The following is a 130,052-nucleotide window of genomic DNA, read 5'->3' as shown; positions in this document are numbered from 1 at the left end:
GTTTGCAGCACGTTACGACCCGATGTGTTGACGAAGTATCGACCACAAGGGAAAGCTTGCTTTCAAATGCCGCTTGTCTCTCAATAGTGCTTTAATCGGTAAATAAATACATGTGATCCGAAGCCAAACATACCTTTTTGCAAGCGCGGCAATCCTGACACACGGGACAGTTAAGTAAAGGATATAATTACTGAGGCTGCAAATCTAATTTCTAGCTGGAGCTTAGAACAGTAGCAATGGTGATCAAGATTAAATCTGAGGATTAAAATATAAAAACTAAGGTTACCGAGCTATAAAAATATAATGGTTGCATGAGTGTTGGGGCGATTAGGAAGAAATCTATATTTGGCACATAGCCTAAATGTTCATAGGATCTGGTAGGCAGAGGATTCAGTCACTGGTTTAAGATAGGCTATCTGGACTGAAATCCCCAAGGTCCTACTGTCCGACTTGCACGAAAACGTGATAAACACAGGAGATTTTTATAAACTTTTGCTTTCCACTGACCTTGTACAATTGAAGAATTTATCAGTGGATTATATATCACACGCGACCTCAGAAATAGTGATTTCCATCACACGAGGGGTACAGTGATCAGTGCTATCAAAGTTATATTTTTAAGACCTGCACGTGTTGGACAGATATCATGAAGTAATTATATGTACGTTATATATTAGCGAGCAATATCAAGATAAAAAAGTCCTTGTGTACTTAGAAAAGTTATTTATCAGATCATTTTAATGATACGGTTGAGCTTGTTTCTTTATTTCTAATTATATTTTTGGTTTAGTTTATACTAAACAGGTTACTATACTTTAATGCTTCATTTATCCCGCTTACCAACTATATTGCAGCAACAAACTATATGAAATCCAACCACACATTTGTATTGCATCAATCAAAGACATATAATCATTCGTCAAAAGAACATATTGGGAAACCAATCTGAAGAATTAATAATCAATTTGTTGTAGCCTAGTCATTCATTTCTGCTAGTCTGTAACTATTTTTCGTTGTATTAATGTTCCGATTTTTTAATTGATTGACATAAGTAAATGACTCTTAAATCTTAAATACACCAAACTTTGCAAAATGGCATGTTGTTTTTTTATCGCACAAGACTTGAGCCAATAGAGATGGAATAGATGATACTTGGAAATACTTTCTGTTTGTGACTGTCTCACGTTTAGTAAGTAAGGAGTAGGTATGACGGTACTGCTTTGTTGGTGTTACGTAACAGAAAAACGTGACCGAAAAATGACTCACTGAGACAGCCAAAGGTGTTGCTCAACAAGTCAAGAATAACTACCATGTTCCAGGACATTTGGTTGTTTCTTAAGTAGTGTCGTCTTACTGCATGCCATGAATGCTGGAAACGTGGCGTTGTCGACACGTTCCTCCTGCCCATATCCCAGAGCGCATGCAGAATATTTACAATGTACTAATGAGAGTGGTGCTTTAAATACAAGTGATTATGTGTAAACAAAAAAACATTTCCTCACTGCTTCAACACGTGCATAGCGAGAACGACATATTTCTCTTCCATCATGTTTCTATTGTTTGTATTGAGCCTATAGCAAATTATTATCAGTGTCATATCTTACTAGGGTGTTCATCCTGAACGTCGCTGTCTGTATATATGATTGTCTTAGATGAAGACGTATAACATAGACAGGAAATGAAGAATAACACTGATGTGGCCACCCTGTTCCCATGTTCTACCTAAGTTCTAAAAGCCTTTTTCCTGTACAAAAAAGGTGTATCTACGATAAGGAATTCAAAGAATTGACAATACTGATTCTAATTTAAATGAAGATTTCACAAGCTATGGCATTCCAACAATCGTCATGTTTGTTCAGAAACTTTTTCTCAATAGCCAACAGTTGGCTATGGCTTGAAAATCTTTTTTGTTTGTTGTTGAAGGATACATATCCGTTTCTTACAGACAAGAAAAGAAACAACCAGGTAAGGTTCCTTGTGACGTTTCCTTTTCCCCACAGTGGGAGAATTAACAGATAATGAACATGTTTCAAGTTTGGAGAATTATCTGAATTAATATTTTGTACAAAGAAATATACGTAAATATATATCATATTGCATTATGTAGACAGGTCATACCTTCATAGAGTAAACAGCTTGTTGGAATTTGTTCGTATGGGTCATAACATCATGTACTGTTATAGTTATTGTCACACATTACACCTTTGGTGCATGTGCGCGCCGCCGTGTTGTTTATGTAGCTCTTACTGTCAAATAATATTTAAACGCAACCTATATGCAGGCTTTTTTCAACAATTCTTAAAATCTTTAAAAAGAATGTCCTTCGTTCTGACATTTTCTATTTTTAGATTAAATATGTTTGTTTGTTACCTTGGGAATATTTCAATTGTCTTAGCGAACAACAAATTATATTAACACTATACCATAAATGATGGTTGTGTCAGATCTTGCCATTAAAAAAATTATGTTTGTCGATCTAATCTTCTGTGTTATGGCGTAGCCCGAGGTATTTTCCTACAAGATGTTTCCACACATATGTATGCCCTTTTAAAATTTTCGACGAATTGCCATTTCTATTTTCTAGTATCCATGTTGTGCCCTTTTACATATCATGTATGATAATGACCTTTTTGTGTCACACTCTTGCTACGGTTGGGATATTCTACTCATACAACGCTTTAAAGACGTTGATTTAATCATATTTCAAATCCCTCACTAGACTAAACAATAACATATCCCCATGCGCCTTCAAACTACTTGGCAAAGAGATAGAAGCTTAACTTTGAGGAAGCCACTTTTCGATACAAGCTCATTTGCCTCATTGCCATGCTTATTTTGTTGTTTGTCATCCCCCCTTCCTTTTCCCATCACTCACCCCCGGGACTGGTCTGTGTAAACAGACTGATTAGCCCGCGAATTTGAAGACCTCAGCGTACCCCCCCCCCCCCCCCCCCCCCCCCCCTCATTGAAAGTTTCTCTTCCGATTAATTGTTGCTTACCATGTCATCAGGGGGGTCCTGCTCACTGATCTACGTAGGTGAAGTGACAGTCATCCTCGAGACACGGCGCAACACAAAGACCTGTACATGGAAAGCATCTTGGAAGTTCGCTTATTCCAAACGTCAATGTTTAATTGGCGCAGTATATGTAATTTCAGCCATGTAGGTAATTCGTGAACAGCAGCACATAACAAATCCTACTGTTTTACAGAAGCTAGATTGGATAAGAACGTATGTTCGACCTCCCACATGAACTATTCTCACTTTCGAAAACTATTGACTATACCTGTTTATTCCTATTTTTTCGTATTTAAAAAAGACCTTTAACGTAATAATTCGATATCCTAACGTTTGTAAAAACGCCTCCCAGGAAGAATTTCATTTTCTGAGTGCTGACTTAAACGTATGACGGATTATTGTTTTATTGGTAACTACATACAACGCCGCTAATGTTTGTCCATGTTGCAAACTATGTTTCGATTATCCTTATGGGGAAGTCGTTATTCTGGATTCCAACGTGTCTTAATGCATTTTTCTTTACGGTAGTAATAGAATAATTGTAATCCACAGGTTAACAAAAGGCAAATCGTGTTTGCTTCATCTTTGAACAAGAGGCGATACCTTAGATTGTTTCAGGAGCATGATGCTAAGCCAAATCCATTTCCATGCACCTATGAAAAACTTTAAACAATTATTGACTGAGATATTATATTTTCCGGAATTGTATTCGCAATGTCATTTTGGCGTTTTAGATTTAAAACACAATCCCATGAATGGGTATACTATTAATACTTGCCCTGGATTCCTGTCCTGAAGCTATAAAGGCACATTTTATAGACGATAATTAAAGGCTGTAATGTTAACTGTTTGTATAAAAGATTGACTTCAAATCAAAGAAATTATTTAACTCATCCTGCCCGCAAAAAGAATTTGACAATTTTTCAAAGAATATGGAACGACACACCTAGATATGCAGTGAATTCTCTATGGAAGGCTGGGAGTTTAATTTGCAATTTGGAACAAGGGTCCTTCTGTTGTTGGTCTTTATTGCTTCATATTAATCCTGCTAAGACCGCATTTCATCCAAGGGACAGGTCAGTATGCAATGTGATCATTTTGTCGTTCCAAATTTAACTTATTTTTACTGGTGATTCATCGAGTGTTAATGCCCAAGTCACATTCAGACGCCTTTCATATTATGTTTGAATTATCATATTTGAGATTTGTACACAAATCCATGTTTTACCCCCGGATACATGCATTCCACCTACCGAAATAGAAAATGAGCACCAAAAGAATTATTGTTGATATGAAAGGAAATATATGACAAGTTACAATTACTCGTTAAAAGTTAAATGTGATTTTCAGATGCGTATAATGAACGCTCCCATGTACATTATACACGGCTTACCGCGATGAAAGGGTTGTTCCCCATCGATCGTTTAATGAACTTGCTAAGGTCAATGGTAAATCATTCACATTCTTGATGGATGGAGATCCCACGTCTGCCATAAGTTTGTTCTCATGTAAATACTAAATGTTATAGTGTCTATATTCATTTGAACCCAATCAAATAATCCTATATTTAATCCGCCCTCCGTCGAATGCGACCGATGGCAAATAAAGTTTGTTTAAAGAGAAGAGGATTTGATTGTTCAGCTTCACGTGGGGAATGGACAAATCTCAAAATCATACACGTGGGTTGCTTTTTGTCATTTTATCATATGTAGAGTTAGCATGGAACGTTTGTACAAATGTCTGGCTGATTGTTGTTATGTAATGAGTTTATTTATATGAAAATGGGAAAACTTAGCAGTAGACATTCAGAGAGTGCAAAGTACCGAGAACGCATTCAACAATATGCCCAAATATGCCTAAAATTAACAGTCTTCGCTATTTTTAAAAAAAAAACCATTACGTATGCATATATTTTCAGATTCTTCAGAAATTGAAGTAACATTATGATACAGTTTGAGTAACAATTGGTATCAGGTGCGTTACATATGCTGTAAATCATTTTTCTATAACCATCTTGAGTCACAGCTGTGGCGGTTGTCGTATTCTGTTTGTGGACAAAGTATCTTACGCTCAAGTCAATCGTATTATTATATAGTGTGATCTGATTAATGACATCAACCACAGATTGTCATGGCCCAAACTCGATCATTTACAAGCTTTCATATTTTTGAATCTGGTCGCCATTCGCTCAAATATTTGTCTTAAATCAATGGAACGTGTTTTATATTGATTATCCTATCTGTATCGGGATGTACTTACAGTGTGTATCGAAATTGCAGTCAGTAAACACTGTTACAATACACTTCTTGGACACACAGACGATTGTTGTCCTGTTCCGATGCAATATATACTGAAGCACCTGTCAACACTTGTCTCATTAATGCAGAAACAGTTAGGTTTCTTTTAAAACTGGTGCCTTCGCTGTGCTATTGTTCATGTACTAAAAAGGAAGCTTGATTTTTAATCTGATCAGAAGAACTGCCAAGTTGCGTAACCGGAATTTGAATGGGACGTTGAATTGACAGTTCGTGATGGTCACCTTGCAACGTGAATGAGACTCATAGTTGCTTGAAAACATTTGCATTTTTACAAGGAACCGGACCGAGTTCATTCCTTCTTTGCTGTTAATGTGTTTCTTGGCAAAATAAAAGACAACTCTGTGCATTTGGCAGTTGTGAGCGTGAGAGTTTACATTCTTGTCACAAGTCATTTGTCTGCTTACATGTATTTTGATATTGAATCCGCAGAGTTTGACATTCATACAGATTACTAAAATGGATCATTTTTAACGGACTCTTCTCCGAAAAGAAAGATTTCATGAAGTTTATTTAGAAATTCAGGTTATGCTTCTGGGTTTTCAATATATAATATGAATGCACCATTTTAATTTGTTAAAAATAAAAGAGTTAAGAAATAGAAAATGTGCCTCCTTAAAGGTCAACAATACTCAGATATATAGAGTTAGGGAACGGAGATAATCGTATCCAAATACAACAAAATACAACAGCCAAAAAAGAAATTAAACCTAAATGCCTTGGACTGTCTCTGAGCGCCAATGTCAAAGGGGATTTAATTTCCTCGTGTTGGTGTGAAGCATGTGCGCGTCCTGAAGACCACAGGGGAAATGCCTGTGGGTTAGTCTGTTTGACTGTCCCCAGCCTCAGCTGCATCACCCTGCTTTCACAGCGAAGGGGAATGAGTGTCGTCTTTGGCACCACATCAAACTGAGTAAGTGAACTTGCTTTCCTAGGTCAACATACTTGGTCATCATACCTTTTTGATAATTGATAATAACGAATTAGTATGGACATTGTTGTTATGCAATTTCGATACTCTGACACTTTTCGTGTGGTTTTATAATCCAGCTTTTAGAAAATAATTACGTATTGCTATTAACTTATCTATTAAAGGATCTCCTATGACGTTAGCTTAAACTTTGGGTCTAATATATTGGTATTTAGTCAGTGGTATTTGGTCAACTGTACAGTTTAACAATTAAAACCAGTAACATTTCAAGTATTACAAAAAAATTATTGATTCAGTTTTATTCAGTAGATCCCTCTTATCTCGACACGATAAATTTCAATGAAAGAAGTAATGTTTTGGCGAGGTGTCATAAAGGAATTAACGATAACACCTCGAATACCTAATTGTTTACAACTTGAAGGTATTGCGATAATAGTTTTGTTACGAGTCTGTTTTATATTTCGCACTCTGTCGCTCTCTCCATATTTGGCCATATATGTAAATATCTATATGAATCACCATGGACAAATGTTCATGATGAACCAAATGCTCCTAGACTGACACATTTCTACCTATTGACCCGCTATTATTTACTATATTGCCATTTCAGATTTCTCATCGCAGCTGAGCGTAATAGAGTAACATTCAGAGCAGCTGGCTTTGTTTTCAAGCAATAGAAACAAGAATTTGGACAAAGAGAAGGCTGATGTACACGGAGATTTACAAAGCGTTGTGAAACGTTTAGCTAGAAAAAGGGACCATGTTTTCACTAACTGATCGAAATAAAACATTGTTAAGGATTATCGTCATTTTCACCACTTTGCTATTTCAAGCTGATACTCAAAGAACAATGATACTTTTTTATCAAGCAAATGTGTACATTTGTGTATTGTTCTCAGGTATGAATGCGAGGTATAAAAATGATTATATGAAAATTATTATCAAAAAGGGGTTATATGAATAATGATCTGTCGAAGAGAAAATTCTTAAATTTCCAGACGTTTCTTTAACTCTTCTCTTTTATTATGTGTTACTCGTTGATAAATCAGAAGGTGACCTTTAAAATGATTGTGTATCTAACAAGAAGGTTACGCGCGTTGCACATGATAAAGTTTGTAGGACCTTGAAGATCCTAAAAAAAAAGTTTTGAAACATTTCTAAGAGCATATCTAAAACGTTCATGTTGGCTTTGGTAAATTAATGTTAATGCATTATTTCAAAAATAGATCTGCTTAACATTCTCTTGTGGTAATCAGCAGCTCAGTGCAACATGACATGTGGGTGTAATCGCTTCATCGGAGTATGTAGAATGTAAAAATAAGATTTGAAGGGCATTGCGATTGCAGTTTGCTTGCAAACTATCAGTTAAAGCCAGGGGTAGTATGTGATAATACCTTGCAATGTGTTGTTGTTTCATAAGTGTTGTTTGATTGGAAGATTCTGGCGTACATAACAGGTAACTGAGAGTTCCATCATCCTGCCCTGGTACCCCACCGTTTAGAAGACTAATCCATGGCACAACCATAACACATTGCATGATTTTTAGACAAATATTCATTTACGCCAAATGAGTTATTATTTGCTCTTGATTTTAGTATGCAGTTATTAACTTAGTGATTGGTATTTGACCACACTGAAGGTAATTTCCGGGTGATTATATACAGGTACACCATCGGCTTCTATAACAACGTACACCGTAAACGTCGAGACATGTAATACAGTTCACTTTATCCATAGATCATAAATCTACATTTGATGAAGAGGATTGTTTTCTTTACGATACTATCGCTTGTAAGTAAATAATTATTGAGGCCATTAGATGAAGTCAAACACTGAAGTATAATCAATCTTACTGTTTTTATGATTTTAATTTTCTGTCAACTAAAATAGTATTGTGTAAAAATACCATTTGTTTGAGGTCAATGAGTATGACGTCTTTCAACTAAAATGAAGCAAGAAATTATGATAATTTGGACAGTTGTAAAAATTACGTCGAGGGTAAACAAAATCTGCAATTTTGCAACATGAAATGAAAACTTGTCGGAATTTTAAGCCAGGGTTGACACAGGTGAGAGAAGCATTGATTCTGGCCTGTGTCTGAACTCAGTGCCCTGGCCATCAAATCAAACGTCATTGTCATCAAACATAAAACAGAGTTACCAGCTTTGAAGAATCTGGCGATGTCATTACCGAAACAGCAACAAACACAGAGCGACCGAAGACTTCATGTTACATATCACACAACTGGTAATCAATAGCCACGTATTTTCAAATGGCTACAATTCAGTCTATCCAGTCGTTAATTCAAAGGCATGGAAACGCACGAAGAGAAAACTGGAAACATACCATTACCTATTACAACAATGACAGCGCACGACGATCAAATATAGCTTATTGCATTGACGGTGTTGTTGAACCTCTCACAAGAGCATTCTGTTACATTCAAAGGGCCCCTTTCTTCATGCGCAAGGGATTAACAGATTCGACCGTTAGGCCTTTTGGTTCTTAAACAAAATGGGTTTAAAGAGGTCTGCAGGCAGCCCCAAAAACACGAACAGCCATCACCGTCTTTGAATCAAGCAGGATTTTCTGATTTATGATTTGTCTTAAATATAGTATTCGAGGAATTACGTAGATTTATAGTTTTAAAGTGCACGTTTATACAATGTAAAATACCAAAATCAGAAAGGTGGCGAACCATCGTATGTAATCGAAGAGCAACAAACAAATAAAAAGAAAGTAATGTGTCAAGTTCAATATGATTCTTATAATGTTATGTCCAAGGTCGGGTAAATATTTCATTCATATTTATTGTATCGAATAAGGAGTTGGAAGAACATCTTAATCGTCTCCAGAACATATAACACTTTTACTCCGAAACAATATCTGCTATTCAATGCCAAGGGTAACCGAATACTTGTGAAGGAGCAAGCAGTTCATGTCAAATAGTATTGGTTATTAAAAAGCATCTGAAATATTATTCCTTTTCAAACGTGGCAACGACATATCAGTCCTGCTTTTTAAAGAGAGATTGTCTCTTCCATTTGGGAATCTTGTTGCGTTGAATCATGTCCACGGGATATACTTTCATCAATTTCAGATTCTTCTTCTGAAGCACATGTCCACACTCATTTATTGAAAGTTTGTATCTGTTCTGTGCATATATGTTTGGTCCGTTCCTGGGTTCGCTCTCATACACATGTTCAAAGCATCCCAACATCTTCATTTTGCACATATTTGTTATTGTTTTTTCTGTATATCAGGTCATAATCTTGACTTCCCTTTTTAGTATCATTCTATGGGTGTTCCGATTTACATTATAAAGGCTATGTAAATTATTTATGTAACTTATGTGGAAACGCTGATTGGACCTGTTAGCAAAGAAATCAACGTATTTGAAGCAGTTTAATGTTTAATAAGTGTGAATACTCTATATGAATGTTTATTGAGTTGAGATAACGCGTGCCTTATGTATTTCACTACATTGTGTTAAGCTAAAATAACAAATTAAAATTTTGACATAGTGTCATGCTTTTAAACAATACATATATTTCTTTACAACAGAATTAACATTCTCAAGTGCATAACTTATTTTAATCGATATGCGCCAGAATTCATTCTCGTTGAATGACCACATACTTTTTATGATATTATTATATCGATGAATCTATGACAGAGAGCAATATTTAAAATATAGCATTGTCTATTTGTATAAACAAATAAAGTCTTTTAAAAAAACTTATATACAACAATGTTTCTCGGCATGTTGTTTACAAAACAAAAAAGGGATTAAGAATCAATTCCGAAATATGGTACAAACTACTTTTTTGTTCACATCGTCTTGTTCGATAAGTTTCTCATGAAAAATGTGACAGTTTCCACGAAAACATTTCACAACTTAATGGGACTCTTAGAATACATTTCTTCCTTGTGACTGAATTGTTGTTTGCATTAAAGCTTCTTTCGTTTTTACCGTTTAGGGATCTTTCTTGGTGAAGTTTTGTCCATGATTTACATGCGAATTGCGCTATTGTTTAATTGGTTGTGTCAGTCATATATTCTTTGTTGTCAAAGTAATAAGTATTTATCGTGTTTACAATCATAACAAATAACTCATAACATCCATATTCGTCTTGCACACCTTCACACCAATCTGACACTACATGTATATGACATGTTTCCAGGGATCATGCCATCATTTGCATATCCAGCATGCAAGCTGACCGCGATCAATACGAGGTCTTTGATATAAATGCAAACATAAAGACATCAATGTCCGACCTTGCATACTAAACGTTCATCCCTGTGAATGTCTCAGGCATATTGTATGCCCTTGGTATCAATTTGTCTGGTCAACAGTGAGGTGTGGGGTCAGTGTGGTCTCCTTGGCCTTGTGGTGACATTTCGACAGTTATAACACTCAGCTTATAACTTGCACACATGAAACTCGCAACGTGCCAGGGACATATGCGGTCAGTGGGATTTAATGGGTTTCTTGATTAATGTAAAGTCATTTTGGAGCAGACAGTCTTCGGTTTCTTATACGCAAATGTTTTGGTCAACATGCCCAACTTTATACGTTCATTTTTGTTGTTGTTAAAGTGGCATATGTTTTTATTCATACAATGATGTTTCTACGAACTGCTATTTCAACTTATCTATGCAATTTCTGTTTTGGAGCATTCATTCGTTATTGGTTTATTTCATCCAAAGCTGCTTTTAACATTTAAATTACAGGGCATGTGCTGTGGCAATATATTTTTTATGATAATACAAATATCCCGATGATGTTAAAGTCAAGTTTCATAAAATTAGTTTTTTTACTTGTTCCACATGAAACACCTCTTACGTCAACGCTTTTTATGCCTTGTGAACTAATATGTCAAACAGTGACAGTAATTCAAAGGGAAAATGATGACCTCAAATTTTCTCTGTAGCTATAACGGGGTCTAATCTGTTTCATCATGGGCACCTAACACGTGACTGCCAAATCAAGCCAACAATTATTAATGTTGGCTGAGCAAACATGACGATCATTCTGAAATACCATACGCTTCAGTAAATATCATTGCGGACGGACAGTGTGTTTGTCTTTACAGAATTAGCATTTCTGGACTGCAGGGAAATATCTAAGATTGTTTATGTGATGTTAATATAGTGATCGATTGCACATGTCCAAAAATAGCCTAAGCCTAACATGCAGTGACTACGCATTGAAAATGTTCCTTTGATAAACGTAGATAGTGTGTTGTTTGAAACATAAAATGACGTCCAAAAGAAACTTTACCAGAGTTTGAAATCACTTTTGCTCAAAAACAACAAAACATACATGCATGAAGTAAAGTGTATTGAGAAGATCAATATATCAACAAATCAACACTGAAAATGACAATCATAACGCGACCGAGAATGACGTCAGAGCCCCCTAAAGTTGGGTGCGGTCCAAAACTCGAGCTTTCAGAATCATGGACAATAGGCAGAGTACATAAACAATCGCCCACGTTCAATAACAAGTCATTAGTAGCGTGTGTGACAACCAAATGGCTCAATACACGCAAAAACTCTTCGACGCTCAGAAAAAGTCAGTCGTCTGATGAGGTCACGTGGGATTTGACGCCATTCTTTTTGGAGGGCCAAGATCAGTTCTTGCCGGTTGGCTGGAGAGTGTGGTCGTTGTCGAACACGACGATCCATCAAGTCCCAGAGGTGTTCTATTGGTGACATGTCGGGTGGGTGTGCAGGCCACGGCAGGACGTTGACGTTGTTGGCTGCGAGGAAGTAAGTGACAATTCTGGCTGTATGGGCTCTAGCGTTGTCATGCTGATTAATGACATCACGTGGCTGCTGATGGAGAAATGGAAGGACAACTGGACGAAGAATGTTATCCATGTATCGCTGAGCTGTCAAGTTTCCGTCAACGATGACCAGCGGTGTCCTCTCCTGCCCACAGATCCCTCCCCAAACCATGACACTCCCTCCACCATATGGTACGACTTCCTGCTAGCAAAACGCCGCCGTTCGTTCACCCCTTCGGCGGTAAACACGTCGTCTCCCATCAGCCCTAAACATACAGAATCGACTTTCGTCAGTGAAGACAACCCACTGCCAATCACGTCGTTGCCAACGTCGTACAGTCCGGGCCCATCTCAATCGCACACGACGATGTTGCGCTGTCAATAGCTGTCCTCTGTATGGCCTTAAAGCACTGATTCCATGAGCCCTGAGTCTCCTGGCCACTGTCTGTCGACTAACCCTGTGACCGCCGATGACGTCACTGTCAGGAGGCGATTTCGGAGGTGCAAGGTACGCAAGTACCGGTCATCATGGGGCGTGGTCACCCTGGGTCTGCCTGTTCTTGGCCTGTCAGTGGTCCGCCCTGTCTGTCTGTAACGTTGCATCAAGTTGGTAACGGCAACAAGGGGAGAAACCGAAGGTTCGTGCAATATGGGCGTGGGTGGCTCCCATCTTTACCATACCCAAGGCTCGTTCACGTTGTTCGACTGTGAGTCGTGGCATTTCTTTTGCGTTTTTTTTATCACTGTGGATGTCTGACTTGCCGTTTCAATCGTTTTCTACCCTTACCCGCACGTGCATTTGCAGTTGTCCGCGGTGCACGTGTTTTTCACTTTTTCGCGTTGTTATCTCGCAAACATGTAACAGACGATTAACATTTTCTGCATACACTATTGTTGTATTTAGGTTATGTGTTTTAGGTAGACTTCATGGAAAAAAAATTATACTTTGAAATTTATATTTTCAGTTGGTAAAGTTCCTTTTGGACGTCAGTTTATAAGCATTTCTTATTCTTTTATCTATCTTTGAGGCAAAAATACGTGAAAACATTGTGCAATTCAGTTCCTTTTATATCCCAGATATTTCATATACTTAAAACATTTTGGTTGAGGTGAGGAGAGGTGAAATGGGGTTTAACGTCGCGTCCAAGATTATTGCATTTATATAGCGACGTGCATGCACGTGTGTGTGGCTGCTTGTTCTAGTCCGGACTGATGCCGATTCATAGTGCTGGCTCACTGAGATACCATGCCGCAGTGTAACGCGAATATCCCACTCAGACACGGTATACTGACTCCGAGACAACCAGTCCTTGTTTTAGTCTTTTACGCCGAGCTCCAGACAGGGTAACAACAAGTTAACGTCTTTTGGTATGACGCTGCCGGGGATCGAATCCCGAGCCTTCCGCTCTCCAGACGGACGCTCTACCACGAGACGACCAGGAAGGCGATCTTTTGGTTGAGACAATGGTGAGATAACAGCATAAAACGGTTAACGTTTTACAAGTAATGGCATTAAAAGTGACGTGTTTAGTCACATACGTTAAAAAAGTAAGGCAAATTTCAAACATTCTACTCAAATTATAACATTATTCAGTGATAGCTGTCACAGGTTTCTGAATTCGCGAACGGCTGTTACTCATAAAGAAACATACTGGATTGTGTAAATATAATAGTATTGCTAATCCTATTGTAATGAGTCAAGTACACTTTCTTGAATTATTCCCAACACAATGTTTTCTTAACATATATCTATTTATTTATTATCTAAACCGTAGAAATAATTCAGGGGACATATAAAACGTCATACAAGGGGTAAAAATAATGTGCAGAAGTGTAACCTAAGAATTACATGCTCATATTTCTTTAATTTATTTTTATTTACTGGACAAATCTTTAAACGAGCAAAAGCATTTTAGGAACGCAGAGTTGGCAAAGATGTGTCCATCAAGGAGTCAATTAATCTTACCCTGTGACCCTCTCGTGTGGTCGTTAATAATGATCTGTCCATGTCGCGTACTTTACAAATGTTTGTGTATCATCCAAAACAATCAGATGCCTCATCCGAGACCCCAGAGTACTCATATGCTTTTTTATGATTTTGTTGTTAAGGATTTAAATCCTCTTATGACTGAAACGCAGTGAACACTTTAACAAATATATGACTGATATTTGAATATCTTTTTTGCTGTATGTAAACATATATAAGACTTTGAAGAGTCACTCATATTTTCTTTTTGTTGTTGATTATATTTGACGATTTATATCATTACTGTTAACAGATTGATTTGGTATCGTTCGGTTTTCTTGTACTGCTCACTTCTGAAAGACAACCCGGCAACTTTCGGCAGAAGATTGACACAAACAGTTTACAGAATCTAGAGTGCTCTGTGTTGATGTGTCAGCCATCCAGCGTGGTCCTCTAAACAATATTGAACAGGTGGGTTTAGGTCTCAAGGACAGCTTATACATAGGGTTAATAATCCAATACATGTACATTTTACTGTATATTTTGGCAAGACTGGACTAAACATTGAATCTGGTACCCTATCTTTTTTCAACTTATCTTCAATATTCAGAAGCAGAAAATTAATATTCGTGGATTTGTGACTTTTTATCGCTTCAAAGAGGGAACAAGTTACTGTAAGACACGTTATTTAAGACTTAATTTTATTACAAAGAAACGAGGTGGTAACAAAAAGGCCCACCAGTGAAAAACAGGAATCTTGTATTTCAATCGGGTAATTATGTTGTTCAGTAAATATACCCCACTATTCCATTACCACTTCGGGAACGTATTTCTGCTATTAAATCAAAAGTTTATATTTACCATTAACCAATAACCTTCTCATTCACAGCAATTAGATAAGGTAACACAAGACGCATATCCTTTCTATCGGTTGAATATAAACAGGTTCCTTGATTGGCATGCTGACCGCAAACACATGCCTGTTTGTTGTCCAGATTAAGACCAAGGTCACTTACATCTTTCAGGAGAGATTTTGTTTCCTCACTCCAAATGGTCAAGCAAGGACACTCTTTGAGGTCGCCGCCTGCTTCTTGTTAGTATTCGCACCTGCCTCTGTCTAAATTGATGCGCCTGGGTCGAATTATCAAATTCCAGAAACTCGGTGATACTTGTCCATCAAATGACCATATGAGAGGAATGTCTCTGTATGTTGACCAACAGCCAAAGGTCGTATAAGTCCACAGAACTTCTTTCATAGAAATTATTGATTGATTCCTGAGATGTTGTTATTCTTCATACTTTTTTGTAAAAACGACTACAGAAGCTATGGTAAAGAATATGAATTCTTATTTAGCAACAATGACTATTCCATTAGGTTTAAGGTTTGTCCTACTTTTTCAAGTGTTTATGTTTTGCCTGGGCAGGACTCCATCTTTAAAAAGTATGTGGGTTGGTCAGCATTGTGATCATTGAGCACTTACAGAGACATGGAGAAAATAGACGACGTTTTGGTATGAGATTTCTGAATGTTACACGCCAAGATTGACCTCAGCTCTCCTTATCAGCATAAAAAAAATTATTGATTTTGAAAATTGGAAAATGGAACTTTGCATTGTAAACTTGACCCTGAAATTCAAAACATTATGGTAGTTTGTATTCAGAATATTGTCATAAAATCTAGTGTTTGAGTTCAATATTAACCATATATAAATTGCGTCTGTTAAAGTTAATAGATGTCTCCTTTTATAGCTCAATTGTCGATTTAAGATTCAAACTTGTTTTGCATAAACAAAATCATATGTCGATAACTTTTTCACAACAAATACCTGCTATGAAGTGTTGATCAAATATTTCATATTGGTTTATTGTTTCTCTGCAAAAGATATTAAAATGTTATAGGAACTATCACCTTCCCTGAAATTCATTATACGGGATGGTGTGTGAAATGGATCACAGTGATAATGTTTACGCTATTTCATAAATGAAAACATGAAATTTACATGAGAAATGTCTAATAACTATTTGACACTTTCAGATGAGTAAAATTGAAGCCTATAATATGCATTCAGACATGTAATACGTCATTGTTTTATAAAGTACATGCCTCATACCCTCGTAATTATACTACTGTACATGTATTTAACACACGGCTTTTACTGTTGGAATTAATGCATATTTTGAATACAAAACCCTCTGGTAAGGTTATCAAAAATATATAATTTCTGCACTTCTGCAGGACTACTTAAGTTGAACATATTTATATACCAGAACAATAATTTCATCTGAAATTATAAAAAACACTTCATAATTTGACTCAATTGCAGTGACCAATACGACGTTTTGTTGTTATTGATTCTTAGTGTAGTTGTGGGCATTATTACGAAGATAATCTTCATTATCTATTTCACTGTAAGAAAATATACGGATATAAGATCAAATTGTTTCTTTTATCTAAAACCGTGTTGCTTGGCAATACAACTGCCATCTGAAGCAAATATTGGACTAATAGAATCGGTTGACATATAAGTATTCAGTTGACACGAGAGGATGACATAGATAGTGTATTTCCCTTGGTGTCGATAAGGTCCAGGATATAGGTAACATTCGTAGATAACAAATAAATACATCTGGTCTTAAACTGTTACTATCTCAAATAAAACATGTATGTGTCAAACAGAAGGAAAGAACCTAGGCATCTAACGAGGATCCCGTGTAACGAAAACATGGCCAGTCAGACACAAGCAAGTCCACAGTGTCTCCAAGATGCCCGGGGGTAATGTGGCTATTGACACAGACTTTTGTCGGGAGGGTCAAGCCCTCAGGTCTTCCTGAAGGCGTCGAGGTATGCTATCTCACGGATTAGATGTGCTCGGTGTTTGATTACTAGAAACACCTTTTTAATGAAATGTAAACATGGTAATTAGCATTCCGCGTTAGGAGATTGTGGAATCTTATCTTGAGGATGTGATTCTTAGTAATTGTATATTCATGTAGCGTTGCATTTACAGAATGCTCGTTAAGGTTATACCCAAGAATGGTCAGTTTGTACATTCAGAAAGACTAGATGAATGTTTGTGAGACGTAACAGACACTCACACAATGTAGGAGACTGGCAGGCGGGATAGATATGCCAGGATCGGCATTTGTGCAATGCTCAAATAACAAAAGAAGCTAATCAGAATTAATAACTCTTTTCTCATTACTTTGAAAACATACAACAAACACTGACTGTTCTTGACTTTTCTCATCTTCTTATGATGAAAAGGGGTATTTTTTAACAATATATTAAAACAGCTAATATCACAGTAAATTGTCATGAAACTGCACTGAGATATACTCACTGCGCCATGAATTCCTTGTGGCTTTGTCACCCTTCCTGCTACTTTTGGCGTTCCAATGAAACAACAATTGTATTTCTATATATTCATGTCACCTTATGTTAGATATGCGGAATAGGGAATTGTTGTTTTCTTGTTTTAGAGCTTCGGCTTTGATATCGCTATGAAAGATTTTGACGAATATTCTTACACGGCCTTCTAAAGCCATGCAAAGCCTATGGATGATAAATTTATCAGTTCTTTCCGCAAGAACAGGATGCCAGCATTGTCTCTGTAACTCAGAGTCAGAATAAAGCGCGGCGCCGGGCAAATATTGTGTTTGTTATGATTCTGTTTAGAGTATGATTGACTGTCCAGATCCGTGTTATACTCACGGATGAGAATGTCAGTAATGGTTTTGATGGTACGTACTGATATAATAATGAACATAACAGCACGGCTTGGTTTATGCTTATTATGAAAAACTGTAGTTTCGATAACAGCTGAATAGGATATTATTGCTGGATTTAAAACATTTCGAGAAACATCAAGTGATTTATCTCCCGCTTGAAAAGTATTCCCCTGTCCTAAAATTATATTACCCTATTATCTCAATTTTGGGTTGAATAAATGAATAAAAATTATCTATTTTTCCATTTTCGTATCGTACTTCACATAGAAACAGAGGTGATAGGCAATAACTACCAGTCACTGAACCATGAAGTATCTGTATTGAAATAGAAGTTATAATGATAAGTGGTCATAATGAACACGAATTACATAATAATCAATTAAACAAAAGTCATACATTTATGCGTGTCAAACTCCAGTCAGATCTGGAGGAATGACATATCTAAAAGCTGAGGTATCAGACACCCTTTCCTTCCAGCAAAGTCAGAGATAAATGGAGATAGTCTTTAAAAAAGCCCAGGATTTGGCAGCTGCTTGTTAAGGTCTAATCGGCAGATCATAAATGAAAGGAGCCGTTTTCCTTACTACCTGGAGGCGTTGCCTTTACACCCATGTAGGTAAACGATGAGAGTCGAGGGGAAATACTGGGTTAAAATTTGGCCATATATGTTGTAATTTAGCTGCCAGCGGAAAGCTGAAAACTGGAAAGCTGCCCATTAAATGAAAAAAGTAGGTTAGTTTTTGTTTTGATGGCCATAGAAAATCCTCTAGGCGGTCCTGGAAGAAAGCTCGGGGCGTAATAACCGCTCCTACACTACCTTAATGGTTATATTTCCCACCGTTGTATTTGCTGAATTTATCGCTCAAGCACGATATTGCGTGGAACAGATTAGAGCTTTTCGTCATCAGACATATTGACCAGTTTCGTATTTGCATGAGATTTATTCCATACAAACTTCAGGAATGCAACGCCCAGTTCTAGAGCCTTGTTGAGAAATAGTCATGATTGGAGAAGATATCATTTCACAAGAGACAGTTGCCGCACAGGGATTACTAAATCGTTGCAATGTGTCCTTTGACAGCTACCGAAATGTGTTGAATATGATATGAAAGATTCAAAGCTTAACGAGACTATATTAGTTGAGTTGTTTTCGAGGAATCTCTTCAGGATTGTTAGTAAAATATCTATAGCTTATTCTTAGCGATACAGCTATAAATCAAATCAACAACAATTTAATCAAAAGAATACTATGACGTAGACGAAAGTAAAATTTACATTGTTAGTTTGCAACGAACAGATCGCGAGACACATTCTTTACTTGAACGGTGCTTCTAAAGTCTATGGATATGAAACTGTCACGATCGGGCTTAAACATTGCGCAACGTCAGTGTGGCGGTTTTACGACCCTATTTACACCGTAGTAACAAGACTCAAGGTCAGGCGTACCCGCGGACTTTTACAACATCTCCTAACGATAAACAACACTTCAGCGTCAAGAGAATCAGTTGGGTTTTATTGGATAACAGAATGACTAGGATCACCAATCCTGTGACAAGATGAGACTGTTTATCTAGTAATTAAGTTGTTAAAATATTAACTTGAACTTCAATCATGTCAAAGAAATATTTGTCAGAAATGCATCATTTACTGACTAATAATCCAGTATCAAATTTTGATTTGTGTACTAGTATTAATAATCAAACATTTTCACTGACTAATGACACACTGTATTATCGAGATGTTCAATTGTTTTTATGTATCATTTATGTTTATTGGTATGATGGACAGGGGTAAATATAAAAATACTACAGTTAATAATAAAACGATGGTGTGATTGACGGTTATGAAGGGTTTAGAATAACGCATCAAGTACAGATAAATATATTGCCATTAAAATTTAGAAACAGCTGCTACATCTGCGTATGCTGGGTCGTAGACTAACATTTAGTCTCTGAAATCTTATATTACACAATATCCTTCTTGACTCTAAAAGTAAAAAAATAATCTCTATGCTACGCTTGACGTGGCTAGACTCTTTTTTTTCTCATAAAATAAATATATTCCACGGTCATGGTGCAGGACTAGCTTGGTCGCAATGATATATAATTAATTAAATTCAATTATTCTTGTGCAATCAAAAAATATCTTTTTCAGCTACTAAAGAAAATTTATATGTTTTACTTTATGCAAACTTCACGTACCACTTTATAAAAAAAATACATTTTTTTATTGCAACCTTTACAACGATTATCTCAATATTCAAATATTTTTTAAAAAACATCGTTGATTTTTGTCATGTACCAGTAGAGGAAAGCAGAAACGTTTTCCTGATTTACATTTTACAATGTTTAGGATGAGGGACTTCAGCCTACATCCACTTCTGCAACTTCTTTTTAAAACAATAGGATCAAACACCTAGAGCAGAAATATTTGGTCCAGACCGAAGGTGGCCCAGTCTTCACCATTACCTGGTCCAGTCAACACAGTGAACAATAGGGCTGCTCAAACTAGGAACTTGGAGAAATGATACAAATAGTTTTTCTTCGGGAAATCCTGATGATAGGAAATAGATACCTTTCAACGATTTAGCACCCGTTGACCATTTACTGTTTATTTAATGTTGTTTAAATCCCTATTTTGGGTAGTTAACTTAGACATTTGACCTATTCGCGTTGCCACCATTACAGCGCTAATTGACACAGCTATGGACTCGCTACGTTGCAAAATAAATGTAATTGTCATCACCTTTGAGATTATTTTTGTATTTCCTGTTTTCAGAGTGGCTATTTGTTTTGATTTGTCCTGTTTGAAGAAACAAACTGCAAAATTATCCTATTCACTTTCACACTCAATCTCCAGATCTTATAGAATGGTTATGGGTCCAAATACTTTAATTATCCTATTTCCGGGATGAATAAATGTTGTAAACAAACATGTTAAATGGCTGCTTGACATAGATTTGTAAACTTTGGTCAAAGAAATGTAGAAAGACCTCTGCTTCTGGCAATATCTTCATATCCAGTTCCTGTTTCAGTTTGTAAACTCATATAAAGATCAATGACCATCGCACGTGACAATATTGTTCGAGTTAAAAAGTGTCACCCTAAATTTTAGTTCTGTTTTTACCCCGTAACGATGACAGAAAGATGGTTTATGCCTGCGTCTAAGGAATGTAGTAGTAAAAACAACGTTTGGTTCTTTCTAGAGCTTAGAGAGTCAGCTTTAGCTTTTGTCATTGTTTGATTTCACCAATACGAGAATCCCTACCCCCGGGACTCTATCTTCGTGGGTTGGTTGAGGAGCAGGTGTCTTATAGAGTACACTAAGGTCATATGGTCTATTCATCTGGTTCAATTCTAACGTAAAGATGTAGACATTTGTCATATGTGAAACGTGTATTTACAACCTTACTGACGACACGTCTAAAATGGGCTTATCTAAAGCTTGTATTTGTCGTGCATCTGTAACAGCAAATTTAAGACCTTTTAGGCACATAAAATCCCGTTAGTAGAAATACACCAGTCTATATGATTAACTGCATCCTCTAACACCATTTGATCGTATTATACACGGTCGAGTTTCCTTTTTTCCTCCATGGACAGGACTGTTCACCATTTGATCGTATTATACACGGTCGAGTTTCCTTTTTTCCTCCATGGACAGGACTGTTCACCATAGAACGCCCCAAATAACGTCATCGCAGCGACAGCCTTGTTTTCTTTAATGTTTAATCCTTCACACTACATGCAATGTATGTGAATACTTTATCCTGAGCAATGTAGGATGTGGTTGCTTCCGCCAAGTCAGTAACTTCCACTGCATATTCGGGACTTTCTTACCAGGCATATGTGACTTACAGAAATAGTTCTTGTCATGTACGGCGCCACGAATTACGCCAAAGGTGCAACAGGTTGCTTTTAAAGAAACAAATGCTTGTAAAAGACAACAAAGTGTCTCAAATAACACCTTTTTAAATAGGATACAACAGTGGTTTGATTTACTTTCTACTTCTCCTTTCCGTAGAAATACCAATGTTACTGCACTCGTTAAATAATTGTTTGTGGTATCAAACCATAGAATGAAGCGTGCATTACAACTAAGGGTTGTTGACTCAACATAAAACATGTTCTCAAAACTCCAGCTTTGCGTTTGTATTTAACACTGCTAGGAGAACTGAAGTGCAGAAAAATCGAGTTTCACATTCGGATTATAATGTCTTCTTCCGCTCAGCACAGCTTTGCACGGGAAATGAAAAGCGGGCATTCACAAACACCCCCTACGGAGAAGGTAGTTTTCATATATCGTTATGAAAGTAGTGTCAAACTGTAAGAACCGATTCATGTATTCTGTGCACGTGTCTGAGAACAAGACAGAGAAATATAAATAATATGCTCTGTTCCGTATGGCCCTTAGACATATTGCAGATTGTATCTCCCTTTAAAACGTTGGCTTTAGGAAATACATGGATATGTAAGATGAATTAGAAATTATGCTCTGAATATTGTCGAAAACTAAAAGAAATGTCAACCGTGAAGATGTAGCATATTGAGACGTTTCTTTTGTTGCTCTTCACGTTGTCAATGAAAGAAACAGAAGAGCACTTGGATGAAAGTATGAACTAATATAAATCCTCACACAGCACATGCTAGGCGTTGTATTCATGATCTGAGGACTCATATATCACAAATCTAAAATAACTGTACTATAATGGGATTTTCATAGAACAAAATGTTAAGAAAGGAATACGAAATGACGAAACTAATCTCTCTTGAAAATATATCCGGACAAAACTATCATTAACGAAGATCTTAATGTCAGATGTTTATTATGTCAAGTTGTGTTAAGGAGGAACCTGATATTTTTAAATATTCAATAACTGAATATACATTATCAAACGAGGTTGATAAACATTACTGAGAGAAAAGAAATGAGAAAAATAACGCGATCATCGATATTTCTACTGTTTATCAAAATGCAATTATAGCTTCCTTCCTTTTATCTCGGGGGGGACACCTGATATTTTGAAAAAAACATAACAAAATAACTAAGAAGCAGAGCTCTACTCTTCAATTGGGATATGTGACGGAGCATGACCTTCGGAGAAACAATGTGAACAAACTCGAGTGTACACAGAAGATTCTGTGTGTGTAGGTAAATCCCCTCAAAGACACAAAGTCTTTGTTCAGATGTAACAGGTAGGTATGACGTTATTCCCTTCAACACAAACATGTTGAAAGCACGATTTCAAATCACAATGATTACTGCAAGGGAAACACTTTGTCATGAAGTGATATACATTCTTTTAAATGGAAATATGAATGTATCTAACCGTTCTTTAAAACGAATTTAGAACTTGAAGTGCTAAATAAGTAAAACTTACATGGAAGAACAACTTCTTTATTACACACAGGAACGATGTTTCGCCGTTTGCAAGCAAATAAAGAACAGAGTATGGATGAGAAGCATATATACAAGTATGAGGTAGAGTGTATACAGTTGAATAGATTATAGGTTCGAAATTTATATTTTGCTGGTTAATTCTACGAATGAGTTTTATTAACGTAATATCCAATAAAGGTCAAACTTTTTTTGGTTGAAAATCGATCTTTTGCAAAGGATGTAAATGTCATTTTTAGCAATCTCACTGTAAATACGAACATACTATACGGCATTCGAATGCCAGAGTGTTTGCATACTGTGCTTATTTTAAAGAGCCAATGTCGTTGGGATATAATTTACATTGTTCAAATAATGAAATATCAATAGTGCATACACAGGTTTCGGCCTATAATGGTGTTTTCACTGCTATAAAAACAAACTTTCGGTGCATTTAAAGTCTCTCGAGAGGTGTCAAATGTGCGCTCAATAATATAGTTCGATAGTAGGAGATTCTGACTCCGGAAAATATGGACTTTTCTTCATAATGTGAGTATAAACATTTGACATGACAAGAAACAGGACAGCTTTATAAAAGAAGAAAAACAAGGATTTCTTTGGAGATGCATTTTTGCACACGATAGCAAGCAACGATAACTGAAAAGGTCCTCATATCAAAACACTTGCTATGTATGTGATCACTGAATTCTTTGAAAATGCCAGGAAGGGCATACACAGCGCTGTAATCTTCTGTCAACTAAGAAGCAAGTGGTCATTGTGAATTCTTGCCGTGGTGCCATCATTTCAAGGTCGGCTATGAAGAGAGGAAGGAAACATTTAAACCTATGTATTTAATGTCGGGATTAGATAAATCCACCGACTTTTACGATAGAGGGGGGCAACTTTCTTCTGATGTTGTGTTTAACAAGATTAGATCAGAGCCCAGCAGACGTCTTTTTCTATATTTGATGTGGATGGACATGAAGATTTTTAATGCTGGTGGTTACTTTTTTCTTCTGTTTATTTAATTACTTCAACAAGTCTTGAAGTGTGTGTGTGTTACTCATAGCGAGACAATGCAAAATATAATCACATCACAGTCATTTGGTTTGAGTATTTGAATTGTTTCTCACTGAATGTTTATTTAAAAAATATATGCCGATGAGCCACAAGTGTGAGTTGGGTAACATTGTAATGACTCAAAAGTGCCAATCATTGATAGAATAATAAGAAAACACCACTGCATGTTTATTTAGAGCCGCTATCATTTAATTGCTCAAAAAGGCCTGTCAATATTTACTATGATCCGTTTGTCGGTTAAGCTGGGGGCAGTTAATGATTTGTGATGGGGTGAAAGGGTTCTGAAGAGATTTTCAAAAATGTGCAAATCCCTCCATCAATAGTGAATTCATTTTCGTCATTTCAACACGTTTTCATTAACAGTGAAGGCTAAGTCATCCCAATGTAAGGATACTGTTCACATGTATGCAATGCATTATTATTCAAAGAAAACATTGGCATCACGAGTACAAGGACACTCATCAGAAAAGCAGTTTGTTTTGAGGATTCAGTAAAAAGAGGACATACATGTATTGGGTGAGTGAATGATATGGGTTTAACACTAGGGTTTAACTAGGAACATTACCTAAGTTATATCACGGCGTGTTAGTTTAAAATGGGGGTAAATCCAATTTGATGTGAGTGGAAGACGTTGACAATGTAGGTGATATCCAAGACCTGGGACATGATCCAGCCAAAGACTGCACCGCATTAACACTGGATCCTGACACATCTATTGGACGCCTCTCCGCACAGCTAATTGTAGCGTCTAAGACGACTGTGTCACTTTTTGCGTTCTGAGAAAGTCCAATTGATGATTATCATCGTAATGTATCGGATGATCACTGTGTGAACTTGGCAACCAATCCGATTATTCAACAAGGGATTTGCAGCAGGTTATGCGTCCAACAGCATACGTGTACACAATATGTTACACGTTGAATCTACAAATATGTCTCATTATGGCAACATTGGTAGTATTTAACTGGGTATATTGCAATTGAATCACAGTATATTTAACGAGTTGGTGGTTACATCATACGCTTGTAACGCTGAAGGGTTCAGCTCCCCAAATGGGTACAATGTGTATCGCCCATTTCTGACATCTAGACACCCCGCGTGCATGTTGTTTAAATCTGTTCTTTACATAACTTCGTCTGATATAGAAGCTATATTAGGCAGCACACCATTGATTAGGAGCAATTTTATCTTGTTAAACAATGACTGAAATGTTTGGGGGATTTTGAACAGGCCTGGGGTATGTCATATTCCCAAAGGGTAAACACGTGAATCGCCCGGAATACATGTTGACATTGACAAAGAAGAGTAAAAAAGACCCCACTGTTTGAAAAGTGGATATTCATAATTTTGTCCCTGATTCGTTCACCGTGTGTGAAGTTAGCGCAGTTTTTGTTTATTTTTCTTAAAGTGCCTATACTCAATTACATCAATACTATTGATATTACTTAATTAGCTTAAAGAATACGTGGGACAATATCACTTTAACAAATAGGTATCTAGCAACCTCTGCTAGTCGGAAGAGGCGACTAAATGTGGCAAGACTCGGCGACTTGGTTGATTGCGCGCTATCGCACCTGAGACGGCGAGAGACGTTCCTCATACTATCAATCACGGGATTTCCTGGACCGCAATCATAAAACTCAGATATCGCTGAATGTGACCTTAAACAGCAAACAAACAATCATTTAAGAGGGGTTCAAATTTGGGCGTGTTATGACAGCATGGTTATCTCCCGTGCTTATTTCATGTGCACAATTGACTTGCCTTTGTATGTGTTTGTGACAGGGGCCACCAATGGGGCAGGAGGATATCTTTTCGCGAACACCTGGTATCATCACTATTTGATGGTGGTTCATAAAGACACGCTCGGAACATTAGCTGAGATTTTTTTTATGAATATGGAAAGGGCTTATATTCATTTGGCGTGCAGTACCGTCCTCACAATAAAACGTAAACACTTGGAACCATCAATGTATTTACATTAAGAAGAACATACTCGTATCATTGTTCGATGCTTGTAACAGTGATATGTGGTGTATATAAGCACGACGATGTCAATTTCTCAGCGAGACCATTTTTTTTAGTTGAATGACCTATACTTTTATGGGTATAAAATGTTAACAACAGTAAGGAATGCACATACAAATACAAATAATGAATCTTTTCTTAAATAACATACATACATACATACATACATACATACATACATACATACATACATACATACATACATACATACATACATACATACATACATACATACATACATAAATACAATTTATCAAATTGCAAACACCAAGTGTGCGTCCACATGTCTTTCGAAACTGCGTCCCGTAACTGTATCCGTGTAAATTGGATAAATACTAAAATAGCCTTAAATGCAAAACGGGCTTTTTTCAGTTTTAACAATTACTTATCGGTGACCATCACCATCGCATAATTATGTTGTGTAAGCCTCAATTTGTTTCTTCTTTCGCATTTACCAGGTAATGATTTTTAACGAGTTACATACAAAGTATACTTTGTTCTTCTACTGTCTTCTTCAAAGATTACAATTCACATTAAAACATTTAGTCATGCTCTCTCAACATGTGAAACCGTTAAAAACCTTCACCAATTTCCAACCTTCTAGCTATGTAAATGTGTCAGAGTAGGTTGACGTATGCGCTTAGTGACTAGCACCAGTGACGTCAGCAAAAATAGATCATCCCAATCAGCCGCAAGTTGGCGACAGATAAATAAACACAGACACAAGCTGGATCGTTAAGTCACTGTTCCATCGCAGCATTTTTTTCAGCACCCCACGTCATTTCTTTCTTCTCTTGCCTTCAACGTCATTACTTCTTATTGATTTGTGCAGAGCCATTTAGTCGACCAGTTAAAAATTCGAAGAGTTTCAAAAATGTTCTTTTCTTTAAATATTTGATGAAGAAACTTAAACTAAAAAAGCTCCGAATGACGTGTTAATCTACTTAAACACATTTTTTGTGGTCTGCGTCTTCATGTGAACCAATCAGGATCTGGTTTTCATGAAGTACAACGTCATTATTGGTATTTGTCACCTGAATTGAATGTTGAAGGGCATTTTTACCAGTCAACAATTAACAATATACTTTGTTTGAATCGTTCGATCTCCATGTCCTCATTAAAACAGGCAATGTACAAAATGCGACAGTTCAAAAGTGAACTTAATAAATAAGTGTAATATATCTACGTTTCATCATACTAAACTCGGAAGTGACAGTCTTTTACCGCTTAATCACTGTCACAAGACCATTTCTTCCCATAAGTGTATTTGTGACGTGTATATATTTTTCTCAGTCAATATTAACTTCTTTGGGACCACAGAAGCATGATATTACATGAAGTCGAATGGAAATGTTACGACACTTTAAGAACTTGGATGCCTTTGAACATGGATGTATTGTAAGTACTTTGTGATATATGGATGTGTATGTGTAGCAATGATGTACAATATTTCATCGAGACAATACCTGCAAAAAACATTTGTACATATAATTTATAAACCGCACCAATTACCTGACTTAGTTTCGTTTATATCAAACTAAGAAAATATTATGTGCTCAAAATATCGTTTCTTATTAATTATCCATAAAGCGTTATATAATCATGACTACATAAGTATAGAGTCAACCATTCACGTAGATCCAGTACTGATGTCGATGATTTTGTTATATCTATATTTAATATCTCTCTTACCATGGCATTATGCATAGTATAACAATGAAGTGCAGATGCAGCTCCAGATGGTGACACCAGTGGGATGAGCTTACACATCCAAATACACACACGTGCCATTGCACTTAATCAAGCCTGTTGACATTTTATGATTTCGCCCCATCAATGTGATGGGAAAATTAAAAGTTCATCTAACAGTGAAACCCTTTCAGATCACCTATCGTCTTTAATAGTTACATTCACACCGAAATACCTAGAGATTGGAAGTAAATAGCTTTCCCAGCGGAAATGTGCTGGGGAACATTTTGAGTTTTTGAAAGGCGAGCAGCATTTCAAGTTCCAACTAATTGAATATTTCGTTTATTTGTCGTATCTGGTGAGTCCCTTCTGAAAGAAATGAGTTAAAAATAGATTTTGTCGCTTCCACTTATAGACCAGTAAAATATTCCCTTCCTTCATTTATAAAGGTTTAAACTACACGACACCAGCAACTACACGAAGCATTGTGGAGGCATCGAAAGTTTCCCTTCCTTCTGTGTGTGTACGCAATGCACTTAATGTAATGAACAAATAAAAAACTTCGTTTGATTGCAGTAGGCCACGTTGATGCATTTGATTTAAACCCCCAACTACAAAGGAGCGAGTTTTTAGACGTTCACGCCAAACTGTTAAGACGGAAATTCTAAGCAAAGTATCTAGTCTGTTTGGTTAATTCAGTCATGCACACGTTGTGCTGTCATGGGGGGATATTTCTTTCAGCAAAGCAAACGCATTAACGCGGGGTTACGTCAAGTCGGATGGAACTTAGAATTAGCTATAACCTTTAACATAATATAACTTAGAACCTTTGACAAGAAACGAAATCAAACTTTTTCCATGTTCAGCTGAGTGATTCATTTACAGGTACACGTAGCTACATGTTTGAGGTCGATGTTGACGTGTTTTTAGCTTTTTAAGCCAATGAAATGTATAGTTCAAACAATACACATCTTTGCTATTTGGGTTATGAAAGCACACATATCATTTATAACATTTTCGCATTTACAACGGTTTTTATGAGTATGGCGAGAACTATCAAAATATGATAAATATTATCAAGTTCATATAAATTTAGATCTTGTGGCAATATATGCTAATGGTTTACACCGTTCTTTGTAATTAACGCAAACATTATGCATAATGTTTGTTTGTAACACGTGGAACTGTTTAAGTAGCTCACAGACTGAGTCTCATCAAATGCTGGAGTGTACAATCAGTAGAAAATGATCGATTGAATCAACAACCATAGGTCGCTACGTACGTGCTGTGGGTTGGGGTTTCTTCCCTCACAGAAAACAATACCTATACCTGTTATAGATATTTAGCAATGTTTAACAGCTATAAATAATTATCCACACACATGTTTCTCTACTTACGTATACCTTTTAGAGCACATACTATAACAAAAATATCTTATTCATGCTAGTTAATGTTAACGAAAAGCTAAGATACTTAATGACAGTTCTCAGAGACCGTCATTTTATTGGGAGGGGTAGGGGTGGGGGGTGTCTGTGAGTTTTATGGAGACTGGATATGTTAAGCTACATCTGCAAAACCAGATATCAAAACTGTGAGCCTAAATATTTATTTTTTATATAAAAAAAAACATCTTGCGACAATCTATTTTTTGTGGCAGTATACTTGTGGCAGACAAATATCCTTTTCTCCGAAGTATATTAATTATTTACTGGGTCCATATCTTTTGGGGATAAAATCCCAGCCTCCATCGCCTCCAGAATATCGAATGGTCTGCCCCTTGCGTCTTATTCTCTGAGTGTGAGTTGTCATCTTTTGGTTCCCGACTGCGCATCCCGATGAAAGAACATGTCACTCAGTAGTTGTCTTCTTCATCACCAATCTAGCTGATGTTACATTAATATGACATTTTAGTCCTCTCATCATATCTCTTAAGAGTATTGATGAAGTTTAATTCTAGCAATTCGAATCGATTAATTATGCTCCCTAACAACAACCTTTTCAGAGATGTATTGTTCATACAAGTTATTACTTTTGCGTGTTGTCTATTTCAGTACTTATGTATTTTCTATTATGCTCTGATCAAGTTCTTACATATATTCTGGTTTTATGTATATGTGTTTCGCCTCTTTTTCTGTGTTCTTGTGAAGGTCCCCTTTTAATCTATGATTAAATCTTGGTAATTCAAATGTCACAGAGATGGTGTTGAACAAATTGTACCAGCTAATCGTCTAAGACAGAACAACGAAGCAAGAATTATATGTCGTAATTTCTGCCTTTGCCAAGTTCAACATGTAGATATTGCGCCAGTAAATACCCACTGTTAAAATCCTTCTGCATATATGGTTGAAGGTACCGCGAAATCTCTGAGCATGTATTGCCATGGATTTAAGCAACACAAAATCCTTTGGTGTGGGATTCACACTATCTCGTTTTGTTAAATAGCACTTTTTCACCAAACATGTTTATCACATCCCATGACGGACGCATCAAAACGATCTTTAACGTGAATGGATTAAGTATCATTTTTGCTGTATGCTTAATGATATACCTGATGAAGAACCAAAAAGGGGTCATGATATTTCGCTACCGCATTTTATTGTATATAGAATTACCGTTTAGTTCCAGCTTAGGATATGCTTTTTATTCCTTAAATCGTCCCTGCAGAATCCTTATCTGTACTCTGAGCCATCATCGGCTCTCCTGCTACGGAGATAAGTCCATATGACTTCTAGTTCGCGGGATTTCATTTTTTACACATTGTATAACCTCATTTACTGCCACTGATGATTATTTTTTCGCTCTGATTCTATTTATGCATAAGAGACAATTATTATGTCCAATGCAATTCCGTATTTTGACTTATACGATATGTTACCGTGTGTTCAGGTGAAGATTAATTTTTGCTTGTGCATGTGTTTGTGACGGGTGGCACCGGTGGGGTAGGATACGCTCACCTATTTACGAATACCTGGAATCATCACTTTAAAATAGTGATTCATAAACGCGTGCTTATGATACGTACTAAATAGACTCTGCTTCTAGATTCCTTATGACTTTGGAAATAGATTTTGTCGCTTTTTATTTAAGATACATATACAAATGGAATCATTCATTATTGTGAAACAAATGTAGGTATATGTATTGAATATGACAGCGCAAGTTGTGATACTATACTATATATAAGTAGTGAGTGAGTTGGGTTTTAAGCCGCTTTTAACAGTATTCAAGTTATATCACGGCGTATATATAAGCAGTAGAAGTGTAGATGGGTAATAACTTTACATAAGAAGTAGCAGCTTATTTTGGCAATAGCTTTATATATACGTAGCAGAAGTGTAAATAGGTTATAACTTTATATATAAGTAACAGAAGTGTAGACAGGTAATAACGTAAATACTACCTATAAGTAGTAGAAGTGTAGATAGGTTACAGCCTTATACGTAAGTAGTAGAAGTGTAGCTAGGTAATAACTTTATATAAGAAGAAGCAACTTATTTAGGTAATAGTGAGTGAGTAAGTGAGTGAGTTTGGTTTAACGCCGCTTTTGACATTATTACAGTTAAATCACGGCGTGTCAGCTTAATATGGGAGGATAGTCCTAAGCGATGCAGGTCTCAGACGTTTACCACTTCGGTGAAACCCACGAGCACGGGTATGGTGCTGACAAACCTAGAATATAATCGGAGCGATCCGGGATTCGAACCCACAATCATAAGTTTCTGGCGTGCCCAAGGGACGCAATGCTGCACAGCGAAACGCGACGCCTTAGACGACTGGGCCACTCGTTTCCCCTATTTGTCTGCTTATATACATATTTCTCCATACAGAAACAACAGTGGAAATCAGAAATCCTGATATATCCTAATTGCATTTCCACAAACCAACGGAATGACATATCTTTAATGTCACGCTCTCATTCATCATTCAACAAGTGTCTGTTGAATTATACTTGATAGTAGACAGTAGATTAAGGCATATATAGTACATGGTGAATGTCTTACCGCAATATAATTCCAACACAACTCGTATATACTACTTAACAATGAACTACTCAGATGTCATTTCCAAGGATTAGAACTTAATAAAAAACGAACACTACTCCTGAGGCATCTTCTTTTATAACGAGAATATATATACGGGTGTCAAAACAATGCTTAAAGTCAGTATCAGTTGCTTTGAAGTTATGGCAGAATCTTGAAGACCCTTATCCATAGACATTGATGTGAAGCTAACAATGGAGCAAGAGACGTGGACAAGCGTAGGTGTTTACAGTGGTCAAATTTACCTTTACTGCCGAAGTAATCGCAATGTTAAAAAAGTGACATTTGGCTCCTTGGCGTCACCTTAAAGAGAAACAGACACGTGAAATGAAAGGGTAATATGTCCAAGCATTTGGCTAATCCATCTGTTTCCATAGTTTCACTTGCAATTTGACACCGAAGATGTTTTTTTACAGATAGACAGAGTGTCAAGTATTTGAAACACTAATCTGTGACCAATGAGTCGATATATTGGTGGAAATGAGGCCAACAGCAGCAGACTTGGTTAAGGGTTAGCTGCTTGGTGTGAAAGTCTTGAAATTGGTGTTTCAAGTACTGGTATCGGCTTCTCAGCCACACAAAACAGAATGCATGTTTGAGCACCCTCAAGTTTGCATTGATTAGAGCTGTGTTCCAGGATTTTCAAATGGAGGCAAGGTACAATTATTGATATTTCTAGATGAATTAATGAAAGAGAACTTCATAATCTTTCTGTAGCTCGTTCCTTTTCTTGATTGTGCTAGATGTTCACCTTCTTTTTACGAACACAAACAATTGAAATATTATCCCTTGAAAGTAATTTTGGCATTTCGGTAAAAAGACGATGTCCTGGCTTCCGGTTTTTTTTCTATGAATGCCACATGTTGTCGATTAATCAATATTAGTCATGTTACTGGACTATGTTTGTAAGTGAAGTACATGAAAACACTTGCTCTTTTGTTCATATGAAGGAAATGAATATTTCTTTAAAGCAATGAATTATAAGTTTTAATAACATGAAATGCACTGCTTCATTTTGTCTATCACCGATAACCGTCTTAATGAAACTTAAAGAAACTTCTTATTCTACTGTTGATCAACAGTTCTTTCACAGCCTGACAGCTTTAAATGTGGCGCGTTAAAGAGACACAACACATATTCCGTTAAATATCTACATCACCTTAATGCCTGTCATATAACTATTGGGTTTCTGCGTGATTGTTTCTTTTGCTCAATCAATGACACTGCTTGATCAAACGTCCAAGTATGACAGTTCTCAGCCAGCGATGAGGTTCCATCCGCAAGTTCTACACTGTTGAATGTTACTGCAGGATCGCCGCTTTTCCCAAAAATACTGACCTGGTAACACAAGTGGCCCAGTGGTCTGAGCTGCCGCGATTCAATTTACAGGCTTGCATGGAACCTCTGAAACCATAGTTTCGAATTTCTGATTCGGCCTGATCGTGTTGCTGGGTTTCGTCAACGCACGCACGGAAACGTCAAATACCGTGCGTGCGTGCGTGCATGCGTGCACGTTTACTGTCGTAGACCTTGAACCCTTCGACAATGGTCTCTTCTTCTCCAGGAAAGTGTCAGGGTCACTGATGTCCAGTGTGTCCGTTTTCCTGCCTCACTGGTGCGATTATGGAGACAATGAAGAAATGTCTGTAGGTCTGTTTTCTGTTATTCTGAGAGTCATGCGAGCATTTAAGACGCGCATGAGTATCAGTCCGTCATCAAAAAACAATATATCAAATTGCAAACACCAAGTGTGCGTCCACATGTCTTTCGAAACTGCGTCCCGTGTCTGTATCCGTGTAAATTGGATAAATACTAAAATAACTTTAATTGCAAAACGCCTTTTTTTCTAGTTTTAAAAATTATTTATCGGTGACCATCACCATCGCATAATGATGTTGTGTAAGCCTCATTTTGTTTGTTCTAACGCATTTACCAGGTAATGATTTTTAACGAGTTCCACTATCTACTTCAAAGATTGCAATTCACATTAAAACATTTAGTCATGCTCTCTCAACATGTGAAACCGTTAAAAACCTTCACCAATTTCCAACCTTCTAGCTATGTAAATGTGTCAGAGTAGGTTGACGTATGCACTTAGTGACTAGCACCAGTGACGTCAGCAAAGATAGATCATCCCAATCAGCCGCAAGTTGGCGACAGATAAATAAAAACACAGACACAAGCTGGATCGTTAAGTCACTGTTCGAATTTTTTATTCGGCCTGATCATGTCGCTGGGTTTTGTCAACGCACGCACGGAAACGTCAAATACCGTGCGTGCGTGCGTGCATGCGTGCGTGCGTGCGTGCGTGCGTGCGTGCGTGTGTGTGTGTGTGTGTGTGTGTGTGTGTGTGTGTGTGTGTGTGTGCGTGCGTGCCCGTACATACATACATACATACATACATACATACATACATACATACATACATACATACATACATACATACATACATACATACATACATACATATTTAATTATTACTATATATAATAACTATATGCTAGTTAAAATCTGTGACATATATTAGTTCTTACATATAAGAACGTCCTACAGATTCAAGGTTTACATCCCCAGTGTTGTTGTTACTTGAACCTGTCATGAACCTGTTATTCTACAATCAATAGAACGCAATACGTGATGCTCAGATTAACAGAAACTTAAAAGAATAAAGGAATTTCGAACGCGTTTCAACCTGCAGGGAACAATATTTAGAACGGGGATCTAGAGTGACGCGTTTCGGCATTTGCATAAAGAAAACATAACACATTCAACATCGTCATAATTTATGCTAACTACGTGATGTCTACGGTTATGTGTCTCCAAGTGCCCTTTTATCAATTGCGTTATGAATTTTAATCTTGTTTGAAACAAACCTCTAGCCATTTTTAATCCGCTTCAATCGTTAAGTGTGTTGGACTTATGACATAACAATGTTGATTCTTGGAAAGTGTAAATATAGGAGGCAATATTGGTAAGGTGGTTCATATTCCAATTCAGATAGGAGGAGAGTTTCGAGTTGACTGGTGTCTTGGGTAATGCTTTGTGGTTGGTTTCTTTACGTACCGTAATCGACATAATAAGCGCCCAGGGCGCTCTCAAAATTAGAAAAAAGGGGGCTCTTATTAGGATTTAGTTTTGGTAAGAAAAAAAGAGCTGAAAGATCGGTAATATTGTGGTTTATGCTGATAGCCTGATATGATACAAAAGAGAAGTCTGTGCGTATTTTACACGACATATATATTTTCAAAAATTTACATGTCAATAATTAATGGTACATATAACACACGAGTGAGTATTATGCACGAATAAATAAGTCTTGTGTACACTGATCAATCGGAAGGGGTGCTAATTGGGATTGTTCACCAGTCAGTGGGCGCCGTGGGCGCTTATTACGTCGAATTCGGTAATAGCTTATCACATCAACATGAAATATCAGTGATGAATTAAACAATCATGCAGGATCACTTCTACACAAATCACACGCATTCTACAATTCTTTCGAATCCAATACATGTAACAGCCTATATAGGATAGCTAAGCGATAAATCGCAAAGAACAATGAAGAACGAAGCGTGGTTTATTTCACGTTAAAACACTATTCTATCATGACATCAATTCTGGAGATTTAAACATGCGCTCTCAACTTGATGACGTGAGCTGTTCCCCGTGGATGTAGCTGGGCTACGCAGATAAATGCAGTGGCTGAACGATCGCATCCAAAATTTGGGTAGTTATGACAATCGGTATCTTGAGAAAAGGTGCCGATAATCGACGTGAGGATTGTGAGAATATGCGGGAGATAGCAAACTTAACCCACCTGTTCGTAAAATGGACTTGTCCGACATTTCCCAGGCCGGATTCTATTCAGGGAGTCATCGTTATCAAAATTTGGGTAAATATTTTTAAAGCTTGTACATTTCTCAAAATCCCCAAAGAGGATGTTCATAATGGTGAAGATATGGGGTAAAATAGGTCTTCAGCAGCCCATTCTTGCCGTAAAGGGCGACTAGGCCAGTCGTAAAGGGCGACTAGGGGGATCGGGTGGTCAATTGATGCATGTCATCGTATCCCATTTGCGTAGAGTAATGCTCATGACGTCAATCGCTGGATTGTCTGGTACAGGCTTGATTATTTACAGACCGCCGTCATATAGCTTGAATATTGCTGAGTGCGGCGTTAAGCAAGAAACAAACAAACATAATGTTTACATCTCATATAAGAAATAAACGAGTCCCTCATGATATATTCTCCCTGAAGTGTTTTATTGTACGGTAATCAACTCCCACTCGTCAGTTATATCTTAAACATGAACATTGTGCTGGGTGGATAAAAATTAGGTTTTAAAATCTAATATCTAACTTCGTGTTTTAGGCTTTCATCATTGCCTATACACTTCTTTATGATAACCATGCCTCATGTATGATGTCTCACAATGTTTGAATAATGTCGTCGATAATAAAAGGATTGAAAACTGTTATATTCTCTCATAAGTCAAAGTTTGATTACGTTAAGGTTTCGAGTTTATGTTAGACTGTCCTTGGCAAACAAGATCTTTGTCATCAATACAAGACGGACGTGGGGTAGTCATTTTGAAACATACCAAAATCCATTCAAAACCACAAGAATGAAATATTTGAAACAGTGCCCTTGAACCTGACATGGGCCGACAGCCTAGGTGGCGGGTGATGATCAATGTAGATTCCATGAAGTGTTGCATCACATTGAGTCAGTAAACATACAGACGAGTCAGTTTGCTCTTTGTCATTGCCTCTGACACCAAACTGAAGAAAGTTTGTTCAATATCCTCCATTGCTGAAGCTATGAATCCGAGCCAAGATCTATGCTTTGAGATTGTTCCTGTTAGTAAAAAACAATCCGTCCCTGCTTTGAGAACATATATTTCGTTTTCTTTGAAAAAAAAATGAGGCACGAGGTGTTACTATTGTCTCCAGCCAAGGTTTATATCGCAAGATAGTTGCAATTTTGAGTTGATCTTGTTCTTTGAAGGAAGGTAGCCTTGGTCCTGATAAGATTCTTTTGAGGTGGTGGCGCTGACTTTCCCATTCCAAGATCCATGTGACAAGATGACTTCTAAGTAGTTAAACCTTGTATGTGACTTCAAGAAGATATATGTTCCTTCTTTGAAGGACACAGGAGGACGCAATTCAATAAACTGAGGAAAATATCCACATACAACTATGACTGAATTCACACTGGTGTGTTAGGGAACATATTTGTCCTTAGCGCAAAGTGATAAGGGCGAGGTGGATTCTCCATCAGAATTAGGGAGTAGAATTTATTTCACTTTTGTAAACAGAGGCAAACATGATGCAAAAAAGTCACCAGTGTCACTAAAGTCATCAGTGTCACCCGTGTCACTAGTGGCACATTGCCTACTTATGCAGATTTATTTACTCTGCATAATCTTTTAATAGCCATTAACCGTACATGTGGGCCATAGTCATACTGTTATATTTAACTAGGAACTCAACTCAAAGTAAAATTTCATTGCAACGTGACTTGGAAGGAAATTCCTAAAAAGTACTACATTTTCTGCATTGTGTTACCGTACACACACATGTTTTAACGACGCTATGTAAAACGATCACGAGCCAAGATTGGTATAAAAGAATAAGACATGCTTTAATTATATATAACCTGGATTGAACAATGATGTGTTTGTAAATACGGTGTCATATGAATATTGTTTGCTGTCATTTTTCTTACGTCAGAGAACATAGCCGGTCACAAGCCTTAAGCCAATATATACGTGGTGTCATAAGAACTACACATGTGCCTGGAGTTTTGGCGATGAAACAAACGGCAATATTGTGCTACAACCGGTGGTTAAACCATTTGGTGTCTTGGGGATTTGGAATGGCATGAAAGGGTTGACATTTCAGTGTATGCATGTGCAATAGCAACAATTATGTAACGCTACGCAGATGATGGCAACTGTATTTGATAACACGACATGAAGCTGTAAACTCCGTTTGAAACATACCTGTGCGGATGAGATGAGACAGGCGGCAAGATAGAGTTTGGCTCAGATTATTTTGGCTACCCTGTGCCTGTTTATAGACAGATGATGCTAACATCTCTGCGTAAATTGTTTTACAGATGTTAAGTAAACATGACCAATTTCAATATATTTCAAATACATAAACAAAGTAATTGAGAATGTGGAATTTGTCATGTTGAATGTATAGATGATAAACAATAACAACCAGCAAATATTTTTTTCAAAATCATAAAATAAATCGATTTCGAGGATTCTCTGTGCCTTTTTACAGCGTCTGTCCGATACATTATCTCAAATGGATAAGTAGAAATGAATTCAGTAACAAATTGCCGCGTAGGATGATCAAACTCCCAAATTTGAAAAAAATGTCAAAAGCGTTTAAGACTTCGTTACTTCTAAACTGTAACATTAGCTTCTTGATACAGAAAACCCTCTTTTCATCTTAAAACAAACAAAGGCAAACGTTCGTAATTTTGCAGCAAATAGAGTTCTTCAAAATAAATGCTTTTATTATGAGACGTTAACGCATGCTAAGACAGGGCTTTGATGTGGAGACACAGGAGCACATCCTGCAGTGGGTAAAATGAGCATGGATTAAATCAGCATCAACCCACAGTTTACAAGAACCTCAACATTTAGCACTGAGGTCCTAACAAGATGCCTCATACATGCTTGAAGGGATTTCAAACCACAAATTTGTGTCAAGGTTGAAACTGTTGCCAGGCAGAACAGTATTTTCATAAATTACAAGGCACAGGCCTGTGTTAACGGGGAAGTCGTTGGTTTGAAGGTCATGGACAACACCCCCTGGTGTAATCCTCCGTCCATCTTAGATTTGGAACAGGTAATTCCGGATTTTCACCTGTCCTACATTCATTTACAACCTTTTGATACTGACCTTGTTCCTATTAAAAGTCGTTTCCTCTTCCGATATGGCTGCTCTATTTAATCTGTGTTTGTTGGAGGGGGTTGTTTGTGTAAATGTTATGGTAACGTTTAACTGCAATGTTGTTTCTATGCAGAAGACAACAAAACGCCGCTCTGAATACTCTTTGAAGGATTTGTGGATGTGATTCCATGACACATTATACGGTCTTGTTTGTAGTACTCAAAATACTGTGATTCTTCACGGAACGTTTTTCCAAGAAGAGTTTCTAGGTAACAAAGTCAATTTTCTTGGACTACTAATCGATGTTCGACAACTGTTGAATGTAATTAAAGAATGTTAAATTTCAAAGTTTTATTTTCATGCTGAGGTGTATTCTGTACATCCTGGTCTACCTTTATCTTCCAAAATCTCAACAACGCTACAAATATCCATTGTTTTTTTCATAAACAGTCTGGTATTTGAATGCCCGGAAACACATAGCAGCTCTTCATTTTTGTTATATAGTGTGATATAGGTCATCCAAAAGTCCAAAGATAGGTTAAGAATAAGTAGAACCGGGGCATGTACCTGAGATATTTAGTGTTCTTCCAGACCTCACGCATTGTTGCCAGTAAGGAGGGGAACAACCAATAATATTGTACTTTATTTTGTCTAAGTGACACTATTAGCGAAACACTAGGCTACAGAAGGTGAACATTATATTTATTTGTATTTATATTTATCAATGGAAAAGTCATAAAAGGAAAGGGCGTTACCCAATGTTTGATTAAGTTTGATTGTGATTGTATCAATCAATCTATAGTTCACATACTTAAAGGCCAGGGTCTATAGAACATTACAAATTGTCCAGTAGTGAGTTTCTTGCGTTACAAACAAACTTTTATCCACCATGTTTTCTAAATTCATAACATGAAATATATACATTGATAAAGTTTCGCAAATGTATAACATTTTCTGTTTTACATGAGTACACTAAAGCTTAATAGAGAAGGAGAATGCTAAACTTATTAATATACTTACGTCTTAGCTCCGAATGTGTAGGGCAAATAAAAACAAAATGGTATTCGTCTTCGACTTTGTTTTAGTTGCAACACTGTCAAATTCTGTTTTCACGTGGAATACCTGTATATCTTCCAGTAAATGTATGTTAAATTTGGTACTTACACTGTGTGCAGATATTTCACTGTGTTGACAAATAATAAAATGGTTACTTGACTCCTATTGTGAACATGTCTCTACATGTTTCATTTAAGGTGCTTGTCTCTTCAGGTCTCACGGTAAAACATTATCACTATGTTGATGTTACTGCATACTCATTTACTTTCTCTTTCTCCATTTGTTTACTTGGTAAACCTGCATATAAAAACACAAATGTGTACACGATCGCACTTTTAATGGGATGTTTATCCCAGGGTACTGCTAGTGTAAATCATAAATTCGTTATGATTGATATTCAAATTATTCAAATTTTCTAGACAAGTGACAGCAGGAATATATAGGAATATATATTCTAAGCATCTTTTATTGGAAAATATGATTTGTTCAATTGAAAAAAAATCCAATCCAGAGAATGCAGTTCCGTAACAGTGATCTAATGTTGATTTATCAAGGAAACGAGCACATTAAGTGTTAGCTTTGATGATCACCAGTCACGTGTTTACAACACTGTCAACAAATTACGCGAATGTACTGAGTTTTATGTAATCTCTGCAAGGATGTGTCGGTTCGGGTTGAGGGCTTGCCAGTGTCTTCCTGTTCCCCACGCCGGAGGGGGCCGGGCGGGAGGAGGTACTGAGTTGACCCTCGTGGCCATTAAGGGCGATTACGTGACATCATGCAAACAAACTAAAATAAAAAGAGAGAAATGTGTAACAATAGAATTGGCATTCATGTGTTAATGTCAACAATGATGTGAAACGTTTTGTATTGTCTGCAATCATAATGCTTTGCTCCGGTGAGCTTCATTGCACCAATGTAAGAGATGATGTTTAGTGATTAGTTTTCATCCCATGATAAAAGTTCAAATACATGGCAAAGGTTTGTCATACAAGAAACAAAGACAGAGACTATCAGGCACATCATGAGTTTTGTTCCGTTAATTATAGTAATACCACCATGCCTCCGAGCTGACTGCCAACAGACTTGGCCGACTTCCCTGACTCCCAGTTCGTGCTGAACAGTGCGATAGGGGATGTATATAGGGACAAGGTAAATACATCCAGTCCAACTGAAAGCTATTCCACAATTGTTGCATAAGGAACCACGACTTATCTACGATGCGCCTGGACCTAACATTCAATGAAGGTGTTTGAGTGCAGCTGTACTTTTACGGCTCCGTTTCCGTTAATGGCCCTTAACGTTTGAGAGGTAATTGAACTGATGTCGCATTTTTTCTCCTTGTCTGCGTTCAGGACACATTCAAACCCATGGGTGATCATACTTTGGACAATGCGGAAATATCATATTCTATTTATATGTGTTGATGAAATGTGACCGTTATACATACCAGTGAAGTTTATATTTGATACTTTGTATCTATACCATTGATATATATACTCGTATGTTATACTTCCCCTATTTACCGGCGTAATATATGTGAACTGACAGGCAAAAGCTATATACGACCATGTTTGATGACGGCTGAAAATGAAACAAACAACACATAGTTTTTTTACGGTAATGTGTTTTGACGACTATTTTCAGCCTTGTAAAGGTTTGATAACGTTTTCTTATTTTCAAGTGCATACTTTCTTTTGCCCGGCAGTTTATCATACTTTATAAGTATACCGATGAAATATGTACATTATTATTCGTATATATAACGATGAAAAATCGACATTTTTATTTGCAAATGGTCGTACAAAAAAACAGTTTGTTATATCCGCCAGTTCGTTATAAGCGTGTTCGTCATAAACGTAGTTTCCTGTATATAATGAGTGAGTGAGTTGGGTTTAACGCCGCATTTAACAGTATTCCAGTTATATCACGGCGTGACTGTATTTAATGAAATGCGTTTATACTTTGTATCCCCATTAAGTGCTTTTATACTTTAATACTTGAGGAGGACGCCTTGTCTATATAAGATCCCTATAATCCAATCGAAATTCATATTGTCAGCAATCAATCCATATCAGTCTTGAATACATTTGGGATGTATTTCTTTCTTAAGCATATGTTAGATCACGTGTAGAGATATGACATAAAGGAAGAAATCTAGACTAATCCCGTATCAGTATCTATATCTACTGAACACCTGTCTGGGGGTACCCCATATGAGTATCTGTATCTACTGAACACCTGTCTGGGGGTTCCCCATATGAGTATCTGTATCTACTGAACACCTGTCTGGGGGTTCCCCATATCAGTATCTGTACCTACTGAACACCTGTCAGGGGGTTCCCCATATCAGTATCTGTACCTACTGAACACCTGTCTGGGGGTTCCCCATATCAGTATCTGTACCTACTGAACACCTGTCAGGGGGTTCCCCATATCAGTATCTGTACCTATTGAACACCTGTCTAGTGGATGGTTTGTTCCAGTTTGTTTGTTTTTGCGCAGTCTGGTATTTCAGAAAGGTGTAAACGTCTTGTAACGTTCATGTTTACGTAATCAAACGTTTTCTTAAATCCCACTTGCTTTATATCAAAACAAAAACTCCTTATATCAGGTTAAGACATGTTGCTCTCCATTCCTGCAACGCCACATTCTCCAGCTGGAATTTTGTATCGAGCTTAGATATCATTTTCGGCTTCAGCTGCAAAGCCAGATGTTTAAAACTATGAGCCTGAATTGTTTTTCATGAAAACCGCCTTGCAACAATATTAATGTCATTTTTGTGGCAGGCAATTTCTTTGTTTGAAGCATATATATTTTTTTCAACAATATTCAGGGACCATTTATTTTTTTTAGATAAAATCCCAAATTATGAACATATTGGAACATATTATGATGTCCTTAGGTCATCATTTCTGTTATCTTCATTTCTCTTTCAACAGCTGGCAAGAATATAACACAGCTGATAAAACAAGGAGTTGGTTATAGAAACGACGTATTCATCCGGATTAAATCAAAGACATATTCATGTTTCTATTCTGACTTGTTAAATCCTTCTTAAGCCATAGCACGGAGTACCAGTCTCCAGCGTAGGCACTTTCTCTAATCCCTATCGTAGAAATAAAAATCTTGTTTATTACTTCGTCAAATGTTTTCTCTGAGCAAATTAGGTTCATTCACGTTTCTTGTCGCTTAATCCAATAAACAGAAGAGCATTAGGCGCTAGAGAGGCGCGCTAAGCCCCTTTCTTGTAGAACCATGTGCCCTGGTTATATTTGAAGACCACTTCCTATTTGCTTGAGAGACGTAATGGTGTATCCAAAACTAGCGTAGACATCTGTACCCGATGACAGGTGACATATGCATCATTTTGCCAAATTACCTAAATACCATTACGCTCTATGTATATTTAGCAAATTGTATATGAATGTTGATATACTATTGATATGATACATGTGTGTTTCGTCCTTAAGTTAAGAACTAAACATATGCAGCATTTGCTGTCCTAGATATTTATACTCTAAATGTATCTTATCATGCAATTCAACTGTTAGCAATTTTCCAAATCAACTTCATACTTATGCTCAAAGTTTTTGGTACGATTCAACGCGTTATTTAAACACATAATGTTAATAAACCCGTGGGTCTGTTGTGAGTTTCTGTTTAAGTCACTTTTTTGTCTGCATGGCGGAACAAACTAGGACATTTTCAGTAAGTGGTGATGACTATATATTGCACCAATAACACTGAAAGAGGTACTAAAAGCCTCAATTGTCACATACATAAATATAACAGTTAAAATTGGAATATGAACACAACAAAACCATAATCAACAGAATGGTATCTAAAATACCTGGTTCTGTGTCACTGCGCCAAGTGTGCATAATCTTGTTTCATACAAATAGCCAATGATATTTGGACAAAGGGGATATTTTTGACACGAGTTCCAAGGTCAGTATCCATAATCGGCGATATGAAAATATCCATTCCCAGGAATGAATTCAACAGACTTTTCACCTAACTGATAAGGGGCAAAGACCACAATACCAAATCTTTAAAGCGGCCTTTAGTTTCCATTTCTAGTGACGGATAAGAGCCTTCTTTAAAGTATCAATGTCAGAAACGTGTCTTGAAATGTGTGCCATGGTTTGTGATGTTGTTAAAGTCATGGTCAAGCCGTATAACTTGAGTGTGAATCTTGGCAGCAAATATCCAGCTTGACCAGTATTGATTTCAGCTGTTTTGGACCACTGGTCTTCAGCGTGTCTGCAAACAGCATGTTGGAAACCCTCGGATTTTCAGACATGTTTGTTTGACTGTACCATTACCTAAATACATATTCATGGGTCCAACCTTTGAAACATGCAGCTGTGTGGCATTTTGAAACCTATCATTATCGTAAGGGCACATCTGTCAGTTCATTTTACATCATATTATCTATGTTTTCTATATCATGCATTTAGACTGACGTAGAGTGTCATGTTGAGAGCGGTTCTTAAAGTGTCTTCTTCCGTATCCTATTGCATAGTCAAAACTAATGTATATGCGATGAACAATGTCTTTGTTTCAACCCCACATGCTCAATAGAATTGCAAATTGCATTATGACAATTCTTTTGTCGGTCAAATCCGTCAAAATAAGAATCTTATAAGAAATCAGATAAATCTATAAATCTAAATAAAATGACTAATTATAGTATTTTGTCATCATGAGTTGATATCTTTCTGTAAAACCTCAGATCATATACAACTATACATCCATTCGGACCAAATTTTTCACTTTAAAAAATCCAGAATTTCGTGTTATTCCGAATCTAGTGGTTTGACAAGATGTACATGAGTATATATACCAGGCCAGCCATTAGGCATCCATTCAGTATAATAGTATCGAGTATTAGGAAACGAACATGGCATGCCAACCGATGAAATAATGTTATGGGTCCCATTTTATACATTGTATTTCAAATTAAACTACTTTTCGAAGGATGCGCAAACAATTTCGTGTTCAAGGCCACCATGTTATATCGCGCACGTCTTGAGATTACCAATCAGATTTAAGGGTGTGGAATAAATTAGAAATTAGTGTTAATCTTACCAGGATGAGGGGTCAAACACGTCTACGCCTATGGATTAAGTCTAAATATGATATTACAAATCAGTGTTGAAAACTGAGAACGAGCCAATCCGCCCATGGATTTGGTAGAACCTTCGAACACTTCAACCATTCTTTTGCATTAAACCGGTAAAGCTTAAGTCAACATAACCGGAATGTGAGTTATAAGTAGCTGCGTAGTGATATGTTCTTTGGTATCGGAGCAATTGAAACAGATCCAGGGAGATCGTATGTATGGGATGAAAATGAAATAGACTGTTCTTTGTTATTAGGAATGTCCTCTCAACAGGAGCATATATGGTCGAAGACATGAAGTTGTTAAATTACTTGTTGGTGCTCCTCATAGTCCTGTAAAGACTTGCATAGCACAAACACATTGTCTGCCTTATTGAATTGTTGCCAAGCCATAACTCATGAGTTTCATCAGTGATGCCCCACAATGGTCCTGTGTGGTCAGTGTTAAGTTCAGGTCAAACAAAGTTCACTCTTAGTGTTATAATTTACAGGAGACACATAATACCAAATGCAAACATTTCCCGACGGACATGACTAACACCTAAAATGGAACAAAAAGAGTTTGAAATTGTTCCAGAAATGCCATCCGACGATGAGCCCGTTTCGCAAAGCCAAGATAGTGTGGAAACTGTGTGGGTTTTTTTTGTGTAGGTTCATGAAAAATACCAATAAAAACGCAAGGTTTCTTAATATGTAGCTTCAATAAAAAAATTTATAACATTGATATGGATTACCTTTTCGCCAAAGAGATACTTGCATAACTTATACGATTAGTATGTGCCTTTTCCATGATAAAAAAAAAATAACTATATTTCTTATTCGAAGTTTGAAGTCCTTAAAAATAACTAATCTTACACTGCCTGATTATTTCCATAGAACATTATTCCTTAAAGGTAGACCCAATGGTTTAATATTGATTTGCATTAACATGTCATATTTCTTCCTATCAGGTAGGGGGCACGGGCGGTCCAGTCGTCCAAGGCGCCGCGATTCGCTGTGCAGGGTTGCGTCCCTTGGGCACGTCAGAAACCTATGATTGTGGGTTCCAATCCCGGTTTGCCCCGATTATTTTCCTAGGTTTTTCAACACCATACCCGTGCTCGTGGGTTTCACCGAAGTGCTAAACGTCTGAGATCTGCATCACGTCGGGCTTTCCTCCCACATTAAGCTGACACGCCGTGATATAACTGGAATAATGTTAAAAGCGGGGTTAAACCCAACTCACTCACCCAACTCAGTCCTATCAGTTAAACATGTTTTCTTCAATGCGTAATGGCCTGCCTCCAAAGCATACCCCTCTATGAAGGATGCAATTAAGGGCTCAGAACAAACGTTCACTGACTATGACAACTAAATGTGGTCCAGAAGCGTCTCTGGGATAAATATTTATTCGCCGCAGCGCTATCCCTTCGGTACTGAGACATAACGTCTGTGCACACGGAATGTTTTCATGAACAAGTACTTAATCAGGAAAAGTACATCGAGGTCCCTGTAATTAAAAGGTGCGGATCTGAACAGGAAGAAACTCCCTCGTAAAATAGTTTACACATTTACATAGGATTCGATACGTACAGTCACACCTAGACGATGACCTACACGTCTTTACAGCTTGCATGTATCCTTATATATGCGTTAGATATACATATTCTCTGACATTTCTCTTAATTGTCAATTAAGAAATACCACATTAATGTTTGTATCAAAGCGGCCATATAATACATGCACAAGCACGGTGAGACCTGTTGTCTTGAACTCTGTTCAGCAAAAACAAATAACAAAAAACACTTACATAAGAAAATCTATTTAGGCTGACAGGAAAACTGGATTATTTTATGTCTTGGCGCCATTTGTGCAGTTTCTTCAAAGGAAAGGATTCAAGGAATGAGGGAAGACGCGGGTTTAGATGTATACAACTCTGTCCTCAATGCCAAGCTTCTTAGTACCCGTGCAGCGAGGGTCATGGTATAGACCGGTGCGGGTTTCGGTCTTCAGACTTTGCCTTTGGTGATGTCAACTATCTCTGCTTTGGCTGGGAATTGGCCATCCTCTTCTTGATATGTAGATAATGTCAGCCGCCAGGAAACACACGCCAGCCTACGAAGGGTATACTGCCAGAGTGGCTGAACGTTTTACATCGCACTTTGCTTCCTGATTGTGTGAGGATTAAATGTACATTGGTGTGAAGGGTCAGTGTCAGTTCTTGTAATCTTATTTGCAATACATATTTTGTAGGTGGGAAGGATCTGGATATAAAAATACGATTTTAAATATTTTGTGTACGGTTTCAAATTTTTGTTATTAATATTACCAAAATGCCATGTGACTGGAAACAAACAAGGACATTGGTTTACATTATTTAGAATATAATAATATTTTAATCATTTCTTCTTCAGCGACACTTATTTGCTTTCCAGCCAATTCCTTGTGTTCTGTGTCGGCAGAAAACCAACATGCGCATCTAAACTGATTATGTAAATTGTGAAAATTACGACACACGTTGAAGAATGTTGCTTAAGTTTAACCTGCCGCAATGAGTGGGTGCCAAACTTGACACCAATGCTAAGCTCTTAATCTTATTCGATTTACAGTCTCGGCTAGTTCGAATCCACGTGATTCTGGGGTCGATCCACTGTAATCCGCGACACTTAGGGATGTCAATATGCTTATCATCTTGCCCCCTGGGGATTTGGCCCGGGACGGTCACGTTGGAGGTTTAACCACTCTACTGCCAAAACCCTATACCAGAGAGTGACCATACTGTTACGTTTTGGATGAGCAATATTATGAGATCATGTAATATGTTACGCATTTAAACATAAAACCATAATAATATGATGTATTTCCCCATTGTTTATTCCTATATATAACACTCCCTTTGTAAATAAATAACGAATTAAAAAGTAAATAAAGAATATTTCTTCAATTTATTCGATACTGTGAATATGATGTTGAGTAACAAACTTTGTTATTCAATTTACGGATTTGAGATATGAAGTAAACAATAAACAATCGTGTCCTTTTTGTCAACTGTTAATTTTTTAATTCAAACAAATTATAGAAATACCTGTATTACACCGTATTGTCATAGTGCGCCATTACACGACGCGCATAGTATATAGCACTACATACGAGTGTGCATAATCGTGTACCATGTAATGACGTACAGTTGAAACACTATAGCCAGCATGATCACCAAGAGCCATGACCCTCCAGCAGGTAAGGGTTAAGCTCCCTTACCCACATACTCTACTCCCACAGGGAAGGGGAGATATTTCACACCTGCAATATCAAACACTGGTAAATCTGCGTTCAAAGGCAAATTGCTCGCTAAAATAAATCCGATAGAAGTGGAAATGGGCCTGATTCCTGTGCTTACACATACACTGTGAGTGCCAGTCAACAGTCACCCAACAGTTGCCATTCACAGGCTGCCCCTGCCGGGGTGTAAAGACCTTGTATCAATGATGCTTATTTACCTGCTATCTTAAATCGGTCCACGTGTTCCAGTCTTTGATGTTGCCGACCAGGTGTGAAACTCTTCATTACTGAGAGTATTGCTTTTGATCATGTACGTGTCGCGTCAAAACAACACGGGGTATTTGATGAAATGTAGCTCACCTAAAGATTTATTTAATTAACGCACATATCGTGCCCCATCGTCTTACAAACTGTTTCTGTTGTTTTGTTGGGTGTTTTTTTAGCGATTCAAGCAATTTTCTGAAGAAGGCAACTTATATGTAGCATGTACACTTCATAGGAGCCTTTTTTATAAGAGGCCCGTGACAGGGTTTGCAGACCTGATCTATACTATGCAGATTTTGCATCTGCACTTCATCCTGATGTCGTGGCTGATTGGTCAAACTAAGGCATGATGGGTATTCTATGTATGGTTTATATTGTAACTTGGGAAAGGAGGCCTTCCATTACTGTGAACCCAATGTCAGTTTCACACTTCTGAATAAATAATTCTCCGTGACATTTCGAACAATTATGATACACAAATTCACACTAAATGTTGTTAGTCTTTATTTGTAAAAGGCAATGTAAAAAACACATCTTTATTGTGATTACAAGAAACCTCGTTAATCCGGACGACACCGTTCTGGAAACAACTTCCGGCATTAACGAATCCGGGAAGGTTCGTCTTTGGATCAAAGAGGTCCGAACTATTGACGCTTTACCTTGAACCTTGCATGGACGTCAATCAAAACCAATTTGAATTTGAATTAATGCTAAATTACACGACGTACTGATTATTTTCTTATGCATATATTTGTGAGCACATGCCAGACTGCTTACAATATGAAAAGATCATTTAAATCACTACGTTAACTTATGAATTATTTTATTCATGTGTATCTATAACTGTGACAATAAGGACATTACACAAATGAAATCTTACTATTTTCCAATTTTTTTAAGTTGATTGTATTTGTTTGAAGTCTTTTTACCATACTTGATCTTTTTACTTGCACCGAATGGATCTTCTTCTTCTCTTTACTTCCCTACATCTGTTCACGCTAAGGTATCAACTTGATATTGGTCAGGTAAATAAAAGCCACATTTTAACAAGTTCCTCAAAAGGATCAAATACAAGCACTTTAGAATTTTATTTGAATAAAACAGGATATATTTTGTTAGTACTGGAATCTTAGCTGTTATGCTAATGTCTTTAGGGATGGCTTGGTACAGCGTAAGTACAGGTACATCTAGAACTTCATTCAAGTACGTATCTTTCAATATAGATAGAAGCTTGATATGTGCACTTGCACTCAGTGACATGTGGTCGCTCTTAACTTATATTCTGGGAATTAACTTAAGCCAATATTATTGTTCTGACATTTGCTGATTCTCAGGTGTGAAGAAACACGCTTAAAATACATCCCGCTGTTTGACAAATAAGCTAAGGAAAAACGTTTCAAGCGTTACTTTGGCAAAGCAATCAAGCTTCGCTGTATTTCATTTTTGCTGAGAGATAATTAAACAAAACTAAATCAACTTTTGAATAGATGAAATTATATGTCCGCATGGAGAATTCTTCACTATATTTACCCATCTTGGCTTGGTATTTGAACTTGTTTAGAGGACTTTTTGCAGACCTAACCTTAACAGCGCCAATGTATTTGTTGAAGGAAGTAGGCTAATTTTTAGTTTTCAAAATGAAAGAAAATTCGGCGTATCTCACAGTATTTAAAAAAAAATAAAGATAAAGAATCCAGACAGTTAACATTTGATTTGGGCATTGTGTGTATTATCTCTGAAGCAACTGCAAGTATTTATGTCTTGGCTGAATATTTTGGCTTGGTTTAGCAATCATTCGTCATCAAATTTGATGAGGCGTTGCCTAATGAAAGGCAGTATGCGATGCATGTTAGACGCACAGAGAACAGGCGCTCGGTGCGAAGGTAGAAACACATTTTATGAGACAGTCTTGAAAACTCAGAGATCTTCCAAGGTGAAGACACAAAACAAAGATCTGAGGTGCTTTAGCCAAAGCTAATGTCACTTAACGCTGGGATCAGATGCAGCCAGGGCCAGATGGTACCATTGAGCAAGGATTAAGGTGTTTTAAACGTGTTCCCTTCTAACGATTCCTGACGGTTGCAATCCCTGCTGTTGGTTCCTCGTAATGGCAACAGTAATATCATTAATCTACACTGGCACACTGGCCCGATGTTACATTGGCACAGCCAAGCCATATCTGAGAGTCGCGCTTCAAAGAAGGCCACACTGGTACCAGAGGTCATTCTCCTATTCTATTTTAACAGGGTGTTGTTGTAGTCTAGCGGCTCAAGCGTTCGCTGAGGCCCTTTTCTGGAGTCCCCATTTCGGTGAAATTGTTGGAATGGTGCTACCTGGGACGTAAAACCATGCTCACTCACTCCATTTGACTTATATGCCGATGTATGGGGAAACCATACTGTTGCATCGCGTTCCATTGCTGTGACATTTCACACTTAATAAAGTGTTATTCTGCACAAAGATGAATACATTTTTCTCTTTAAATTATGTCAGCAATTTATTTACGGCGTGACTGGGTGAGTGAATTGGAATCCCAGCATTTTTGCATCGGTGGACACTAAAAATGGGCTTCTCACATTGCACACATGTGGGGAGTCGAACCCGCGCCTCCTGCGTGACGAGTGAACCACTTGCCTACCCCACCGCCCTCAAATCAAAACGATTTGTTTCTGTGATTATGCTTTGGTTTCGTCTTTAGTCTTACACGAAATAGCTGTAATATTGCTGGCATAGTGCTAAAAACGACATAAACCCCAACTATAGCGGCTTGGGTGGCTTGGGAGGCAAGGCAAGATATCATAGCTGATAACATATCATTCCCCGAGATCCTTGTTCATTCTCCTTGTAACTGGTTTGCTTGACCAGACTCAGTTATTTACGGACAGACATACATATGAAATATTGCCGTGGCGTTTAACAACATTTACTCGCTCACCTTATCATTCATAAACATCTAGAAACATCGAGTGAGTGAGTCGTTTTTAACGCCACTTTGAACAGTATTACAGTTATATATTACAGTGGAGGGAAAGCCATAAGTGACGCAGGTCTCAGACGTTTACGACTTTGGTAAAACTAACGAATACGGGTATGGTGCTGACAAACCTAAAATCATAATCAGGGCCAACCAGGATTCGAACCCTTGCACAATCAAAGGTTTCTGGAATTTGTGGCGCCTTAAACGACTGGGACGGGGAAAAGGACGCTGTGGACCCGGTACAATGGGTTATTTTCTTTATAACTGCAACAAAACCTCCTTAGACCACAAATCAGTAATCTCTGACAATAGAAACATATTTTAATTGCATGTGCAAAATCTGAATATTCCCCCTTTAAACATGAACCCTATGTTTTGACTAAAAATCACGTTGAGATTGTCAATCAGCAGGTATAACGGTACCAGCGAAGGTAATTGGTCGCCAGGTCATTGAGTGGGAAAACGTTGCAAACTAAAAAGTATGTATGTGTTGCTGACAGTGGGTGAGAAATGGTTGTTTGTGTAGTGACAGACGCGATGTGCTTATGTAATCTGAATGATGGCTCATTGGTTACATCGTTTCCCCACTTGTGTACATTACGTGGAAACTCAAGTTTTAATTGAACACACTCCGTCCGCTTTGATCTTCCAATCGATGGCATATATGAAATAAGGAAAAGTGACAAACCACGAAGCAGTCGTAAACCTACTTGTTTTGTGATGCCATGCAGGCATTATGCAAACAAAAATTGACCGACCCGATTCGAAAAAGACGATTTGTAATTTCATCTATGATTGCAAGTTATTGTATTGTTTCTAATTACAATTGGTAGGGATGGACAGATGTGTCGGCTGTTTCAAAAACGCGCCGAAATGCATTCATACTGTTTCCAAACACGTCCGAGACCTGCATCATTAACGCCCCCATCTCCTCTGTCTGTCATCAACGGGTGCATGGGAGGTAACTCGTGTCTGGCGTTGTGTGGATTTTACGACACTTCAATGGATTTAACTGACCGTCCAAGCTGTGTTTCATTAATGTGACAGATACAACATTGTACATATTTACATGATATCAACATGAAAGGTAGATATACATAATGCACGTTATATATATGAATATTTTTTCATTCATAGTGTATAAACATATATATATACTGAGTCTTAATTTGGTTAAAGCTAATCTATGATCTTTACATTTTACAGCTGAATCATATTTCTTAAGTTCAAATTAATCTTTAATAACTCCCAGATGCCTTAGTTTGTGGGAGTTATCAGTGTTTACTAGGTCACTTTCAATGAGAAATAGCGCGGAATACTGTTAAAAGTGGCGTTAAACCCAACTCACTCACTCACTCAATGAGAAATATATTTCTAAATTTTGTTTGAAGAGCTTCATAGATTTTTTAGCAAGGGTCATTTTCACTGTTGGATTTGGGAAGTAGGTGTGCCATCATATATATTTGATGGAGGATGTCAAGGACATTTTTTGTGAGGCCAAGAGAATATGGTACGCATCGAATAAGAGCCTGTCACATTCCAAGCCTCTCAGGCGCTGGTAATATCTATACATGGACATATATATTTGTAAAGTAAGAGGGTTCATTCCTAATTCACTGAGGCATCCAATATTACTAACTTTTTTGGTACTCCTAGAATCTGCTTTGCTATTTTGATAGTGATCTCATTACATAGTTGTTTAGACCAGTTATGATACATTTCATGCGAGGGTCTTAGCAGACTGCAGCTCCATACCTCGGCTCCATATGACGCAATGGGCACAATTAAGACATTATACAAGTGAATGAGAATGTCTGCTGGGAGATGAGAAGTTCATTTCAGTGAACTTTTGATCTTATACCATGTTCACAAGGCCTTTCCTCTCAGTGTATTGACAGCGGCCTTAAAATATATATATTGTATATATGTGAATGTATGTCATTATCTGTGAACAACTGGAAATAACATGTAAATACATCAAATAATATGTAACAAATAACATAAATCAGATATACTACTACATTGTACATAAATCGTTCTTATCGTTATTAGAAATAGAGGTGCCGTTTTCGCCCGTCACATAGTAGCCGTTTTCGCCAAATGCGGTGCCGTTTTCGCCAGTGAAATCGGTGACGTTTGGCTGAGGTGCCGTTTTAGCCTGCACCCCATTACAAGCTACAGGCAAAATGCATCAACAGTGTCTACATTGATTACTTGAATAAGGACGATGCCTGCGCGGCAAAATATAACTCCCTGCCTTTTGGTCGTGTTTATAAGCAGTTTCCAGATTACAGTTGACAAGCCTGCACTAAAACAAATGTGGTAGACTATTCAAAGAAGCGAACGTACAATATCGGCGGAACTCAACAACAGGATATGACGTCACAAGCCTTCCAAGGTCGTCAAGGTCAACATAATGGCCGGCAAAGTGTTTAGGTCGCTCTTGCGTTCAACATCATCCACTGTAAGTCGTTTTTATCATTTTGTTTTTAACAAACAACATATAGCACCAGAAAGCATTATATTAACGAGTCTAAAATCGTTTTTACTACTCTTGAATATCTTCGTCGTCATGTCGATGATCTTGAAGTTGTCTTGTTGCAGACGACGCAATGTCAACAAGCACATGTATTGCACGTGGAGACAGGATGCTCAAATGTATGGTTTAGGAAAAGCAGAAAAACAATACATGATTCAACCCATAGTTTCACTTTCCTTCAACAGAAAAACAATCACTTTACCTTTCCGGTCAGAAATCACAAGTGACTCAAATCAACAGGTCGAATTCTAAGCCTAAGCTACAAGTCTATTCCACAATACTCGGATAGGCTACTCTGATGATATATCGTCTAATTCTAGTCTTCTGCATTTCCATACTCAAATATTTCAGTGTGAAGAAGTCAAACATGGGGACAATCGTTTATTTCCACGCTGATTATGAAAGTCCTAGGGCCTGCTGAAGACGAGATTAATTTCCTTGTTAACTTCCTTTCTAAAATTTCACTCTTCAAATCTCTAAATATGTATGTTGCATGATATAACATCATCTTGACTAGGTAATATTGTCAACTAATGTTAGCTTTATCAAACATTGGAAACTATTCAAATGTTGCTTTACCATGTTCGCTGCCTGGTGTGTGAAATTAAGTGTGAACATCAAGTAGTCCTTGAAGTAAAAGAATTAAGGGGTTCCCAGATTCATATAATTATAATGTCAGACCTCAAGGACTGCAAGACACAACTCACGGCCTGAACTGGTAGTTTGGCATTATTTTCAGTAGATATTAATCTTAGCTTATGGAACAGCTGATCTTACTCGGCCATAAGAAATGTTAGTAGACAGTAGCTTCAGACCATACATACACAAATAAGATACGATAAAACCATGAACAGTATTACATAGACAGTGTATCTAGCAGATACTTCTCTCTGATATACGGACACGGCTGTCAGTGTCTCAGTCACCTTAGGCACCAGATGTATAAACTCACATTTTGTATGTCAGTAGTACAGACTGAAATTGGTTACCCTATGGCATATAGGTTTAAGGTAACAAAATCATTTTTTTAATACTGACTACCATTAACTTTTAACACTTCAAGAAATAATCACTTGTCCTTGATCATTCAGGGACAGGAAACATGTTTGATGAAGTATTCATTTGACAGTTCACAGCAGTAGAAACTAACATTTTTAGTCCACTAGTCCTTAAAATGATAAAATATTGAAAAACCCTTAAAATTGGCAAATTTCTAATTGTCCTTATGATACCTTAACTATGTGGCAGTTTGGCAAGGACTACAGGACTTGTGCCAATTTCTAATGCTGATTTTAAGATTTAGGTTCAGTGAAATACTGAAACCTTGTTTACATGCACACTGTTATCTCGATGAAAATGCATCATATCGCAACACAGTGTTATTACTAGGCGGTTACGATTCACTTGCGTATTCAGTGAATCGAACTGTATCCATTCATGATTTGAATTCGTTAATCGTGGCCACTAGAATCGAATATTTATGAATATGCAATCATGTGCATTTACATAACCTGTACCTAGAACATCCATAAGAACATTCTTTTCAGATTACAGATTTACAGATGCATAGATTGTGATACCATTTCGGAGTAGGACATTGCTCATAAATTTATTTACTATTTTGCTGTGGAATTGTGCTTAAGAGTTTTCAAAATATTGCATGTAACATTGTTATCAACATGATCAAATAAAAACTTCTGGCTATTGAAAAGTACCATTACTATCGGGTAATTCACATCATTGGAAGGTATAGAAAGCATTGAATGAATTGAGGGAAACATTTGGTTTATTAATCAAACATAATGTCAGTTGTACTCAACTAGCTTCAGGATTAACCTTTTTTGGTATTATGAAGTATATTGCATGCTTTTTATTGTGATATACACACATTAAAAAGGGTGGTATAAATAATATATCGACACGATCACACCACTAGTAACAATACATTTTTCTTTGCAGAACATATTTCAAAACTCCCCTGGGCTAAGATATTTTTCCAGCCAGGTATGTATGAATTTCTATCTATCATCATTATTAGTATATACGGATCTCATATGTTCACATCAGTGGTCAGAGAAACCTTTTGTTGTAGTTTTGACTGCCCTTATCTTAATGCTATCCTTGCAATTTTAAACCTTTACAACAATTTTATCTGCTAAAGACATTTGTATGGTTCAATTGAGACAAATGGACCTTCATATGAAATAGGGAGCAGAGTAAGTAACAAGACCATAGCAGATGTCTGTGATTTATCAATGAAAATAGAACTATGAACATAATCATGGGCACTAATGCTAATCACTTTGATGAAAGAAAGCAGAAACTGGTTGACCTAAAAGTTCACACACAAGTTTCATATGATTACAATGTAAACTATGTGTCTGAATATGAGTATTTCGCTTATCATCCAAACCTGGCTTTCACGATTGCTTGGGTGAAATCAAACAATATCTCCAAGGAGACAGCACTGCATAATTTGCTTCACAACCTCATGCAGACCATAGGTTACCATGACATCACAATGAAGTGACACCACTAGTCTCTGCCATTGAAGCTCGTTAGCCGTACTTTTTACATTTAGACACTGGTTGTTAATTTTTACAAACTGAAAAAGTGGGAAGAATGTTTTTGGATGATTGATCGAAACCCGCCTGAGTGTCATTTGATATCCAATATACATGATATATCAACACTCAACAATAAAAGTTTAAGGACTCCACAGAAGGCCTCAGAGCATTTAACTTTTATGATATCGTGTTGATATGTTGAATATCAAAGGATACTCCCGTGAGACTTTCTCTGAATGTTGATGTGTCTTCCCTAGTTTTAACCACAATTCAATTTGTTACAAGGTTCAAACTGTCACACTCATCCCAGGAGATGGCATCGGACCAGAAATTTCTGATTCTGTCAAGCAAATCTTTGCTGCATCAGGGGTAAGTCCTTGCACTGACACAGTCAGTGATGTCACTGCTAAATCCAATACCAACTGTATCACAGCTGCCGGTAAATACTTGAATCTGGACCAGGCATACCAGTGGCAGAAATCATAACTAAAAATAAGTATGGGCTTTTCTTTATCAATTTATGAACCACATGCATGTTACATATTACTGACATTTCTAGGTACATTATATCTCTATAGTGAGGTCATGATGCAGAAAGAATGACACTATCTGTTTATAAAAGGAGAATTTCAGAAACTTTTATTTAAACAAAATGGTTTTGTTCCATACTGCATGTTTTTGGAGTGTAAAATAAACAAACAATTGTTACATGATGACAAACATGAAAACAGTAAAGAGGTTGTGATGCTGGCTTTTTAAAACTGACAGTCCAAGGGACTGGCCTCTCTAAAATTTACCAGTCCCCCTCAATTTTTACCAGTCCCAACTTTGAACAAATAAAAAAAAAACGAAAGAAAATTACCTGGTTTTAATTCCTTCAAAATTTTGTTTGTTCTCTGCAACGTACATGCAGTCACACGTTTCTCTTTTTTGTGTGGAATATTCCTCTCGCTAGTGCATAGTTCATTTCGTCATCAACAGCATGCATATTCAGGATCATTAGGTTATTCAACCTTCTGTTTTGAACTCCGAACCTGCGCTCTGCAGGTATACTGCTCACAGGAATGGTGATCGCAATGGTAGCAAGTTGTGCAAAATCTGGGAATATGTCAGCATATTCGTTTATCAGGACCTGGCATGTGTTCGCAAACGTAACAGTGCCCAGGCCAGCTGCAGCTCGCTTGAATTGCTGGAAGTCTCTCTTGCAACAATCTCGATCGAGTACCGGTAGGTGTGCTGTGACGTCATTATCGTCTGGACCAATGACTGGGCTGAAGTGATTCAGAAGTATGTCAAGGGATTCCCCTTCGTGCGCGGAGAGGTCTTGAGGTGCCTGTGGGTATCAGAACGGGATTCAGGGACGATGTCCAGTGACAGCAAGACACTAAGACTTTCAGCAGGAAAACGAGTGCGTAATGAATGAATCAAATCTTCAATAAAACCCACTCGTTTAGCTTGAAAGGAGATGACAGACCTCGGATCTGCGTACGTCAACTTGAAACCACTAAACTCGCCATCAACTACATTCTCATTCAAATGTTTTTCGTATTTTCCAGTTTCATTCAGTAAAGTTTGTAGGCATCCAATGGTTGACTCCACCATAGGGTGTATCATAGCTAGGTTGAAGTTGTCCTTTTGAAAGACGGGGACAAGTTTTTCCATGTATGGTAGAACATCATACAACATGTACATTGTCGAAACAAATGAAAACGTTTTCAATTTTTTTGCGAGATTCACCGCCACTGTGTTTTTACGTTGGGCAGCCTCTTCCTCAATTTCAATGACTAAAGCTGACCAATTTAATCTTGTAGAAGTAACAGCTCAAATCAGGGATAACCACCTTACGGTACAGGGCTGTTTGACACTGGAGAATTCTGTGTCGTCCAAAACTTTAGAAAGTTCTTTTAATCTGTCATACCGTGTCGCAGAGTACTGGTACAGTTTATACACGTCATTGACTGTTGTACGGTAATCTGATATGCACTTTGATAGTTTAGCTGCATCCTGCGACGCCAGGGCAACATGATGTGCAATGCAGTGTACGTGCACTAAGCACGGACAATCACTTGTTTTAAGTCTCACACCAACACCACTCCTGATGCCGGTCATGACGCTCGTCCCGTCCGATCCCAAACCAATTATTTTGTTCATTGGCATACCCCATTCCTCCATCACCTCTCTGATCTTTGCAGTTATTATTTCTGCCGTTCCCCCATGAACGGTATAGCTACGGACATGTGGCCAGCCATGACTTTTTTATTTGACATAATAAAAACAGCGTCATGGTGACTGTTACTGTCTCTGTGCTCTTTTAAAGCCGACTTTTTCATGTTAATGCATCCCTTGGTGAACCCATTCAGCTTCCCTAATGCCTCATATATACGACAAAACATCATCTCTGTTTCAGACTCATGGCGTAACCATTTAAATTCATTCAACCAGTCATTTCCTGATTTTTGTCATTTTACCTTTTGTGGCAGTTTTGGACTTTTTAATCCCCCTGTCACAATCTGTACTATCACAGGATGACTTTTCTAATTCATCATTTGTACGTTTGCGGGGATTCTTGGGGTTGCCACCCAAAAAATTTAAAAGCTTAGTCTGCTTTGATGACGCCATGTTACATAATCTCGGAGCACGTGGTTTGAAATGACATTTCACTTTGGTTCGAGACTAAGTCGCTAAAAATAGATATTTAACCTCCAAGCAAAGCGTAATGTTATTTCCTTGCGCTTAAAATAGACAACAGGGAAACTCTGCTGATTAGAGACAAGCTGGCTTCGTTCGAAAAATATACTTTATTCAATATCGCCGATCTTTTGTTCAACAACAAAGATTTATAAGGTACTTTTTGCCGGTCTACTGGGACTGGCAGGCATATGAATTACCGGTAAACGGGAACAGTGATATATCCATTGATACATTCACCTTGGCAGGGTTTACTTTGACTTACAAAAGTGGGGGTCCTGCAAAGTAATGAAACAGTGTAGTGTATTGTATGTTTTGATAATTACTTGAGAGCCTGGAATGAATCTGTGATCATGTGCACAGTGGTCATGATGGATGAGATGACAAGCCCTTAACTGCTCTTGATGGGCTGTAGGTACAGTGATTGAATGAATATTATTATGCATACTAGTACATTCTTTTTCTGCATCCAATCTCAACATTTGTGCATACTGGATGCACATTTGTGCATCATGTTAAATCTTGCATGTAGGTTAGTCATGATTTGATCTATCCCTACATGGACTGCATGAGGCCAATTTGCAGTGCATAAAATGTGTTCAAATTTAAAGGAATTGTCTCCCTTGTTATATAATTGTGTAATTTTAGAGAGGTTTGAAGGAACTGATTTCGTCTCTTCGAATTTGTTGGTCTTTTATAGATTAATCATTTGTTAATTACACTGATGGTTTTTCATGGTAACAATTTATAAACATTTATAATATGCATGCTACATTAAAGTGACACTTCTATTCTGTTAGGAAAAACAAGCAAATGAATGGTTGATTTTCTTCTCTGACATTGAAATCTTGCTGAAGTAAATTTCTTAGAAATCAGGTTAAGTACACCACATACATCACAGTTCTTGAAGCCCCAAACATATTACTTAGTGTCCCGTTGACTCAAAAATAGATAGACTCGGGTCAATCCCTGATAACAGCAGTAATCAAGTCTTGTGAGTTGCTCAGTAATCTGTTAGTCATTTGTGTCTGGCTTGTATCCCTGCCATTGCAGTTTTCTTCACTTTGTTTTCATTCTTGTCAGGCCCCAGTGGATTGGGAGGAGGTTGATGTTACTCCAGTCAAGGGACCTGATGGCAAGTTCCACCTTCCCCAAAAGATCTTTGAGTCAATGGGCAAAACAAAGGTTGGACTGAAAGGACCACTTGCTACACCCATTGGAAAGGGACACCAGTCTCTTAACTTAGCACTTCGAAAGTAAGTGATCCATTTTTGAAGAGGAACTCTGCCGCTCATGCATTTGAGAGTCAGGACTCATAAGGACTATGATAGATTTTTAGATTATTTTAGAATGTCTCCCAGTACAGGCAGATATCTTATGTAATGTATCTAAATGAAGCAGATATTTTTCCATCTTTACATGCATCCACCCTGTACATGTTTCTTCTGAAAGTGGAACTGTTGTCCTTTCTAATGATCATGATGGATAAATCCAGTTAACATTAATGTCAATATCACAATTTCTGGTTGGAACTTTACGAATGTGTTACTTCTTATCTTTCTAAGCCATAGAGGGAAATTCCTTCCTTTTCATCTTCCCGAGGCAAGGGAGTTAACTGACTTTAAAAGTCCAGTTTCCACCCTTGCCGAACTAGCCTGAAATTATGGATTTTTATTTTGACTGGACTAATGAGTTTATGCATAGTCCAATCAAAATCGTGCAACGAAATCAACATCCAATCTGTAAAATGCTGTGGAGATTTTAGTCAAGTACTGGATTTGCAAAGCATGTGTACCATCAACTTGGCTTCAAAAGATATTTTCCAAATCTCTTCATGTTCATTTGGTCAAGGTGTTCACATGATTTGATGCACTTTGCAAAATAAGCACTGTTTATTACAATATAGATCTTGATTATCGATCAGATTGTCTTGAATATTTGAAGCAAATGCAAGTGATATCAGAGGTGGAAGCTGATTGGTCAATGGGACATAACTCACAACAGCCACTGGTGGCGCTACGATTGAATCTAGAAGTTCCAGCCTAATTCGGCAAGGGTGGAAACTGGACTTTTACAGTCAGTTAACTCCATTGCCTCGGGAAGATGTTCTTTTCTTGATGACAGTGTCTGTGTTCATCAATCACAGATTTCTCATTCATTCTTTTTGGATATAATTTATTCCAATACAGTTCATACCAGTAAGAATCATTTGATTCTAGTGATGCTAGCAAATACAGAAATTCTATTCTCTGTTTCAGAGCATTCAGCCTGTATGCTAATGTGAGACCATGTCGTTCTATTGAGGGGTTCAAGACACCATATGAAGATGTAGACATCGTGACGATCAGAGAAAATACTGAGGGAGAGTACAGTGGCATTGAACATGTTGTAAGTATAGTAGGTTTCATGACTTCTGTTCACTGACACCCATTTAACACACAGATTTGTCTGGGGGGTAAATGGGTTGTCATAATTTCAATCTAATGAATAAAATATGTTACTAGTAGCAGTAGTCGTTGTTGTAGATGTGTGGGATGACTTAAGGACTTGGATTTGGACGATACACAAAGTTACAATCCGATACATGTCTCTGTAGTGAGGACATGATAAGCATCACCATACAGAAAGAATGACACAGTCTGTTTATGAAAGGTGAATTTCTAAACGTTTCAGGTAAACAAAATTTTATGGTTCCATACTACATATTTTGGGGTGGAAACTTAACAAACAATTGTTACATGATAACAAACAGGTAAACAATGAAAATGATGCATTGAAATTTTCTTTGCACCACCAGAAAACAGGTAACAGAACTTAGCAAATATACATTGCAGCGATACATCCACCAAGGATAGTCATGGATTGTCCAATCCCTACTTGAACCACACGAGGCCTGTTTGCAATATACATGTATAAAATGTGTTCAAATTCAAAGAGTTGTCTCCCCTATTACATCTTATTGTGTACTTTCAGGGGGAATTTGACAAGGAATTGATGTCGTTTGTTGATGTTTTTGAAATAAAGCCTTTGTTAATTACACTGATGTTTTTTCGTTGTATCAGATTGTTGATGGAGTTGTACAGAGCATCAAACTCATCACAGAACAAGCATCCATGCGGGTAGCCGAGTATGCCTTCAAATTTGCCCGGGACAACGACCGCAGTACAGTCACAGCAGTGCACAAGGCCAACATCATGTAAGTTGGGAAAGCTGGGCCTATGTGAGAATTAGATATGACAGTGACTGTTTGGTGCATGTGAATGTAGGCAGTATGTCATTATAACAGTGATAACATGATACACATAGCAGTGGAGTTCGAGGGAGTGAACCTACAGAGATATTTCTATGTGTTCGCAGAGTCTACAGTTGTAAACATCAATAACATTTAATACCATCATTAAAATTTACATTTTCAGGTGGTTATATTTATTGTGTAAGCTTTTAAAGGTGACGTACCCTAAGATGACAAGGACAATTATGAGGCAAAAGACTTTGATACTTAGTTTTACATTGAATGCAATGTTAAGTATATAGAATTTAAGAAACTAATGCTCTTGTCCATGTTTAGAAATTATATTTTATTTTCACTAGTTTTCAAAACTGGCCTTTACAGAATTAGAAATGTTATCTCTATCACAATACACCTGTCAGTAAGAAGAATGTGATTTTACCAATCACTTCAAGTCACTTGCTCGAGAATGTTTTGGTATATATTCTTTGAATATCACATTGACAGGTTATATAAATAAGGTATCATAAGGACATGTGCTCGTTTCAGGAGGGCTAATGCCTTGCTCACAACTGGACATGTCATATTAGCCGGGGATATGAGTATTTCATGCTTGTTTTATTGAATTTGGGGTATTTAATTGAATATTATGAGCTAATATTTAAAGATTGTTTGAATTAGAAAAGTAATACGATTTGATTTTCAAAGGTCAACCTATAGGACTAGCTGAATTAAGAATCTAGATTAATACTTCTTAGAAGTAGTTGCACACCTTATTTTCTTCTTTCTTTTCAGGAGAATGTCAGATGGTTTGTTTTTGAAATGCTGTCGGGAGGTAGCAGAAAAAAATAGAGATATCAAATTTTCTGAAATGTACTTGGATACAGTTTGTCTTAATGTAAGTGTTGCTTTTTACAGTGTTTTAAATCAAATGTATATTCAACTAAAAATATATATACATTTTTTAATTTATCCTGCATTCATAGCAATACCCTTACACAGCTGCCACGTGACCCAGAAGTGGTGACGTCGCATAAGAGCACATTACTGCTTTGTCATTCGACACAGACAGACGTGTTTATGAGAATAAAGCTCCTGCAGTTTTCTAGCATCCTTTGCTTCTTATTTACACTTTGTTTGCTCTTGCTAATGTGTTGTTGTTTATGTTTTTTTTGCCTTTTTCGTCTTATCCTTACGTAATTTGTATTAAGTTCCCACTTGTTAGTGGCTCTCAGTCACCATAATTTCAGGCGTATTGTTCTAATCCGCCATGCGTAACTCCATGTGCCCATCCACGGCCAAATGGGTTTTTACACGGATCACCAAGCCATTGGCTAACTACTTTCACCCGAGGCAGATTAGCTTGAAATTTTACATAGACCATTGTCTCCTGAACCATCAGAGACGATCATTCACCACAGGGATTTAACCCATCGCCTCTTCCATCACCTGGGATGGATTGTCAACAAGACCAAGTCGGAGCTCAATCCATCTTCATCTTCAATTTATCGGAGGCCTGTTTCTGACCAACAAGGACCTCTTACAAGTACCCAGGGACAGGTGGTTGAAGATCCTCCACCACTTTCTGCCTGCTCTTCAGCTAGTCTGGATGCTCCGCCAGTTGCGAGTGCTGTTGGGCTTACTCATTTTGGAACAGGACCTGACTTCCAGGGGAGATCTCGAGCTACGACCGATCCAGCATTTCCTCACCCCCTTCATCAGGCGCCAGATTCCATCAGTCTCCATTGTCCTCCTGGTTCACCTGCAACCTTATCTTCGTTGGATGGTGGAGTTAAATTTATTTCGGATCACATCGGAAGGCATGCTCACCTCCGTACCGTCTGATAAAGATGCCTTAAGGAGTTATGCGGGATAAGTTAAAAAAAATAGTAAAATCTAAATATTTTTTACATTTTAATACTTATCCTACATTATTTCGTCCAAGTGCCCTCCCGTCACAGTACTGCCTCTCCACAAAGTCTTCTAATGTTATATCCTAAACAATGATGTGCTCTTAAGTGACATCACCACTTCCGTGGTCACGTGGCTGCTGTGTGAGGGTATTGCTATTCATCTGGTTGAAACAACTTCTTCTGCAACTTGACCCCTCACAACTTCGTCTTACTGTTAAAAATCAGCATTAAGTGCATAAGGAGTAATGCAGGATAAGAATACATATGTAAAGAATAGTTAGATTTTACAAAGATTTGTGCAATCTCATTAAAATCAGATCCTAGTTCTCGCTACCGGTGAACAAAGATCTGAGAACACCCCATTACGGGTCACGTCAGACCAACATTGCCTGAACTTTGACTGACCAATGGAATGACTGACAAAAAGTCAACATTAGCCAATCAGAAGGCAGCTTTCCTTGTGCTTTATGGCACTAATTTCAAATCTGAACAAAAGAACATTGTGGAATGGCTAATAGATGGCCTAGATTGTATGGATTCAATCATTAAGCCCGTAACTATCATTCGGAATACCCCATGTTAAAGTTTTTGAGGTTACATGATTAGAAATCACATGCCGACTGTCACTTTCATGATCTGGTAAGCGACACTCTGATTAGTCGGATGAAAGGTCGTTCTGACGTGACCCCTAATGGGATGTCCACAGATCTTTGTTTAGCAGTAGCGAGAACTATGATCTAATTTTAATAAGATTGAGATTTGTGTTGCAATAGATTCTTGTATATAAATTCATCAGCTCTCTCCCTCTTTGTTATGTATCAATATTATTGCTAGAACTGAATCAAACACATGATGCTGATGCAGAACATTTTATATTTTCTTATATTTAACAATCTTCATGAAATTCTATTTCAATAATCTGACATTTTATTTGGTGTTATCATTGATGGCATATGGCAATGTTCCTGAGTAGCTTACAATTTTGAGAATCCATTAAGTATCTGTTAATTTTTCACGAACACTGATAATCTTTTTTTTCAGCAAACAATTCAATCATACATCATTCTTCGTTACAGATGGTCCAAGATCCCACACAGTTTGATGTCCTGGTTATGCCAAATTTGTATGGTGACATTTTGAGGTATGGATAAGATTACATTTCACAACCAAGCATTGCAATAGACAGTGAACATTCTAATAAAAGACATAGAAGTAAGAATTAGATTACGGGTGTTCTATAGAGGTGCATGATATTACTGGAATACCAGTATACTGCGTTTTGAAATACTAATGAATACATTTGCAAAATACAGGTATTTTGTGGGTTTTTTAAATGATGCATATTTCTGATAATTTTCATCTTGTTGACAACATTTACATAAGTGCTATGTCTCCCACCAGAGGGTTAATCTAAAATATAAACATGTTGTCATATTTATCTTTTAAAAGAAAAGATCAGAAATGAACATTTTTTTTATCTCTTGCATTGTTTTGTTAGCCAACTGTTGACTCTTGTGTAAACTTGGAACTTGGAACTTTCAGTACAGAATTAAAGAAAAACTTCAAGTCATTTGGGGTATTTTTGTTCAGGTTCATAACAGATTACAGATGAAAGAATGCATAGAATATACCGTGGTACATAACGCAATACATTAATAATTATTGCAGTAGGAAAATCAGGCCCATACATCACTGGTATTCTATTAGTATGCCCTACTTGCACGACCCGTGACAATAAAGTGCCAGGCATGTAGAAAAATATACTTTAGTTGCACTCCGGCAAGCATGAAAATTGACTTTGAAACTTAGAAGATGCATCGTGTGTCTGCAGATGAAGTACCTGACGAGTCATTTTTCAATTCTGCACATCTTTCATTAGCTGTTGCTACAATTATAAAGTTTTCTTGTAAAGATTAATGGGTTTTTTTCTACTTTTCACTTTTTAACAGGGAAAATTTAAAATCAGGCTGAACAAGTAGAATTTTGAAGTTTACGTGAACTTGGGCAAGTAGGACATTTTGGTATTTGAACAACCCTGGATATGTTTATTGTTTATTTGTTATTTAATGTATTATTAAAGAGAACTCTTTCATTTTTTCCAGTGATTTGTGTGCAGGGCTTATTGGCGGCCTCGGAGTTACACCCAGTGGAAATATAGGAGGAGAGGGAGCTATTTTTGAATCTGTGAGTTTGTTATATGATCAATGTTGTCAGTTTTCAAAGTCCAAAATGAAAGTGACAGGATCCTTGCAATAAGCATTATCTAATGGATTAAGAAGCTCCTGAGATGTAAGTACAATAGCCAAAACACTCGAGAACCCTTAATTACTAGGTTAGTTATTGGGAACAGAATGTGGAAAATTAAAGATGTTGAGGGGGGATAAAATGATTCTGTATAGGATATAGAAAATCACAAATCTTTAAGGTTTCATACTTTCATTGCAATTGCAAGCAGACACATTTGTGGTGCAAAGTATACTGAAAGAGTTTTTGTTACTACATGAAAGATACAAAGAAAGTTTGCTCCAAATTTATTATTTTTCTGTTCTTAATCATGATCAAGCAGATCATTGATTGCTTTTCCAAAGCAATTATCAATCTTGAAATTTTTACCAATTCCCATCACTGTCACAACAAAAATATGGATTAAGAATACATTTATTCAGGTAAGAATTTTACTGATAATGACTTAAAAACTTACATACTCACACACATTCAACTAGCTTCCGCTAACTGTCACCCTTCACACTCTTCACACTCACCCTGTTCCTCTAACAGACACTTTCCAAATACTTAAGGTTACTCAACCTTACTAAATACACTAATATTGTACCAATACTTTATCTCCTAAATCCCTACAAGTACATAACATCAATATCTTCAGTCAACATGCATGTCAACAATCTATTCTACCATCCAGTCACGTGATTCAGGGGTCCCTTGAGATTGTAACTGCGCATGAGTAGACCAGTGTGACCTCATGGCGTAGACAGGGCAACACTGAAATTATTCTGCTCAGGATACATTTCGTTCTCCGAGTTGAAATTTTCTGAGGATAATTAGTTGCCAATTACTCAGTTTTTGCCGATCCCATGGTGATCGCGTTTATAGAAGTTTTACCATTTGACAACCTGCAGAGTTGTCAGAATTTCCACTTGAATATTGACCTACCTCGTGGTTGACTGTGTCGGCAGCCATTATGGGGGATTTTCTCCTGCCTCCGTCCACATCATCGCACTGTACACTGCACATCGTTTATAGTCACATGAGCCTCACACAGGTCTCATCCAATTCAGATGTAATCATGTTCATATGCTTGGCCGTCTGTTGCCCTGGGGTCAGGCTTCATAATAAATGACCCAGCCTCCACGTATTTCATACAGGTGCCCCTCTATGTCCCCGGACACTATATGACAAACGTTTACACGTCAGTATATATACTAGTAACCATTCACCTTACATCGAGTATTATATACTCAGAATGGTATACTCATAGTTATTCAACATACAGGTGAGATTTGGAGCATGCTCAGAATAACTATACAGTTATACAACATACATCAAGCATGTACTATACTCAAATAACTAAAAAAGAACAGTTATTCAACATACATTGAGCAACTACTACTCAGAATAACCAATTTCAATATCAAAAGTAAATGTATATAATGATATGATGGTGGTTGTTTTAAATACAACAATGACTGCCAAAACACGGCGAAATCAAGACTTTGTGTGAGATCTTTAAGATTGTAATCACTTCATTCACAATGAATATACACTACAAAACATATGTTTCTATATCCGTATACTATTCTATTATTACATATATATGTACATGTAACTATACTTACATGGTCTAATGTACAAGAATATAAGCATAAACAATATTATGTTTAATCACACAGCTCGTACAACAAAAGATGTTCACTCCTTGCATAAGATCTTTTAAGCTCACAGGGGCGGTCGGGTAGCCTAGTGGTTAAAGCGTTCGCTCGTCACGCCGAAGACCCGGGTTTGATTGCCTACATGTGTGAAGCCCATTTCTGGTGTCCCCCCCGCCTTGATATTGCTGGAATATTGCTAAAAGCTGCGTAAAACCATACTCACTCACTCACTCACTCACTCACTCACTTTAAGCTCACAGCTAACATACAGTCCAACCACACTCTAATACATACAGTCAAACCAACTTAAAAGAAATGTATACAATGTGATCTTGACAATCACCAAAGGCTACCATGTTTCTCCTGGTGGCAGGTTCACGGCACAGCTCCAGACATTGCAGGCGAGGACAAGGCCAACCCTACAGCCCTGCTGCTCAGTGCAGTGATGATGTTGCGACACATGGGACTTGGAGAACATGCTCGTAGAATAGAGAAGGCTGCCCTTGAGGCCATCAGTGAAGGAAAGGTATGTCTAATGTGTCGGCTTTATACAGGTTCAAGGTTTAGCCACATACTCTGGTGATTATATTAATTGTTGTTATTTTAAGAATGTGAAAAAGAACATCAAAGTATTCTGTTCTCTTTTTAGATAGAATGTCCTAGGCTTGACATATGAGCTGGCTGCTCATTCTATCAACTTCTGATCTAGTTCAGACAGGACTTATGTCAGGCTGCTGCATTATAGCTTTAGTATTTGCTGACAGCTGTATTAAACAACTTTCACTGATTGAATCGTCAAAAGAGGACTTTTAATTCTTTAGTGAGAAAGATAGATAAATCTGTTTGTTACATGTACCGGTACACATTTGTACTGAGATTGTTTTCTTCAATTGCATCGTCCTAAAGGGAACTTTATCCGTTGATATTATCAATGTACCATATTCGCACATTATAAGCACCCACAGCTAAGCATATTTGCCAATATCCATCGTATATAAACATTTCAGGCTCTCAGCATAAACCATGAAATTAACAATCTTTCGTCTGTTATTTTTTCTCACCAAAATAATACTCTAATAGGAGCCCCCTATTTCTAACTTGGAGAGTGCCCTGGGCGCTTATTAAGTCGAATATGGTATATTGTGTGATTCCAGTAACCTCATCCATACTGAATATTGGGCAGAAGCATTGATTCTGGATGGTGGACACAAACATATTTTGCACAGGTTGATGTCACATATGATATGTGTCTGTACAAAGGTGTACATGGCATTAATACTGAATAACATCCTTGTTGTGTGTTCCAGGTGCTGACAGGAGATTTAGGCGGCAATGCCAAGTGCTCCGACTTCACAAAAGAAATCTGTCGCAAGGTGGAGAGCTCATCATAAAACCAGGCTGCAGAAGAGGATGTACAGCACAAATTGTAGACTCAATTTTTCCCTTGTTTCATTTTTCTTTGTTATTTATTCAATTCCTTTTTTTATACAAAAGTGGAAGGAACAGATGTGTATGGTTCTGATCTTGTAATGTCTCAAATAAATGTGCCAGTTTCCAATGTGTCTTTTGCTGATGGTGTAATCGGTCTATTTGGAATTTAAATCCTTTATTAATGTCCAGTGTCAGTGTATGTTGGAGATGATAATGATCATTCAAAATTTATCTTTATATTTCACTTTGTTTCATGAAAATGAATTGTTTATGTATTAAGGGAATCTCTCTGCAGTAGGCACCTTGCTATTGTCAGAATTGTGAATGAATGTGCATTTAAATAAAAATCATTGTATTATACTTGTGAAGGTTTATTTCAAATGGTATTTCAGGCTGATGTTTGTTGAGAAGAAGCTGGTTGTGTATATAAGAACACAATGTGTAAAGAAATAGCCAACATGTATTGATAATGCATACAGATTTCAAGAATGATTTTCTTGCTGCAGATAGATATGTGAGACAAACACAGAAACGAAGTCAGTATTTTGTTATTTTGTGAATGTTTGCACTGCACGTTGAAACCATCGGAGCTTTCTGTAATGTTCTGCTGATACGTCTGTTGCTGCAAGAGACTGGAACTTGTGTTGTTGATTGCTGCATTTGTGTTCCCAGTATCCTGTTGGTCATATCTCCATGGTGAAGCAAGATTCTGTTATCATCATTCTTATGTAGTAACTGTAAACTCAGCTTCAAATACTCAGCATTAGAGACCTGTGTTTCTTTGAGAGTGAGGTTGCGCAGAGATGCATGAACTTCTGAGGCGCATATATTCTGGTTTTCCTCCAGTACATCTGATAATGGTGTCCAGATGAATACATATCAACTTGACTTTCTGATTTGTCAACAGTCTCTGGTTTAGTGAGTGTGCCATGATAGAGTAGAGAACCATGAGATTATGGAGACAAATGTGAGACCGCAATACAGTGTATTCTTTCCAGTTCTGTGTTTGACCTTTACGTCAGTGTGTATAGTTGTTACATATCTTTAATTGATCAAACATAGATGTATATTAGCATAATATTGTTGACAATAAAGTACATTGTCATGAGCTTTGTAGTGCCTTGTCTGTGAAGACGTAGTTGCCATAGGTTGTGTTGGAGTGATGCAATATAGTAGTGCAGGAAATGCATCATTGAGTTTAATGTGCTTATACATATATATGTTGTGATATCATATCAGTCACAAAGCCCTTAAAGACAGCTGGGAATCATCCTACCTGAGGGGTACTAAAGTAACTAAAGTACTAAATTTAAAATAAAAAAGAAATATGTAAAAGGAGCATTTATTAATATATATATATATATATATGTGTGTGTGTGTGTGTGTGTGTGTGTGTGTGTGCCCTTGAAAATAACGTCACCAATTTCTCCGATTCCAATCGATAGACTGTATGATGAACGTGCTATCCACAATTATCTCCCTTTATCTGTGCCATGCTTTCTAATCAGTTTCATTGGCACACTGTGGAAGTTCAACAGCTGGCCTTTGATGTTGATATCATCAAAAGACACATTAACAACCACTTAGAACAGAATCACTCAGAACACAGGTTTTTTTATATTGTAGTACATTGATTGGGTGAACAAACTGAGTTCCTAGTGTAACTTCCGTCAGCCATACTTTTTGTTTAAATTTACATAAATTGCGTGAATATTCTTGTCCAAGGAATTAGTCCTGCTGCTTACTGAGGCGATGCTGTTAACCTCCGGGAGAATTTGGATTTGTTATTCACGCTGGTTTGCTAATTCGCGATGGTTCAATTGATTTAATTCTTTGCGAAAAAGGCAACATTCTACCAATCCATCGTCTCAATTATCGAAAGTGACATTCTATACAATAGATATTGTTCATGACATCAAAGAAACTTGTATGTGACGCCGGTAGAACTTAGAACAATAGTTTTAGCTGACTTGCGGAGTTTCTCTTTGGGTGACCGACACAAACACAATTGCAATAAGGAAAATATATAGAATAAACTATCTGTAATATCTCTCGAATAACCGTCTAAAAACAGATTTCTGGCATACTGAGGAAAATCTATCGCCAAGACTCGGAACTCTCAACACACTTGGGACATATCCATGTAATCCGTAATACATCATGGCCAGTAAGTTTGAATCGGGCACCAAAATCAGTACTCAAGTACTCGCCACTTTTGAGTGAGCGATACCTTTACGGTGGTACGGGAAGATTTTGCATCAGTAATCGCATCTACTAGTAGATAATATATTTTAAGAAGTAACGCATTCGGGAAAATAATGGACAGCGAAATCACCCTCTTCAGATAAACCTTCAAGCAGGTTGTTGGTCAGAAAGCGAATCACCCTTGTCTGCTACTTGTGTTGAAACCATTTCTTCTGTCGACTACACTTTTTGCAACTCACACTTTCGGGATATAATTAAGATGCGTTTGTTAATAATAGTGATGTTTGAGGTTATATATAACCTGAACCTCAATAAAATAAAATCAAATAATTTAGAAAAAATGTTGCTTTTGTCAGTATACCCAATTATAATGCAACTTGTTGAATTTCAAACATCACAATGTACCTTACAAATTGAGTTTACGGCAACAACTGTAGCAGTGTGATCAAGGTGTATATCATATATAGTTATGTGCCTCCCAGACCCTGGAGAATAAATAAAGAAAACAAATAAGTCAAGTCTAGAATGATTTGGCAAGTCTAGATTGCCTCATCTCTAAATTAAGAATTGTTCGGGGCTCCTTTTCGCTTTTTTTTATTTTGTAGGTATTATGTTTTCATAAAAGATAACGATATTTATGGGACTAAATGTTGTCTACAGTTTAGTACTTCAGTAGTTTTGATACTCAGGGACACGGGCAACTGTTAGACCCGTGAAGATCCGGGGTAGAATAAATCTTCAGCAACCCATGCTTGCCGTAAAAGGCGACTGACTATGCATGTCGTAAGAGGCGACTAACGAGATTGGGTGATCAGGCTCGTTGATGCATGTCATCGATCCCAATTGCGTGGATCGATGCTCATGATATCAATCACTGGATTGTCTGGTCCAGACTCGATTATTTACTGACCGCCGTCATATAGCTGGAATATTGCTGAGTGAGGCGTTAAACAACAAACCAAAACAAACCAAACCAAAATACACTGTCATATATTTGCCTGGAAATTATCCTTTCGCAAAACCGACCCTTGCAAGTTAAGGTGATTTCCAAGGTCCTTTGTATGAAAGCTTCTTTTGGTTTTTTTGTATGTTTTTTTTCTGGTGGTATGGCTACCTTGGTCTGTTGCCATCAAATTTAAAATAATCGAAACCCAAAATATCACACAATATCACAATGTGGGTTTGATAGGTCCGTGAATAATTTGTTTTGAAATTTGTGATTAGTTAATTACTGTAATACACTTTTCACTTTTGGGTATAATATTCAAAGGGGTAGAACACTGATTGTCGTTTTTCAAACCAGGTCTAGTTATAGCTGAAATGAATGGTTGTCGCAGTTCGAGATGGTGACGAGCCTTGTAGGTTACCCAAACAAGCGAGTGGTGACGAATGGAATGACCCAATGCCATGATGAATACATCTTGTGCGAGCCGGTCGTAAAATCTAGTAGACGAGAAAGGATAATCTTAGAACAGTGGCTAACGATTAAGATTTTATAAAAATGAATCTATCTTCTACAGTGACAGCAAAGGATGTGTGAGGAATGAAAGTATGACAGCAACGATCAGTACAAGTCGAACGGCTGACAGCGTCATCTGTCATGGCCAGGGGCAAGGTGACTGTCACGCCTTGCCACATTCCGGTGTAATTATATTTGACTTCGCATGTTTATTAATTACTACATAGTGTACATGCCATGGCCTTAGTCATATGCAGGTAGTATATATAGAGATCTCGGGTACTGATAAACATTTATGTACAAGTCTAAAGTGATTTTCAAGGGGTTTCTGTATGAATAGTATCACAATAAAACTCTACAGCTTGTGTTTATAGTGGCTAAGTTTAATTATGCAGTAATGGGGATGTACAACTCAACATCTTCAGATATTATGAGGAGTAACATGTTGTAAAGCATCACGAGCTGCATTGCAAATATTTAAAAAAACAAGCTGAATCGAATCTTTGTCGACACGTTGTAAAAATCATTAGATATACTATTGACAACTTGATACAGAACGAGTATTACGTTTGCTGGTGACTGCAGCCAGTTGTTGCACAGACTAAGTGAAAAAAATAGTTTTTATCTCTTGTGCGAGTAATATTTATATCACTATACGTTATTTATGCATATCCACGCACGCCATATGCTCACAATCATAGTCAAGTGAGTCTTGTGTGGGCCTTCAAGAAAACGGCTTCGATTTTGTGACTAGTTTGTTTACAGATATAGTTGATGGAGAGATTTCTGTTTTGCCCGCGGCGAATGCCTCGACACGAAGAACAAATTTGCAGACGACAACATTGTCGTCTGGTACAAGAAAACAACTGGCGGTGTAGCCAGAGGGTCGCAATATGGCCCCACCATTGTTCTTTGATGAGATCGTGTGTTTGTACTATGTCGTCTCCCCATTGCTGGAGTTTTTTTGTAATCACAGCCTTCCCCTCAACACCGATTTCCATGTGCTAGAGACAACGGTAAATCATGCGTTGTCTCGACAGACTTTAAATGTGTCCTTGAGGACAATTTGAGGAGTTGTTTTCAAAACGAATTAGAGACACAGGAATTACACACACACGCACGCACGCACGCACACACACACACACACACACACACACAGAGAGAGAGAGAGAGAGACGAATGAGAAAAAGGTGGTTTTGCAGCCAAAGTTTACTCGTTAACTGTAAGCTTTAGGTGATATTTCATTGAATGTACGTAGAGCGTGTGTGGAGTAAGGGTGTATTTGTTTAGGCGATGTTATATACTGTTTTTGTTCCGTTGTGTAAATCTTTCACGCAAATTTATTCGTGCTTATATTACATCACTGTAAGAACAGTATATGTTGCTATCACAGATATATAGCTTGTGCACCACAGATAACAGGGGTCCTATACTTTTATTAGACTTTATACTTCAATGTCCATTTAAGCACTGACTGTGTATTTTTTTCTGTCCATTGAGGTATGAATCGAAAAATCGATGTGCAAACTGTATGAATCCGCGTAGCAATATTTCAACAATATCACGGCGGGGTCACCAGAAATGGGCATCACACATTGTGCCCATGTCAGGAATCGAACCCGGGTCTTCGGAGTGACGAGCGAACGCTTTAACCACTAGGCTACCCGACCGCCCCAGTTATCATGAGACATCGTTACGTCATATATAATACATAAATACTACATATATTTATACAAAACGGCCATAATGATGGATCTAATATTTCTACGCTTATTTACCATTTTATTATAATCAAATGCAATTGATGTCTCATAAGTACCCAACCAAACAAAATGTTACAAAAACTCACAATTTTAAATATTTTGTACTATAAGTCTCAAGGATTTTCCAATGCAAACCAGTGACGAAGGAGAAATATTCCTCCGGTTTATTTTGAAAATTCGAGGCTTCTTCAAGTCTATCGATAACCTTGTGATGATTTGTGAAAGTGTTTCCAACTCACAATAAAACACTGCTCTCATAAATCCTGTCCCAATCGCCCACAACGTTGTTTGAGGACGAACCAGTTGCAGGTGTTGGGTCGATGAAGTGGCCAGGGAAGTGATGGGGACGCAGCGCCAGCTCACCCGTACATATAGGGCACGGATATCGACATTTTAATTACCATTGCCATCTTTTGTCTCAGAGGTAAATTATCTCTGAGGCCCACTTGTACCATAAGTTGATTTTCTCTTAATCGCATTGCCCCGAACTGCTGTAAATGTGCTGAGGGTCCCTTAGGGTGTTTCTGGAGGTGTTGAACGTTTTGTGGGCAATTATATGCTGCAAGAAATTAGTAAGGCCTGTTGTTGTTAATAGTCGGCCTTTCTGAATAGTTACTGTACTGACATCACGTCCATGTATTGTGTGGAGGACAATACGAAGGTCAGAACATTCATTGCATGTGACGAAGTGTGTCTTTTGTGTTACGTTGACGTCGTTTGGTTGTCACTACTTAATTGGGGGAATAAGAAGTTAAGAGTGGTCAAGACTGGCTATCACCTTGAAAAACAGAGAAGGCTGCTGATTTCTTGGCGTTAGGCTGCGTTCACACAGTGCCGATAATGGCTCCCATTTGAGATCAGAGAGCGCTATACGACACGAAAAGTGAAAATCCTTAATGATCTGGAATGTCCTATCATTGTCTGAACACAGTCATATACGTTCGTAACAGAGTCCTACGAATCGGGAAAGGTCAAGAGAGGTCAGCCAAGCACTCCCGACAGTATGGTGCGTCCCGTCACATTCGGGAAACCGATTTTGTCTAGTCGGATTACAATCGTGACTATGTCGTGACAGATTCTGCTGTATGGGATCAAAATCGTAACAATGTCCTGTATTGTCTTGATGGTGTCCTGTGGATCGGGACGTTGTTGTGATGAATGGGCATGATTTTTGGAGAAATTGTTCATTGCCGTTTCTTGTCGATTGAGTCCAGATTGCGTCCAGATCTTGCCGAATGCGAACAGTCTTTGTCGGTTCATTGTCCGGTCACTGTCGGATCTCTGTCGGATCGCATTCGGGAGAATCGGGACACTGTCGGGACAGAATCGGTCGGGTTTTTTTACCATGCGGAAGATACAAATCGGATCAAATTCGGATTGAGAACGGGAGAATCGAGACGAATTCGGCTGGAATCGGGACGCTTCCTGAACAATATCTGATTGTTGTCGTGATTAAATAAATGTTTTTACAAATTTGTGAATTTCCCGCCACGAATCCTAGGATCTTGAACAGACCTTTGAGAAATTTTAATCGGGAATGGTCCTATCAAGGACGTCGGGAATGGTCCTATCAAGGACGGCAGTAAAAATCCTGAATGTGTCACTGAGCCCTTAAATCGGAGGAAGCAGTGTGAAGTTGCTTCCACAGACCGCCACATATATATATATATATATATATATATATATATATATATATATATATATATATATATATATATATATATATATATATATATATATATATATACAACTCAGGCCTTCATTAAGTTTCTCACAGGAATTATGTGTTATAACAAAGTTATGACACATGCATACGTAGACGTACAAAATACCCCTGGTCATAGGGGTGAGTGTTCTAACTTACCTATATTTGCACATATGCATTCTAGTGAGTCTCGGGGCGGTCGGGTAGCCTAGTGGTTAAAGCGTTCGATCGTCACGCCGAAGACCCGGGTTCGATTCCCGACATGGGTACAATGTGTGAAGCCCATTTGTGGTGTCCCCCGCCGTGATATTGCTGGAATATTGCTAAAAGCGGCGTAAAACCATACTCACTCACTATAGTGAGTCTCAAAGCTGATTGGTTATATCGTTGTTTAGAACAATACGATATGACGACTAATTGATAAAATCCCGTCGTATAGACAAGGTTGACCTCAGCGAGGTTCCTCTGTATGTTTGATACTTCATGCGTTGTTCTTCTCTCTGAAAATGAAAAGAGTAATGCATGAAATGCAATCTTCTCGGAACTAGGTATCTATCGAAATAGAATTTTCACTTAGGTTATTCTCTTCTCGCGTGGCGTTTCAGTGAGTGAGTGAGTGAGTGAGTGGGTGAGTACGGTTTTACGCCGCTTTTAGCAATATTCCAGCAATATCACGGCGGGGGACACCAGAAATGGGCTTCACATATTGTACCCCTGTCGGGAATCGAACCCGGGTCTTCGGCGTGACGAGCGAACGCTTTAACCACTAGGCTACCCGACCGCCCCCGTGGCGTTTCAGAGGCCCCGGGGTCTGCTTGCCTTTGTCGGGGTGGTGGGGGTTAGTAACCGAACATATATTTTGAGAAAGCATATTGGACAACATGCACAAAATAAATGCTTTTGAGAATATCACAATGGAATCTGTAAAATACTGATTAATCTTCGAAAGTGATAAGGGTGTGTTTAGTTTCTGTTTCACGCACGTGTGGCTTTACACTTAAGCAGCTTCATTGCCCATAGCTTCGCTGCTTCATCTCCGTAGGAACACGACGGGCAGTGTGTATCGTCTTTCACGGACTTTCCGTTGGTGTTGAGATTGCAGGCGTAATATGCTTGATGCGAACATCAGATTATATTCCTAAAAAATAACAAACACGTCTGGACAGATACGGGCGGTGCATCTCCAAACCCTTCACCGTTCAACCAAAGATAATATTGATGGAAAACATGATGTCGCCACTAAACCTGCGTGTTTGTAGCAGGGAGCATTCGTTATTTTGTTAAATGACTGTCAGGAGCAATCATGTCGACAATGCCATTTCTTGAATATACTCGAAAAGACATTGACGTGAAGCCAACGACCACGAGTACCGGACGATCAACGATCAGACTGAATTTTGCTGATCTGTAATTCGAACCTTGCGGGTTATGATTAGCACATCTGCACACCTGAACACATGCACGTCTATTATTAAGAAATATGTTATTAGTTTATATTGTTATTATACACCTGTACAACCATACACATCCCACATCACATGACACCAAACCACATCGCATGTACCGCGCCGCACCGCACCGCACCGCACCGCACCGCACCGCACCGCACCGCACTGAACCGAAGCACACAGCACAGAGACGGATCGAGGATTATAATCATGGGGGATGGCAGAGTACTTGCAAGAAAAAAGGTCAATGAGCATGAAATCACTCTGTGTTAAATATGTTGGTGAGCATACCCAGCGAGTTCCCAAACGTTAATTCAAAAGCTTTGTGAGGCAAATTGTTCCCTATGTTAATGTCGCGCAGAAATCTTTTTTTAAACTGGCCACACAATGGGCGTTACAATGTTTGTATTCTCGTAGCTGTAGTAATTCTTTGCAGATATTGTCACAATAATTACATCCCAATGCACAGCACCGCTTTTTTATGTATCTGTTCACGAAGGCGTGACATACACTGAATGTGATGTCAAATTGCTTTTTTGCTGAAGTTATTAAACGTGCAGAGTATGAGAAACAAAATGAGATCAGGTACAACTCTTTATATGGTGTTCCAAATCACATCTTGGTTTTTACACTGAACAAACAACGGTTGCAACACAAACGTGTGTATACATCACTTGATTGAAGTAACACCGGACGCAATGAAGAGACTCGCTACTGACCTCTTGTGGACGTTTTGCGGTGTAATTATATTAGCGTTACGGATCCATCGACTGCAAAATATAGACATGTGAAACAAGTACAGAAACGGAAAATAATCCGTTTTCACCCTGCCGTGACCACTGACCATAGTTAAGACCTGTGAGAAAAATATATATAAATTGCTTGTCAAAATAAAGTATTTGACCAAAAAGAATACCAACGGTATCAATCATCGACTGAGAATAATTAGACTTAATTAGACACTTCTTTTTCTGTTTAAACACCTTTGTTAATATTATTTCGATCATCGACTCTATAAGGCCTTACTGCATAAAGCAAAGACTTGACGTTCACCGCTCACATGTTCAAATATACTCTTAAAAAACACGCAATACAGATTGTTTTGCCCTTAAAAGCAAAATTAACGACCAAGAGATGCAAAATAAAGAGGTTTCATGTGTTATAGTGTCAGTGACAAATTGCCCTGATCAAACTGATCACAAAGAAGGACATGCAAACCATTAGTCCGGAAACACGTACGATTCGGAAAAAACACACCCAGTGCATAAACAAAGGGGCCATGGAGCTGCACGTACTGCATTTGCAGCAGCACAAAGAACGGTAGTAAAGTGCATGGGTTTTTTTAATTGCGTGGCACTTGCGTAAATCGAACAGTGACAGTTCAACAACATGCCAAGATGAACAGAAGTGCAAAGAAACAACGTTAAAGGCCGCTTGCAGGCAGGGGAATCCCGATCAGCTGTAGCCAGGGTTGTCAATGTAGCGCCCAGCACCATCACAAGGCTATGGGATCAGTTTTAACAGCATGGGCCAAGAGTAACCACCCTCGCCCAAGATCGCTACATCCGACTGCGCCACCTACGTGAAAGGACGACCACAGCTACCTCGACCGCATCCCAAAACACCCGGACTGCGCAGAATCTCCGACCAGACCGTACGAAACCGTTTAAGAGCAGCAGTTCTACGAGCAAGACGTCCTGTTCGACGCGTCATATTGAGTCGACAACATCGTCAACAACGACTGCATTGGTGTCGTCAACACAAGGTATGGCCTCAACTGCGATGGAGAGATGTCTGGTCCAGCGACGAATCAAGATTTCTCCCGTCGAGGGGAAAGAAGAGCACGGGTCTACAGACGTCGGGGAGAACGTTGCGCCGGAAACTGCGGACAGGCTATGTGGGCGGCTATCTCTAATCATGGCAGGACAGGTTTGGTCCATATCCAGGGCAATCTTACAGCTCAACGATACATCAACGAAATTCTCCTACCGCACGTCCTCCCAATTGCAGCCAACGACAACGGTGTATTCCAGCAGGACAACGCTCGGCCGCATACAGCACGGATCACAAGAGCCTGTCCACGCAACAACAACGTTGATGTTCTCGCCTGGCCCTCCAGATCCCCGCATTTGAACCCGATAGAGCACCTGTGGGATGAATTGGATAGATGGCTACGCCGACGTCAACCACAACCCCAGACGTTGCAGCAGTTGGTTTTTGCGTTGCAGGCCGAGTGGGCTACCATTCCCCAGGATGTGATTCGCATACTCGTCCCTTCCTGGGCAGGAGATGTCAGACCGCTATGGATTCCAAAGGGGGAACATACGCGTTATTGATGGTAGCTGACCTTTACCTTCGACTTTTCCTAAGTACCGATAACTGAGATGACTAAAATCATCAAGTGTTCTCTCCACATCATTTTGGCTCAATACCTTGTACGGTTCCTCGTATAAATGTATTTTCCGACCTCACACAAATTTGGCTTTGCGTTTCTTTTTTTTAAGAGTATCTATACAAACCTATATGTTATTATCACGGTATGTCTGTTAAAACCAGTTTTACGAAAATAACATACATAAACCCTTGGCCAAACCCTTGACTACGTGGTAGTGTAAACAGTCCTCACATCAATAACAGTAATATATTAGCTGTGTTTGGATTATACCAGCTGTACCAAATCAATAGAGATTTTCAGATTTAAGGTAAAAAACTTATTGTAATTCCCAATCTGTCAGCCGGCGAAATAAATCGCGTCAATTACACCAGACATGTATGTACTTGATCCAAATATGTCACGTGACAGTCTGTCATTTCCAACAGTGTCTGCCTCATCCTTATACTAGGAACACTTGTGTGTTTCTGTGTCACGTGTGAGGTGTATGCATGTACGACAGTTGTTAAATCAAATGTTCATTACATCATTACCATGTTTATACCTTAATTGTATGTTATTTTGTCGATTATATTTTCTACATTTTCGATGACTCAGTGCAATATATATATATTCTATGTTATTGTTTCGTTTCGTCTCTCACTCCTGAGACAATTGTTTTGTTTATGCGGCGTGCGGCTCGCACCGGAACTGTATGGTAGGGAAAGGGTCCATGCTGTTGACGTAATAGCATGGAAGTATCAAACACGAGGTGATCGTGAACTACAAACACAGCAACGATTTGGCGCTCCCCGGTTTTACGGATGTTCAGTCATGCATGAGGGGCGGTCGGGGAGCCTAGTGGTTAAAGCGGTCGCTCGTCACGCCGAAGATCCGAATTCGATTCCCGACATGGGTATAATGTGTGAAGCCCATTTGTGGTGTCCCCCGCTGTGATATTGCTGGACTATTGCTAAAAAGCGGCGTAAAACCTCACTCACTCAGTTCTGCATGTACTTCAGTTGTCACAGGAGTGTCACTGGTCATACGTCGTCGTTTATCATATCATCGTGAAAGTCACGAGTGTTAGTGTTAGTGTGTGTTAGTGTTAGTGTTAGTGTGTGTGTGTGTGCGTGCGTGTGTGTGTGTGTGTGTGTGTGTGTGTGTGTGTGTGTGTGTGTGTGTGTGTGTGCAAGTTGTTCTAGTGCATGATGTGTGTATGTACCGTCCTGACCCGCGTGTAAGAACAAAATCCTCTTTCACTGCCCCATCTCATTATTTGTTTCTGTCCGAATTACATATTTTCAGAGACTAGGCGATAGTCTATGGTAGTTTGACAACATCTCATTAACACCTTCTTCCTGCATTTCAAATTGCTGTTTAGCAAAACAAATGACCATGTTGAGGATATCTATCCTTCTTGGAATGATGGAAGCCATTTTCCATTGCTTTTACTGATTACATTGAATTCTTGTCACATGCAGTGAGAACGTGATCACCTCCCATGTAGTGATTGACCATATTTAGATTTGTACGTCTTTTGACGTCATCTGATTCACACATTAAATGGTGTTTCCTTTTGACGTGCTTGAAGCTAAGGGGTTAGTGTTAAAGGACAAACATGACTCATCGAAAGAAAAATAGCATTATGTCAAACTGTCACTTAAGACGCATGAAAGAACTAGGCATAAGTGACACATGAAATAATACCACATACTAGTATAAGGCCAATATTTTATCTGAGGTATACATCTGCCATAACCACGCATTAATACTATCAACTTTTGACCCGACTCTAAAACCGGAAGACAGGCCCATTCCTCTTTTGTTCTGGATTCCAAAACTTTATAAAATCCGCACAAAAAGAGAGATATGTCCAGCACACATGCCACCAAATCTCTATCTCAAAGATTAACCAGGATCCTAAAAAAACCAAGGAAGGACTTCTTTCTTCACTTAAAGTATCCCACGCGACATACTTAAGGGGAAACATTCCTTGATCTATGGGGCATATGTTACTAAACGTGGCGACCATAGTTACATCCCCATCTTCACAGATTCAGGACAAATTGTCCAAAATGAAAGCAAATGTCATCTGAAGTGTACTGAGAACACAATATGTGAAATACTGGACTTCCTGATTGATAATATCTTTGTGAAATTTAAGGATAAGGCATTTAGGCAATAATTTGGTATCCCCATGAACACCAACTGTGCTCCCCTTCTGACTTAACAGTTTCTTTATGCATGTGAATCGGGATTTCTGCTTGGATTGGCAAAATCAAAACAAGGGAATTTGGACAAGATATAATCCTTGATCTGATATCTTCAATAATGGTCAAATAGCGACTGATTTACCCATCTGAAATAGACATAAAATGGTTTAATGAAACTGACTCTTCTGTTTAGATCTATGCATGGAAATTCAGAATGCCAAAAACTTATGCAGATGAATGCATGACAAGAAGGATGACTTTAACTTCCCATAGTCAACTATCACTGTATATCGAGTAATATTCCAGCAGCTCCAGCCTTTGGTCTCTACAATACACAACTTTTGAGGTACAATCAAGCATGCTCTTTCTACGAAGATTTCACAGATACAACTTTGCTCGAACGTTGTATGATCAAGGTTAAGACATTTCAAAATTTGACGCATCAGTGACAAAAATTATGTCTGGAGAAATTCTCCATTTTGACCTGTACCAAATGTTCCCGTGGTTTTTCTCAGAGTTGCCTTTGCAAGTGTTTGTGACGGGTGCCACTGGTGGGGCAGAATACGCTCACCTTTTGGCGAATACTCGGTATCACCACTACAGTCGTGCCTCGTTTATACGGACACTTTCACAATTTCACAATTCGTCCGTATAAAGGAATCTCCGTATAACTGATCACTGTATTTGATAGTGATTCATAAACACTGGTTTATCATATCCTACAATGGACTATAGAAATGTTTTGGTTTTTTTATTCAACAAGAGAGTGAATGCAACATATCTTAACGCCACATGAGGAAGGTTGGAGCTATTCGCGGCAAAGACAAGACAACTGAAATACCATCAAAGAATACCTGGGCTGACAAAACGTCCTAAAATGTCTTAAACAAGAACAGTTTTCCTCAATTCTGTGTTCAAATCAGTGAAACATTCTTATACTAACGATGACATGCAACATCAGTAAAGGACCACTGTGTTGGGACATGATGAAGGCAACTGTGTAGGTAACAAGTACCACTTATACCTCCACTGGCAGGTCAAGAGGACCCCTGGCTATCCGATTTCTCACGACAAAAGATTTGGTAACGGTTGGGATGAAAACTAGGGGAGATAACTTAACGTGTTAGACTATTGTATTTGTGATATAAACTCCCTGATAATTCAAGATTTGATCAACAAGAGTCATCAGAAGATAACAAATCCCTCCGGTCCCCACAAATTCGAAAGAACAAATCATCTGACTGTTCCTTTAAGTCCAACTTGATGAGAGAATGTCTACCTAATCTGTCTGTCTGTATACAAGAATAGTTCTTGAGCTATTAAAACAGTACCATGGAATCGGGATTCGGAACTTTGTATTTCTATGTCAGGTACACACCAATATGAACAGAGTCAAAATCAAACTTGTTGCCATGGAAACAGAAAAGATATAAATTCTAAACACCCTTAAGTTGCAAAAGGCACTATTTGACAAACTGGTCTTTGTGTGTGTCATGAAAGAATATCTATTAGTTTTAGAGATATGGTCCGGACAAACACGCCACTATGAACAGAGTCAAAGTCAAAATTGTTTCCATGAAAACAAAAGGCATTACTTCAGCCCTTGGTTAATACATGTACCAGGTTTTCTTGAAACAACACCTACCCCTCCCTTTTGAGACTAAGTCCAAATCGTTTCCATGGAAATCGGGAAAATAGAAATGGCAAAATCTGCAAATGACAAAAGGCACCACTTCAGGGTCTGTTTGATATATGTGCCAAGTTTGGTCGAACGTTTTTTTAGCTGTGCCCCGGAGTCAAAATCCACCACACCTTTAGTGTGTGTGTGTGTGTGGTGGGTCCGGACCCCTCCCCCGAACCCCCTCCCCCTTTGGAAGACCCAAAGTAGTATCTGTATGTTGTAGGCTGTAAAACTGTCTTAGAGAGGATTTTGATAAATGAAAAGGGTTTTCGGAAACTCTCCCTGGTGTTTGCTGTGACTTCTCTATATAATATATTGTCAGGTGACAAGGACTGCGTGGTAGGCTCGAAGTCAGTATTCTGTGTGGTCGGAGTGGGTAGCCATGTTAAACTGCCACTGGATATCCGGGCCAGAATAAATCTTCAGCAACCCATGCTTGCTCTAAAAGGCGAGTATGCTTGTCGTAAGAGGCGACAAACGGGACCAATCAACCAACCACAGGGTATCTCAGTGGACTAGCGGGCTGGCACTACAGAGTCAGAATACGTCCTGACTAGTACAAGCAGCCACACTGCATGCTTCTGCATGCTTCGTTAATACCTGTATACAATCATTAGATGTATGAAATACAGGTTTAAATTTCTTAGTATGTCTCGAAACAAATATCCCAGACAGTGTTACGATATGTTAGTTGAACAGTCGGGAGGAACACATGGACTTGAAATATTAAAAAAATATTATTTTCTTGTTGGTATGGTTTTGTTTGGGAGGCTCAAGGTGTTGGTGAGACTGAATGGTTCTTGAATGAATTTAACGGTAGGACTAAAGATTGTCATACACAAACATGGTATTCTGAAGTGTCGAGTGTTTCAAAACTAGAATTATATTCACTGTTAAAGACCTCGCTTACATTAGAACCATTCTTGTTAAGTATATTATGAAAAGAAGAAAGACGTATGCTTACTATATTAAGAACTGGTGAACTGGAAATTATGCCTAATATAGGGAGGCGAGCGGGCATCGATAAGACACTTCGGTTCTGTCCATTATGTAACTTACATGGAATTGAAAATGAAATTCATTTTGTATTTATACATTAATATTCGTTCAAAATATTTCCCATTTTTCAATGTACATACTTAAGCTTATCCAAGGGATAGTTTGATAGCAATGCTTCAGTCCTTCGACGTCTGCTTTCCAGAGCCATCAATTCCTGATCTTCACATTTGTAAATATTTGCTGTTCCGCTCGTGTTCGAAATACTATCATTTAAAGATGATGATGATGATGATGATGATGACGATGATGACGATGATGATGATATATACATACATCGGTGTTATGTCTCGTATTATTGTCACGTAGGTACTTCATGTACAGTGAGTGTGTAGTCTGGAGGTTGAGGCGGCATCTATGAAATCTGAAAGAACATCCACACTCCCTGAAGTAAACAAAGACCTACAAGTATACATTACAATAAACATTACAGGGTGTATATTTCGAGTCGCTCGGCAAGACACTAATTGGCATATTCTCTCTCGACCAAACAGAGCCGTCACGCAACACCTACTTCACAATATGACCACAATCACCGAGTCAAATCAGTTTGTTCTTGTTTGTCATCAGATAACGAATCTAATCTGAATTCCTGAAAGGAATACACACAAGCTAAGGTCTAGGGTTACGATCTTATGAACGAGTTATTCCGCTGGAGGAGTTCACGTGCAATAACACTCATACCCCTGCACTAATGTTTCACAATGGGTCGAACCCTCGTCAGGCTATTTGTTCCGGCAGGAATACCACGTTTGGTTTATGAACTGGCGTCTAAGTGTTCAGCTGGGTATTCTGTACGTCACTCTGCACGCCCATGAAAATTTGGACGTCCTTCATTGTTCTCGCTTGTTGTGGCGTTTCTATGTTTGTAAACAGTGTCCAGTCTTAAAGAAAACAATTAGGTCGAGACTCCATAGAGGTCACATGGGTACGTTTGAGTTTTTAGCAAATTTAAGCTCACGGAATCCCTTAAAAGGGTCATTCACATACGTACATAACACTTATATATGTTACAGCTAATTGTAAAATGACTGAAATATTCACTTAGGCCATTCAGTAAACGCCAAAATATTTCAGTATTTTTACAATTACTTTTCCATTTATAATATTATAATAACAAATGCCAAACATTTTGTGCTCTATTTCACCACCCAGTAGCTGAAAATGATAAGAATAAAAGAAAACTAAAGTCAATGTAAATCGTTTTTAATTTTGGCTTTTTATTATAGCATAATCAGTTAATGTGACGTTTTAAAGCCGTTTTGAAATTCTTAGTGACTTTTTGTCAAGCTGACGGGAAAAGAATTGTAACGTAAATTTCCTGACTGATTTTACACATTGATATACATTTCATGGGCGGATACATGGGCGGATACATTCTCTATGCTTTTATTTCTGTATAAATTACCATCAAAGACAATAAATAGATCTTAATTGTGCACCACCACCCCCACCACCCCACCCCACCCCCTCCCCCCTTTTCACAAAAGCTGTATCCGCCCATGCATTTACATGTATGCTGAAAGTTCGTGTTACCAGGTTGAATTTTCGAGATACTGATTCGTTTGCTGATTAGTTCAAAGGCATTGCTACTCTCATTAATTCATGGCGCATTTTAGCAGAGTTCGAAGCTCGCATTAATATGGAGACACGTTAATTTCATGATTTACTGTTCTTAGTTCATTTTCAAGGTACTAAGAGATTAATTTACTTCACGTGTCTCAAACGCGTTCAAATTGAAATGTTTGTCGACAAGCTATGAAATAATGTTAAAATATCAATTCTCATAACTCTGTTGTTTCGAAAAGTCAAACCTATGGTTAGGAGTTGACTGTCGCTTCTCGTCTTGACAGAATAGCAACTTGGACATGCATGATACTGACACTGGTTCCTGGAGCTGCAGCTATTTATTAACAATCTCTCGCAAGGTATTCTGGGTTTATCGTAAACAAGCAATAGTCTTCTTGTTAGTTCTAGCCGGTGTTAAGCAATGCTCGGTAGTTAGTATCTCCATGTAGTAACATGACTCTACATGGGTATGCTATCAACAGCGCTAATTCTGAGCAGACTTCTGCATGCCTTGGTGTTTAAGTGTCTGCAAATATTATCAAATAAGTATCATCGTTATCGTTATTGTACTTGAAATTATCACTGCTCTGCTCGTTTCTGAGAAATCTCTGCATTCTCTATGCTTTACTTGTTTGTCGTTTAACGCTGAAAGCATGAATATTCCAGCTATATGACGGCGGTTTGTAAATACTCGTGTCTGGATTATACAATCCAGTGATTGACATTATAAGCATCGATCTAAGCAACTTATTTGGTTGGTTTGTTGTTTAACGCCGCACGCAGCAATATTCCAGCTAAATGACGGTTTCAGTAAAGGGAAATGGTCACACCCAATACGGAGACAATAAGCACCATGTCGTCGTGTTCTAGTGTTCTCCGACTGATCAGACTTGTTCATTTCAACGCTGGCAATGATTTATTGTCCCAACGTAAAGTTAATTAGCACTCAGTAAGATGGTCACTTTCTTTCTTGAGTTTGGGAAGCGTTTCCAAAGATTAACATGTTGGGCAATTAGAGGTGTTCCGTGGGAGCTTTAACGACTGTCGTCCATGTTCTCATCTGCGCTTAGACGAGCAGCAGGGTTACACATTATATTGAGTGTCTGTTTGGGTGATTTGTTGATGAGAATGCGATGATTATTCGGCATTTCTATTAGCTAGTTTGCAATGCTGACGTTGAAATATGAACCCCTTGTCACTCGTGTACCAATACGTTATAAAATGAACATGACTTTAGTGAGTGAGTTGGTTCTAACGCCGCTTTTAACAGTATTCCAGTTATATCAAGGCGTGTCAGCTTAATGTTGGAGGAAAGCAAAAGTGAGGCAGGTCTCAGACGTTTACAACTTTGGTGAAGGGTGGTGCTGACAAACCTAGAAACATAATAGGGACGAACCAGAATTCGAACCCACAATCAAAGGTTTCTGGCGCAAGCTCCTCGCAGCGAGAGTGTAACGAAGGTGTCACGCGCTGGGAAGGAGCTTGGTTTCTGGCGTGCCCAAGGGACGCAACCCTGAACAGCGAATCGCGGCGCTTCAGACGACTGGGCCACCCTGGCCCCCGAACATGGACTTACTGTCCTCTTCCAATAACTACACTCGAAACAGCCGCAGATATATGATTGACAGTTCACTGATAAATGCATTGCCTTAATATTATTTAAAAAAAATCAACATATTCACTGTAATGTAATAAATCCTTAAGCAACAACAAACTCACCAAATTTAATACATTTCTGAAAAGACGGAAACTTGAAAACAACTGCTTCGAGGCCATGCAGTTTGGGGTGTTGTGAGTTGTCGAGTGCTGTTCCAATCAATCAGCTGTAGAATCCGGCATCATGGCGTAGTTTGCATCAATGGGATATTATATCTGTGGATTAAGATGTTACCCCTTTGGCCAAGACGACACATTTTAATGTGAATTCTTCCTGATTTGCAAATAAAATAAAAATATCTATCAACGTCTCGTGCTTCATGTTTCGTGTGAAATCGACCGTCCAACCCATGCGATATCAAGCTTCAATTCTGCAATGTTTACCCCCTGACCTACAATGAACTCGTCCGTGTGACGTCACCTCCTGCTAACTTCGAACTGCGGAAACTTCGCAAAGAGTTTATGCGAGTTGGTGACACAACAACGTCTGAAGTTTATTTAACTTTCCTAAAGATTTCGGATTATACATGACAAAAGAAGTAAGTAAAATGTGTTGTCTATCCTTAAAGACATTGTAGTAGTGTATGTTAAATGTAAAAGCGTGATTGTCAAGCGAAGCATGTGTGTCAGGGAGATTGATAGTGGCCACGGCAGGCTGTATTCTGTTCTGTCACAGATATTTTCAGTCCGCGACATTCGCACATCTTAAAAGGAAGCATTCGTACAGTAACTTCACGTTGTTTCTGTGTAAGGAAATACGATTCATTTAAGGTTGTTTATTGTTTCTATATTTCCGGATATAAGGTTTTGTTGCGGACTTGTATCGGCAGGGCCTACTGGGGCGTTATTGAACTTATCCCCTGTGCGATATGGTGTGTGACGATCACTCCCACCTTCCGTTCAGACACTAGACAACATGTGGGTTGTGGTATCGATTGTGTTAAAGTTGAATATTGACAGGGCCTTTGATTGTAAACGAAAACTGGTCAGCAATATTTATATTGAACAAGTTGTTGAATTAGCCGGACATTGTTTACAGTGTAATTTGGAAGCCTGATTGTGATCACTACATATCCTTGGGTAGATCAAGAAGTGATAGCTAGCTATACAAGTATACTGAAACGTGATCATTTGGTGAATCAACATTAACACAGTTATTTTTGAAATATGTGTACTTATTAGTTTAAAATAGCCAACAGACAGGACCTTTGTAAAGGAGTAAAAACCCAAAGAAAAAGTGAAATTATGGCTCAAAACATTATCTTATATGATGAGTGATGTAATGAATTGATGATTATCTTCCTCATACTGTGTTCAGCAATGTTCAGTACATGTGTATGTACGTACTGTGTTAACCAAGTCCAATGTCCAGGTCCAATGAATAGTCACATCACGCCCAAATCATGACCAAAATTAAATTAAGGAAATAAATTAAGTGTATACATATATACAAAGTACAACATTATGACTTGTTTGATGTTGCTGAAACTGAAAGATATTTGTGATAAGTCTTCTAGTCCAGGAAATGTGTCATTATTGTTTTAATGTATGGAGCTTGTGAGACATTGTATAAATATAGTCTTTCTTCCTTGGTTGTTAATCATCTTTAAGTGCTGTTGACAAATTAATGTGGTGCCTGGGTTACTTCACATCCAATAGTTGACCTAGGTGATAGCAAGGTTAATATTAGGATCATTGATTGTCAATGTTTTATTGATTATTTCCTTTTCAAACTCTTGCCAAGTTAACATACAATAAATCATTGTGAATAAAGATGTACAACTCAATTGATCCCAATATAAAACAACAACAACAACAACATATATTACAGGAACAAAATCATTATGCATATCTTCCAGGGACATTACAGAAAGTATCATCCTGTGTCATGTCAGTGTTAATTCAGAATTTCCAATGTAACATAGGACAAACCAAAGGACCAAAAATGAACAATATATACATGTGCTTGTGGGGGGGGGTGGGGGAGGGTGGGGGAGCTTGCCAGGCCCTTGGCAATCTGAAGCACTGTACAGTGAAAATGGCACGTTAATAGCTCTTTCTTTTTAAGTCAGTTATCAATAGCATTAAGCACAGGACCATGTAACTAATAATAACAATAAACAAACTCAGACACAAAAGTCCTAGACAAGGTCGAAGGCTGAGTGATCACATGTTGATGAGATGCCTCCAGTTTTGAATTCATGCCGAGTTGGAACTGAAGTGGTCAACTTGTTTAGTTTTCATCAAGACATGGCCCAACAAATTAACGGTATAAAGAAGTAAAATGTCGACTTCACCAGAGTGGTTGTTGCGATAAACATGTCATTGGACAAGATAACATTCTGGATACATGCTCAGTATTTGTACACATGACATGTACCAGCTTTGCTCCACTGATAGTCTGTCTTACAGACCCTGATACTATCTGAAAATGAAGAGAGTCACTGGGCTCCTTTTTATTATATTTTTATTAAGATAACTGAACAACTGTTTTTTTATGTAAGATGTGTTCATTTCAGAGACTAGATGTTAGTCTACTCCACTGAATCCAGCAGGACACATTGCCATGGCTGATCAACGCTGCCTGAGCAGGCACAGCTAGCTTTGTCAATGTTTTCTCTGCATGTTTGTACACAGAAATCTTCCAGCTTCCCAATGAATTTCCTGTTTCAGGAGATGACCTAGTTAACGGCCTCCCTTTTAAGTATGTCACATGATAATTTCTCCTCAACAGCCATTATTCTCATGTTACTGACAACCATGTTCCCATGTGCACCCCCAGTGTTGGGATGCAGCCCCGAGCTGGTTGTGGTGGACTGTACTCACTGAACCCAGGCTCCTCTGGGTACAGGGCCTGGCAACAGGGTAGAAACCACGAAATGCTGTGTTTAGCATTTGTTTCATAATTATGACATGGAGAGAACTTGTAGTTCCAATAATTTTGTAAAATAGTTTTGAAATGTGTGCTGATTGTGGAAGCTCTACATTGACTGTAAATGATTTATTTTTATTGATGTTTTATTTTGAAATTACATCAAGTCTGATATCGATATAATTTTATTGAGACCATATTGATGATTCCATTACCATGATTACTCCTTTAAATCTACATGGTGGGGTAGCCTCTTGGACAAAGACAGGTTTTGATTTTTCACATTAGTACAATGGGTAAAACACATTCTTGGTGTCGCCCCCATCATTTGACTGAAATATTACCAAGAGCAATATTAATCTACAGCAGTGAAAATTGGCACTAACCTGCTTGCCTGAGTTAGTTTGCCTGATGTTAACGGTATCCTGGACCCTAGGGCTAGTAGAATTTCAGGTTATACTTAGGGGTAAGTAGCACTAACCAGATCAGTAAATACAACTTTCAAATTTAGTGATGACTTGCATGGTTATCTCCCTTGGTTGGTTGTCTTCATTTGACTGTATTAACACATACTACTGGATTTGATGGTTTGTTATCTGATACCTATGTTGTCACACAGGAACACAGTTTGATTCATCGTTGTTTCAAGCATAGCCATGTATGACTAGTTGATGTTTACCTGATGTTTTTGTACTGATAGCTGTCTAGCAGTCTCACATCGTGCATGGTCAGATACTGGTTTGGAGTCTTGGGCTGTGCTGGAAATCATAGCTATATCCTGTACTCCTTCTTCCATCTTCCCAAGGCAAGGGAGTTAACTGACTTTAAAAGTCCAGTTACCACCCTTGCCGAACTAGTCTGGAATTCCTGGGCTCGATTGTAGCACAACCAGTGGCTATTACAAGTTATGTCCCTTCTATGCCTCTGCTATGGACCAATCAGATTCCACCCCTCATATCACTTGCATTTGCGTCAAACAAAATGGCGGCACCCAGTCAAGATGATCTGATCGATAATCAAGATCTATATTGTGTTAAAACGGATCTTACATCAAGTCACATGAGCACCTTGATTAAAAACATGAAAAGATCTGGAAAATATCTGTTGACACCGAGTTGGCGGTGCACAATTGCTTTGCAAATTCACGATTTTGATTGGACTGTGCATAGACTTGTTAGGTCAGCTAAAATGTAACTCCATAATACAAGCCTAGTTCGGCAAGGGTGAAAACTTGACTTTTATAGTCAGTTAACCCTCTTGCCTCGGGAAGATGTTTTGGTTTGGTTCGTTTGTTGCTTTACGCCGCACGCAGCAATATTCCAGCTATATGACGGCGTTCTGTAAATAATCGAGTCTGGACCGCACAATCCAGTGATTGATATCATGAGCATTGATCCATGCAATTGGGATTGATGGCATGCTTCAACCAAGTCAGCGAGCCTGACCGCCCGATCCCGTTAGTCGCCTCTTACGACAAGAATGGGTTGCTGGAGACCTATAAGTATTCTACCAATGGATCTTCACGGATATTGGGAAGATGTCCTTCCTCTGACACTGGAACAACCTTGTACACATCACTGATAGCATATTTGTTTCTGTACTTTCACTTGACATGCTGTATGAATGATATGTGGCAGCTGAATGGCTTCAAAGTATATAAGGCCTTGAACATCTACAAGGACAAGTTTGTATTCACAAACAGTTTCTATTTCACCCGTACAATTGAGGTGACATTTTTGTGAAGATTCTGACAACTTTATTTCGCAATTACTTAACTGATGAAGAAGCAAAATTCTACCTGTAAATATTGCATCAAAAGAAGTTGTTTATCCAAAGGAGCTTGTCCTTGTTGATGATGCCAATTTGAAAATGCCACTCAAATAAGATGCTTAACATATGTTTTTGTAGTTGCACATGGACAGAAACATGGTACATTGGATTTCCTTTTATGGTCATTTCCTTTTTCCTGATTATTTTGTCCATGAAAGGAAGACATGTACAGTACAGAACATAGTTATAAGTACTGTAGGGTGTTGAGGCTGTTCATAGTATTTCTATACATAAATCTGCCTCTCGCAGGCTAGTAGTAGACACGACCACCTTTTTAACAAGACAGCTTTTGAAGTTAAGTTCATGGGTGGCCTCAAGATGTGTGTGTAAAACATTCATCTTTAAAGAAGCACAATTGTTGGTTTGGAGTAAATTTTGGTTGCCTAGTCAAGTCTTGTTTCATGTTCATGTGGATTGAATTCATCATGTTAATAGAAGCATAATTTTTCTAGAAATTTTTCTAATGGTGATGTAAGCCTTAGGTCCTAGTTGAAGAAAAACATGCAGACCCATTTATTTTTAGCACCTGTACTCGTCATGGCAGTTCCATCTTATGATAGTCAGAAGGCTTTTTGTAAGATGGGTAGAAATTATACACCATACTAGAGATTGGCTCAATGCTGATGGAGTACGCCTAGTTCCAGGGCCAATTGTCTCTTCATACGTTGTACATCAGTGCACCCATTTGTACTCTGCTGAGTCCGCAATGTCTTAATTAAGCATAACATGCTCTGTAATGTTTCACTTAGTCACAGAAATACCTGGTATAGTGCACTGGCATCTGTTACACATAAACATGCTAGTCTGTGATTTAGATGAACATCATCGGCTTGTGAAAACTGAAGAAATGTTTGAATATGCATTCTGTTCATAACACAACATGAAGTGATTTGATTCTGAACCTTTATTGCCGTTCAGTTGCACAGTAATATTGTCTTCTCAAATGGGTGACCCAGTCGTTCTGATTCGATGTGCAGAGTTGCGTCCCTTGGGCACGCCAGGAACCTATGATTGTGGGTTTGAATCCCAGTGCGCCCTGACTATGTTTCCAAGTTTCTCAGCACCATACCCGTGCTTGTAGGTTTTACCGAAGTGGTAAATGTCTGAGACCTACATCACTTCGGGCTTTCCTTCCACATTAAACTGACACGCTGTGATATAACTGGAATACTGTTAAAAGCGGTGTGAAACGCAACTCACTCAGTTATTCTCAAATTTCTTCTGAATGATATTGGAAAACAAATTAAACTTTGAGGTAAATTTCTTAACAATATGTGAACTCATCTAATGTGAATCAAAAACACATGGCTCAGTTTCTGGTTGAAAGAGATGAGAAAAGATGGCATAAAGTGTGATCTTGATCAGGTAGGTCATGAGATGTGGTAACATTTGTTGAATTTTTTTTTTATTTGATTAAGCATGATAAGTAAGTCATTCACATGGGAAATGACAGAATAAGTTTTAGCTCACCTGGACCAATGCTTCATGCTTAAGTATTACGAAGAAACGGGGTATGTGACATGCCAAAGGCTCTTGCATGATGAAATGTATTGCATGACTGAACTGCATCATGAAGTTTGTCAAATACCTGAAATAGCTAGTACATCGTAGTGATTCAATACTCTGTCAGAATATGCATAAACAAATTTGATGTGTCTACCTTTAAATTGTGGTTTTAGTTTAGAGCCAAGTATGAATTTTTGAGTAAAAGGGAACTGAAAAGGTATGATTATCTAAGACGTTAAGTGAAGACTTAATACGTTTGAACTAGCCAACCCTACTCAGGGCCCTCCCTCTCTGGTCCTCGATGCACTTTGTTTCTATAATGACTGCAAAGTAGAACTAGACTGGTTTCAGTCCAGCTGAACGTTACATGCCAGCTGATGAGTGATGACACTAGGGCATGTCTTTAACATGGTAGTGTAATTGGTTTATGAATCGACTGATCTAAAATTTCCCAAATGATGAAAAAGATAATATTCTTGGAACATTGGTATATTTCTCCCTGCGAAAATACTTTACTGTCGGTCAGTACATGGAGCATAGTGACCTTTTGAAATAACAAGACAGAAATTAATTTTCTTTTTTTTTCCAGTTCTTTTGAAACCATATAGGACTTTTCACAGCATTATAAGTGAACTTTTTGTCAATAAGACAGGTACATTATTTTTGGTTTGACTTGTCCATGGTTTGAGTTCTCAACATGATCCAAATAGATCAACTTATTACCCCAACCCCCCTATTGTAGTGGGCCTATGTTCCATAAATTATGTGAACATGAATGACAAAGTTCTTTTCATGTAGGGAACGTGAGAATGGCTGAGCAAGTCTAGAAGCTGTTGGCTGTGAGATTTGAGACAGTTGTTATGGGAGGGTCTGGTGTGTTCGACTGACACCTTTTACTGTTTCTTTCAGGACTTTTTTCTTCCTTGAGAGGATAATATATATCTTTAGCATTGGAGGAGATTCAGATTAAGCTGGTTGTCAAATGCTACTGATCACGTTTCGTTGTAGACTTTGTGACCTGAAATTATAACAGAACACAAATACCTTATGTGTACCACAGTGAGCATCAACAGTGATCCATATTACCTCCTTGTGTTTCATTATGCTTCATTGAGGAGTAAGGCTTGTAGTGTTTGAACGGTCGCAGTATGCTTCATTGAGGTGTAAGGCTTGTAGTGTTTGAACGGTCGCAGTATGCTTCATTGAGGTGTAAGGCTTGTAGTGTTTGAATGGTCGCAGTATGCTTCATTGAGGAGTAAGGCTTGAAGTGTTTGAACGGTCGCAGTATGCTTCATTGAGGAGTAAGGCTTGTAGTGTTTGAATGGTCGCAGTATACTTCATTGAGGAGTAAGGCTTGTAGTGTTTGAATGGTCGCAGTATGCTTCATTGAGGAGTAAGGCTTGAAGTGTTTGAACGGTCGCAGTATGCTTCATTGAGGAGTAAGGCTTGTAGTGTTTGAATGGTCGCAGTATGCTTCATTGAGGAGTAAGGCTTGAAGTGTTTGAACGGTCGCAGTATGCTTCATTGAAGAGTAAGGCTTGAAGTGTTTGAATGGTCGCAGTATGCTTCATTGAGGTGTAAGGCTTGAAGTGTTTGAACGGTCGCAGTATGCTTCATTGAGGAGTAAGGCTTGAAGTGTTTGAACGGTCGCAGTATGCTTCATTGAGGAGTAAGGCTTGTAGTGTTTGAATGGTCGCAGTATGCTTCATTGAGGAGTAAGGCTTGTAGTGTTTGAATGGTCGCAGTATGCTTCATTGAGGAGTAAGGCTTGTAGTGTTTGAATGGTCGCAGTATGCTTCATTGAGGAGTAAGGCTTGTAGTGTTTGAATGGTCGCAGTATGCTTCATTGAGGAGTAAGGCTTGTAGTGTTTGAACGGTCGCAGTATGCTTCATTGAGGAGTAAGGCTTGTAGTGTTTGAATGGTCGCAGTATGCTTCATTGAGGAGTAAGGCTTGTAGTGTTTGAATGGTCGCAGTATACTTCATTGAGGAGTAAGGCTTGAAGTGTTTGAACGGTCGCAGTATGCTTCATTGAGGAGTAAGGCTTGTAGTGTTTGAATGGTCGCAGTATGCTTCATTGAGGTGTAAGGCTTGAAGTGTTTGAACGGTCGCAGTATGCTTCATTGAGGAGTAAGGCTTGAAGTGTTTGAACGGTTGCAGTATGCTTCATTGAGTAGTAAGGCTTGTAGTGTTTGAATGGTCGCAGTATGCTTCATTGAGGAGTAAGGCTTGTAGTGTTTGAATGGTCGCAGTATGCTTCATTGAGGAGTAAGGCTTGTAGTGTTTGAATGGTCGCAGTATGCTTCATTGAGGAGTAAGGCTTGTAGTGTTTGAATGGCCGCAGTATGCTTCATTGAGGAGTAAGGCTTGTAGTGTTTGAATGGTCGCAGTATGCTTCATTGAGGAGTAAGGCTTGTAGTGTTTGAACGGTCGCAGTATGCTTCATTGAGGAGTAAGGCTTGTAGTGTTTGAATGGTCGCAGTATGCTTCATTGAGGAGTAAGGCTTGTAGTGTTTGAATGGTCACAGTATACTTCATTGAGGAGTAAGGCTTGAAGTGTTTGAACGGTCGCAGTATGCTTCATTGAGGAGTAAGGCTTGTAGTGTTTGAATGGTCGCAGTATGCTTCATTGAGGAGTAAGGCTTGAAGTGTTTGAACGGTCGCAGTATGCTTCATTGAGGAGTAAGGCTTGTAGTGTTTGAATGGTCGCAGTATGCTTCATTGAGGTGTAAGGCTTGAAGTGTTTGAACGGTCGCAGTATGCTTCATTGAGGAGTAAGGCTTGAAGTGTTTGAACGGTCGCAGTATGCTTCATTGAGGAGTAAGGCTTGTAGTGTTTGAATGGTCGCAGTATGCTTCATTGAGGAGTAAGGCTTGTAGTGTTTGAATGGTCGCAGTATGCTTCATTGAGGTGTAAGGCTTGTAGTGTTTGAATGGTCGCAGTATGCTTCATTGAGGAGTAAGGCTTGTAGTGTTTGAATGGTCGCAGTATGCTTCATTGAGGAGTAAGGCTTGTAGTGTTTGAATGGTCGCAGTATGCTTCATTGAGGAGTAAGGCTTGTAGTGTTTGAACGGTCGCAGTATGCTTCATTGAGGAGTAAGGCTTGTAGTGTTTGAATGGTCGCAGTATGCTTCATTGAGGAGTAAGGCTTGTAGTGTTTGAATGGTCGCAGTATGCTTCATTGAGGAGTAAGGCTTGAAGTGTTTGAACGGTCGCAGTATGCTTCATTGAGGAGTAAAGCTTGTAGTGTTTGAATGGTCGCAGTATGCTTCATTGAGGTGTAAGGCTTGAAGTGTTTGAACGGTCGCAGTATGCTTCATTGAGGAGTAAGGCTTGAAGTGTTTGAACGGTCGCAGTATGCTTCATTGAGGAGTAAGGCTTGTAGTGTTTGAATGGTCGCAGTATGCTTCATTGAGGAGTAAGGCTTGTAGTGTTTGAATGGTCGCAGTATGCTTCATTGAGGAGTAAGGCTTGAAGTGTTTGAACGGTCGCAGTATGCTTCATTGAGGAGTAAGACTTGTAGTGTTTGAATGGTCGCAGTATGCTTCATTGAGGAGTAAGGCTTGTAGTGTTTGAACGGTTGCAGTATGCTTCATTGAGGAGTAAGGCTTGAAGTGTTTGAACGGTTGCAGTATGCTTCATTGAGGAGTAAGGCTTGAAGTGTTTGAATGGTTGCAGTATGCTTCATTGAGGAGTAGGGGGCGGTCGGGTAGCCGAGTGGTTAAAGCATTTGCTCGTCACGCCGAAGACCCGGGTTCGAATCCCGACATGGGTACAATGTGTGAAGCCCATTTCTGGTGTCCCCCGCCGTGATATTGCTGGAATATTGCTAAAAGCGGCGTAAAACCAAACTCACTCACTCATTGAGGAGTAAGGCTTGTAGTGTTTGAATGGTCGCAGTATGGTCAGACTGCATCGGGAAATGCACAGGGATCATCACAAAATATGTCAGATAAGTTTTGTTAAGGATCAGGATATTTCAGTTTTAGGATGTAAATAACACTTTGCTTCCTTGTATTCAAGCCGTCAGTAGCCAATGGCATCACAGTTTCATTGAGCACTAGGAAACTTCCTTTGACATGGTTGAGTTTTGTAAAGGCAACACAGATATGTGAAAGAAATTGTATTTACACAGAAAATGTGATTTTGTTTGGAAATGCCATATTTTGTTTGAAAGAGTATTTATTCCCTTTTATAAGTTATTTGCGTTGATTCACCATTTGTATGTATGCATACAGGACGTCAAATTCTCTGTCTGGTAAAACCCTCTATCTGTGCAGGCACTAGAATAAAAAAAGGATTAGCATATTCCTCTTATGAATTCCAATGAAGTGCAGTAAAATTACATTTGAACCAGTGAAACATTTCTTATGTGACAAATGTTGGAAGCCCTTGAGGCGTTCCCGCCAGCTGTTCTCCATAACATGTGTGCATGAACACTGGGGACGATGCTGTCAACACTTAGTAACCTCCCCTCTCTTCACCAAGCACTGGGGGCCTAGCAGGCAAACATGGAGCGATTGACGGTGTCTTTAACATGCACTCAGTAGTTCAAATTGTCGCATCGTAAGTATGCATACTCATACTGTATGAAGCATTTTGTTGTGTATTGATGCATGGTGGTGACTTGGAGATTATTTGTTGAACAGCTTGGCAGGTAATCTGTATATTGTCAGTGCTGATTGTATCATGAAATGTGGTTTGTGGTGAAGCTAGTGTCCTAACCATGCTAACTGCATTGTGTACAGTGGTCCCTGTGACTGCTAGTGTGTTGTGGCAGGGCGTTGATCAAGGAACTTACAGTATTACCAACTGGTTCAACTTGCCCAGACTCGACTTTGGGAATAATAACAGGTCATCATTAACATGGATTATTGTTTTTTTGGTTGATAGCTTGAAAGAAATATGTTCAGTTTTGTACATGTAGACAGGTTGAAAGTTAAGTCACTTGTCCTTACCATTTTTATGGGGAAACAAAAACATGCTCATAGCTGAGATGTTCAATTCAGAATAAATGCCTGGTGTTGATTTCAAACCCCAAGAGGGTAATTTTAAACCCCATATCGTGCCATGCTTGCAGTCTGCGTTTGATGCATTTGTGGATTCGCTTTTGTCTGAATTGAAATAAAAGGAGAAAGCTTCTGGATATCACAAAAATTCAGACATTCATCCGTAGGGTACACACACATATTGTGATATTCTCTTACATATTAGCCACACTTTATGATTAGCTGTAGTAAAGAAGTTGTATTGTCTTACAACGTATATTACCCTACAACTCATCATGCACATGCCTACAGCATTTAAGTAATTGCTTTAAGTTGTGTGAATAAATACATGTATCATGGTTATATGATGTGTTCCTATTAATTGCAAAGCCTGCTGTAAACATGGTAAGAACTTAAATGTTTTGACAGTAACTGGAGTAGTTTGTGGAAATGTTAGTAACTAATACATGTAATAAGTGTTTCCAGATGATGTGTAAGTCAGGACAACACATGGAATTTCCTGTGACTGCATGGTGCGACCGAAGGAAGGCATCTAGGATAGGGATAACCTTGCTTCCTCATCAGTGAGACCCAGGGCCGATTAACTTGTAGGAACACGATTAACTTGTAGGAACACGTGTACCTTAGATGAGAGGCAGAGGAGAGCATAACTAGCACACACTGTAAATCAGTCACACACCATGTAGATGTCATGGATGACTTCCTGTAGGTCGCTGAGGTCAGGGGTCAAGGTACTATATCTCATATGGACAAGACCACCAACAGTTCATCAAGTTTTCTCCTTTTTTTGCTCTGTCCTCAAATATCATTTGTTGGTTATGAACAGGTCTGGGTTATGATGGTATAGAAGTATGAAATGTTTGTTCATATTATTAAATCTGTAGTCTTTTGATCTTTATGACTTTGTGATGTGTTCAGGATGGGCAAATGAATTTCAGTTCATTTCTTATGATATTGTTTTGGTGCAGTTTTCCTTTGAAACAAATTTGCAGATAAGACCTTAGATGTTTGGCATTTTAACATTTCATCTTTAACTTGTTGATTGGTTGGGTGTGATGAAAGGGAAATTGAAATGGTTTGGTATTTCTGTTTCCTTTGCAAGGAGTTTAATGGGGTAGCTAGTCCATTATTAGCACATGTAAAACATTTGTGAGCATGTCAAGGTTCAGTATGTGAAGATGTTAAAGTGTCTGCAGAAAATGAATATCCCAGCCTGTGTACAGAACAGCTGTGATTGTAGCATATAGGGGCATCTGCATGGGGATCTAAGTGGCACATTGACAAGGCTGTGTTGGTATTGCTCAATGATACAGCTACAGACAGTTGTCAGTTTATTTACCTATGTCAAATACAGTGGAAACATGACAAACAAGCTTCTGAGCATCTCAAGACACGCATCTGCAGCATGAAAAACAGTATCAGTTGTGTATGTTTGTGAAAGAGGACAGTACATGAAAACATCTGTACGTCATTAATGAAGAATTTATTTAGATAATCATTGTACATTTTTAGTGAAATCTATCATCAATGAATAGATGGCAAAACAAATTTATGATTTTTTTGGTATGACTCTTTGAAATGTCTTGGTATGAAGATAGATATTGTGAGAATTGTTGCATGTACTTGTGGAATTTAGGTTTTTGACATAAAACAACAACATTTTTCCGAAAAGAAAAGAGAACTAATCAACATGATGAAAACAACAAGAGAGTACTTCAATGTTGAAACCAAATCATGAAACACATGAACTAGGGGGATATTTTGCTGGTTTATTTAATTTAAGGATGTGTGAGTTGCGACTCCTTTTAACATGTTTACATTTATCAAAGGTTTTGGTTTATGTTTAAATTTAAAGATATTTCAACCTTAAAATTCTCATTGCATGCCTATCTCTAGACAAACATCTTGTCTATGAAATCTTATATTTCTCTCTGTTACTTATCCAGGTTTGCTTTTTTGCGATATTTGAAACGGAGACATTGAATTGACCTTTGTCCATAGATTATACTGAAACTTCAAAACCTTTGGGCATTACTCAATAATTTTCGTTCAGAATGCAATGTTTGTTTGTCATTTAACGCCACATTCAGCAATAATCCAGCTACATCAATGTATATGGTGGCCACTCCATCCAGTTAGTTGCCTCTTACAACAAGCCAAGTCGCCTTTTACGTCAAGCATAGGTTGCTGAAGACCCATTCTGAACTATTCTTCACTGCTTTCAGAATGTAATGAAATATGGTATATATGGAGTTAGTAGTGGGGCTCAATTTATGGCTGCTGTGCAGCCAATTCTGCTAAAAATGTTATGTAGTGCTCTTAAATTTTCTGAAAATGCACAGGACTAGATTTTGATGCATGTATATAAAACATGCCCAAGTAACCTGTAATTGAAAAATGCAACCTAATATTTATGTCCACATGCATATAAAAGAAATTTCACATTTGTATCAATCTCACCTTTACTTGTACACACAACAATGATCTTTGGACACACTCACTACCTCTATGCTTTATTTTCCATACAGCATCACTAATATCTGTGTAATTCATGACACGTGACACAGTCATCAGAGAGCTGGGATTGTACTTTTTAGACTAGTTCATGCATCTATGTTTCATCTTGGATAAATTTATGGGACCAGGGTGCAACCTGGTCACATCTGGTGCAACTAGCTTTTAATGTCAACATGCACCTGGTGCAGGTTAAATCATGTTCCTTAAATCGAGCCTAGATGCAATTTTGGCTTCTCTGAAATTACCATACTGAGGAAGCTGAACTTTGGCCTGTATGTCTCTCCTTAGCTGCTTATGATGACATCATATTTTGTTCAAATCATTGGGACTTTCCTGTATGTCATCAGGTAATAGCTGAAACTTAAGGTAAAGTAAATGCAACTGTTGTGCATTACATTAGTGTTCTAAAATAGAACATTCATTCTGCAGATTTGAAAACATTGTGGACATTACAATACTTGTTTGTATCTGTTAATACTTTTTGCTGCAGTATTTACCCAGAAAGTATTGGAATACTGGAGAGCACATATGGTTAAGAGCTGCCTTGTTAATATTTTGACTACAATAATGTTGACTACAAATTCAGATTTGGTTTTATAAAATACACATAGGACCAACCTATGACTACAGTGTTAGTGTATTTACTAAATACATATGTATTGCTGGCAATGTTTCCATGGTTATGTCTGTACAAGGCATTTGATGCATGAGGATGTCTCCCTCAACCAGGTAGGTGGAAGCCTTCAGTCTGTAAAGGAAGGTATTAAGCAGGGATGCTCCCAGCCTCCAGGAACTAGAGCATCTATCAATCTGGCACACTGATGCCAGTATTTACCATTCCAATCTCTCCATGTGGCTTCTGTGAAGATCTGAGAGCCGGAACAAATTGCTCTTTATGTGAATATGGTGAGAACAAGAGTGTCTACATGTACGCCTTGAATCATCCCCTGCAATACCCTCCCCCCTTCCATGTTGGAAGCCTGTTGGAGTGAAATGATTCATAACCTAAATAAACTGATGTTTGAGATAGCTGTACACACAAGTGTCTTAATTCATGGGGCTGGAAATGTGTTTATCCTGGACGTTAGTCCAAGCTTCACCCAGAACACCTCACGACATCCTTCACTTTTCAAGTTTTAAGATTTTTGAAAGTTTTTGTGAGTAGGGACTTGATTTATTAGTTTGAATGTCAGATAAACTGAACTATGAACTGTTTAGTGTCAGAGTAACTAAGGTATGTAATACATGTATTGATTGTTGTCTCCAATATTAACCCTTCCTCTGGGGTTTTATCATGTCTGCATCTTCTGTATTCTGTTGCCTGTAATCTAAGCTACTTTAGATTGAATGACTTGATGCCAGATGCCTGTCGAAGGGCCTCGAAACATGTCAAATATATAGAGCCTGTATTTATGTTGCAAATTTGAGGAGAGTTAACATTTATGTGAACTAGTGTGTAAAATACTTTCACTGAATTGTGGCCACCATAGTCATGTGTCTAGAAAAAGACATCCTCTTACATGTGTCTTTCATATTTGAAGTATATTCCCTCTAAAGTCATGTGTCATTCCTCACAGAAATTATTGTGCGCAGCCCTCTTTGAAAAAACAACTTTCTCCCATTAAAGTTACCACTGTTCAATAAACCTACAGCTGTATTCCACATTGTGAAATTGTATCATGGGCTGAAGGGATGATTTTGCAGTTGAAAGTAGCACTCTGCAAACAGCAGTTTCTGCGCACAAACATGAGCGGATTATACCTGTCAAAGATTTCATACTTTGTCCACCTCCCATAAACTCCAGAGTCATTTTTCAGTCAAATGGTTGATGACATTGATGGACAAGGTCACTAATTATTGAATTATTAATAAGGATGTCATTACAATATTTAACACAGATTGACCCTACTTGACAGACATGATCTCTGGAGTGGGGCCTACATGCCTAGATTTGATTATTTTGGGGTGATTTGTAGCTAGAGACTTGAAACATTCTAGTTTGATGTTTTTCTGCAGGAGGCAAATGTTTTCTGAAAAAGGAAGCTGTGCAATCTAAAACAAAACTCTGGCCAGATGGTATCAAACAAAGTAGATAGAGGTAAATATCACATGAGAGTGTTTTGGGATGTCAAATATCCTGTATTAGGAATAAACATTGTGTTTTCCAAGCCATGGGACAAAAGCATTTTAACCTCTATCATATGACGTCATTCATAAAATGGTGCCGAGACATTAATGTATCATGTCACAGGTATTAGTCAGTCAAACCCTGACAACAGGCAATATGTTACAACTGGAACTTGGGGATGTAAGGTCTGATAATTACTTTAATTAAAAGGCCTTTATATTTCTTTAAACTTATCCCATCTCACACTATGCATTTCTTCTTTCATGTAGTCATGTGATTTTTACCATGGTGATGCTGGGACGTGGTCAAGTGAATTGTTTTTAGAAGCTGGAAACTTTGTTCAAGCATGTTTCCACATAGGATTGAAAAGTATATAAATATATATTTTTTTTATTTATTTTCAAATTCTTGTCAAGAATTTGGTACAATGAACATTACTGTGTGTCCTTCGGGATGCAATATATATTGCTTCTGCATCCATCCAAGGCATGTGTGTGTACGTGACACTCATTTCTTCATCATGTAAAACCCTGATACCATTTCTATCCATTGGTTTTACCCTGCCAAGAAACTTACCCATTATATGATACAAATATATATCATGTCAGGGAAATGGTGTGACAGTGACACGGGCGGCCCCATGATCTGAGGTAGAGTAATTTGCTGTGCACAGTTTGCCCTATTTATATAACCTGAGATCCTGATGGGACTGAGTAGAAACCATTTGTGAAACTCATGGATGTCTGTGCCAGTGAGAAGTTGCACATGGCAGTGTTAATTAGACAGTTCTGTTAATAATGTTAAATATCCAACTTGTGACTGCTTTAATGTGTTGTGTATTGACCTGACAGTATAACTGCTGCATCCCCTCCCCCAAGTCGGCCATGTGGACATACATACATCAAGTAATCAATACCAGCTGGCCGGGTCCCTTCAGCATGAGGTAGTGTAAATTACAGGTTTATAACATGTAGCCGAGACCAGTGATGTTGGCCTGATAATAAGAACCTTCATCAACCCATCACAACATGTCTCTTGTTATCTATAAAACTTTAAGTATGCCATAATGTTATAGCATGAAGAGGGGAGGTGGGGTAACCTGGTGGTAAAAGTGTTTGCTGTCACGCCGAAGACCTGGGTTCAATTCCCCACATGGGTACAATGTTTGAAGCCCATTTCTGGTGTCCCCCGCTGTGATATTGCTGGAATATTGCTAAAAGCATTGAAAATCATACTCACTCACTCACTCACACTGACACGTGAAGATCCAGGGTAGAATAAATCTTCAGCAACCCATACTTGCCGCAAAAGGTGACTATGCTTGTTGTATGAGGCGACTAACGGGATCAGGTGGTCAGGCTCGCTGAGTTGGTTGATGCATGTCATCGATCCTAATTGCGTGGATCAATGCTCATGGTGTCAATCACTGGATTGTCTGGTCCAGATTTGATTATTTACAGAGTGCCATAATATACCTTAGCGTGAATATTGCTGAGTGCGGCGTTATACAACACTCACTCACTCACTCACCACACTCACTCATTCACTCACTCTTGCATGAAGACACTCTTTACATATGCTAGAGTGACTGGTACATATCTCTGCATGACAAGAGGTTTGTTGGAAGAAGTTTGATCAAAGAATTGAGTTCATTTGAATACATAATTTTTGTCTCGTGATGGATAAGCCACAAATCAGTTGTTTCAGTTATGTATTCGTTAATTTCTAGAGGTTGTTGAATGAGTTAACCAGGAAATAAGATGCTGGTGAAACAATGGATGAGAAGTAGTATTCTGTGAATGTTATTACTTCCATAAACTTTGAGCTGACAATTTTCATACTTGAGTCATATTTCCATGAATTTGGTTTGGCTTGGAAAGTCAGAGTTATGTAGAAGGACACTGATTATTATCCCTCACTAATTCATAACTGATTAATAAGACAAGTGTTAATATGGTTAAGTATCAACTTCAGTGTGTTGTGATTTTACATCTCCAAGAACCAGTAGTTCGTAACAAGAGCAACAAAGTAGCGAAATTAATTGTGTAAATGATGATCATATGCTTTAATCAATAACATTAACATGTAACAGACTGACACAGATGTGATCTGTCTAGCTGAATGATGATGCCATACCGCAGTATGTGTTATATCAAGTTGTGACTGATTGCCTCCGTGGTCAAGTGGTAGAGAGTCCACACACGCAATATATATAGGTGCATTAATATTGGACGCGACATTAAACCCCGTTTCACCTCACCTCGTCTCAAGTTGTCACCCTTGCTATCATAAGACAGCTCAACAAGATTATGAGGGATAGGTGACAAGAAGCCTATAAAACACCTGTATCACAGAAGTTCAATGTTCTACATGTTCTAGGTGCTGCCTGAGAATGATATGTCTAGAGACCATGTTCTTGGTGCTGCCTGAGAATGATATGTGTGGTTGACATGTTCCAGGTGCTGCCTGAGATTGATATGTGTGGTTGACATGTTCCAGGTGCTGCCTGAGAGTGATATGTGTGGTTGACATGTTCCAGGTGCTGCCTGAGAATGATATGTGTTGTTGACATGTTGCAGGTGCTGCCTGAGAGTGATATGTGTGGTTGACATGTTCCAGGTGCTGCCTGAGAATGATATGTGTGGTTGACATGTTCCAGGTGCTGCCTGAGAGTGATATTTGTGGTTGACATGTTCCAGGTGCTGCCTGAGAGTGACATGTGTGGTTGACATGTTCCAGGTGCTGCCTGAGAATGATATAAGTGGTTGACATGTTCCAGGTGCTGCCTGAGAATGATATGTGTGGTTGACATGTTGCAAGTGCTGCCTGAGAATGATATAAGTGGTTGACATGTTCCAGGTGCTGCCTGAGAATGATATGTGTGGTTGACATGTTGCAGGTGCTGCCTGAGAGTGATATGTGTGGTTGACATGTTGCAGGTGCTGCCTGAGAATGATATGTGTGGTTGACATGTTCCAGGTGCTGCCTGAGAATGATATGTGTGGTTGACATGCTCCAGGTGCTGCCTGAGAGTGATATGTGTGGTTGACATGTTCCAGGTGCTCCCTGAGAATGATATGTGTGGTTGACATGTTCCAGGTGCTGCCTGAGAGTGATATGTGTGGTTGACATGTTCCAGGTGCTGCCTGAGAATGATATGTGTTGTTGACATGTTGCAGGTGCTGCCTGAGAGTGATATGTGTGGTTGACATGTTCCAGGTGCTGCCTGAGAATGATATGTGTTGTTGACATGTTCCAGGTGCTGCCTGAGAGTGATATTTGTGGTTGACATGTTCCAGGTGCTGCCTGAGAGTGACATGTGTGGTTGACATGTTCCAGGTGCTGCCTGAGAATGATATAAGTGGTTGACATGTTCCAGGTGCTGCCTGAGAATGATATGTGTGGTTGACATGTTGCAAGTGCTGCCTGAGAATGATATAAGTGGTTGACATGTTCCAGGTGCTGCCTGAGAATGATATGTGTGGTTGACATGTTGCAGGTGCTGCCTGAGAGTGATATGTGTGGTTGACATGTTGCAGGTGCTGCCTGAGAGTGATATGTGTGGTTGACATGTTCCAGGTGCTGCCTGAGAGTGATATGTGTGGTTGACATGTTCCAGGTGCTGCCTGAGAATGATATGTGTGGTTGACATGTTCCAGGTGCTGCCTGAGAATGATATGTGTGGTTGACATGTTCCAGGTGCTGCCTGAGAGTGATATGTGTGGTTGACATGTTCCAGGTGCTGCCTGAGAGTGATATGTGTGGTTGACATGTTCCAGGTGCTGCCTGAGAGTGATATGTGTGGTTGATATGTTGCAGGTGCTGCCTGAGAGTGATATGTGTGGTTGACATGTTCCAGGTGCTGCCTGAGAATGATATGTGTGGTTGACATGTTCCAGGTGCTGCCTGTGAATGATATGTGTGGTTGACATGTTGCAGGTGCTGCCTGAGAGTGATATGTGTGGTTGACATGTTCCAGGTGCTGCCTGAGAGTGACATGTGTGGTTGACATGTTCCAGGTGCTGCCTGAGAATGATATAAGTGGTTGACATGTTCCAGGTGCTGCCTGAGAATGATATGTGTGGTTGACATGTTGCAGGTGCTGCCTGAGAGTGATATGTGTGGTTGACATGTTCCAGGTGCTGCCTGAGAATATGTGTGGTTGACATGTTCCAGGTGCTGCCTGAGAATGATATGTGTGGTTGACATGTTCCAGGTGCTGCCTGAGAGTGATATGTGTGGTTGACATGTTCCAGGTGCTGCCTGAGAGTGATATGTGTGGTTGACATGTTCCAGGTGCTGCCTGAGAGTGATATGTGTGGTTGACATGTTCCAGGTGCTGCCTGAGAGTGATATGTGTGGTTGACATGTTCCAGGTGCTGCCTGAGAGTGATATGTGTGGTTGACATGTTCCAGGTGCTGCCTGAGAGTGATATGTGTGGTTGACATGTTCCAGGTGCTGCCTGAGAGTGATATGTGTGGTTGACATGTTGCAGGTGCTGCCTGAGAGTGATATGTGTGGTTGACATGTTCCAGGTGCTGCCTGAGAGTGATATGTGTGGTTGACATGTTCCAGGTGCTGCCTGAGAGTGATATGTGTGGTTGACATGTTCCAGGTGCTGCCTGAGAATGATATGTGTGGTTGACATGTTGCAGGTGCTGCCTGAGAGTGATATGTGTGGTTGACATGTTGCAGGTGCTGCCTGAGAGTGATATGTGTGGTTGACATGTTCCAGGTGCTGCCTGAGAGTGATATGTGTGGTTGACATGTTCCAGGTGCTGCCTGAGAGTGATATTTGTGGTTGACATGTTGCAGGTGCTGCCTGAGAGTGATATGTGTGGTTGACATGTTGCAGGTGCTGCCTGAGAGTGATATGTGTGGTTGACATGTTCCAGGTGCTGCCTGAGAGTGATATGTGTGGTTGACATGTTCCAGGTGCTGCCTGAGAATGATATGTGTGGTTGACATGTTGCAGGTGCTGCCTGAGAATGATATGTGTGGTTGACATGTTGCAGGTGCTGCCTGAGAATGATATGTGTGGTTGACATGTTCCAGGTGCTGCCTGAGAGTGATATGTGTGGTTGACATGTTCCAGGTGCTGCCTGAGAGTGATATGTGTGGTTGACATGCTGCAGGTGCTGCCTGAGAGTGATATGTGTGGTTGACATGTTCCAGGTGCTGCCTGAGAGTGATATGTGTGGTTGACATGTTCCAGGTGCTGCCTGAGAGTGATATGTGTGGTGGACATGTTCCAGGTGCTGCCTGAGAGTGATATGTGTGGTGGACATGTTCCAGGTGCTGCCTGAGAGTGATATGTGTGGTTGACATGTTGCAGGTGCTGCCTGAGAGTGATATGTGTGGTTGACATGTTCCAGGTGCTGCCTGAGAGTGATATGTGTGGTTGACATGTTCCAGGTGCTGCCTGAGAGTGATATGTGTGGTTGACATGTTCCAGGTGCTGCCTGAGAATGATATAAGTGGTTGACATGTTCCAGGTGCTGCCTGAGAATGATATGTGTGGTTGACATGTTCCAGGTGCTGCCTGAGAGTGATATGTGTGGTTGACATGTTCCAGGTGCTGCCTGAGAGTGATATGTGTGGTTGACATGTTGCAGGTGCTGCCTGAGAGTGATATGTGTGGTTGACATGTTCCAGGTGCTGCCTGAAAATGATATGTGTGGTTGACATGCTCCAGGTGCTGCCTGAGAGTGATATGTGTGGTTGACATGTTCCAGGTGCTGCCTGAGAATGATATGTGTGGTTGACATGTTCCAGGTGCTGCCTGAGAGTGATATGTGTGGTTAACATGTTCCAGGTGCTGCCTGAGAATGATATGTGTTGTTGACATGTTGCAGGTGCTGCCTGAGAGTGATATGTGTGGTTGACATGTTCCAGGTGCTGCCTGAGAATGATATGTGTGGTTGACATGTTGCAGGTGCTGCCTGAGAGTGATATGTGTGGTTGACATGTTCCAGGTGCTGCCTGAGAGTGATATGTGTGGTTGACATGTTCCAGGTGCTGCCTGAGAGTGATATGTGTGGTTGACATGTTCCAGGTGCTGCCTGAGAATGATATGTGTGGTTGACATGTTCCAGGTGCTGCCTGAGAATGATATGTGTGGTTGACATGTTCCAGGTGCTGCCTGAGAGTGATATGTGTGGTTGACATGTTCCAGGTGCTGCCTGAGAGTGATATGTGTGGTTGACATGTTCCAGGTGCTGCCTGAGAGTGATATGTGTGGTTGATATGTTGCAGGTGCTGCCTGAGAGTGATATGTGTGGTTGACATGTTCCAGGTGCTGCCTGAGAATGATATGTGTGGTTGACATGTTCCAGGTGCTGCCTGTGAATGATATGTGTGGTTGACATGTTGCAGGTGCTGCCTGAGAGTGATATGTGTGGTTGACATGTTCCAGGTGCTGCCTGAGAGTGACATGTGTGGTTGACATGTTCCAGGTGCTGCCTGAGAATGATATAAGTGGTTGACATGTTCCAGGTGCTGCCTGAGAATGATATGTGTGGTTGACATGTTGCAGGTGCTGCCTGAGAGTGATATGTGTGGTTGACATGTTCCAGGTGCTGCCTGAAAATGATATGTGTGGTTGACATGTTCCAGGTGCTGCCTGAGAGTGATATGTGTGGTTGACATGTTCCAGGTGCTGCCTGAGAGTGATATGTGTGGTTGACATGTTCCAGGTGCTGCCTGAGAGTGATATGTGCTGTTGACATGTTCCAGGTGCTGCCTGAGAGTGATATGTGTGGTTGACATGTTCCAGGTGCTGCCTGAGAGTGATATGTGTGGTTGACATGTTCCAGGTGCTGCCTGAGAGTGATATGTGTGGTTGACATGTTCCAGGTGCTGCCTGAGAGTGATATGTGTGGTTGACATGTTCCAGGTGCTGCCTGAGAGTGGTATGTGTGGTTGACATGTTCCAGGTGCTGCCTGAGAGTGATATGTGTGGTTGACATGTTCCAGGTGCTGCCTGAGAGTGATATGTGTGGTTGACATGTTCCAGGTGCTGCCTGAGAATGATATGTGTGGTTGACATGTTGCAGGTGCTGCCTGAGAGTGATATGTGTGGTTGACATGTTGCAGGTGCTGCCTGAGAGTGATATGTGTGGTTGACATGTTCCAGGTGCTGCCTGAGAGTGATATGTGTGGTTGACATGTTCCAGGTGCTGCCTGAGAGTGATATTTGTGGTTGACATGTTGCAGGTGCTGCCTGAGAGTGATATGTGTGGTTGACATGTTGCAGGTGCTGCCTGAGAGTGATATGTGTGGTTGACATGTTCCAGGTGCTGCCTGAGAGTGATATGTGTGGTTGACATGTTCCAGGTGCTGCCTGAGAATGATATGTGTGGTTGACATGTTGCAGGTGCTGCCTGAGAATGATATGTGTGGTTGACATGTTGCAGGTGCTGCCTGAGAATGATATGTGTGGTTGACATGTTGCAGGTGCTGCCTGAGAATGATATGTGTGGTTGACATGTTCCAGTTGCTGCCTGAGAGTGATATGTGTGGTTGACATGTTCCAGGTGCTGCCTGAGAGTGATATGTGTGGTTGACATGTTCCAGGTGCTGCCTGAGAGTAATATGTGTGGTTGACATGTTCCAGGTGCTGCCTGAGAGTGATATGTGTGGTTGACATGTTCCAGGTGCTGCCTGAGAGTGATATGTGTGGTGGACATGTTCCAGGTGCTGCCTGAGAGTGATATGTGTGGTGGACATGTTCCAGGTGCTGCCTGAGAGTGATATGTGTGGTTGACATGCTCTAGGTGCTGCCTGAGAGTGATATGTGTGGTTGACATGTTCCAGGTGCTGCCTGAGAGTGATATGTGTGGTTGACATGTTGCAGGTGCTTGCAGCAGCAGCGACCCCAGCATCCCGACCCAGCAGCTGCCACAGGGGCACAAGACCCCAGCCCACCCAGACATCCAGCACACTACACATGATAGCTCAGTACCCTGTGGTGCTGCAGACACACTGACGGTATACACAGAGGCCACACAACAGTAAGTACTGGGATCATGCTAGGCTCTCTTCCCCTCTAACATGGCACAGTTGTAGTACGTGTATTGAAGATAAAGTGGATTGAGTGGAGGGACCAGTATTCGTCGGTCCTGTATATATGTTACTGCATTATACATATTGAAAAGTCTCCCAGCTCTATACCTAAATGGAACATATTCATTTGAATGTAAACATGATGGCTTTTGACAAGAGTGTATATTTGCAAGTTATCATGAGGACACAGTTTATGTTAACATGTACTTGATCTATTTAGACAATAACCTATAAGCTTTCTGTGAGTTGATACAGATGTTCTCTCCTAAGTGAATTAATTTATCCTGTGATTTGGTGAGGCATGTTTCAAATTAGAGCTTGATAGATACAATTCTTTGTTGTAAGTTGTAGTTATAAAGATGCAATCTTGTCAAATTCATAGAGGTCACGTCTCTCTGTTTAACATTGTGGCCTCACACAGGCTTAATTTATGTCAGTATCTGCAGAAGGTGAACTGTAACAATACATTTATGATCAATCCAGAGATAGATGAACCAGCTAGTTACTGTATTTTCTGCAATGACATTGAAATATAAGCTAGGTTGTTTGCTCCGTCAGTTTTGTTGAGGATGGTCTATAAATGTTGGTGACTTCAACCACTTTTACTAACCAAGCCTATAAGGCTAGATTGCAGTGTTCCTGCTGGCTTTTTTAACTGCCAATCCCAGTCGACTGGCAACTCTAAAAAAAACTGTTCCCCCTACTTTTTGTAAGTCCCAACCTTAAAAAAAAACAACCCTTATGAAAATTAACTGGTTTTAATTCTTTCAACATCAGGTAAAATGCAGTTTACGTCTGTTGATGGCTGACATATTCAATGACATCATCCCTGAAGTATCTTAGTTAGATCTACATGTCATACACATAGAGTTCAGTCACAACTTTTTCTTTTTTCCCTGGAATATTTCACTTTGGTTTGAGGCTAATTAACTACAAATGGATATTTAACCTCGAAGAAAAGTGAAATGTTATTTCCTTGCACTAAAAATAGACAACAGGACTATTTACCAGTCAACATGGACTGGCGGTCCCATGAATTACCGGTCCATGCCTGATTGTAGTGGTAATAAACTGGTAATTACCGGTAAACAGGAAAACTGTAAAATGTACTAATAATGATGCAAAAGTACAAATTCTGGCCAGCAGACTTGAGTGGTTTGGGCACTGACATATATTTTATGGCTTGACAGATATTGTGTTTACTTTATTGAACTATAAATAGCATAAGCAAATAGCATTATGGAACAACACCAGAAGACACCATTGGATGTACAGCTTGTTAAATATCAACACGTTTTCAAATACCGCTTTGCTCCACTGTATCTCACCAACTGCCAGCAGCACTCACTATGTGATAGTCAGCGTTGCCCTTATCTTCATCAATACAACCATTTGTACAGATTTCATAGAACAGTAGCGCACAGATCAATGGCTGATCATGTGTGAAGTTGGCATGTGCATTTGTCAAGTGTGCACGCATAGTGATGTAAGAGAGGAAGGGCCTGCCACTAGGTGGCAGTGTGAGGGGAGACAGAAGGTACCGAGGCAGGACCAGTATCAGTGATGGAGACCAAGTTGGTTTATTGTGTCAGCAGCATGTTAGGTAGGGGTGCAAGTCTTCAGAAATATGTTGATTGTATGTCTGCAGCTTGCAGTTGTTAGGATGAGGGGGTGCATTTTAGTCCCATTTTGATGATGATGCTAATTTCAGTGTGGAAGTAATAATCCATAAGGTAAAAAGTTGGGGAAGAACACTCTCAATAAGTTATCGGCATGGTGGGTTTGATGACTCTCAATCTGCCTTTGGTGAGTGGATGTTATGTATATTGAATGTATCCTTGTCCACAGGTTGGCCATGCTTCTTTACAAGAGCAATTTCTTAGCCATGTACAACTGTTCTGAAGCAGAGGTTTGAATGTTTGTTGAAAGCGATGTGTCTGGTTATGTAGTCTGAGTGATGTCCTCTGATGTTTCAGTGGCAGAGCCAGGGGCAGGGTTTGACTCCCGGGGCATGGGACTGCGGGTACAGAAGAACCTCCTAGGCAAGATGTCCAGTAAGTCCATTGCCAAGGTGTTCATTGACGACACAACGGGGAGGGTGCTGGACAACACTCACAGGATTGTCAGAGATTACGCCAGCACAAAGAAAGAGGCGGAGAAAATAATGAAGTACATAATTAAAACAGTCGTCAAAGTGGGGATTTTGTTTCGTAATGATCAGTTCAACGCAGAAGACCTGAAAGTTGTTGAAAGCTTCAAAACCAAGTTTCATTCACTGGCGATGACAGTTATCAGTTTCCATGAAGTGGATTTCACCTTTGATGTGAGTTATCTGTGCAAGACACTTGAGGAATGCAAAGCATTGCTCCAAAAGCTCATAGCTCGGCATCTCACTGACAAGTCCAAGACTCGAGTGGACATTGTGTTTAACTTCTTTGCTCAGCCTGATCTATTGAATGCTGTTTTCCAGTCGGAGAGTAAATACACGGAAACGTTTGATGCTATAGTTAAAGACATGCACAAGATGATGGATGATGGCAACCTATAGGTGAATCCTGCACAAGATGAACTGTAGATGCAATAGGGGTGCAAGGATACTGCTCAACGTGGTCTGCCTTCTCTCAGGGACTGGGCACTTAGTTAGGTTGGTGGGCAGGGAGTCTTTGTCTTTCAGTGTACTAAGAAAATAGTCCTTCCTTAAATTTTTGGCATTTCTTTGGGGCAACACTTCCAAATGATGTTAATAAATAATTCATTTTCCTCAGTATGGAGTATGTGCTCTTTCAACCCTCCCCTTGACCCTCTCAGGTGTAGTAGTAACCATCCAGTTATTGTTTCCATGCTTACAATCAATATACGACCAACCAGTCTTTCAGTTTTCCAAGCCTAGCAAGGTACACTTTGTTTCCCCCTATCATTACTTTGTAGTTCTTGACTGGACACTTCAATGTTGTGCTGTAAATGGTTTGGCAGTATCCTTGTATCCCTTTTTATAGCAAGCTATTTTATAGTTGTTGTCTTGAAGTATTGTACAAACTAATTTGTACAGTTTGTATGCTCCATTTTGATTTTGGATCTTGTCAGAACAGCAGCTTTGTTTCACATGGAAGATTGCTTATTTTACCATTGTGTTCAGCAAAGACTTGTCAAAATGTTTGTGCCTTATATTGAATGAAAAAAGAAATTATGAGAACCAAGTCACGAGAACCTTGGATGTGAACAGCTGATCATCATATGGAGTGATTGATAAGGCTAATACACCTGTAATTTGTTCTGATGTGGTTCTAACTTACCCAATGCCCGTATGTCACAACTGATCAGGTTATTCATTTAAAAAGATTGGGACCATATTTATTTTTGGCTGGTATTTTCCCATGAAATCAAGTTCATGCAACATAACATTTTCACTGGTTTTATTTCGAATGTTTATCAAGAATAACAACAATGTGAAGGACTAATTCTTCATTTGCCTGGATGGGATATGCAAATTGAATCATCACTGTTAGTGTCTTGTTCCAAATACACACACCAGGCACATTGATTACTGGAGTATATCAGAACAGTAAAATACAAATCTGCTTTCCAGCAATGTAGTCGTTGCCGTGTGTAGCAGCCGATGTACATGCTTATCATATGTACCTTGAACTACATCCTGATCACATGGCTTCCCTAGTCACACAATAGGTCGCTGTGTTGTAGGGATGGTACTCCAGCAACTAGCGTGGAAATCTGGGATGGGCAGGCAGCCCCCTGTTATGTTGTTCACTTTGAGGCTTGTTTTTGTCTGATCTTTTCTGTTGTCATGCAGTGTGTTTATTTGTTCCATGTGACTGAGAACCAGGAATAGTATTTCTACATCAGTTTCAGCAGGAGGAGTAGGAGGATGGGGCCAGTCCTGGACCTGTCAGTAAGGCTGGTACATCTTTTGTTTTTCAACTCTAGGTCAAAGGGGCTGTTGTTTAGGTTTATGTACCCTGGCCAAATCAGGATTCAGGTGTTTGTATGCTCAGCTGGCCACTACATAGCCCTTGAGCCACCAGACTAGTCCATTCATCAGTGCATGACACTGACTCCTCTGTGGATGGCATCAACCATGGTTGTGCAGGTTGAGGAATCATGTACTGATACAATTGCGTATCAACACCACTGGTACCACATTTTAACAGCAGTCTATTTCTGCAGCATGCAAGACTTCACATGTGAAACCTAAATCAGTTTCACGCACTGTTTAATAATTTCGCCCATCTGCGACACTGACACCAACCCCTTCAGTGCCACACCTTTCAGTTTACTTGAGGTTTATTCAAAGATTGACATCTATGCAACTCATATCATTCATTTTCATAAGTACGCAGGTCAGCATTAACTCTTTATATCACATGGGTAGGAGATTAGGAATATGTGCCAGTCAGTGTGAAAGACCGAAAGCACTTGTCACAAAGAAAGCAGGTATGTTTGTACAAATTAACACCAATGTGCCAATACTTCATCACTGTAATCATCATTTGTACATACATTTGAAAAGTTCTGGTTGATTATGAACAAATCTTACAGTCCTGCACAAAAGCTGCTTGTACAACTGCTGCCATGTTGTTTCCAGGCAAAAGTGATGAAAACACTGGGCCCCAGTCCACTATAAGTGAACATCGCATTGTGACCAAGTCAGTGTTCAACATCTTCATGGTAACTATGATAGCTTTGTGGAACAGGGCCCTGATGTTGTTGGAGACATGTGACAAGGGTACGTTCTATATGAAGGTCTCAATATGGCACTCGGTGTAGAATACTCACATGTACTCACTTGTTCTCCTCACAGTTGTCAGTATTGTAGAGGACAGCTGGCATGTTCCTGTCTACCCAGCTGGCTCTCAAGACAGGGGGGCGGTCGGGTAGCCTAGTGGTTAAAGCGTTGGATCGTCACACCGAAGACCCAGGTTCGAATCCCCACATGGGTACAATGTGTCCCCTGCCGTGATATTGCTGGAATATTGCTAAAAGCGGCGTAAAACCATACACACTCACTCACTCACTCAAGACAGGTCTATCATATCTGATGCAGTTAGCTTCACAGGGAGTGAATTATCCTGGTAATAACTTAAGAAGTTATTGGAAAGATGGAAGTAATGTGATAAGTAGCAAAACGATATGCAGGTTGAATATGATGTATTAAGATGAAACCATATCAGAATAGCAATGTTGAAAACAGGATTAGATGTATTTTAGTGCTGCATTTTGAAGATACGATGATGAGCACTGGACAGCATGGATCCTACTTTGCATGCAACCTATTTATAGTAACATGAATTTACTGGTAGTTAAAGCTTATTCATTATGTAATCTACTTATTCTTTCCCTTAACACTTTTATTTCATAATATTATTATTATTAAAATCCTTATGTTGACTAACATACATGTATTTGTAAGTATGTATCTTTTGTGTAAGGTATGTTTACATGAAATGTTTGGTGATACATGTATTGCAAAGTGTTCACAGAAAGATTATCTTGCTAGCCATGTGTACAAATCTCAAAATGGCACAGATGCAGGTTCAGGGTACTAAAACATTTTAGAATTCTGCCAATTTTGTATTTCTTGCAAGTTTCGTTATTATTAGTGGTATAGGTAACTAACAGTGTTTATTTAGTGCTAATTAGACTAAACAACAGAGTTGGGAGTATTGGATGCTTCTGTTTGTCCTTGCAGGCAAATAGAAAAATATCTTATATTGAATCCTGTTGTTTTGAGACACATGTAAATTTGTCATATTTTGTGATGTAATCCTACATGGTGTGTACTTTCTAATGTTTGTAAATATATTCTGCACTCTCTCTCCTCACCCAAAGTGCTCACAGTTAGTGTGTATGACACCAGTATGGTATTCACCATAGTGTTAGTTAAAGGGATGTCTGTAAAAAATGTGGTTTCGTATATAGAGGTTTCCCTTGTCAGTCAGTGTTATGGCAGTGTTCAACAGGAGTAGAAAGACTGTACTGCAGTTCAGTAGCAGGGTGATTTGTCAGGTTTATTTTCAAACACCCATGTAAGGCTGAATCTGATATTGTGTTAGGTGAGTTCATTTCAGGAACAGTTATTGCACAGAGCACAGTTTGCTTCAAGATGCAGTGTGTGAGAGTTGTCCATCAGTGTTGGGTAATGGCCTCGAGTGTGTTGAAGTGAACAATGGTCAGACCTACACTTGTCCCTGTCAGTGTGTGCTTTGTGGATGTAAAGACCTATTACATTCAGATGTTTGGTAAAATGAGTGTGCTACTTCGGGTTTTGACTGCTTTCTGTACAAATAAATACTACCATGATCGCCATGATCTTGAATTCTGAAACCATGGTCTGTGCATTGACCACATATAATGTCAACTCTGTACTTAAATTTAGACATTGCAAATTAGGATATACTTACGAACTAATCTTGCATGTTGTTGCATCAAAGGTTGAACAAGAAGCTTTGTGATAAACATATATTCCACAATATCATTGCATATTATTTCAAAATTGTAAATAAGCAATGATACATATGGCAGAAACTAGTGTGCTTGCTGCAGTCATGACTGTCGCTTTTTGCTTGTCAGATTGTCCTGTTGTTATACATAACCCCAGCATCTAGCATATGTTGTGCTGAAGATCAAAATGTGCTGATTAAATACAACAAAGTGTATATTTCCAAGTGCTCACTGATATCCCTGTTACTCATGTGTCAGCTGTAGGTAGAGATCCCCAAGGTCTGCCCCTTCATGGTGGTCATGTTCTCTGGTTGATCTACACAGGACCAACTGTATATACAATTGTACAAAATAAAGCTTTCTAAATATTATTGGTCTTTTTTTATTATTTTTGATTACTGAATCGCTGCCATGGTCTTGTGGTAGAGCATTCGCCTGGAGAGTGGAAGGTCATACCAAAAGACGTTAAAAAACAGATGGTACCTGTTGTTACCCTGTCGGGGGACTGGTAGAATTGGAGTCGGTATACTGTTTCTGAGTGGGGTATTCATGTTAAACTGCGGCATGGTATCTCAGTGGGCTAGCAACTGAAAAACTGGCAACACACACACACACACACACACACACACACACACACACACACACACACACTTTCAGACAACTGCCTTTGTGTTCTCACAAGACGGTAGTATATGTTTCATATCTGACTGAAATGAAGGAAAGCTATGACTATTCATTTCCGGGGCATGGTTAGCATAGGTCCCCAGTTAGCTATGGGGACGTCTGTTGTCTCACAAGCATAGCTTTCTGTGGACCTATTCTAACCATGACGTCACTAGTCACAGCGTTGTTACTTGTATGTTTTGAAATTAAAAAAATATCGGTGAATTCGATTACAAAAGTATATCATTAGTGATCACTGGTAACTGTGACATCAAGACACCAATCTTTCAGAAACGACTAAACATAGAATCGATTACTTTTGTAACGCAGAAGTGAACTTTCCGCCATATTTACTTGTGATTACAAAATGACGTTTGGCGTAGACCGTCCTTGAGACGACTGTTACACTACATGTATTTCACTCAGCTGCGACACATTTACCTTTGAATACAAACAAGCAAAACAACTGCTTGTGTCACTAATACATTTAAATGGTCTAGATGAAATCAAGCAAACTAAAAACGTGGGAACAAATGCATCACATCTAAATAGGTAAAGAAATTTATTAGCTATAGCTGACGATGTGTAACGTTTATACAGCCAGCGGCAGACTTCAATGGGTAAATGATGGTTACAAGTCCGGAATTTCAAAATAAGATAACGAGTTCTCCCATGAGTTGTGATTCCACTCCATACCATTACACTGCCACCCTAAACTGACGATGCCGAGTAACGTATGCGATGCTAAAACGTTCTCCTGGACACCCGTAGACCATTAAAAGACGATCACGCACGCACGATACTGTGTGGGTGTGTGCACAATATTTTTAAAAGTACTGTGCTACTTCTTTAATAACTGTACGTATACTTTGAGCGAACAAAATAATGAATGACATCTTTTGTTTTTTGACGCATAACAAAATATTGAACACTTATCGCCGTATGTTTTTCAAACCAGTGTAATATTTGCAATATCTTACACCATCTTACACCATCAGGGAGGAAATATTCCACAACCAGGGGAAATGTTCGAAATCGACCTAGTGCTGCGCGACCGCATGTCTCGCACAACGTTCACTTTTCAGATGGTTAAAAAAGGTGCGTCATGAGGCATCCACTGAGCCCACCAGGATTAGTGAGTGAGTGAGTTTAGCTTTTAGCAATAGTCCAGCAATATCACGGCGGGGGACACCAGAAATTGGCTTCACACTTTGTACCCATGTGGGAAATTGAACCCGGGTCTTTGGCATGACGAACGAACGCTATAACCACAAGGCCACCCCACAGCCCTCACCAAGATGACGATCAGGTGGACATAATGTGTGACCTGGAGGAGTGTGTGGTATTGAGGGACAATGTGCTCATACTACCAACCACTGCCTGGTCCTGTCCACCTTACTCAACCACCCCCGGAGTACTGTGGTCATGGTTACAGCTGATATTTTAGAGCTACTTGAGTTTCGCTGTTTCCAGAGTATTGCAGAGCAATTAGCACGGTTACGAGAAATGCGAAACTAAGTTAATGGGTAAATGGCCAACTTGGTTAGCCGCAGTGTGTGCAGTATTTTATTACATACACTCACACTTACGAACCCCTAACAGAGCAGTGCATAGTAGTTGAATAAAACCTCAAATATATGCACTGTTACTAAAGTCTACAGCCGTGATCTGTAAAATACAGAGGAGCGACTATAACCAAACAGTACCCCAGACCTTATCTCTGAGCAATGAACATCCTGGTTCGTTTGTAACAGGATAAATATCCAAGATAAGTAGACAATGACCAACACCAGTTGTTGAACAGTCAATACACACACTGCTATAGCCTGGTTAAGTGCTACAGGTCAAAGTTGAGCATGGAGAGGCAGCACTTCCTGCTTCCTATTGTGCACCGGAAGCTGACTTCACTGGAATGTTCTATCAGTCTGCAACAAGGACACAGATCAGCTTCTACTCACTGAATCACCGGGATTCACCATCGAGAGAAGCTATTGTCTGCATCCGTGTCCTAGAACGAGAAATCAGGACAGACTCCCTACTCAGTCTCTCTGACATCTCTAATTTTGCTGAAGATGACACGGAGTTACTATCAACAAGATAATGTGTTTGTCCACGTCGAAGGAATATTAAATATGTGTATGCAAAAGTGAATAACTGTAATATCTTCCATTTTCAGAAAGTTTCAATGACATCATTTGCAAGATTAATCAGTTTCATACTAAAGTTGCATATATAGATAATATACTATGAAACACGTGACAGAACGGTATATTTATAAGTCACAATGTAGCTGTGCCATCTGAAATTGACAAGAAGACAACTTTAATAAACATCAAAAGCATAATCACGAGGCTCTGTAACAGATGTTAATTGTCTGTGATATTGTATGATAATGGTCGTAATATAGTATATGTTAGCAATACAAGGTTATACAAGAAAAAAAACAGAAGAAAAATGAATAGAAACGTCTACACAACACACCCTCACAAGACTGAATGACATCCATAGATCTGCATTTGCATTCATGGTGAAGGGTCAGCCTACTATTCAACAAAGCAGTCACGAGGGTACATGAATGACAAAGATTGAAGTTATTATAACTCCCAAACTACACAAAAAACGAACACATTTTATGCATATCAGGCACTGCAGTTCAAACTCAGTGATACATGCAGACATGGCAGGAAATGGAAAAAGGTGACATTTTCAAAATGCCAATAATGGCGGCCATCACATCACTGAATCTTTAAGGCTATGCTCTTTCCATTTTCAACATTTCCCGTAAAGGTCAATGAAGCTGAAATTGTGAAGGATAACCCCAGCAGTGCTCTCCAAGCAAACATTAAATTCCTCACGGAATTCTGATCCAATGTAAAAATGTTGAAAATGGAAAGCCCATAGCCTTAAGGGATTCAGTGATGTGAAAGCTTTAATCTATTTCACCAGAAATGTGTATTAATAATCAGGTAGGGGGAAGCTGGGAAGTTTTGTATGGAGTTTAACTATTGAGGTAGCTTCATCTGGAGCAAAAAAAACCTAGACATTTATTTATCTAGAACCATGAGCCAAAATATACTTTACAAAAAAAGCAGCCAGCATCTGTGGCTAACAATTTCTAAATTCATAAAATCCCACGAGGCATCATGAGATGAAGCAGCAGCCAGCTGTCAGGATGTGATGGCAACATGAGGTGAAGCAACATCCAGCTGTCAGGATGTGACGGCAACATGAGGTGTAGCGGCATCCAGCTGTCAGGATGTGACGGCAACATGAGGTGTAGCGGCATCCAGCTGTCAGGATGTGACGGCAACATGAGGTGTAGCGGCATCCAGCTGTCAGGATGTGACGGCAACATGAGGTGAAGCAGCAGCCAGCTGTCAGGATGTGACGGCAACATGAGGTGTAGCGGCATCCAGCTGTCAGGATGTGACGGCAACATGAGGTGAAGCAACATCCAGCTGTCAGGATGTGACGGCAACATGAGGTGAAGCAACATCCAGCTGTCAGGATGTGACGGCAACATGAGGTGTAGCGGCATCCAGCTGTCAGGATGTGACGGCAACATGAGGTGTAGCGGCATCCAGCTGTCAGGATGTGACGGCAACATGAGGTGTAGCGGCATCCAGCTGTCAGGATGTGACGGCAACATGAGGTGAAGCAGCAGCCAGCTGTCAGGATGTGACGGCAACATGAGGTGTAGCGGCATCCAGCTGTCAGGATGTGACGGCAACATGAGGTGAAGCAACATCCAGCTGTCAGGATGTGACGGCAACATGAGGTGAAGCAGCATCCAGCTGTCAGGATGTGACGGCAACATGAGGTGTAGCGGCATCCAGCTGTCAGGATGTGACGGCAACATGAGGTGTAGCGGCATCCAGCTGTCAGGATGTGATGGCAACATGAGGTGAAGCAACATCCAGCTGTCAGGATGTGATGGCAACATGAGGTGAAGCAGCATCCAGCTGTCAGGATGTGACGGCAACATGAGGTGTAGCGGCATCCAGCTGTCAGGATGTGACGGCAACATGAGGTGAAGCAACATCCAGCTGTCAGGATGTGATGGCAACATGAGGTGAAGCAACATCCAGCTGTCAGGATGTGAAGGCAACATGAGGTGAAGCAACATCCAGCTGTCAGGATGTGATGGCAACATGAGGTGAAGCAACATCCAGCTGTCAGGATGTGATGGCAACATGAGGTGAAGCATCATCCAGCTGTCAGGATGTGACGGCAACATGAGGTGAAGCAACATCCAGCTGTCAGGATGTGATGGCAACATGAGGTGAAGCAACATCCAGCTGTCAGGATGTGACGGCAACATGAGGTGAAGCAACATCCAGCTGTCAGGAAGTGACGGCAACATGAGGTGAAGCAGCAGCCAGCTGTCAGGATGTGACGGCAACATGAGGTGAAGCAACATCCAGCTGTCAGGATGTGAAGGCAACATTTTGAAGTGAAGCAACATCCAGCTGTCAGGTTTGTTTGGTTGGTTTGTTGTTTAAGGCCGCACTCAGCAATATTCCAGCTATATGACGGCGGTCTGTAAATAATCGAGTCTGGACCAGACAATCCAGTAATTGACATCATGAGCATCGATCCAAGCAATTGGAATCGATAACATGCATCAACCAAGTCAGCGAACCTGACCACCCGATCCCGTTAGTCGCCTCTGACGACAAGCATGGGTTGCCGAAGATCTATTCCACCCCGGATCTTCACGGGTCCCAACTGCTAGGATGTGACGGCAACATGAAGTGAAGCAACATCCAGCTGTCAGGATGTGAAGGAAACATCCAGCTGTCAGGATAGTTAATCTGAATAGAATGTGCAGTTCTTACCATAATTAATAATTCATACGTTTTTGTTTATGGACTCCAAAGTCATAATCAGAAATTAAAATATATAATTTGAATTAATATTTATATGTTTTGCCTGCTCCAATTTTCTAATAAATATGGAAAGACAAAATTAAAAATATAAACACTGAAAGTGGCCATTTTCAATTCTTTGCAAAGAAAAAATGTACTTATCTTAGTGAAAGATCTTATGCAGCAGCATCGACAAAGAACTAAGAATGTTTATCTTCAATCGTTTCAAAGAAAGGGGATAGGTTTTTTGAACTTTTGAACTTTACAAACGGTAACATCTGCTTTTTTGAAAGGCAGATATGGACAGTGTGGATAATGTGAAAATGATTATGATATGTCGAGTTCAGAAGTAATGTTTGGATGAACAGACAAAGACCAATGACATAAGCTAAAATGCTACTAACATATTATCCGAAAGCCCTTTTCAAATTGAGCACACACAAACAAAATATTTGACGTTATTGGATTGACTGGGCCATAAAAGCAGAATCGAAAATGCCTGACTTTGTTCTCCAAAGTTATCTCCCTTTAACATGTTAACTTAACATAACACTGAAATCCATTAATCCAGGCCTTTCTATATCAAACATGTTTTGCAAAACTGTTACACTGTATGTTATTTGGTTACACTTCCGCCCCGTGGTGTTCCTGGGTTAGTATTGGTAACGCAGAGGCGGCTTAATGGATCGTATGGCCAGGCTCGGTGATTTAGTTGATGGTATGTCACCGTAACCCATACTCGAATATTTACCGGCCGCAGGCCTCAAGATGGAATATTTGCTGATTGCTGCGTTAAGCAAAAACACATTCTCTGATCTTGTACACATTATAACAAAAACCTTCAATGACACATTATATTCCAAGTTAAGTAATTTAGCGCTTTTTCGTTTGATCTTAAACTACCGGTAATCAAAATAAAATCATAATAATAATTCACTTCTAAAAACCACATTTCAATAAAACTGACTATTTTCTGATCCTGTTAAATTGATGACAGTCAGTAGTGTATAAGTATTCACCAGTCAAAAATCTTGGACTCAATTTCAACTCGATGACTTCGTGGAAACAAATTCAGGGCAAATACTGTGATGTGAATAATACAAGTTACACGTGTCACTAGCGGGGTGTATGGGATAATACGAGCTGAATAGGCTTGTACATGTACACCACGAAACGAAAGGTCGAAGGGTGAACACGAACTTTCAGCCCATAAAGTCCCGTATACCCAGCTAGCGTGCAACGAACTTGTCATTACGAGTTCGCGAGGGGAAATATATGTGCATGACAATTAAATTAATCAGACTGTCAGAATGATAAGGACGTCCTTACTTTTTGTGTGTTTCTCATCTCCTGCATCCCGCAAACTTCCCTCTGAAAGAATGACGCGCCGTCAATCTGTTTGTATGCCACTTCTTGAAATAAGTATCACATTTAACAAAGGTTTGAAAACCACGGTCGGATATATAAATGATATATAAGTGAACTGTTGAAACTTGGAAGCATCTCTTTCCTACTTTTATTTATGTGATGTGATATTGGATTCGCTTCCTTTCATATATAAAGCGGGAGGCTTAGCTGTATTGATGTTTGAAAGCCCAATTGCAACCACACAGACCGGTCTCTCTGTCATTTTGGAAGTTCGGGGTTGGTGCAACCTTGGTCGTTTCAGTAGACATGATTAAATCACTACCACTTTAAAACACCCTGACTACTACCTTCGATTATACTCGATAAGAGAATGGAGAGAAAAAGTGACTTTGTACCACACACAAAATGGCCTCAACCAACACAGTCTTGTCCTTCATCAACCAACACGCCTGGTTCACTTGCAATGAGCCAATTTGTTAACATTGACAGACATTCCATCTATCCGTCATACATTTTGTCATGTCATACTTCATACAAATATATACGAAACCGACTGAGCAGCCAAACTTTACCGGGCAGTGACCACTATTAAAAATAAACATTATTTCCAGAAGTGTCAAGACATTCAGAGTGATATTTGTTTTGCAGAAACCTCAAGTTTAATCAATGCATAGATATTTCCCCACACGGTCTCCAAATTCGGCTTTCATCTTGCTCTCATTGTTTAAATCGCCAAGGCCTATTTTTCTTTTTTCGACCGCCCCACCACCTCTGGGAAAACCTAAGATGACAAGAAGATAAGAAACACAACACTATGTAAATACGCCCTTACTGCTACTTACTGCCTTGCTTCAGGTCGGTAAATCCTACATACGCCATGTCGTCGGCATATTACTTGCTATTATAAAAAGAATATATTGTGACATCAAAGTTTTTTCGTTTTTGTTTTTGTAAATTGGTAACTATATGATATTCACTGTGCCACACAGATATATTCTTAAAGATTGATCCTATTTGAAACAAGGCATTAGACGCAAAGGATATATCCGGTAGATCTGTTTGTGTGACATAAAATGTTGTTGCATGATCCAAATACATAAATAACGAACAAAGAATCAAGATAAAGGTATATACGAGACGTTTATATATACGATGAATACACAATGCCATTTATAAAGTGGTCAAATGTAACAAATGAGTTAACCCACTCGTCCACCGAGGCTTACACTGTGTGGCTGTGGAAGTCTCGGTGGCTGAGTGGGTTAAATCAGATCGCTGACCTTAACGCTGAAAATATGGTGCCTCACCCCAGAAAAGTACGAGAATCTGTACTTTACTAAGCAAGTGTTATCCCAAATATATGATATTCGTTACGTTTATATAAACGTAATTGAAAAATGACCCCGCAAGCGCGTGGTGTTGAGAGGGCGCAAAGCCGTGCCGCACTGTCAATACACTTGATGGTCTAAGGGAGACAATCGTGTTACGATATGCCAATAATGAGGTCGCTTGCATGAGCTCCATACAGTATATTAACGTAAACTCCCCATATCGTGTGGACTTTTCCGAGATCTATGGGGCACATGCGCAGAGCACACAGATTATTTTGGACAAGTTTACCTGCCATAAAGCCCTTGCGCACATCGCCGCACGACAAGCCGTTAGAACAGGGTACCAATCTAAGATTACTTTCTTAACACAGTAACTTCCCTTTGAGAAAGTAAACGCAGTGTCTGAACTTTGCATGTAGACCCAGAATGGCGCTTGTACAATGGATGTAGCGCGATTCAAAATTACCAAGTAAACTGGTTCCACTGTTCGCAAGTTCAAGACAGGAGCACTAATTACCAAGCTGAATTACTTCCCTTTGACCACAATTTTTAACCTTATGGAAAACAAGCTGTTGAATTGTCTCCCTTTGACCATGAGAAACTTTGCAAGGTCAGGTCATCCGGTTCCTTTTTGCCCGAGACTGCATATCAGACGATGCATGTTTGTTTTCAAATTAAAGTGACTCTAGAACTGATTGGAACCGGTGTTTTATGTCTTATGACTTGAAATAGGTCAAGGGTAAAAACGTTTTCTCGACTTACAATATGACTTTACGGTGATTGTTTCTTTTTATCTACATGTGCTTTCTCTTAGATCCTTCCACAGTGTGTTTTTATGTCGGTTTTCGGGTTCAGCTTGCTCTCAATTATCGACCGGACATGTTGCACTGCACAGGTTCTACAAGACCAATCAGACAGCTAGATTTAATACTGAGTAATATATGAAATTGCTGCTTTTATAGTTCCCACAAACAGGCCAGTCAACCAGCTCCCATCGAAAGGGGCCGCCTCCGTGGTTTACTGGTAGTCTGACCGGTGAGCGGAAGGTTGGGGGTTCGATCTCCGGCCGCGTCGTACCACAAGACGTTAAAAGATGATACCTGTTGTTACCCTGGCTGACGCCTCAACAAGGCGCTTAAACAAAGACTGGTCGGCTCAGAGTATACTGTGTCGGAGTGGGTATGTTACACTGCGGTATGGTACCCGGACAAACGGCCACACGCACGCGCGCGCGTACGTGTGTGCACGTCGCCATATAAGTGCAATAATCTTGAGATCAACGTTAAACCTTATTTCACCTCATCACTACATCCCTCTTACCGGTCCTGTTGAATTTAGCATCAGTGTATAAGCCTCGTCAGCATGAGCACCAGAAAGGCAAGAGTTATTTCCCTTCTTAACATGGTGAATTATCTCGTTCCAACACAAATAGAATCATGAATGGTTTCCTTTCTTGTTTACGAACGTAAAAACAGTAACTACACGTGTCTAAAGTTAAATAGATATAACTTTATAATGCATCTATCAATACATATCCTTGAACACATCTCGACTTTAAATTTAATCACTTCTGTTAGCGGAAGGGTGAGTCGTGACGATCAAATTTAGACGTGCGCCTGTTTGTAGGGAGCATGTTGCTCACGCACGTGTTTTTTTTATTAAATGAAAACAGCATACAAGATTGTTTAGTATTTGAATAAACGTAATTTACGGAAACCTACGTTATCAACACACCACAAAACTAAAAGTTATAGCCTTTATTCCCGTAATACGTCACCAGAAAGTCTATAAACTATACATTATATAATCAAAAGAAATAGAAGAAAATGCTTCGGTTGACATTTGAAACATCCACAGTCATCCAATCACCATTGGACTTCAGTGTGCCGTTGCTTGCATGTATCGACGCAAATGGTGGTCACACCCGAAATATTGACATTGTTAATTGAGAACACCACCCCTCTTTCAGGGCGTGTCGTTTTGTCTTACCAGGTATAGGTTTTGTAAATGAAATTGTCATGATAAAATATTCTTGAGACGAATTACCGCTTTTTCCCCGTTAAATTATTCCACTTGTCAGTGTAGGGCCATTGGTCAGCCAATGCCATATGATATTGATCCAGTGACTCGTGTCTACGTTCAACTACTTCCATTTAGTCGGTTGAATAGGTCTTCAGCAACCCATGCTTGCTATGAAAAAGTTACTTGTCGTGAGGCGACTAACTGAATGGGGTGGTCAGGCTCGCTGACATGGTTTGATGCATGGCATCATATCCTAATTGCGTAGATTGATGGTCACGATGTCAGTATCACTGGATTGTTTGGACCAGACTCGATTATTTACAAACCGCCGTCATATAGCTGGAATATTGCCGAGTGCGGCGTTAAAAAAGAGTGCTCTGACAGCACAACACCCCCCAACCCCACGAATTTTTTTAACGAGTTTATATTTCTTTGTATTTTATGGAATAACAACAGTAGATGGCACTGCATTTGAA

The 130,052-nt window shown here is 39.0% G+C and overlaps 2 protein-coding genes across 2 annotated transcripts; both read left to right on the top strand.

Moving 5' to 3' along the window:
• Window positions 1-53,889: 53,889 nt before the first annotated feature.
• LOC139464936 (isocitrate dehydrogenase [NAD] subunit alpha, mitochondrial-like) lies at window positions 53,890-70,893 on the top strand. Its single transcript, XM_071246544.1, has 11 exons — window positions 53,890-54,023; window positions 56,058-56,102; window positions 56,951-57,034; window positions 60,437-60,609; window positions 61,612-61,741; window positions 62,416-62,549; window positions 63,378-63,480; window positions 65,572-65,636; window positions 66,598-66,679; window positions 68,756-68,908; window positions 69,690-70,893. Exons 1-11 carry the CDS (start codon window positions 53,976-53,978, stop codon window positions 69,771-69,773), a joined length of 1,101 nt encoding a protein of 366 aa, XP_071102645.1. The 5' UTR covers window positions 53,890-53,975; the 3' UTR covers window positions 69,774-70,893.
• Window positions 70,894-89,377: 18,484 nt separating this feature from the next.
• On the top strand, window positions 89,378-119,674 carry LOC139478800 (tumor necrosis factor alpha-induced protein 8-like). Its single transcript, XM_071261434.1, has 3 exons — window positions 89,378-89,481; window positions 112,660-112,816; window positions 114,845-119,674. Coding segments are annotated over exons 2-3 (573 nt in total). The 5' UTR covers window positions 89,378-89,481; window positions 112,660-112,815; the 3' UTR covers window positions 115,417-119,674.
• The last annotated feature ends 10,378 nt before the right edge of the window (window positions 119,675-130,052 follow it).

The sequence above is a fragment of the Haliotis cracherodii genome, unplaced genomic scaffold (genome assembly GCF_022045235.1).
Source record: "Haliotis cracherodii isolate W230 unplaced genomic scaffold, xgHalCrac1.p SCAF_1, whole genome shotgun sequence".
NCBI classification, from domain to species: Eukaryota; Metazoa; Mollusca; class Gastropoda; order Lepetellida; family Haliotidae; genus Haliotis; species Haliotis cracherodii.
Note: the sequence above shows the minus strand (reverse complement) of the source record. Positions and strands in the feature narration are given on the sequence as shown.

Coding starts and splice junctions, on each gene's coding strand:
- LOC139464936 (XM_071246544.1), top strand. CDS start 53,976: ATGGCCGGCAAAGTGTTTAGGTCGCTCTTGCGTTCAACATCATCCACT. Junction 56,103..56,950: donor TAAGATATTTTTCCAGCCAG/GTATGTATGAAT, acceptor ATTTGTTACAAG/GTTCAAACTGTCACACTCAT. Junction 63,481..65,571: donor TGGATACAGTTTGTCTTAAT/GTAAGTGTTGCT, acceptor TCTTCGTTACAG/ATGGTCCAAGATCCCACACA.